Source organism: Haematobia irritans, chromosome 1 (genome assembly GCF_050003625.1).
Source record: "Haematobia irritans isolate KBUSLIRL chromosome 1, ASM5000362v1, whole genome shotgun sequence".
Lineage (NCBI taxonomy): Eukaryota > Metazoa > Arthropoda > Insecta > Diptera > Muscidae > Haematobia > Haematobia irritans.
Window position 1 is genome coordinate 26981829 of NC_134397.1, and position 144179 is coordinate 27126007.

The 144179-nt window shown below is 30.6% G+C and overlaps 2 protein-coding genes across 2 annotated transcripts; one reads left to right on the forward strand and one right to left on the reverse strand.

The window, feature by feature from the left end:
- Nucleotides 1–7160: 7160 nt before the first annotated feature.
- LOC142220484 (uncharacterized) lies at nucleotides 7161–101214 on the reverse strand. The gene is made up of 8 exons (XM_075289660.1): nucleotides 100286–101214; nucleotides 51170–52589; nucleotides 43282–43631; nucleotides 27148–28155; nucleotides 22343–22728; nucleotides 16019–16200; nucleotides 15334–15457; nucleotides 7161–7832 (listed from the first exon to the last, which is right to left on the reverse strand). The coding sequence occupies exons 2-8, from the start codon at nucleotides 52117–52119 to the stop codon at nucleotides 7704–7706; spliced, it is 3129 nt and encodes a 1042-aa protein (XP_075145775.1). The 5' UTR covers nucleotides 52120–52589; nucleotides 100286–101214; the 3' UTR covers nucleotides 7161–7703.
- A 33295-nt stretch (nucleotides 101215–134509) lies between these two features.
- Nucleotides 134510–135879, forward strand: LOC142237965 (protein Fer3-like). Its single transcript, XM_075309446.1, has 2 exons — nucleotides 134510–134793; nucleotides 135274–135879. Exons 1-2 carry the CDS (start codon nucleotides 134661–134663, stop codon nucleotides 135762–135764), a joined length of 624 nt encoding a protein of 207 aa, XP_075165561.1. The 5' UTR covers nucleotides 134510–134660; the 3' UTR covers nucleotides 135765–135879.
- Nucleotides 135880–144179: the final 8300 nt, after the last annotated feature.

The window sequence follows — 144179 nt, forward strand, 5'->3', positions numbered from 1 at the left end:
CGGGACTGTCAACCAAGAAATGTACGTGAAAGAGTGTTTGAATAAACGTCTGCTGCCTTTCCTGAAGAAACACGGTTGTTCCGTACTGTTTTGGCCGGATTTGGCATCTTGCCATTACGGTAAAAAGGCCATGGAGTGGTACACCGCCAACAACGTGCAGGTGGTTCCCAAGGACAATAACCCTCCCAACACGCCAGAGCTCCGCCCAATTGAGAAATACTGGGCTATGGTCAAGCGGAACCTAAAGAAGACCAAAAAACTGCTAAGGACGAGCAGCAGTTCAAGGCAAACTGACTTTCTGCGGCTAAGAAGGTGGACAAGGTGGCTGTACAAAATCTGATGGCAGGTGTCAAGCGTGAGGCCCGGCAATTCGGATTTGGAAAAGCGAAAGCCTAACTGAATATTTTTCCTGAATTTTATACTAATTGAACTTGAAAAAGAAATTTAATTTGATTTTTTAAATAAACGATTTCACCGATTTACACGCGTTTTCCCTTGGCCAAATTTTGACCGTATCACCCTTTAAGCATGAACTCCTCAATATGGAAAAATGAGGAAGTTCTTTCTAAGTCATTACTTTTAATTTTCATCCCAAAAATTCTTTTCTGGTGGACTACACACAACTATGAAATTTCTTTTTTGGCATTTCATCTTACAAGCCAGTGGCTCATATAAATATTTTCCAAATTTATTTTACATAACAGGTAAGGACTTAAAGTTTACCATTTAAAATTCAAAACGAGAAACCCTTTATATAAAATTTCACAAATTTTCCTTCATCGTTAAATTGTATACAAAACGAGTAATAATTTATCATATAAAAAAATGTTGTCCTATACTATCTAGGACGGAATGTCGAAAAGGAATTTCACAATTTAATTGTTTTCCTCTCATTGTTAACTTTAAAATGAGGAGACATAGAATTTACATTTAACCCCATACCCAAGAAAAGGGAGAACAAATAAAAATCACTAGTAAATGGAAATCATCAACGGACCACAATTATTTCATTTGAAATATTTTTCATAATTCCGTCAATTCTATTTGCCATAGAACTGCATAAAATTTTAGGAATTTATGAAGAACAAAAACTTGTTTATGCAAAATCATTGAGGCAAAAATGAGATTGTATTGTAGCATTTAGTTTATGCCATGATTGTTATTACAAAATAGTATTCGTTTATTCGTTTGTATACTTACAGTATTGTAGTTAATAACAATACTCTTAAAAATTGTTACATACACGGATTCCAAACTAAAGCAAAACAAAAATAAAATAAAACTATGATGAAGCCATGCAAGAGTACCATACATACAATATTTGAGTTTGTATTTGAATTTTGTATGGATATTTTTATGTATGGCTACTATGAGTACTTCAAATTAATTGAAAACGCTGTTAGTAAACGATCGAAATATTATTATTTGTTGTTATCAATCTTTTGTATAAAAAATAGAAGTAAACTAAATTTGGAAGGACCTGGTTACACAAAAAAAAAAGAAAATTTCATTCTCCTGGGGAAATTTTTGAAAAAAAAAATATAAAAAAACTGAATTTTAAAAATTTTGAAACAAAAAAATAGGACCTGGTTACACAAAAAATAAAGAAAATTTCATTGTCCTGGGGAAATTTTTGAAAAAAAATCAAAAAACTGAATTGTAAAAATGTTGAAACAAAACTTAGTTCCATGGAACCCAATCAGGAGAATATGGTGGATTTGGCAGTAATTCAATTCCAGGGTAATGCTGGTTATTTTTCTGAATGCTTTAAACCCTCTCTAAATGGTTTCAATGCACTGTGGAACGCCGTTCGAACTTGGCTATAAAAAGGAGGTCCCTTGTTATTGAGAATAGAATAAGAGAGTAGTTCATCACTGGTTTCTCACAATGCACTGAATAGTCCAAGTGAGCCTGAAATACCGTGTTGTCACTATGCCTAACCTATAACACAATTCTACTGACTTGATCATTGCAATATAGTGGGGGGTCTCCATGTAGGCCAAGTAGGGAATTCACAACGTTCGTGCCGCCCTAAAAACTTCTTTATCAAATTTTACCCGCCATCATAGAATGGTGATGGGGGCAGGGCTGTGGAGCAGGAGTCGGAGTTTTGGTGTCTCCGACACTGAAGATTTTGCTGGAGTCGGAGTCGTAAAAATTTTGCTCGACTCCGGCTAAACCAAATTTTTTAAAACACTTCACATTTTTGTAACTAAGCAAGTTTTTACGCAAATTAGTTTCCATTGCGTTACTCATTCGATCAATGTACAGCATGATTGTAAATAAAAATCAACTTCCAATGACGGCTATCTTTTTATGTTTCCTAGAATGTTAGACTAGCAGATTGGCTGGATCGATCCCTTTTAATGACCATATCAATTTATTTGAAATATTTCGAACAATCGAAATTATTTTTTTTTATTTTATTTTAAGGCCATATACATATGTGGAATATTGACAGAAAATTTTGTCAAAATGTTATTTCTATAAAAAGTTTTGTCAAAATTTAATTTCTATAGCAAATTTTGTCAAAATTTTATTTCTATAAAAAATTTATTCAAAATTTTATTACTATAGAAATATTTTTTTCTATAGAAAATTTTGCAAAATTTTGTTTCTTCACAAAAATTTCTTCAAAATTTTATTTCTATTGATAATTTTATTTCTATAAAAATTTAAGTAAAAATTTTATTTCTATAGAAAATTTTGCCAAAATTTTATAGTAATAGATTTTTTTATTAGAAAATTTGGTCAAAGTTTTATTTCTATAGAAAATTTTGCTAAAATTTTATTTCTATAGAAAATTTTGCCAAAATTTTATAGTAATAGGTTTTTTATTAGAAAATTTGGTCAACATTTTATTTCTATAGAAAATTTTGTCAAAATTTTATTTCTATAGAAAATTTTGTCAAAATTTAATTTCTATAGAAAATTTTGTTTCTGTAGAATATTTTGCAGAATTTTATTTACTACACAATTTTTTTTTTTAAATTGTATTTTTATTGATAATTTTTTCAAAATTTTATTTCTATAAGAAAAAATTGTCAAATTTATTTCTATAGCAAATTTTCTCAAAATTTTTTTTCTTACTGATGCTCACTGATACACATTGCTATCAAAAATTTATTCAAAATTTATTACTATAGAAATATTTTTTTTTTCTATATAAAATTTAGTCCAAATTTTATTTCTATAGAAAATTTAGTCAAAATTTTGCTTCTATAGAATATTTTGCAAAATTTTATTTCTATAGATAATTTTGCAAAATCTTGTTTGCTACACATTTTTTTAATTGTATTTGTAATAAAATTGTATTGATAATTTTTTCAAACTTTTATTTCTATAAAAAAATTTTGCCAAATTTTATATCTATAAAAATTTTATTCAAAATTTTATTTCTATATATTTGGTCAAAATTTGATTTCTATTGAAAATTGTTCCAAAATTTTATTTCTAGAAAATTTAGTCAACATTTTGTTTCTGTAGAAAATTTTGCAAAATTTTATTTCTATATAAAATTTTGCAAAATTTTATTTACCAAACAACAATTTTTCTAAAATTGTATGCTCACTGATACTCACTGCTAATTTGAAAACTTGTAGAAATGACTCAAATTTTAAAGGATTTGAGATAGTATCAATAATTTTGGTCCACAAATACAAATACTGTTGGTATCTTCTGATATTATGATGGGTATTTATATCATTATTTTATTTATTAAACATTGCCCTAAATTTGAAATATAGAGTTCAATTGGCATCTAATGTGAAATTAAGACCTTTTTTTTGCACATACGATACTTTATATCGATCCACTTACGGTACCTCCACAATAGAACTAGAAATTAGTGGTATTAAAATGAGATTTAGTTATATTACCCGGAGTCGGCTCCGGAGTCGGAGTCAAGCTGATGAAAAATGCTGGAGTCGGAGTCGAGTAAAATTGGCTCGAAATGTCACCAGCATTACTGAGGTGGGATAATCCACCGCTGAAAAACTTTTTGGTGTTCGGTCGAAGCAGGAATCGAACCCACGACCTTGTGTAGGCATGCAAACCATTGCACCATGGTGGCTCCCATAGAAATAAACTTTTGACAAACTTTTCTATAGCAATAATATTTTGACAAAATTTTCTATAGAAAAAAAATTTGGACAAAATTTTCTATAAAAATGAAATTTTGACTAAAGCAATAAAATGTTGACAAATTTTTCTATTTCACTAAAATTTTGACAGAATTTTCTATAGCATTAAAATTTTGACTATATTTTCTATAGAAATAAAATTTTAACAAAATTTTCTATACAAATGAAATTTTGACGAAAATAAAATTTAAATAAAATTTTGACAATATTTTCTATAGAAAAAAATTCTTTATAAAAATAAAATGTTGACGAAATTTTCTTTAGAAATAAAATTCGACAAAATTTTTTATAGAAATAAAATTTTGATGAAATTTCCCATAGAAATAAATTTGTACAAAATATTCTATAGAAAAAAATTTTTGATAAAATGTTCTAACATATAGACAAAAATGCTGACAAAATTCCTAAAGAAATAAAATTTGGGCAAATTTTTTTATAGCAATAAAGTTTTGACAAAATTTTCTATAGCAATAAAATTTTGACAAAATTTGCAATACAAACAGAATTTTAAAACATTTCCTATAAAAACAAAATTTTAACAACATTTTTTATAAAAATAAAAGTACGAAATATAAAATTTTTTTGTTTGGAAGTTTTTTTTGTAACATTTTCTCCACATTTTGGTAGATTCTTTTTGGGTCGAGTGGCAAGCGGGATTGGAAGCCGCAATTTTTATTTTATTTGCTTGAAGTTGAGTGGTTATTATAAGTTTGATATAGCCCCCATATAGACCGACTTATTGAACCCATAGAAACCACACTTTTAATAAACTTTGCTTGAAATTTGAAATTGTGTATATAGCTCCAGGTTTTGTTATAGTTCCCATATAAACCGATCTCCTGATTTGTATATATGACAACATTTTCTATAGCAATAAAATTTTGGCAACATTTTCTATTGCACTAAAATTTTGATAAAATTACCTATAGAAATAAAATTATGAAAAAATTTTCTATAGCACTAAAATTTTGACAAAATTTTCAATACAACTAAAATTTTGATAAAAATTACCTATAGAAATAAAATTTTCACAAAATGTTCTATAGAAATAAGATTTTCAAAAAAGTTTCTATAGCAATAAAATTTTGGCAACATTTTCTAATAGAACTAAAATTTTGATAAAATTATCTATAGAAATAAAATTTTGACAAAATTTTCTATAGCAACAAAATTTTGACAAAATCTTCAAAGAACTACAATTTTGATAAAATTTTCTATAGAAATAAAATTTTGAGAAAATTTTCTATAGAAATAAAATTTTGACAAAATTTTCATACAAATAGAATTTTAAAACATTTTTTATAAAAACAAAATTTTAACAACATTTTTTATAAAAATAAAATTTTTAAGATTGTTTTGTTTGGAAGTTTCTTTGGTAAAATTTTCTCCACATTTTGGTATATTCTTTTTGGGTCGAATAGCAATTGGGATTGGAAGCTGCAATTGTTTTCCTATTTGCTTGAAATTGAGTGGTTATTATAAATTAGTTCCCGGTTTGATATAGCCCCCCATATAGACCCATCCCCGGTTTGACTTATTGAGCCCATAGAAGCCACACTTTCACATCAGCTTTGCTTGAAATTTTAAATCTATAAATATTTAGCTGTGCCGAAAATGGTGTATATCGCTCCAGGTTTTGGTATAGTCCCCATATATGAAGATCTCCTCCATATATGAAGATCTTCCGGATCTTCTTGAAAGAACAAATTTCATCAGATCCAATTTCGTACATGATGTTAGTATGTGTCATCTAACAAAAATGCAAAATTTAGTCCATATCGGTCCGATGTGACTCATTTGCAATAGTCACTGGTGCCATGTGTTGCTTGTTTCATTCGAAAGTTAGCGTGCTTTCAACAGACGGACGTACGGACCTCGTCAGATGGGGTCAGAATTTCACCATGACCTACAATATGCATCCTATGGTGGAAAGTATAAAAATTATCCTACATGTTTCAAATTTAATTTGGGACATCGTGTCTCTTCACCCAATTTTCTTGAGAGGGAGGTAGGTTCCTTCCATTCACTTTAAATTTTCATATTGAATTTATGGACTCATATGTCTATATAAAAGTCCCCAAAAATCTACAATTTACATATTAAATACCCAGCAAAAAATTTGGAAGTTCTTCCACAGGCACAACTTTAAAAGCACTTCCAAAAGATGCACTCCCAATGATGTTCTTTATTTTAACTACCCAGGAAATTCTTTTAATTCAATTTTTTATAACTTGGTTTTTTCATACTTTTAATGGGTAATTTTAACTTTTTTTGTATCAAATAGGTTAAAACAGTGTAAGAATTCATAAAATGGTCCAAATCATTAAAATTTTGTCGAAAAACACGCTAAATCCAATCTGAAAAAATTGTGAATTTTTTTAAAATATTTGAGGTCAAACGTTTGCGAAAAGCGTTAGAATCCATTAAAAAGAATAAAAAACTATAAAAATTATTTATTTGACAAAATATCACAGAATTTTTTTATTTACATCCAAAACATTGAATTCGGATCACACCTAAAGAAGTGATGCAAATTCAGTGAAACGGCTGTTGAAAGGGAGGACTTCCGTCCTATGACAAGCCCATGTTAAATTCATCGCTTCTGCGTCAATTTTGCACAACTTCCGGATCCAAAAAGAACATTTTCATTACTTTTTTGGCGACGCTTTTTTGCTGGGTATATACTATATATGATAATCCATTATGAGGAGATGTTTTCAAATAATTTTATGAGTTCCATGGTATTGGTATTATTATAACGTTTTAAAATGCGGTACACACACATTTTGTTGACATTGAGGAAAACTATATTCGGTTGTAAAGTATAACCCAATCCCAAGTAACCCAATCAAAAAGTCTCTGTCGAAATTAGATTCTTCTTAGTTATTTAATAACCTTATTCGCCTATTTACTTAAAAAATTAAACTACTTACCTCTTCATTTTATTTCTTTGAACCCAAAACAAAAAATAATAAAACCCATAATTAACACAATTTATTATTTTTATATATGGATTTGTTTTGTTTTTATTTCTTATTTGTCGCTTAATTTAGTTACTTTACGGTCTCTTTCCCATCTTCATCGTCATTATCATCATTTATATATAATAATATACGTAAGTTTATGTGTGTTTTTATTTCATGTATATGTATAGGTAATATAATCATCAATTACATTTATTGTTGTTGTATGGTAGTATGCTGTTTCTTTTTTTATAAATTTTAAAATATATGAAAAATATATTCATAATATATTTTCAGTATTCTAAACGACCAATATCCATATTGGTATGGTTGGTTTTGTTTTTCATTCCTTCAATTTGATTTTTCTTTTTTGGTTTGTAGCAAAAATGTTCTATGTTGGATGCCTTAGTTTATTGTTTCAATTCACACAAAAAACAAAAAATAAATTATAGTTGTAATAATAATAATAATACTACTATTAATTATTATTTTAATCATTAATAGTCAATAGCAATTACATATAATAATATTACGTGTTGTATATATATCACTAAACGCAAAAATATAACGCAAAATACTTTTTAAACAAAGTTCTAGTTTAGTTCCCATAATCACCGATAAATGTATCGATAATATAACGTTTCACCTCATTTATGGATATTCGCTTCTCCGAGCATTGCCTTCGTCCTTGAAGTCGTGGTAATATGAGAAGTTGTTGTAATTCACCCTGTAATGGGAAAGGAAAAAACAAAGATTTTTTGAAGTTACAAATTTTCCATATAATGTTCCGCTTCAGGAGGTCATTTCCAAGTTACAGAGAGCTCAAGTAGCTCTTACATGTTCGGTTAAAAATATTAGTTTCTCCTCTAGATATATTTTTTATTGTTTTATATCTTTTTCACAGATATGGATGCTATGGCTATTGTCAAGGTTATCCTATGGAGAAAGACATAGGGAAGCCAGTGGTCCCTGATCTACTCGCTGGACTACTACGCTCGTTTTTGCTGCAAATATACGCCCCCCTATGGCTACGTCACCAAACAGACCATAAAGAAATGGAACAGATTATGGTCAACAATTGTACTGCTTGTCATAAACTCAGTATTATTTTCTCCAAAAAGAAATACTTTAGTACAAAATGTTATTCCGTTTGTCTAAAAATTTGGTCGGGAGGAAAATATTTTTCCTTGAATGTTAGCAATTCAGTTTGTCATCCAGTAATGTATGGCAGTATTGCCTCAGTATAAGCCAATAATGAGCAATGCGTCAGTAGTGAGCAATACATCCTGTACATCATGGTTTGTCAAAATTTTACTTCTATAGAACATTTTTTCAAAATTTTATTTCTATAGATAATTTTTCAACATTTTATTTCTATAGAAAATTTTGTCAAAATTTTATTTCTATAGAAAATTTTGTCAAAATTTTATTTCTATAGAAAATTTTGTCAAAATTTTATTTCTATGAGAAATTTTATCAAAATTTTATTTCTATGGAAAATGTTTGCAAAATTTTATTTCTATAGAACATTTTGTCAAACAGAACATATTGTCAAAATTTTATTTCAATAGAAAATTTTATCAAAATTTTATTTCTATAGATAATTTTTCAACATTTTATTTCTATAGATAATTTGTCAACATTTTATTTCTATAGAAAATTTTTTCAAAATTTTATTTCTATGAGAAATTTTATCAAAATTTTATTTCTATGGAAAATGTTTGCAAAATTTTATTTCTATAGAACATTTTGTCAAACAGAACATATTGTCAAAATTTTATTTCTATAGAAAATTATGTCAAAATTTTATTTCTATAGAAAATTTTGTCAACATTTTATTTCTATAGAAAACTTTTGCAAAATTTTATTTCTATAGAGAATTTTGTCAAAATTTTATTTTTACAGAAAATTTTGTCAAAATTTTATTTCTATTGAAAAGTATGTCAAAATTTTATTTCTACAGAATTTTTTTCAAAATTTTATTTCTATAGAAATTTTTGTCAAAATTTTATTTCTATAGAATTATTTTGCAAAATTTTATTTTTATAGAAAATTTTGTTAAACTCTTGTCAACATCAGCGCCATCTGGAGAAAAGATCTTCAAGGATGTCTCGACCAGGGCTGTGGAGCCGGAGTCGGAGTCTTGGAGTCGGAGTCTGAAGATTTTGCTGGAGTCCGAGTCGGAGTCGTAAAAATTTTGCTCGACTCCGACTCCGGCCAAACCAATTTTTTTTAAAACATTTCACATTTTTGTAACTAAGCAAGTTTTTACGCAAATTAGTTTCCATTGCGTTATTCATTCGATCAATGCACAGCATGATTTTAAATGAAAATCAACTTTCAATTACGACTATCTTTTTATGTTTCCTAGAATGTTAGACTAGCAGATGGGTTGGATCGATCCATATCAATTTATTTGAAATATTTCGAACAATCGAAATTATTTTTTTTAATTTTATTTTAATGCCATATACATATGTGGAATAGACAGAAAATTTTTTCAAAGTTGGTTTTTATAGAAAGTTTTGTCAAAATTTTATTTCTATAAAAAATTTATTCAAAATTTTATTACTATAGAAATATTTTTTTTATAGAAAATTTAGCCAACATTTTGTTTCTATAGAATATTTTGCAAAATTTTATTTCTATAGAAAATTTTGCAAAATTTTATTTGTTACACGAAATTTTTTTCAAATTTTATTTCTATTGATAATTTTATTTCTATAAAAATTTAAGTCAAAATTTTATTTCTATAGAAAATTTTGCCAAAGTTTTATACTAATAGATTTTTATATTAGAAAATTTGGCCAAAATTTTATTTCTATAGAAAATTTGGTCAAAATTTTATTTCTATAGAAAATTTTGTCAAAATTTTATTTCTATAGAAAATTTAGTCAAAATTTTTTTTCTGTAGAGCATTTTGCAGAATTTTATTTACTACACAAACATTTTTCTAAAATTTTGGTTTTTTGATAATTTTTTCAAAATTTTATTTCTATAAGAAAAAATTGTAAAATTTTATTTCTATAGCAAATTTTCTCAAAATTTTTTTCTTACTGATGCTCACTGATACTCACTGATATAAAAAATGTATTCAAAATTTTATTACTATAGAAATACTTTTTCTATATAAAATTTAGTCAAAATTTTATTTCTATAGAAAATTTTGCAAAATTTTGTTTGCTACACATTCTTTTTTTAAAATTGTATTTCTATTGATAATTTTTCAAACTTTTATTTCTATAAAAAATTTTGCCAAATTTTATTTCTATAAAAATTTTATTCAAAATTTTATTTCTACATATTTGGTCAAAATTTGATTTCTATATAAAATTTAGTAAAAATTTTGTTTCTGTAAAAAATTTTGCAAAATTTTATTTCTATATTTACTAGACAAAAAATTTTCCAAAATTGTATGCTCACTGATTCTCACTGCTAGGTCGAAAACTTGTTGAAATGACTCAAATTTTCAAAATTTTCAATGAATGAATCATAAATGCATTTTTGCGAAATTGTCTAAACAGTTATAAATATTTCCGAAATATTGCCCGAGATTTTGTAGAAGTCTGATTTGAGATTTTATCAAAATGTAGATCTAAATACAAAGTTGTGCAGAGTATATTATAATAGGCCGACTTTAGACATTCCTTGCATATTTATTTTTTGTTAAAATTGTTACGTCCCATAACGTTAGATTTAAATTTGAAGTGCATAGATTTTGTAGAAGCATATACAATGGGAATATAAACCTTTATATAGCTCGCAACAAATTTAAAAGATTTGAGATAGTATCAATAATTTTGGTCTACAAATACATATACTGTTGGTGTCTTCTCATATTATGATGGGTATTTATATCATTATTTTATTTGTTAAACATTGTCCTAAATTTGAAATATGGAGTTCAATTGGCATCTAATGTTAAATTAAGACCTATTTTTGCACACATAAATAAATACGATACTTTATATCGATCCACTTACGGTACCCCCACAATAGAACTACAAATTAGTGGTATTAAAATGAGATTTAGTTATATTACCCGGAGTCGGAGTCGAGTTGATGAAAAATGCTGGAGTCGGAGTCGAGCAAAATTGGCTCGACTCCACAGCCCTGGTCTCGACAAGTACAAAAGATGTATTTCCCAAGCATCAAGGTTGACAGTTAAGAAGGACGAGATCCATCTGATATCAGGATATGGAGTTATGCTAAGGATATCGACCGGTTGTACCCACCCATAAGTGAGAGAAGTGGCGTAAGTATCTGCAGGAGACAGATCTTTGATACAAACGGAATCTTTGGAAATCCAAACATAGAACGTTTTTGCAAAATTTTATTTTTATAGAAAATTTTTGTAAAATTTTATTTCTATGGAAAATTTTTTCAAACTTTTATTTCTATAAAAAAATTTTGTTTTTAATTTTATTTGTATAGAAAATTTTTTCAAAATTTTATTTCTATAGAAAATTTTGTCAAAATTTTATTTCTATATAAATTTTTGTCAAACACTTGTCAACATCAGCGCCATCTGGAGAAAAGATCTTCAAGGATGTCTCAACGAGTACAAAAGATGTATTTGCCTAGCATCAAGGTTTGACCGTTAAGAGGGACGAGTTCCGGAAATAAACCTCATCTGATATCAACATATGGAGTTATGCTAAGGATATCGACCGGTTTTTACCCACCCATAAGTGAGAGAAGTGGCGCAAGTATCTGCAGGAGACAGATATTTGATACAAACGGTTGTGGTCGACGATTCGGAACTTTTGGAAATCCAAACATAGAACGTTTTTGCAAAATTTTATTTTTTTGTAGAAAATTTTTGTAAAATTTTATTTCTATGGAAAATTTTTGAAAAATTTTGTTTCAATGGAAATTTTTTGCAAAATTGTGTTTCTATAAAAATTTTTTTCAAAATTTTATTTTTATAGAAAAATTTTGTAAAATATTATTTCTATAAACAATTTTTGCAAAATTTTATTTCTACAGAAATTTTCTTCAAAATTTTATTTTTATAGAAAATTTTTTCAAAATTTTATTTCTATAGAACAATTTTTAAAAATTTTATTTCTATAGAAAATTTTTGCAAAATTTGTAAAATAATACTTCATTGGCGAGGAATATTTTGCAAAATCTACCAAAACATCTAGAATTTCACCAATCTGCCAAACCATTTACCATTTTTAGTAGAATTTTACCTACTGTGGCAACTGTGTGTGGGACACAAATTTCTTTGTGAGATCACCCGACTTGCATAACGGCCTCATGCCAAAGCTCCTCAGACGTCACCATGCCATGACTTCATGAAATCTGAACCCATCGAAATCACGGTAAATATTGATCTAATGCTAGACACTTTTATTACAGAGAAATTACCGAAAATAACGAACTTCGGTAAAGCTAACTGGGAGCTATTTACCACTCTAACGGAGTACAAGTTTGCCATTGCCCACTTGTCAACATCAACGCCATCTGGAGAAAAGATCTTCAAGGATGTCTCGACGAGTACAAAAGGTGTATTTCCCCAGCATCAAGGTTAACATTTAAGAGGGACGAGTTCCGGAAATAAACCCCATCTGATATCAGGATATGGAGTTATGCTAAAGATATCGACCGGTTTGTACCCACCCATAAGTGAGAGAATTGGCGCAAGTATCTGCAGGAGATGGAACATTAATACAAACGGTTATGGTCGACGATTCGGAACCTCTGGAACTCCAAACAGTAAGACAACATCTCCATTTCGTTCGCAAACATAGAAGGACGATACCCGTACGGCGACAAACATCCCTGGATTGTGTACTCCGGGCCATAAAGGCCGTCTAAGGTTATACCGCAATTGGTCCAGAGGAAACCCAAATACCCGTACGGCGACAAACATCCCTGGATTGTGTACTCCGGGCCATAGAGGCCGTCTAAGGTTATACCGTAATTGGTCCAGATGGTTCGGCTTCGAGGATGTTGAAGCCTATTGGAAATAATGGTACTAGATTTCTGGCGGCTCAGCACCCTCTAAAACATAGAAAAATTGTTCCAATTATGAAACCAGAAAAAAAGTCACACATTGTTGGACCCCATTTTCTTTACCCGTTAGAAAAAATTCTCGATGCATTTTTACTGCCAGCATGGATTCTACTCGGGCACCACCTTGTCTGAATTAACAACCTACATTATAGAGGTCGCATAAACGTTTGGTTCTCGTAGCACTGAATCTGTCTAGAGCTTTTGATAAAGTGATCCAAACCACCCTCGTAAGGAGAATTCCCTCCCCAATAATCTTAAGACATGGTCGGTAACCAGGAGGTGAACCAGCAACGTACGTTGTCAGAGCATTCATACAACCAAGAAAAAAACATGTGGAAATGGTTTCTAAAACGTTGAGAGTACAAACAAGATCTTTGAAATCATTTTTAACTGCTGGCACTTGAGGTATAGATAAGTAGACAATTTTGAGTCGATGGTAATCTCCTTATCGATTATGCGTCCCCTGTTTGCTCTTCCAGTATAAACGATACCAAATGGAAATTGATACAGGATATCAATTGAAGAAACTGGAAGAGCATCTACAGCATAAGTCCAAAATGCTCTTGGTGAGGCATTTTTGTGATCTTCTCACCCACCAGCACCTGATAAAATGTAGGGTCTGCCATGAGGGAGCTATCTAAACGAGTAAGCCCATCCTCTTCGACTTTAGCAAATACCTGTAGTCAATTAATCACCTGATTGGCTATGACAACGATGAGAGCATTGCAGGGCACGGCAGGCCATATATGGTCGGAATCGACGCCACGATAGTAGAAAACTTCCTCGTGAGCTGAGCATGTCACGAGATTGGGTGCAACATAAATTGAAAAATGACCTTAGAAGCCATTGAAGTTCAAAATAGACAAAGAAGGTAGAAAGGAAAGAGACAAGGAGTTGCTTCGCTTGCATGAAAGTTGGTAGTTAACGAATTTGGATTTCCTCGATGGGAAGCCATTCCAAATTGAGCGGACAAAACAATAACAAAAAGTTATAGTGTTTACTTCCCAAAGGTTGATAACCACAACCGAATTTGATTTTATCCGATAAGCAGTCAGTCCACATTGAGCAGTTTGTGAACAAAGAAAAAAGGTCGATTTTACTTGCCAATGCTGAAAAATTTTCACCTTCAGTTGCCCACAAGAACTCCAGCGCACCGATGAAGTAATGGTTACGGTAGGTTAGGTTAGGTGGCAGCCCGATGTATCAGGCTCACTTAGACTATTCAGTCCATTGTGATACCACATTGGTGAACTTCTTTCTTATCACTGAGTGCTGCCCGATTCCATGTTAAGCTCAATGACAAGGGACCTAGCCGAGTCCGTACGGCGTTCCACATTGCAGTGAAACCACTTAGAGAAGCTCGGAAACCCTCAGAAATGTCACCAGCATTACTGAGGTGGGATAATCCACCGCTGAAAAACAGTTTGGTGTTCGGTCGAAGCAGGAATCGAACCCACGACCTTGTGTATGCAAGGCGGGCATGCTAACCATTGCACCACGGTGGCTCCCGATGAGGTAATGAAATGGGCCGCCGTAACACCCGATCGTCGCTCAATTTCGTCGACTGTGGGATCAAACTAAATGCCGAATATTACAGGGAAAATGTCCTCAATGGACTTAGCCTTATTCAATTTATACAAATATTTCAATTTTTCATTTTGTTTTGTATGCCTTAAAGAAAATATGTTATGTTAAAAAAAACTTCGCTCCTCAGAAAAAAAAAAATTGCTTTTTCAGTGTAGATAAAAAATACACAAAATAGTATTATAATTTTTGAACTTACAATAAATTGTTGTTAAAGAAAATTTTAAGTTCAACAAAGTTTTTGTTGATGTAACAAAATTGGTTGCTAATGTGACAAAATATCACTAAAATCGTAATTTTATTTACAAATTACGTTGCTAGCACAAATTTAAACATAATTTTAGTTGTATTGACAAGAAAATTAATAGATATTTTTTTGAGTGTACAATACCAAGCCAATCCCTTTATTCTGTGAATATGTAAAAAATCGTTTTAATTATTTTCGATCCTTAATTTAATTTATATTTGCATATTGCTCTTATGATAAACTCTATTTGTAATGTTTTTTAATCATTTACTCCTTTCACGGAACATTTCATTCTACAATCATTGACATTTCATTTGTATATAGTGTATGTTTTTTAAGAATTTCATATAAATGTTCATTTAGTTTTACTTACATTAAAACCCTTTCCAACTTCCACATCCGCATTAAGGGGCAATGAAAATAAACGCTTCGAAACGACAAAACTATTCGACCAGGAACAATCTGTGTATATCGTTATAAAATCACCATTTTTTATGCTGTCAAATACACACAAGAAAACACAAACAAATAAACAGGAAAATATTAAAACTTGCAATAAAATAAAAATTAATACACTTCGTATTTATAGACTATAATATGAGTATGAGTGGATGTGTGTGTATGTGTGCATGAGAGACTCTTGAAAAGCAATTACAAACGATGGGTATCAACAACCAACCATAGAGGTGAATAAAAACCTCAAATATTGCTAATAAAAATGTAAATTTCAGTAACTCAACCGCACAGGAAACACTTCAGTGAACTTGTACACAATCACATGTACAAGCAGTCATATTCAATCGTATAAACTCATACTCATAAACACACACACAGAAGTTCACTCATTTCCCCATTGGGGCTGAATATGCAAATATTCATTTACAACACAGCCGTACCCATCGTTTTGAAGACTCTCACAGAGACTTCACCTTATACTCATAACACTGAAGCTAAGATACTTTTTTCGTTTCTCTCTCATACACTCACTCACATACCCATCTCTATGATCTCATTCGCATATGTAAACCTCAAGTTAACACATTTATCCCCCTTCTTACCTTATGGCCACTTGATGCCACCGATAGTCATACAAATTAAATTGTATGGGCAGCATCTCAGTGGTTTTATCTCGTTCCAAATACAGGTGTAAGCCATCTCGATATGTTTCCAAATACAGATTATGTGTACCATTGCGTATGGAGAATATTGTAGCTGTCGTTGTGGGGTTGTAACTATCATTCTGCGTTATTATATCGTGTAAATTTTCCCCATCAGTTATGAATGGTGGTTACGGCCACAGGCATTATTAGGACATTAGAAAGTTGTTATGGAAATAGACAGAGAGGGAGAGAGGGAGAAATATAATAAAATGGAAGAAAATATGAAATGGAAATTTTCTATAATGGCTAGATAAGAAGAGATTATCGCAAAATAAATTTAGTCGTTATGTTATTGGTATTGTTACGTGGGGGAAAGTATCCTGAATAATATGAAGAATCAACTGAATTGTTTGGATGGGAATAGTTGATGTCTTTTTTGTATTTTTATACCCTCCACCATAGGATGGGGGTATATTAACTTTGTCATTCCGTTTGTAACACATCGAAATATTGCTCTAAGACCCCATAAAGTATATATATTCTGGATCGTGGTGAAATTCTGAGTCGATCTAAGCATGTCCATCCGTCTGTTGAAATCACGCTAACTTCCGAACGAAAAAAGCTATAGACTTGAAACTTGGCACAAGTAGTTGTTATTGATGTAGGTCGGATGGTATTGCAAATGGGGGCGCTACGAATATGGGCCCCATGAAAATGAGCCCCACTGTTTCTAATGAAAATTAGCCCCAATAATTACGTGCGATACAACAACACGAAATTTGGTTCATTTTTGGGGTCGTATTTCATTTATTTTTTGGGGTTCTATTTCATAATGAAAATGGACCCTAAAATGTCCTAATGAAAATGGGCCCTAAAATTTATTTGGGGCCTGTTTTCATTTAATGTGGGGCCAATTTTCAATTCTTAAGCTTATCAGATGCCTAGTTTTTAATTTTAAAGATTAAACTTAAATCAAATCTGGTTTTATCGTTTTATTACATTAAATAGAAATATAATGATCAAAGTTAAAAACAAAAAATTAATTCATTAATGAAATAAATCGCTTTCAGCGTTAACAATTAGTACAGTATTTGTTAGTTTAAACAAACACTTGCATTACATCCTGGACTACATGACGGCAAGAAGGACATTTATAATCTTCTTCATGCCTTTCTATTGCATTCGCCTGCAGCTTTAAGTTACATTCATGGCATACAATTAAATGTTTGCAAGGTAAAAAACTATATTGGGACTATTGCCCCGACAAACAACGCAGCTTCTGTTGCTTTCGTTTGACACTATCTGCTCTTCATCAGCAATTTCATCCTCGCTGTGGTCTGTTTCTGAATCTGTATTTTCCACGTTCGTATTTTCGTAAGGAGTTGTTTCACGTAAGGAATCACTTATACTTTTGTCAAAGACAATTCTTTCAATAAATTTCATAGCCGTAACATAGTTCTACAAAAATTTGAAAATTAATATTACAATCCTTGTTAAACCTTTTTTGCCCAATTATATACTGGACTTTTGTTAGTGGGAGGAAATGAAAGCAAAATATATTTTTCCAAAAAATCGCGCGATTTTTCGATCGACATATGGAAATGTCGGCTTTAAGGAGGGTATTAAGCTCGAGTTTAGCCACTAAAATCGGAAATAAATTTGTAAAAACAGCATAAGATTATATCTCTTTGATGCAAATTTTATTAAAACTTGATGGGGAATATGCCAAAGGAACTTTTCACAAAGTTTATACTATTTATATTGGATTATTAGAGAAAAGTAATCGTGAAAAATGGCAATTTTAGAGGCTAAACTCGAACCTTTAGGCTTAATTGATTTTTAAAATTTGAATATATCGGCTCTCGACTTTTGCAAAGGTTGACTTTTTACACTATTTCAACATTTTACCATGGCCGTCTTTTGGTGTACGCAATTTTTCGACATTTGATGAGTAATGGGTTAGGAATATGAAGATGCCTTGGGATTATTCCCATAACATAAACAGATTCAATCATTATTCAATCACGAAAATAATTTTTACTTGTGTAATTAACCTTTTAATAAAATTGATGGATTAGAAATACAAAAATTAATTAATTTCTTCTGCACCATTAATTAATTATACCCTGCGCCACACTGTGGAACAGGGTATTATAAGTTAGTGCATATGTTTGCAACACCCAGAAGGAGACGAGATAGACACATGGTGTCTTTGGCAAAAATGCTCAGGGTGGGCTCTTGAGTCGATATAGCCATGTCCGTCCGTCCGTCTGTCTGTGAACACATTTTTGTGATCAAAGTCTAGGTCGCAATTTAAGTCCAATCGCCTTCAAATTTGGCACATGTTCCTAATTTGGGTCAGAATAGAACCCAATTGATTTTGGAAGAAATCGATTCAGATTTAGATATAGCTCCCATATATATCTTTCGCCCGATATGCACTAATATGGACCCAGCAGCCAGAGTTTTATACCGATTTGCTTGAAATTTTGTACAAACATAACACTTAGTCGTATAGTCAAGTGTGCAAAATTTGATTGAAATCGGTTCAGATTTAGATATAGCTCCTATATATATCTTTCGCCCGATATGGACTTATATGGCCCCAGAAGCCAAATTTTTGGCCGAATTTGGTTGAAATTTTGCACTAGGAGTACAATTAGTAGTATAGTCAAGTGTGCAAAATTTGATTGAAATCGGTTCAGATTTAGGTATAGCTCCCATATATATCTTTCGCCCGATATGGACTAATATGATCCCAAAAGCCAGAATTTTGGCCCAATTTGGTTGAAATTTTGCACAGGGAGTAGATTTAGCATTGTAGCTATGCGTGCCAAATTTGGTTGAAATCGATTCAGATTTAGGTATAGCTCCCATATATATCTTTTGCCCGATATGCACTTATATGGACCCAGAAGCCAGAGTTTTATCCCGGTTAGCTTGAAATTTTGCACAAGGAGTACAATTGGTAGTATAGTCATGTGTACCAAATTTGATTGAAATCGGTTCAGATTTAGATATAGCTTCCATATATATTTTTCGCCCGATATGGACTAATATGGCCCCAGAAGCCAGAGTTTTGGCCCAATTTGGTTGAAATTTTGCACTAGGAGTACAATTAGTAGTATAGTGAAGTGTGCAAAATTTGATTGAAATCGGTTCAGATTTAGATATAGCTCCAATATATATGTTTTTCTGATTTCGACAAAAATGGTCAAAATACCAACATTTTCCTTGTTAAATCGCCACTGCTTAGTCGAAAAGTTGTAAAAATGACTCTAATTTTCCTAAACTTCTAGTACATATATATCGAGCGATAAATCATAAATAAACTTTTGCGAAGTTTCCTTAAAATTGCTTCAGATTTAAATGTTTCCCATATTTTTTTACTAAGATTGTGTTCCACCCTAGTGCACTTAAATTTTGAGTCTATAGATTTTGTAGAAGTCTATCAAATTCTGTCCAGATCGAGTGATATTTAAATGTATGTATTTGGAACAACCTTTATATATAGCCCCCAACACATTTAACGGATGTGTTATGGTATCGAAAATTTAGGTCTACAAAGGTGCAGGGTATAATATAGTCGGCCCCGCCCGACTTTAGACTTTCCTTACTTGTTTTTTAGTTGATTTAACTAAAAATTCAATTTATTTTTGCCATCAAAACTCAATATTTTTTAAACTGAAAGTTATTCAGTTATTGTTGTATAGTATTATTTATTTAAAATTATTTCATGTTTTTATTTTTTTGCTATTTTATAAGAGTTCATATGATATAGAACTTTCTTAACTTATAATTATTTGAGTTTTCTTAAAAAAATTAATCAGGTCTATATAAATAAAATAATTTGCGACCGACATATTCAATTATATTTATACCGGCGCTACGAATATGGGCCCCAGGAAAATAAGCCCCAAACAGTAAATGAAGCAGAACCCCAAATTTGGGGTCGTCTTTCATTATGAATACAAGCCCCATGAACATGGGCCCCATTTTTATGAATGATAGAAACGAAGATGGACCCCAAAAAAACGTTGGGGCCCATTTTCATTAAGTATTTTTGAGTGTAGGAAGATGGGCCCCAAAATTACGAAAGAGTGCCCCAAAATTAAAAAAACATGCATCAAAATAATTACTAAAGATTTTGTACATCTAAGAGTATTTTTAAATGCAACTTTTTAATGCTTATTTAAAAATTATAGTTTACATCAATGCACTAAAACCCAATCTTATTATTCGATTGTACTAAAAAAATTTGAAAATTAATATTACAATCCTTGTTAAACCTTTTTTGCCCAATTATATACTGGACTTTTGTTAGTGGGAGGAAATGAAAGCAAAATATATTTTTCCGAAAAATCGCGCGATTTTAAGATTGGGTTTTAGTGCATTGATGTAAACTATAATTTTTAAATAAGCATTAAAAAGTTGCATTTAAAAATACTCTTAGATGTACAAAATCTTTAGTAATTATTTTGATGCATGTTTTTTTAATTTTGGGGCACTCTTTCGTAATTTTGGGGCCCATCTTCCTACACTCAAAAATACTTAATGAAAATGGGCCCCAACGTTTTTTTGGGGTCCATCTTCGTTTCTATCATTCATAAAAATGGGGCCCATGTTCATGGGGCTTGTATTCATAATGAAAGACGACCCCAAATTTGGGGTTCTGCTTCATTTACTGTTTGGGGCTTATTTTCCTGGGGCCCATATTCGTAGCGCCGCAAATGGGCTATATCGGTCCACTTTTACGTATAGCCCCCATATAAACAGACCCTCAGATTTATTTGCGAAGCCTCTAAGAGAAGCATATTTCATCCGATCCTGCTGAAATTTGGTACATTGTGTTGGTATATGGTCTCTAACAACCACTCAAAAATTGGTCCATATCGGTATATAATTATATGCAGCCCCCATATAAACCGATCCCCAAATTTGACTTGCGGAGCCTCAAAGAGAAACAAATTTCATACGATCCGGCTGAAATTTGGTGCATGATGTTGGTATATGGTCTCTAACAACCATGCAAAAATTGGTCCACATCGGTTCAGAAGTATATATAGCTCCCGTATAAACCGATCCCCAGATTTGGCTTGAGGAGCCACTAAGAGAAGCAAATTTAATCCGATCCTGTTGAAATTTATAACAAGGTGTTAGTATATGGTATCTAACAACCGTGCCAGAATATGTCCATATCGGTCCATAATTATATATAGCCCCCATATAAACTGTTTTCTAGATTTGACCTCCGGAGCCTCTTGTAGGAGCAAAAGTCGTCCATTCCGGTTCAAATGTGGAACGTATGGTCTCTGACAGGAACGTATGGTCTCTGACATACATGCAACAATTGGTCCACATCGGTTCATAATTATATATAGCCCCCATATAAACCGATCCCCAGATTTGGCTTGCGGAGCCTCTAAGCGAAGCAAATTTCATCCGATCCGATTCAAATTTGGAACGTGGTGTTATTATATGGCCGCTAACAACCATTCCGAAAGTGGTCCATATCGGTCTATAGTTATATATAGCCGATCCCCAATCACACAAAAATTGGTCCATATCGGTTCATAATCATGGTTGCCACTCGAGCCAAAAATAACCTACCAACAGTTTATTTCTATAGAAAATTTTGTCAAAGTGAATTGTATACGTATTCAATCGGTCTTTTTTAATTTAATATATACCACGTATGGACTTACTTATAATTTAGAAGACGGTGTTAGGAGGTTTAAAGATATCTTGCCATCGGCAAGCGTTACCGCAACCCAAGTAATTCGATTGTGGATGGTAGTGTTCAGAAGAAGTTACTACGCAATCCATGGTGGAGGGTACATAAGCTTCGGCCTGCCCGAACTTACGGCCGTATATACTTGTTCTTCTTAACATTAACACAGAACAAATATCATAAACAGTATTACCAATTAAAAAAATTATTGACACAGAAAACTAAAAAACTAAAAAAGAAAACCTAACCAACTAACAAAAAAATTTTAAATATATATTTTTGTTTATTTAGTTAATATCACATTTATTATTAAACAAGTAAGTCTGGTTCGTCGTTAAAATACTGACTCTTTTGTGCAGTATGTGATGGCTTTGTTGATCGTAATTCGTGCGAAACTGCCGTTCTTAGTTATGCTAAATTCTGCCCCAAATCTACAAAAAAATCTCCCTAAGGATACTTTCCCTCCTATATTAAATAGAACTTAACTCACACCATGTTACATTCGTGTTTTTTATTTCTTCAAACTTTTTCGAAACAGATAACAAACTTACCTTTGCTCGTATCGTTAACATTATGGTGAAATTTAACAAATTATGCCAAGACTGTACAAATCCAGTATTTATGGGAATTGGAGTAATGGTATTCATATTTTGATTATATGCTTCAGTCAAACTATTCCAAGGGCCCAAATCATTTGCCAAATTCGATTGTGGAGCTCCAATGGCAGCTAAGTTTGCCACTGATGCTGCGGCTGCTGATGATGGCCATACCGCTGACGATGATGATGATGATGGCGCTGATGATGAGGACGACGATGATGTTGATGACGATTGTGCCACCGTATTGGAATCCACATTTAAAGTTTGTGTTGAGGCTGTATTTGTTTCCTCCGTTGTGGGATATTTGCGGTAGAATTTCAATAAATCATTGATATCATCTGCAAGTGAATGTAATAAATAAAAATATATGGGATATTAATGTTTTTTTTTGTTGTCATCTAATGGATGTATTTATGTGTATGTCAAATAAAGTTATGTGTTGATATGCCCTGTGGGGAAATATAGAGAGTCCTAAGTTTAATGTCAACATTATTTGTCCGCCACAATAACTTTAAGATAAAATTCGAGTATAATAATGATGATGGAATTAGAAAACATAAACAAATTTGTTTAGCTTTTGAGAGTTTGCTTTTGTGGACCATTTTTTAACACGTCTAAGGAAAATAAAGTTGATCACAAGCAAATATGTGTTACTGTACACCATCACTACATAAATATTGACATTTGATATATAAGATAAAGAAATTTCTCGTTGCTTTTTAGTTTTATTGTTCATAAACTAACAATTTAGGATATAACATCAAATTTTATAATCAGTTTTTATTTTATATATAAATCAAATATTATCAAATTTTTCTATACAAATTAAATTTTAACAAAAATTTTTTATAGAAATAAAATTTTGACAAAAATTTCGATAGAAATAAATTGACAAAATTTTCTGTAGAAATAAAATTGTGATAAAATTTTCTATGGAAATAAAATTTTTACAAAATAAATATCAGAAATAAAATCTTGACAAAATTTTCTATGGAAATCAAATTTTGACAAAATTTTTAACAGAAATAAAATCCTGACAAAATTTTCTATTGAAATAAAATTTGGACAAAATTTTCTATAGAAATAAATTTTTTTGTTTTTTATTGTGGGTTTGTACTTCAATCATATTTGTTGTTTTGATTTCAGCTTTAAAACCATTGTGTTGACTAAACTACAAGAGTAGCTTATCCAACAGAGGAAAAGAATGTTTGTCAAATTTATTTGGGCAAAGCCCTATAAACTGCAAGATGGTTGGATGGACGCACGTTTCGGAATTACCACATTCCCTGAGATCAAAACAACAAATATGATTGAAGACAAACCCACAATAAAAAACAAAACACTAATTAACTAAGAGGAAGCACGCTCAAAATAACCCCAGCCAACTGCACCCAAATCGATGCTTTGATGGTGGCAAAGGAAAAGAGAAATGTTTATATGAATTTATTTCGGCATAAGCCGGCTATCATAAACCTTTTTTCGAAAGGTTCAAGTGTGGTTCACCATGGGTTAAGTGAACTGCCTGAATATATTCTGATAATTGCTTGATGGTTTTGCTGCAAGTAGAGGATGCTGATGAGGAAAGTGGTAATTCCGAAACGTACGTCCATCCAACCATCTTGCAGTTTATAGGGCTTTGCTCAAATAAATTTGACAAACAATCTTTTCCTCTGTTGGTTAAGCTACTCTTGTAGTTTAGTCAACACAATGGTTTTAAAGCTGAGATGAAAACAACAAATATGAAATAAAATTTTGACAACATTTTCTTTAAAAATAAAATTTTTATAAAATTTTCTACAGAAATGAAATTTGGACAAAATTTTCTATAGAAATAAAATTTTGTTTTTTATACATATACTATTTCAACAAAATTGTCTATAGAAATAAAATTTTGGCCAAATCTTGTACGGAAAAAAACTTTGACAAAAATTTTCTATAGAAATAAAATTTTGACGATATTTTTTGTAGAAATAAAATTTTGACAAAATTTTCTATAGAAATAAAATATTTATAAAGTTTTCTCTAGAAATAGTATTTTGAAAAATTTTTTTATAGAAGTAAAATTTTGAAAAATATTTCTAAAAAAATATTCTCTAGAAATAAAATTTTGGCAAAATTTTCTACAGAAATAAAATTTTAACAAAATTTTCTATAGAAATAAAACTTTGAAAAATATTTCCCAAAAAAAAGGTTTTGACTAAATTTTCTGTATAAATAAAATTTTGACAAAATTTTCTAAGGAAATAAAATTTAGACAAAATTTTCTATAGAAATAAAATTTTGATAAAACTTGCTATAGAAATAAAATCTTGACAAAATTTTCTACAGAAATGAAATTTGGACAAAATTTTCTATAAAAAAAATTGGCAACGTTTTCTATAGAAGTAAAATTTTGACAAAATTTTCTATGGAAATAAAATTTAGACAAAATTTTCTACAGAAATAAAATTTTGACAAAATTTTTTATAGAAATGAAATTTTGACAAATTTTTTTTTATAAATACAATTTTGATAAAATTTTCTTTAGAAATGAAATTTGGACAAAATTTTTTATAGAAATAAGATTTTGGCAACGTTTTCTATAGAAATAAAATTTTGACAAAATTTTTTACAGAAATACAATTTTGAAAAAATTTTCTATGAAAATAAAATTTTGACAACATTTTCTATGGAAATCAAATTTTGACAAAATTTTCTATAGAAATAAAATTTTACCAAATTTTTCTATAGAAATATAATTTAAAAACAACAATATGATTTAAGAATAAACCAACAATAACAAAACAAAACGAAATACAATTTTGACAAAATTTTCTATAGAAAAAAATTTTTGGCAAAATCTTCTATTGAAAAAAAATTTTGACAAAATCTTCTATGGAAAAAAATTTTGACAAACATTTTCTATAGAAATAATATGTTGACAAGAGTTTCTATAGAAATAAAATATTGACAATATTTTCTATAGAAATAAAGTTTTGACAAAATATTCTATATTAGAAATAATATTTTGAAAAAATTTTCTATAGAACTAAAGTTTTGATAAGATTTTCTATTGAAATAAAATAAAAATTATTACAAAATTTTCTGTAGAAATAAACTTATGCAAAATTTTCTTTAGAAATGAAATTTTGACAAAATTTTCCGTAGAAATAAAATTTTGACAGAATTTTCTATAAAAATAAAATATTGACAAAATTTTCTATAGAAATAAAATTTTGGCAAAATCTTCTATGGAAAAAAATTTTGACAAAAATTTTCTATAGAAATAAAATGTTGACAAAATTTTCTATAGAAATAAAATGTTGATAACATTTTCTATTGAAATAAAATAAAAATTTTGACCAAATTTTCTATAGAAATAAAATATTGAAAACATTTTCTATAGAATTTTGTCAATATTTTTGACAAATTTTGACAAACTTTTCTCTAGAAATAATATTTTGAAAAAATTTTCTATAGAATTAAAATTTTGAAAAATATTTCCAAAGAAATGTACCCTAAAAATAAAATTTTCTATAGAAATGAATTTTTTTCAAAATTTTCTATAGAAATAAAATATTGAAAATTATTTCTAAAGAAATATAGTTTTGATAAAATTTTCTACAGAAATAAAATTTTGACTTTATTTGCTATAGAAATAAAGTTTTGAGAAAATTTTCATTTCCATCCTCCAGAGATCTGGATTTATTCTTGGCATCGACACAGAATTGCCCACATGTCGACTTAGAATCACATCGGGATGTACAACTGTATTGGGTGTCCGACCGACACAGAATCAATTTTTTTTTTTTTGGAAATAAAATGTTGACAAATTTGGCTATAAAAATTACATATAGACAAAATTTTGTATGGAAATAAAATTTTGATAAAAATTGCTATAGAAATAAAATTTTGACGAAATTTTCAATAGAAATAAAATGTTGATAAAATTTTCTATAGAAATAAAATTTTGACAAAATTTTCTATTTTTCCACCATAAAATCTTGGTGGCCACTGTGCGGTTTAAATGAAACGAGGAGCCTCCTTTTTAAGTCATCACACGCTGCACGATAATGGCTCATCGGTATTTTAGCTCATTCGCGGGGTAGGGCCGTCTTCGAAAAAAAAAAAATACAAACTATGGTATTGTGTTTTTTTGCGCCAATCTTACTCTTCAAAAAGCCCCACGGCCAAAAGTCCAACGGATTGAGAGCCGGAGGGTTTGGTGGAAGTGTGCCATAGAATAGGAGGGAGATTTTCCTTTCCCATTCATTTTGGCTGACGCGTGCTTAGTTCCATAGACATCCGTTTTTTGTACACTTTTTGGACGCGATGCAGCACTGTCAGTATGATGGTAGCGATCAATGGTTCTAACGATAGCCACTTGTGTGGTTTTCCAGTCAAATATAAAGCAATCAGACCTAAATTCGGTAACAGTCAACTTTCGTACAAACAAAGCAACTCCTTGGCTCTTACCAGCATTCCAGTCTAACTTGCATATCAATTTAAAAAGGGTTTAGGGACCAACCACCTAGTCATTCAAAATATACAGGAATGGAAAATGTATCAATTTTCATTCCAAATATCCATGTCAAGTCTCTTTCCTTTCCTTTCTTTGCAACGAAACAAATGATGAATCTTTTCATTTGACATTTTCAATGAATCCTTTCATGAAGTGTCAGTCCATCATCATCACAAGATATGCACTTGCATTTTACACCATAAAATTCCATTTGAATATATTTGCTGTAAATGAAAACAATTTCGAAATCACTCACCATTGCATTCAAAGTTGTTACAAGTTCTCTGCTCAATGTTGTAACCCTCACAGAACATGGTGCTGACGATTTTTGCTGATTTATGGCGTTTATGTTTTGTCGATGTTGATGTTGCTCCTGATGTTCGTTGGCCTTTTTTATGCGTTTTGACATCCTTTTTCTCATCGGCCAACTGGGGTCCATTAAATGGACTCTCATTGTAGATTCGTTCACTGTAGACATCGTTAAAATCACCCTCAAATATGCGCATAATTTCGGCCTGTTCAGTGGTTGTCGTAGTTGTAGTTGACGTTTTTGCCATTTTGCCAAGTTTTTTCGTTTTTCCACTCAAGGATTTCACAGCTGCTGCCAATGCTGATGATGATGATAGTGGTGAAGCTGTCACAAAGTGCAACATGTTGTTGTCCATTTCGTATATATCCGGTTGGCCTAGCATTTCCAGAGCTATGGTATCATCCTCCACTTCAGCATCCTCTTCTCCTTCGATACTGGCAACAATAGTATGTGATAGTTTTGGCCTGCGACGACGATACTTTTTTTGTGATGATGCTACTTCCGTATCCTCGTAACGGCTATTTACAAAATCATCGCTATGCCCATACACATCATCGTCCATTTGTTGGCGATTACGAGTGTGTGATGCATCCGGTTGATTGTCAAAGTTCTTGTCAATAGCTCTGAGTTGCTTCATAATTTCATCATCATCATCGTCGTCGTCATCATCATCCTCAAAAATCATTCGATCAATGTCATCGTATTGTTTTTCCTCCTCGGCCATCTCAGCATCCAAATCTTCAGTGATGTGTTCGGCATCATCATCATACTCTTCCACTTGTTGTTCTACTTCCAGTTCCTCTTCTTCCGCTTGGATTTCTTCCTCTTCGATTTCATTGAAATTCATTTTCATATCAACCATGGGATTATCGAGAAGGCAACGCCGAAAACGTTGCTGCACTCCCTTGCCACAGGCCACACTGCACACTGTGAAATCGCTCCAATCATCCCAGCCTGTAAGTAAATGAGAAAGTCCAAAGGTGAGAAATTGCTGGGCGTTATACAGGGCGTCCGAAGTAGTTCCAGTGAAGAATCTAATTAATTTATATTGTGAGAAAAGTGGCAAGAAGTAGTGACAGTTGGTTTGAATGTCAGTGCAAAAGTTCATGAATGGAATGGACCAACGGACGGACGGACATTAATTACATGGTAGTTCTGCTGTTGCCTGCAACTTTTATGCAAATTGAACACAAAATGTATACAAGCCAGGCATAACCATTATCAATTAACTATCTTGTAAAGCAAACACCTGTGGATGAGCTGCAACCAAACAATTTTAATTGAATCACTGAATCATTTCGTTTGTGGATGAGCGTTATTTACGAAAATGCACTAACTAGAAAATAGTGGAAAATTTTCTAAAAGAGAGAAAAGAACATTTCAATTTCAACTTTGTGTGGGTTATATCACAAGTTCTTATGTGGATGTATGTGAAGGTGAATTGCTAAATGGATTCTTGTGTTTCAAGTTTTTAAAAGCTTTTCACAATGAACGAAGATACTTGAAAGTGATACAGAATCATTTGCAAATACAAAGGTTTTACAGAAACATGGTCACTATAGTGGGAACTAAATTTTAACTGCGTATATTTAAAGAAGAAAAGTATATAGAGTAATTAAATTGTTGTTGTTTTTTTATTTCAGCTTAAAATTATACATTGACTAAACTAGAAGTGTAGCTTAACCAACAGAGGAAAGAATGTTTGTCAAATTTATTTGGCAAGCCCTAAAGACTGCAAGATGGTTGGATGGACGCACGTGTTGGAATTAGCACATTCCTCATCAGCATCCTCTACTTGCAGCAAAACTATCAACCCATTATCAGAATAAATTCAGGCAGTTCATTAAACTCAACAATTAATCACACTTGAACCTTCCGAAAAAAGGTTTTGCATGATAGCCGGCTTATGCCGAAATAAATTCGAAACAATGCCAATTCCTATGCCACTGTCAAATCATCGATTTGAGTGCAGTTGGCTGGGTTTATTTTGAGCGTGCTTCCTCTTCTTTTTCCCTTCGTTTTGATTTGTTATTGTTGGTTTTGTTCTTTAAAAATATATATTTAGAATATTTTCTATAGAAATACAATTTTGATCAAAAATTTTCTATAGATATAAAATTTTTCTATAGAAATAAAATGTTGACAAAAATTTCTATTGAAGTAAAATTTTGACAAAATATTGTATAGAAAAAAATGTGGAGAAAATTTTCAATAGAAAAAAAATTGACAAAATCTTTAAGAGAAATAAAATCTTTAGAACATTTTTTATAGAAATAAAATTTTGAGAAAATTTTCTAAAGAAATAAAATTTTGGGAACATTTTTTATAGGATAAAATTTTGAGCAAATTTTCTGTAAAAATAAAATTTTGACAAAAATTTCCATATAAATAAAATATTGACAAAATTTTTAAAAGATAAAAAAATGTTGAGAAAACTTTCTAAAGGAATAAAATTTTGACAAATTTTCTAGAGAAATAAATTTTTGAGAAAATTTTCTAAAGAAATAAAATTTTGACAAATTTTTCTTTAGACATAAAATTTTTCTTTTTCCCTTCGTTTTGATTTGTTATTGTTGGTTTTGTTCTTTAAAAATATATTTTTAGAATATTTTCTATAGAAATACAATTTTGATCAAAAATTTTCTATAGATATAAAATTTTTCTATAGAAATAAAATGTTGACAAAAATTTCTATTGAAGTAAAATTTTGACAAAATTTTGTATAGAAAAAAATGTGGAGAAAATTTTCAATAGAAAAAAATTGACAAAATCTTTAAGAGAAATAAAATCTTTAGAACATTTTTTATAGAAATAAAATTTTGAGAAAATTTCATAAAGAAATAAAATTTTGGGAACATTTTTTATAGGATAAAATTTTGAGCAAATTTTCTGTAAAAATAAAATTTTGACAAAAATTTCCATATAAATAAAATATTGACAAAATTTTTAAAATATAAAAAATGTTGAGAAAACTTTCTAAAGGAATAAAATTTTGACAACTTTTCTAGAGAAATAAATTTTTGAGAAAATTTTCTAAAGAAATAAAATTTTGACAAATTTTTCTTTAGACATAAAATTTTTCTTTTTCCCTTCGTTTTGTTTTGTTATTGTTGGTTGTGTTCTTTAAAAATATATTTTTAGAATATTTTCTATAGAAATACAATTTTGACAAAATTTTCTATAGAAATAAAATTTTGAAAAATTTTTCTATAGAAATAAAATGTTGACAAAAATTTCTATTGAAGTAAAATTTTGACAAAATTTTGTATAGAAAAAAATGTGGAGAAAATTTTCAATAGAAAAAAAAATTGACAAAATCTTTAAGAGAAATAAAATCTTTAGAACATTTCTTATAGAAATAAAATTTTGAGAAAACTTTCTAAAGGAATAAAATTTTGACAAATTTTCTAGAGAAATAAATTTTTGAGAAAATTTTCTACAGAAATAAAATTTTGACAAATTTTTCTTTAGACATAAAATTTTAACAACATTTTCTAAAGGAATAAAATTTTGATAAATTTTCTAGAGAAATAAATTTTTGAGAAAATTTTCTATAGAAATAAAATTTTGATAAATTTTTCTTTAGACATAAAATTTTAACAACATTTTCTATAGAAAAAAAATTTTAACAAATTTTCTATAGAAATGAAATTTTGACAAAATTTTCTATAGTAATAAAAAATTGACAGAATTTTGTATAGAAATAAAGTTTGGACAACATTTTCATTAGAAATAAAAAGTTGAAAAAATTTTCTGTAAAAATAAAATTTTGACCAAATTTTCAAAAGAAATAAAATTTTGAGAAAATTTTCTATAGAAATAAAATTTTGACAAAATTTTCTATAGAAATAAAATTTTGACAAAATTTTCTATAGAAATAAAGTCTAGACAAAATTTTCGTTAGAAATAAAATTTTGACAAAATTTTCTATAGAAATATAGACAAAATTTTCTATAGAAATAAAATTTAGAAATATAGACAAAATTTTCTATAGAAATAAAATTTAGAGAACATTTTTTATAGAGATAAAATATTTACAACATTTTCTATACAAATAAAATTTGAACAAATTATCTTTTTTATATAAATCAAAGTTTTGAGAAAATTTTCTATAGAATAAAATTTTGAGAACTTTTTCTATAGAAATAAAATTTGGAGAAAATTGTTTCTAAAAATAAAATTTCGACTATGGGCTCTTTGTAAACCCTCCACCATAGGATGGGGGTATATTAACTTTGTCATTCCGTTTGTAACACATCGAAATATTGCTCTAAGACCCCATAAAGTATATATATTTTGGTTCGTGGTGAAATTCTGAGTCGATCTAAGCATGCCCGTCCGTCCGTCTATTGAAATCACGCTAACTTCCGAACGAAACAAGCTATCGACTTGAAACTTGGCACAAGTAGCTGTTATTGATATAGGTCGAATGGTATTGCAAATGGGCCATATCGGACCACTTTTACGTATAGCCCCTATATAAACCGACGCTCAGTTTTGGCTTGCGGAGCTTCTTGGAGGAGCATAATTCATCCGATCCGATTGAAATTTGGTACATGGTGTAAGTATATGGCCTCTATCAACCATGCAAAAATTGGTCCATATCGGTCCATAATTATATATAGCCTCCATATAAACCCATCCGGATCCTCTAAGAGAAGCAAATTTCATCCGATCCGGCTGAAAGTAAGTATAAGTAAGTAGGTATATGGCCTCTATCAACCATGCAAAAATTGGTCCATATCGGTCCATAATTATATATAGCCTCCATATAAACCCATTCCCAGATTTGGCTTGCGGAGCCTCTAAGAGAAGCAAATTTCATCCGATCTGGCTGAAATTTGGTACATGGTATTAGTATATGGTATTTAACAAACGCGCAAAAATTGGTCCCTATCGGTCCATAATCATATATAGCCCCCATATAAACCGATCCCCAGATTTGGCTTGCGGAGCCTCTAAGAGAAGCATATTTCACCCGATCTGGCTGAAATTTGGTACATGGTGTTAGTATATGGTCTCTAATAACCATGCAAAAATTGGTCCTCATCGGTCCATAATTATATATAGCCCTCATATAAACCGATCCCCAGATTTGACCTCCGTAGCCTAATGGATGAGCAAAATTCATCCGATGCGGTTGAAATTTGGTACGTGGTGTTAGTATATGGTCTCTGATAACCATGCAGGAGTTGGTCCATATCGGTCCATAATTATATGTAGCCCCCATATAAACCGATCCCCAGATTTGACCTCCGGAGCCCCTTGGAAGAGCAAAATTCACCCGATCTGTTTGAAATTTGGTACGTGGTGTTAATGTATGGTCTCTAACAACCATGCAAAAATTGGCCCATACCGCTCTTAATTATATATAACCCCCATTTAAACCGATCCCCAGATTTGACCTCCGGAGCCCCTTGGAAGAGCAAAATTCATCCGATCTGTTTGAAATTTGGTACATTGCGCTAGTATATGGCCGCTAACAACCATGCCAAAATTGGTCCATATCGGTCTATAGTTATATATAGCCAATCCCCAAAAGTAATATAGCAAAATTTTATTACTATAGAAAATTTTGTCAAAATTTTATTACTATAGAAAAATTTGTTTTTATAGAAACATGTGTGAAAATTTTATTTTTATAGAAAATTTTGTCAAAATTTTATTACTGTAGAAAAATTTGACAAAAATTTGTTTTTATAGAAAAATTTGTCAAAATTTTATTTCTATAGAAAATTTTGTCAAAATTTTATTTCTATAGAAAATTTTGTCAAATTTTATTGCTATAGAAAGTTTTGCCAAAATTTTATTTCTATAGAAAATATTATTAAAATATTATACGTATTTAATCGGCCTTTTTGGTTTAATTTATAACCCGTATGGACCAACTTACAATTGAGAACACGGTGTTAAGAAGTTTTACGATACCTTGCCATCGGCAAGTGATTCCGCAACCCAAGTAATTCGATTGTGGATTACAGCTTTTAGTAAAAGTTTCTATGCAATCCATGGTGGAGGGTACATAAGATTCGGCCTGGCCGAACTTACGGCCGTATATACTTGTTTTAAATAAAAACATATTATCAATATCAACTTCCACAATTTGATCAAAATTGTAAAATTAGAATTTTTAATTTGTTAGATTTGTGATAGAATTCGTTCCAAAATTTTGGTAAATTTTTTTAAACTTTTTAAAATGAAATTTTTAAACGTACGGCAACCGCGATCTATTTGTAGTTTGCGTAAGCGGCTTACGCTAATCATCTTTAATGGTACATGGTTGCGGGTAAGTAATATTGCACCTAACCCAATGTTTCACATACGTTCACTGGTACGCGTTTGTAGATATGGTTGATGGGCACATATGCATACTTCCCCATGTTTAGATACCCTCCACCATAGAATGGGGGTAAACTAACTTTGTCAATCCGTTTGTAACACAAATTGGTCTCAGACCCATGAAGTAGAAGAACATTCTAGATCATGAGGAAATTCTGAGCCGATATACCGATATCCGTCCGTCCGTCCGTCTGTTAAAATCATGCTATCTCATGAACGAAACAAGCAATCGACATGAAACTTGGCTCAAGTAAATTCTATTGACATCGAACTATATTACAAATGGGCCATGTATGACCCCGTTTACATATAGCCCCCATATAAACTGATTACAAGATTTGACATTTGACATCCAAATCCTCTGTGATAAAAAAAATTTCATCCGATCCGGTTAAAATTTAATATGCGATGCTAGTAACTCCCATTAACAACCATGAAAAAATTGGACCACATCGATCCATCTTCCACCCTCTATCGTGTAGGATATTATAGCTGTATATAGTCCCCATATAAACCGATATACATTTCGAATACAGACCATGGATACTCAAATAGCACGCGTCAACGAAGAATTGCTTAAAACGGAGGTACGTCGCTTCATTTATACTATCACCAAAATCTTCGAAACTCAAGCAGTTGGATTTTTGTGCATAAATTTGGCACTAGAAATACAAAGTGTCGATAATTTTAAGACGCCGGGAATGGGCCAAAGAACCAGAGAACCTCTTTTGTGCAGCGTGTTATAGCTGTATAGGCCGTTTGAATGCCATAATTCGTAAAAATATAAACTGATACAAACATTTTATATTTTTTCCGACCGTTTTTACTTTTTATCACATTATACATGCGCAGGAGAAAAAAAACAATGCACAATAGGAATTGTACAAGTGTACTTGAATTTTAAATTTTATTATTTATCAATAAAATAAATACCTTCAAGTATACCCTGCAAAAAAAAGCGTCGCCAAAAAAGTAGTGAAAATGTTCTTTTTGGATCCGGAAGTGATGCCAAATTGACGCAGAAGCGATGAATTTAACATGGGCTTATCATAGGACGGATGTCCAGCATTTCAACAGCCGCTGCACTGAATTTGCATCACTTCTTAAGGTATGAGGCGAATTCATTGTTTTGGATGTGAATTAAGAAATTTTTTGTGATATTTTGATAAATAAATAATTTTTAAAATTGTTTGTGAATTTTAATGCATTATAACGCTTGTCTGGAACTTTTGTGATCAAATATTTTCAAAAATACGAAAATTTTTACAAAGGATTTAGAATTTTTTTCGGCTAAATTTAAATAATTTGTACCATTTTACTAATTCTTAATCTGTTTTTTGACCTAGTTGAAACACAAAAAAATTCCCATTAAAAATATGTAAAAAGCGAGTTCTAAAGAAATTGACTCAAATGAACTTCCTGTGCAGTTAAAATAAAGAACATTTTTGGGAAGTTTTTTTGGAAGTGCCTTGAGAAGAACTTCCGACTATTTTTGCTAGGTATGTACCCCCTTTATATAGCCTTCGACATGGAAAACCAAAACCCATAAATTTTGAGAGAAAAACCCCTACCTGACCACAATGAATATGACCCAGATGATAAAGAGCAAGGCGAAGGTAACACTTGCATGGAAGGGAAATTTTAATATTCCCATGGAAAAGACAATCGCATCTCCCAATGAGCAGGAATATCAAAAAACAGAACTCAGAAGTGTTGGAGAGGACAAAAGAAAGTATCCCGTTTTCAAATATATTGAAGAGGTCAAGAACTGTCCCAAAGAAGCTTTCAATGCCAACGTTCCTAAGAAACACTACAGGGATGAGGTTATGCAGTAATCAACCCAAAAAATGTAACTTGAAAACTTGTACAAAATAGGCATGTCCTGGTCCTTTAATTAGTATTATCTATATACCCTCCACCATAGGATGGGGGTATATTAACTTTGTCATTCCGTTTGTAACACATCGAAATATTGCTCTAAAATCCCATAAAGTATATATATTCTGGGTCGTGGTGAAATTCTGAGTCGATCTGAGCAGTCCGTCCGTCCGTCCGTCTGTTGAAATCACGCTAACTTCCGAACGAAACAAGCTATCGACTTGAAACTTGGCACAAGCAGTTGATATTGATGTAGGTCGGATGGTATTGCAAATTGGCCATATCGGTCCACTTTTACGTATAGCCCCCATATAAACCGATCCCCCGATTTGGCTTGCGGAGCCTCTACGAGAAGCAAATTTCATCCGATCGGGCTGAAATTTGGTACATGGTGTTGGTATATGGTGTCTAACAACCATGCAAAAAATTGTCCACATCGGTCCATAATTATATAAAGCCCCCATATGAACCGATCCCCCGATTTGGCTTGCGAAGCCTCTAAGAGAAGCAAATTTCATCCGAAATTTCTGGCTGAAATTTGGTACATGGCGTTGGTATATGGTCTCTAACAACCATGCAAAAATTGGTCCACATCGGTTCATAATTATATATAGCCCCCATATAAACCGATCCCCCGATTTGGCTTGGGGGACTCTAAGAGAAGCAAATTTCATCCGATCCGGCTGAAATTTGGTACCTGGTGTTGGTATAGGGTCTTTAACAACTATGCAAAAATTAGTCCACATCGGTCAATAATTATATATAGCCCCCATATAAACCGATCCCCCGATTTGGCTTGCGGAGCCTCTAAGAGAAGTCAATTTTATCCAATCCGGCTGAAATTTGGTACATGGTGTTAATATATGGCCTCAAACACCAATGCAAAAATTGGTCGAAATCGGTCTATAATTATATATAGCCCCCATATAAACCGATCCCCAGATTTGACCTCCGGAGCCTCTTGGAAGAGCAAAATTTATCCGATTCGGTTGAAATTTGGTACGTGATGTTAGTATATGGTATCCAACAACCATACAGGAATTGGTTCATATCAGTCCATAATTATATATAGCCTCCATATAAACCGATCCCCAGGTTTGACCCCGGGAGCCTTTCGGAGAAACAAAATTCATCCGATCTGCTTGAAATTTGGTACGTGGTGGTAGTATATGATATTTAACAACCATGCTAAAAGTGGTCCATATCAGTCCATTATCATATATAGCCCCCATATAAACCGATCCCGAGATTTGGTTCTGGAGCCACTTGGAGGAGCAAATTTCATCCGAGCCAGTTGAAATTTGGTACATTGTGCCGTTAACAACCATGCCTAACTAGGTCCATATCGGTCTATAGTTATATATAGCCCTCAGATCCCCAATCACACAAAAATTAGTCCGTATCAAGTTCATAATTGTATATAGCCCACATATAAGCGACCCCCATATTTCAATTCTGGCTCTCTACGTACCGTACAAAAGTCCATATCGATTCGTAATTATTTATAGACTTACCTATACATACTTTGTTTGTCTAATATATACCACGTATGAACTAACTAACAATTTAGAAAACGATGTTAAGAAGTTTTAAGATACCACAACCCAATTAATTCGATTGTGGATGACAGTCTTTCGTAGAAGTTTCTACGCAATCCATGGTGGAGGGTACATAAGATTCGGCCTGGCCGAACTTACGGCCGTATATACTTGTTTTTTTTTTTGCAATGAAGTATTCAGAATACGTATCAAAGAAGATTTTAAGCGGAACTAGAAGATGGAATTTCGAATTTCGGAAATTGCTAATAGACTGCCATTCATAATTTTAAATATAAACTTTAGCTGATGGCCTCTGTAGCCAATGCTACTTTTCCTTCTAGCATTATTCTTATATTATACTATAAGTCTAATTTTGTAAATAAATAAATAAATGTAACATCTATTAAAAACACCTCTACAGAAAAAAATGGAATAAATTATTCTCAAAAATATTTCCTTGAGCAAAAGAAACCCGCAAGCCTTGGTTTTATCTATTGGGAAAAAGTGCACATTCGTTTATGGAATTCTGAACTATGTTTTATGAGTTTGATGGAATTCATCTTGTTCTTCTTCGTCATTCGCTTTGCGTTCCATTTCATTTGAAATATCAACGTTCTTGAACTCACAGATATGAATGTGTTATCACGTACATATCACATAGATTTTTGTTGACGCTCCCCAGAGGTTTACTCGCTTGCTTAGTTTATGTGTGTGTGTGTTCGACTCGGGTGGTATGTTTGGGAGACTGAGACCGCAACATGGGAATAGTTGAGAAGCAAAGCAGACTCATGAAATTTATGCACTCTGACTTGAGTTTCTATGACTCTGCATTAAATTGCAATTGACTTCATTTCTCTAGCATTCAGAAGGGTACATTGACTTCTCCATCTCATTTACGTAGTCAGTTTGAATTTGCTTTACATATGCACTGTGTGTGTATGTGTGAGTGTTTGAGCTAAAGCTTTGCATTTTTTAGTATTCTAACTGACACTGTTTCGAGTTCGTTTTTTTTTTTCAAATAAAAAAAACCAGGAAAACTAGAAACCTTTGTATACTGCATACTGGAGGGTAACGTATGCGATTTTGTTTTTTTAAGCTCTAGGGAATTGCGTGACAATATTTTTGAGTGGTAGTTGGGGATATCAAAAGTAAATGAAATTCATCGGTATACTGAAATTCTTTTGCTATTGGATTTAAAAACAATTGAACTAAATCAACTGGATTAGATTCAACATCAACTCATTTGTGTTATTTGCATTTGCAAATTAGATAATAAATTCAACACTAAGTGACTGGAAATAAGGGGAAATTGATTAGAAAGGAAACCAAATGACTACCATATGCTAACTAATCTAAATAACGAGAGTGGTCCGATAAGTATTTATCCTAATAGCAATCAACTATCTTCTAAATGTAAATAAAGTAAATGTAATGGTTTAATAAATTTCTATAGGTTGCCTTTAATACCCCAGCAAAAAAAAAAATTGGAAAAGGTACAACTTTAAAAGCACTTCCAAAAATGTACTTCCAAAGGTGATCCTGATTTTAACCACACAGAAATTCTATTATTTCAATTTTTATAACTCGCTTTATTCATATTTTTAATGGGTAATTTTAACTTTTTAGTTTAAAAAGTTTAAAATAGATTAAGAATTAATAAAATAGTATTAATTATTTAAATTTTGTCGATATAAAATTATGAATCTAATTTTCAGATATTAGGCTAGGTGGCAGACCGATGTATCAGGCTCACTTAGACTATTCAGTCCATTGTGATAGCACAGTGGTGAACTTCTCTGTTATCACTGATTCCAAGTTAAGCTCAATGACAAGGGACCTCCTTTTTTAGCCGAGTCCAAACGGCGTTCCACATTGCAGTGAAACCATTTAGAGAAGCTTTGAAACTCTCAGAAATGTCACCAGCATTACTGAGGTGGGATAATCCACCGCTGAAACACGTTTTAGTGATTGGTCGAAGCAGGAATTGAACCCACGACCTTGTGTATGCGAGGTGGGCCATACAATTGCACCACGATGGCTCCCAAATTACATTAAAAGATAACAATAAAAATCATAAAAAATATAAAAGATATTTATTCGGAAAAATAACACTAAATTTTTTAATTTACATCCATCCAAAGCCCCGAATTCGGAGCACACCTTAAGAAATGATATAAAGTCAGTGCAACGGCTGTTGAAATTATGGACATCCATCCTATGACAAGCCCATGTTAAATTTATCGCTTATGCGTCAGTTTTGCACCACTTCCGGGTTCATTAAAAACATTTTCATTTTTTGGCGACGCTTTTTTTGCTGGGACGCCATATCCAGGTGTTTGATTTCCTAACACTTTAGTTTTATTCCCTGCACCACTGTGTGACAGAAGAAGACGTGAGGATGTCTGATAGTCTGTTTGTGAACACATTCCGATTAATCAGCGTCTGACTGCAATCGACTTCAAATTTGTCAAAAGTAAGTATTTTGGGACCGAATCGATCCATATTAGCAGAAATCGGTTCAAATTTAGATGTAGCTCCCATATATATCTTTCGCCGGATATGCGATATGTGCACTAGTAGAAAAAGTTTCGTTACATTAACGAAATGTGTCGTTAAAACTCAGCCAATGAAACAAATTCGTTAATACAACGAAATTTTTCGTTATTATAACGAATTTTCTGTTAACCAACTTAACGTTTCGTACTATCAACGAATATTTTCATTGTATTAAAGAAAATGTTTCGTTATATCAATGAAAATTTTCGTGGGCTAAATTTTAATAAAATTTTCTTTGTGTGTGTGGCTTAAAACAAAAAGTATGAAAATGGCTCTGTGGTATTTTGACTAATTTTTCCGGCAAGGTGCCGCCTTGAGAAGATCAAAACTTTGATATTTTTAAATGCCAATCTTAATCTCCAAAATGCCCCCGGGATTGAGATCCGAAGATTTTGGTGGCCATTTTGCAGTAGAAATGGAGTGAGGAACTTCAATTTTAAGCCATTTTTGGTAGACATGAGCTGAGTGCGATGGTGCTGAATTGTAATAGTCTACGGATAAAATCTGTGTCTGTAAAGGGTTTTAATTTGACACAATTTTCTATAGAAATAAAATTTTGACAAAATTTTCTATAGAAATAAAATTTTGACAAGATTTTCTATAGAAATAAAATGTTGACAAAATTTTCGATAAAAATAACATTTTGACAAAATTTTCTATAGAAATAAAATTTTGACAAAGTTTTCTATAGAAATAAAATTTTGACAAAGTTTTCTATAGTAATAAAATTTAAACAAAAAATTCCTCTGGCAATAAAACATTGATAAACGTTTCTCTAGAAATAAAATTTTGACTAAATTTTCTATAGAAATAACATTTCGACAAAATTTTCTATAGAAATAAAATTTTGGCAAAATTTTCTATAGAAATAAAATTTTGACAACATTTTCGATTGAAATAATATTTTGACAAAATTTTCTATAGAAATACAATTTTGACAAAATTTTTCTTAGAAATAAAATTTTGACAAGATTTTCTATCGAAATAAAATTTTGACAAAAAATTTCTATCGAAATAAAATTTTGACAACATTTTCGATTGAAATAAAATTCTGACAAAATTTTCTTTCGAAATAAAATTTTGACAAAATTTTCTATAATAATAAAATTTAAACAAAAAAATCCTCTAGCAATAAAACTTTGACAAACACTTTTTTAGAAATAAAATTTTGACTAAATTTTCTATAGAAATTAAATTCGACAAAATTTTCTATAGAAATAAAATTTTGGTAAAATTTTCTATAGAAATAAAATTTTGACAACATTTTCGATTGAAATAAAATGGGTTAGAAATAAAATTTTAACAAAAGTTTCTATACAAATAAAATTTTTACAAAATTTTCTATAGAAATACAATTTTGACAAAATTTTTCTTAGAAATAAAATTTTGACAAGATTTTTTATCGAAATAAAATTTTGACAAAATTTTCTATAGAAATAAAATTTTTACACGATTTTCTATAGAAATAACATTTTTAGAAATTTTGCTATAAAAATAAAATTAGGACAACATTTTCTATAGAAATAAAATTTAAAAAAGTTGCTAAGAAAAAAATTTAACAAAATTTGGTATAGAAAACAACATTTAACAGAATTTTCGATAAAAATAAAATGTTGACAAAATTATCGATAGAAATAAAATTTTGACATCTTTTTATAGAAATAAAATTTTAGCAAAAATTTCTCTAGTTATAAAATTTTGACAAAATTTTCTATAGAAATAAAATTTTGACAACATTTTCCATTGAAATGAAATTTTGACAAAATTTTCTTTAGAAATAAAATTTTAACAAAAGTTTCTATAGAAATAAAATTTTTACAAAATTTTCTATAGAATAACAATTTTGACAAAATTTTTTTTAGAAATAACATTTTGACAAAATTTTCTATCGAAATAAAATTTTGACAAAATTTTCTATAGAAATAACATTTTTAGAAATTTTTCTATAAACATAAAATTAGGACAACATTTTCTATAGAAATAAAATTTAAAAAAGTTGCTAAGAAAAAAATTTAACAAAATTTGGTATAGAAAACAACATTTAACAGAATTTTCGATAAAAATAAAATGTTGACAAAATTATCGATAGAAATAAAATGTTGACATCTTTTTATAGAAATAAAATTTTAGCAAAAATTTCTCTAGTTATAAAATTTTGACAAAATTTTCTATAGAAATAAAATTTTGACAACATTTTCCATTGAAATGAAATTTTGACAAAATTTTCTTTAGAAATAAAATTTTAACAAAAGTTTCTATAGAAATAAAATTTTTACAAAATTTTCTATAGAATAACAATTTTGACAAAATTTTTTTTAGAAATAACATTTTGACAAAATTTTCTATCGAAATAAAATTTTGACAAAATTTTCTATAGAAATAAAAGTTTTAGAAAATTTTCTATAAATATAAAATTAGGACAACATTTTCTATAGAAATAAAATTTAAAAAAAGTTGCTATTGAAAAAATTAAACAAGATTTGGTATAGAAAACAACATTGAATAGAATTTTCGATAAAAATAAAATTTTGACAAAATTTTCGACAGAAATAAAATGTTGACAACTTTTTATACAAATAAAATGTTGACAAAATTTTCTTTAGAAATAAAATTTTGACAATTTTTGTGGAAATAAAATGTTGACAAAATTTTTATAGAAATAAAATGTTGACAAAATTTTCTATAAAAATAGAATTTTTCCTTAAAACTAAAATTTTGAAAAATTTTTTTTTATAAAAATAAAATTCGTTCTTTAATCATTGTTATTGTTTTTTGATTTCAATGTATAGTTTGAAGCTGAAATCAAAAAAACAACAACAAATAAAATTTTGACAAAATTTTTTTATAGAAATAAAATGTTGACAAAATTTTCGATTGAAATAAAATGTTGACAACTTTTTATAGAAATAAAATGTTGACAAACTTTTTTTTTTAAATTTTGACAAAATTTTCCTTAGAAATAAAATTTTGACAATTTTTTTGGAAATAAAATGTTGAGAAAATTTTCCTTAGCAATAAAATTTTGGCAATTTTTTTTGGAAATAAAATGTTGACAAAATTTTTATAGAAATAAATTTGAACAAAATTTTCTATAAAAATAAAATTTTGACAAAATTTTCTATACAAGTAAAAGATTGACAAAATTTTCCATTGAAATAAAATTTTGACAAAATTTTCTATAGAAATAAAATTTTGGCAAAATTTGCTATAGAAAATATTGTCAAAGTATAAGCGTTAGCCTATATTTGAAGGGTTTTTATCTTAAATATTAAAATTCAATATATCTGTTAATTTAACGACTATTTCTTGAAATCAAAAATGTTTTTCGTTATAACAAAAATTTGCCTTAGTACAAAGAAATTTAATGGAAGGACGCAAATTTCCAGGACTCATGTCCCAGATTTAATGAAAAAAAATTCGAGTCGAGATTAAAATTTTTCTTTTAATTAAAATATAATTATTATACAGAAAATTTTCCTTAATACTGTGAAAATTGTGCTTCCCTAATATCTGCGTTGCATAATCTTTCATATTGGATGAATATTTTTTTCAATGTAGGTGTTGTATCAAGTAGAAAAATGAAAGTGAATTAAGTTTTGGCAAAAATATTTTTAAATAAAGACAAAAAACTTGTTGGAACCGGGTAAGTTTTTTGTCCAGTGTAGTTTGGCCTTTGGTGAGCCCTATTCAGGTGTCTGATTTCACAAGAGATTATTATGTTTTCCAATTACTTCCTGATTTGCCTTCTTCCCTTTGTCATACTACTTACCCAAATGAGTCCATATATAGCTTTCGAATTGTGGTGACCATCGATGCAAACCATTTATGCTGATCTTTAGCAAATCCTTTGGCTGTTGTGGTTGTTGCTGTTGTTGATGTTGATGGTGTGCTGAGGACACGGATGGCATTGCTGTTTCGCCATAACCACGATGACCGTTTATTGAATTCATTGACTGTTCTTGCTGATGATGGTGTTGCTGTTCGTGCCGTTGATGCTGGCCAAGTGGTTGCTCTTGGTCCATTGTTATCAATTTTCCAAAGATAATTAAATCAGTCGGTAGCATTTTTAATAAATTTTCATCAAAACACGATAATGGTTGAACAGTTGCATTTAATTGCCTGAAAGGAATAAAAAATTTTATTTCTTTTTTTTTTTGTTTTGTTCAAATTATATTATAGATTGAAAATCGCTACGAATGCTGGTGACCAATGATGCAGCATTAAGTCCGTTGCTATTGGAAGATAATTAAATTGACTATAATAGAATTTTCGCCTTTGAAAAACTGGGTTAGTTATTGAATTCCATGGATTCCAGCTGGTTGGAGTAAATCCTATTAGGAGAAACCATAGAAATTTCATTTATTGAAGGATATGCGTGGACACGCAGTGATTGACTACAACTGCTGACATAATGGAATTTTAATATAAATATATTGTATATTTATAATTTCAAGAGAAACTATTGATTGTGAAACACTAGAGGAAAATTTAATAATTTTATTAAAAAAAAAACAAAAAAACAAAACAAAACAAAAAAACTGGCATATAAATTTGTAATACATTAATTTATTTTATATGAAATTTTATATTAAAATCAGTAATTAAAAAAATAAATTAAAAACAAAATAATAACAATACGCAATAAAATTTTAATACATATATTTTTAATTTCAAGAAGAATTATTGGATGTGAAACACTATTAAAAAATTTAAAAATTTTATTTCAAAATCTAAAAAAACTATGCAAATACGGACATTAAATAAAATAATTTCATTAATATTAAATTACATAAAGTTACTATCTATAAATAAAAAAAAATAATTTCTATTAAATAACTTGAAATTAAAATCTATAATTTAAAATAATAAATTAAAAACTATAATTAAAAAATATAAATAAGTGCCTGAATTAAAATTTACATAAAGTACATTTAAAATAATTTAATATTAAAAAAAATAAATTTTAAACTAAAATGCATAATTTTCAGTCCTTAAATCCTTCGATTTTTATAGTTTTACTTTTTCTTTTAGATTCTTATTATACCCTCCACCATAGGATGGGGGGTATATTAACTTTGTCATTCCGTTTGTAACACATCGAAATATTGCTCTAAGACCCCATAAAGTATATATATTCTGGGTCGTGGTGAAATTCTGAGTCGATCTGAGCATGTCCGTCCGTCCGTCCGTCTGTTGAAATCACGCTAACTTCCGAACGAAACAAGCTATCGACTTGAAACTTAGCACAAGTAGTTGTTATTGATGTAGGTCGGACGGTATTGAAAATGGGCCATATCGGTCCACATTTACGTATAGCCCCCATATAAACGGACCCCCAAATTTGGCTTGCGATTGCTCTAAGAGAAGCAAATTTCATCCGATCCGGCTGAAATTTGGTACATGGTGTTAGTATATGGTCTCTAATGACCATGCAAAAATTGGTCCACATCGGTCCATAATTATATATAGCCCCCATATAAACCGATCCCCCGATTTGGCTTGGGAGGCCTCTAAGAGAAGCAAATTTCATCCGATCCGGCTGAAATTTGGTACATGGTGTTAGTATATGGTATCTAACAGCCATGCAAAAATTGGTCCACATCGGTCCATTATTATATATAGCCCCCATATAAACCGATGATTTAGTTGAAATTTGTTACGTGGTGTTAATATATGGCCTCATAATTATATATATCGGTCCATAATTATATATAGGCCCCATATAAACCGATCCCCAGATTTGACCTCCAGAGCCCCTTGGAAGAGCAAAATTCTTCCCATTCGGTTGAAATTTGGTACGTGATGTTAGTATATGGTATCCAACAACCATGCAGGAATTAGTTCCTATCAGCCCATAATTATATATAGCTCCCATATAAACCGATCCCAAGATTTGACCTCCGGTGCCTTTTGGAGAAGCAAAATTCATCCGATCTGCTTGAAAATTGGTACGTGGTGATCGTATATGATATTTAACAACCATGCCAAAAGTGGTCCATATCAGTCCATAATCATATATAGCCCCATATAAATCGATCCCGAAATTTGGTTTTGGAGCCTCTTGGAGGAGCAAATTTCATCCGAGTGAGTTGAAATTTGATACATTGTGCCAGTATATGGTCGTTAACAATCATGCGTAACTAGGTCCATATCGGTCTATAGTTATATATATCCCTCAGATAAATCGATTTCCAATCACACAAAGATTGGTCCATATCAAGTTCATAATTGTATATAGCCCCCATATAAGCGACCCCCATATTTCAATTCTGGCTCTCTACGTACCGTGCAAAAAGTCCATATCGATTCGTAATTATTTGTAGACTTAACTATACATAACTTTTTTGTCTAATATATACCACGACTAACTCACAATTTAGAAAACGATGTTAAGAAGTTTTAAGATACCACAACCCAAGTAATTCGATTGTGGATTACAGTCTTTCGTAGAAGTTTCTATGTAATCCATGGTGGAGGGTACATAAGATTCGGCCTGGCCGAATACATACAATATTCAGTTTTAATTTTTAAACTTCAGTTTTTAAATTTTAATTCTTTATTTTTTAATTTTTTATTTAAATTTTATGTTAAAAAGAAGTATTTACAGCCGTATGTTCCGCCGAGCCTTTTTTTTAATATCCACCACAGTTTCCTTTAAAAACCTCTCGTCGTAGCGAGAATCATACTAATTTGAAAAGATCGGGAAATGGAAAGAAAAAGTATTGAAGCCCAGATGAACATTTTGGTCGCAGACTCACCACCATCGCACTCAGCACGGTTCAAACAAGAATGGCTTAAAATAGAGGTTCCTTCATTTCTACGGAACAATAGTCAACAAAATCTTAGAATTTTGGGCCAGGGGCATTTTGGAGAATAAGATTGGAACCCAAAAATACCAAAGTGTCGATTATACCAATACGGTGCTACGTGCAGGGTACGGTGGCATTGTCGACCGTTTGAAGGCCAACAAACAAATTGATCGGGTTTACTTGTCAAAGAGTTGAAGTGAAAATTTACTCTTTTGGTTGGCCACCAGAAACGCCTGGGATAGCATTAGTGTGTGCCGAACTAAAGACCGATGGTTGCTCCCCGCTCATATTTATCCATCGTGGAGTCAAAATAAATGCTGAATATTATCGGACATTTTTTTTAAGACAAAGTATGTTAGTCCTTTATTTGGTTACATTACAGGTCATCCATTTTAAGGTCGTGGAGAAATTCTAAGTCGATCTATCGATGTCCGTCCATTCATCTGTTGAAATCACGTTAACTTCCGAACACAACAATCTATCGACCTGATATTTGGTTGAAGTAACTGTTATTGATGTAGGTCGGATGATATTGCAAATGCGCCATATCAGATCACTTTTTGGTAAAACCTCTATATAAATTAATGCCCAAATTTGACTTTGACCGAAGTCTCTTGGAGGATTAAATTTCGTGCCAATCCAACTAACATCTGGCAGGTGAGGTTAGTATAGGTCATCTAACAACCATGCGAAAAGTACCTCCATATCAATCCATAATTATATAGCATCAATGTGAACCGTTCGACTTTCAATAAAGAAATAAAATTTGGACAACATTGTATACAGAAATAAAATTTGGACAAATTTTTCTATAGAAATAATATATATTCTATAGAAATAAAATTTTGACAAAATTTTTTATAGAAATAAAATTTTGACAAAATTATTCATAAAATTAAATTTTGTCAAAATTTCCATAAAAATGTTCACAAAATTTTCTATAGAAATAATATTTGACAAAATTTTTTATAAAAATAGCGTTTTGACAAAATTTTCTATAGAAAAAAATTTCACAAAATTTTCTATCTAAGTGAAATTTTTACAATATTTCCCATCGAAATAAAATTTTGACAAAATTTTCTATAGAAATAAATTTTTGACAAAATTTTCTATAGAATTAAAAGTTTGAAAAAATTTCCTATAGAAATAAAATTTTGACACAATTTTCTATAGAACTAATACTTGACATTTTTTCTATACTTATAAAAATTTGACAAAATTTTCTATAGACATAAAATTTTGACAAAATTTTCTATAGACATAAAATTTTGACAAAATTTTCTAAAGACATAAAATGTTGACAAAATTTTCTATAGAAATAATATTTTGACAAAATTTTCTACCGAAATAAAATTTTGACAAAATTTCCTATAGAAATAAAATTTCGACAAAATTTTCTATAGAACTAATACTTGACATTTTTCTATACTAATAAAATTTGGCAAAATTTTCTATAGAAATAAAATGTTGACAAAATTTTTTATAGAAATAAAATTTTGACAACATTTTCTACCGAAATAAAATTTTGACAAAATTATCTATAGAAATAAAATCTTAACAAAATTGTATACTGAAATAAAATTTTGACCAAATGTTCTATAGAAATAAAATTTTGACAAAATCTTCTATCGAAATAAAATTTTGACAAAATTTTCTATAGAAATAAAATTTTGACAAAATTTTTTATAGACAATAAAAATTTTCACAGAAATAAAATTTGGACAAAATTTCCTATAGAAATAAAATTTTGACGAAATTTTCTATAGATCTAATACTTGATATTTTTCTATACTAATAAAATTTGGCAAAATTTTTTATAGAAATAAAATGTTGACAAAATTTTCTATAGAAATAATATTTTGACAAAATTTTCTACCGAAATAAAATTTTGACAAAATTTCCTATAGAAATAAAATTTCGACAAAATTTTCTATAGAACTAATACTTGACATTTTTCTATACTAATAAAATTTGGCAAAATTTTCTATAGAAATAAAATGTTGACAAAATTTTTTATAGAAATAAAATTTTGACAACATTTTCTACCGAAATAAAATTTTGACAAAATTTTCTATAGAAATAAAATCTTAACAAAATTGTATACTGAAATAAAATTTTGACAAAATGTTCTATAAAAAAAAAAAGTTTTGACAAAATCTCCTAACGAAATAAAATTTTGACAAAATTTTCTATAGAAATAAAATTTTGACAAAATTTTTTATAGACAATAAAAATTTTCACAGAAATAAAATTTGGACAAAATTTCCTATAGAAATAAAATTTTGACGAAATTTTCTATAGATCTAATACTTGACATTTTTCTATACTAATAAAATTTGGCAAAATTTTCTATAGAAATAAAATGTTGACAAAATTTTTTATAGAAATAAAATTTTGACAACATTTTCTACCGAAATAAAATTTTGACAAAATTTTCTATAGAAATAAAATTTTGACAAATTTTTTTATAGACAATAAAATTTTTCACAGAAATCAAATTTTGCAAAATTTTCTATAGATATAAAATTTTGACAAAAATTTCGACAAAATTTTCTTCTACAAAAAAAAAACGTTTTTATAATTTTACCAAAAATTTTTATTGAAATACAATTTGGCCAACATTTTCAATGGAATTACAATTTGGCCAACATTTTCTATGGAAATAAAATTTTGACAAAATTTTATATAGAAACAAAATTTTGACAAAATTTTCTATCGAAATAAAATTTTGACAAAATTGTCTACAGAAATAAAATTTTGACAAAATTTTCTATAGAAATAAAATTTTGACGACTTTTACAAAAAAAAAAAAAACTTTTTATAAAATTTTTCTATAAAAAAAAATTACCAAAATTTTCTATTGAAATACAATTTGGCCAACACTTTCAAAGAAAATACAATTTCGCCAACATTTGCTATGGAAATAAAATTTTGACAATAAAATTTGGCAAAATTTTCTATAGAAATAAAATGTTGACAAAATTTTTTATAGAAATAAAATTTTGACAACATTTTCTACCGAAATAAAATTTTGACAAAATTTTCTATAGAAATAAAATTTTGACAAAATTTTTTATAGACAATAAAATTTTTCACAGAAATCAAATTTTGCAAAATTTTCTATAGATATAAAATTTTGACAAAATTTTCTATAGATATAGAATTTCGACAAAATTTTCTATAGAAATAAAATTTTGACAAAATTTTCTTCTACAAAAAAAAAACGTTTTTATAATTTTACCAAAAATTTTTATTGTAATACAATTTGGTCAACATTTTCAATGGAATTACAATTTGGCCAACATTTTCTATGGAAATAAAATTTTGACAAAATTTTCTATAGAAACAAAATTTTGACAAAATTTTCTATAGAATCAAAATTTTGACAATAATTTTTTTTGACAAAATTTTGACAATAAAATATTGACGACTTTTACAAAAAAAAAAAAAAAACTTTTTATAAAATTTTTCTATAAAAAAAAATTTTACCAAAATTTTCTATTGAAATACAATTTGGCCAACATTTGCTATGGAAATAAAATTTTGACAAAATTTTCTATCGAAATAAAATTTTGACAAAATTTTCTATCGAAATAAAATGTAGACAAAATTTTCTATAGAAATAATACTTGACAAATTTTCTAATAAAATTTTGACATATTTGTATAGTAATAAAATTTTGACAAAATTTTCTACCGAAATAAAATTTTGACAAAATTTTCTATAGAAATAAAATTTTGACAAAATTTTTTATAGACAACAAAATTTTTCACAGAAATAAAATTTTGCAAAATTTTTCACAGAAATAAAATTTTGCAAAATTTTTGATAGAAATCAAAGTTTGCAAAATTTTCTATAGATATAAAATTTTGACAAATATTTTTTTTGAAATAAAATTTTGACAAAATTTTCTATAGAAATAAAAGTTTGACAAAATTGTCTACAGAAATAAAATTTCGACAAAATTTTCGATAGAAATAAAATAAATAAAATTTTGAAAAAATTTTGCGTAGAAATAAAAGTTTGCCCATTTTCTATAGAAATAAAATTTTGAGAAAATTTTTTCAAAATAAGAGTTTTGGAAAATTATTTTTGGCACGAGTGGCAACCGTGACGAAAAGGCCATATCGGACCACTTTTAGGTATATCTGTCATATAAGCCGATCTTCAAATTTGGCTTTTGGAGGCTCTCGCAGGAGCAAATTTAATCCCATCTTTTCGAAGTTTTGTACGTCATTTTCGTATATGCCCTCTACTAACAAAAAAATTGTCCAGTCCATAGTTATGTATAGCTCCCATATAAATTGATTCCCAGATTTGGCTTTCGAAGTCTAATGGAGGGTCACATTTCATCCGATCCGGTTTGGTATGTGATGTCAGTATATGTCATTAATAATCATGCAAAAATTGTCCGCATCCGTCCATTATTATATTCGACCCTCGGTCAGTCCCCAGGTTTGGCTTTTTTTTATTTATGGACTCTTCTATATGGAGCCATCGAGAACTATTGTGGCTTATTTAGGTTCTTTAACTGACATAAACTCCATATGGACTAACTTAAAAAACATAAGCCAAGTAATTCGATTGTGATTGACATTCTTTAGTAGAACTAAGCAATTAATGGTGGAAGGTATATTAAATTCGGTATGGCTAAATATTCGGCCCTATATATTTGGTATTTTTAAATTTAAGTATTTCGTTTTCATTTTAGATTTTATATTTTCTTTTTTTTAATATTTTTTTTTTTTTGTAATTTTTCTCGTTATATATATTTTTTTTTTATTTTCATTGTTTATTTTTAATAATTGTTTTGTAAAATTTAAAATTAAAATACCATCAATAACTTACCCATCCAACATGGATTCCGATGATGAATACAAAGAATCACCATCATTGTTCAAATCTCCACCACTGTCACCATTGAATGTGTTGCCAAAAGACCCACTGGTGCTACCACCTCTGACATTGGCTGATGGTATTGCAGTATTAGTGGCAGTTTTTAGTAGAGAGGCTCCCTTGTAAATGGTATCAGGTGTTAATGTTATTAAAAGGGCATCACTATTTTCGAATGAATAGGACCCCAAAATGGCGTCATCACTATCCATTGCCCTCTCGCGTTGCAGTCGTTGTTGTTTTTGTTTGACCATAAGCTGGGCCATACTTCTGGCATTGAATGAGTCGGGAAATGTAGATGCGGCTGATGGTGACGATGATGACGATGAAGTCCTTTTGAATCCTCTTACAAATTCATTTTCCTCACTCTGCCATGACGATGACGACGATGATGATAATAAACCATCGTCGCTATTACTTTGCAAAATGCTCAGATCTTCATCTTCCTCAAAGCTGGTAATGATGTGGGAACCCAAAGCTTTAAGTATTATGGGACTGCTCTTGATGAGTTCAGCCAGGCTTTTGTGTTCACAATCGCGGCCATTTTTTGTCTCTGGAGTCTGTTGGTTTTGCTCCGCCGGCCGTGGCGGTTGATGGTGGTGTTGCGTTGAGTGGGAGGAATGTTGATTGTGTAGCTGATGGTTATATGGCTCCTGCTGCCCTAACCTTGTTATGGGTGTTGCCTGTATGGTATGGCCTTCAAAGAGCAGCAACAATGTAACAAGTAGGCAGGTCAGGATATTTTTCAGACTTGTATTCGTTGGAGGCCAGAATCTTTGATTACTACCATCTCGTAGCCGTGGTGGTAGGGGCTGAGGCTGGTGTTGATGTTTATGTTCATGTTCGCCTTGCTGTTGTTGTTTGGCCAACATAGTTGACTTGTTTGCCATCTCATAGAGGGCCATCGAAGAACAACACAAATAAAAAAAAAACTTATGGCACTTTTTTCTGTTTTCTTTGTCCTTCTCCACTACTACTTGAGCACATTAACAAATCTTGGTGCAATTAATTTTGATGACAGAGACACTCAGCATGAATCTCCTCATATTTGTTATCCTCTTTTTGGATCATAAGTTTGATATTTTCGTTTTTTGTTATTACAAATATTCCTAGACCTTTGGTTTCCTTTCTTTCCTTTTCCAAATTTGTCCTATGTCCTCTTTGTGTTACTTCATCGCTTGTTGTTTTTTCAAAGTTGTATGTCCTTGGTGCATTGTTCGAAAGTCCACACTTGGGTCATTGTTCTTAGTTTGTCCAACACCACCAAACATTTGTTAAGAGTCACGTCCCAAAGAAATGTCACTTCATTTTTTATTGGCCACCAGCAGCAATGATAAATTTGAAGTTGTCTGGTTGCTAAGCCCCATAAAGATTACTGAAAATAGAAATGAAAAAAAAAACTGTGCTCTAAGTATATAATACGACCCAGAGAAAAAATTAATTTCATAAGTCATAATGGAGGGCAAACGAATTATTAATGAGTATTAATTATGTTTTTTTACGAGAAAATATAAAGCCTTTCTTACTACTATGCAATAATAGACATTATCACAAAGCCTTTCTAAAAGAATTATTGTCAAGAATAGAGTTATTTCATTATGATACAGAAGATGTCTTAAATTTATTTCTGTAGTAGAAAAAAAAAAAAACAAGTATGTATGGCTCGGCCAGGCCGAATCTTATGTACCCTCCACCATGGATTGCGTAGAAACTTCTACGAAAGACTGTCATCCACAATCGAATTACTTGGGTTGTGATATCTTAAATCGTTTTCTAAATTGTGAGTTAGTCCATACGTGGTATATATTAGACAAAAAAGGTATGTGTAGGTAGATCTACAAATAATTACGAATCGATATGGACTTTTGCACGGTACGCAGGGAGCCAGAATTGAAATATGTGGATCGATTACACTAGACAACAAATAACAAACTTTTCTCTGTGAATTGTTTCTAGCATATTTTTTCTTATTGATTATGACCTACTAAAGACGAAAATGATTTTTAAAAAATTTTCTGTCGATTGGTTTTCGAGATATAATTTTTTTTTTTAATTTTTTTTTAATTTTCGTTTTCTTTGACCTTTTTGATCCAAGTACTACTCAAATTAAAGAAAATTGAGACGTCTACAACTCATTCTCAGAAAATTTTCAAATCGGGTAAGTAGTTTGGATGTTAGCGGCTTAAAAAGTAAAAACGGCGTTTTTTAAGTAATAATGTGGCAAAAAAAACATAAAAATTCATATAAAATATAAAAAAATTTCTAACGGCATTTTTTTGTTTTTTTACGTATAGCTGGAATCTTTACAAAGAAATTAAGCCCTTACTTAACGAAATCTGACAACAAATAGCGGACTGATAAACGAAAGATATGCTCAAAATTGTAGGTGTACCTCCAAAAATTAAAAAAAAAATTATATCTCGAAAACCAATCGAAAGAAAATTTTTTAAAAATTATTTTCGTGTTTTGTAGGTCATAATCAATAAGAAAAAATATGCTAGAAACAATTCACAAAATGGTTGTTGGCTAGTGTTATATACAATTATGAACTTGATATGGACCAATTTTTGTGTGATTGGGGATCGATTTATCTAAGGGCTGTATATAACTATAGACCGATATGGACCTAGTTAGGCATGGTTGTTAACGGCCATATACTAGCACAATGTACCAAATTTCAACTGACTCGGATGAAATTTGCTCCTCCAAGAGGCTCCAAAACCAAATCTCGGGATCGGTTTATATGGAGGCAATATATGATTATGGACTGATATGGACCACAACATACCAAATTTCAACCAGATCGGATGAATTTTGCTTCTCCACAATGCACCGGAGGTCAAATCTGGGGATCGGTTTATATGGGGGCTATATATAATTATGGACTGATATGAACCAATTCCTGCATGGTTGTTGGATACCATATACTAACGTCACGTAACAAATTTCAACCGAATCGGATGAATTTTGCTCTTCCAAGGGGCTCCGGAGGTCAAATCTGGGGATCGCTTTATATGGGGCCAATATATAATTATGGACCGATTTCGACCAACTTTTGCATGGGTGTTTGAGGCCATATTTTAACACCACGTACCAAATTTGAACTGAATCAGATGAATTTTGGTCTTCCAAGAGGCTCCGGAGGTCAAATCTGATGATCGGTTTATATGGCGTCTATATATAATTATGGACGGATGTGGACCAATTTTTGCATGGTTGTTAGAGACCATATAGTAACACCATGTACCAAATTTCAGCCGGATCGGACGAAATTTGCTTCTCTTAGAGGGTCTGCAGGCCAAATTTGGGGATCGGTTTATATAGGGGCTAAATATAATTATTGACCGATGTGGACCAATTTTTGCATAGTTGTTAGAGACCGTATACTAACACCATGTACCAAATTTCAGCCGGATAGGACGAATATACTAACACCATATACTAACATCATATACGAAATTTCAGCCGGATCGGATGAAATTTGCTTCCCTTAGAGGCTCCGAAAGCCAAATCGGGGGATCGGTTTATATGGGGGCTGTATCTAATTATGGACCGATGTGGACCAATTTTTGCATGGTTGTTAGAGACCATATACTAACATCATGTACGAAATTTCAGCCGGATCGGGTGAAATTTGCTTCTCTTAGTTGGTCTGCAAGCCAAATTTGAGGGTCCGTTTATATGGGGGCTATACGTAAAAGTTGACTGATATGGCCCATTTGCAATATCATCCGACCTACATCAATAACAACTATTTGTGCCAAGTTTCTAGTCGATAGCTTGTTTCGTTCGGAAGTTAGCGTGATTTCAACAGACGGACGGACGGACGGACGGACGGACAGGCTCAGATCGACTCAGAATTTCACCACGACCCAGAATATATATACTTTATGAGGTCTTAGAGCAATATTTCGATGTGTTACAAACGGAATGACAAAGTTAATATATAGTTAATGTATATAATAAGAAAATTTTGTTAATAATTTTATTTTTATCGAAAATGTGTTAAAATTTTATTTTAAAAGAAAATTTCCTCAAAATTTCATTTCCATTGAAAATGTTGTGAAAATTTTATTTCTATAGAAAATTAAGAATACAAAATTCTATAGAAACATTTTATCATAATTGTAGAAAATTTTGTCAAAATTGTATTTCTGTAGAAAATTTCAAAATTTTATTTTAATAGAAAATATTGTCACAACTCTAATTAATTAATTTCTATAGAAAATTTGTTCAAAATTTTATTTCCAGAGAAAATGTTGTCAAAATTTTATTTCTATAAAAACAATTTGTAAAAATTTTATTTCCATAGAAAATTTGTCAAAATTGTATTTCCACAGAAAATGTGGCAAAATTTTATTTCTATGGAAAATTTTATGGTCACATACACGGTTGCCACTCGAGCCAAATATAATTTCTATAGAAAATTTTCTCAAATTCTATAGAAAAATTTTTAAAAATTTTATTTCTATAGATTTTTTTTTTTCAAAATTTTATTTTCATTGAAAATTTGTTTCGTAAAAAAATTATTAGAATTTTATTTCTATAGTAAAATTTGTGAAAATTTTATGTCCATGATGAGGAATGTGGTAATTCCAAAACGGCTGTCAATCCCACCATCTTGCAGTCTATAGAGGTTTGCCCAAATAAATTTGACAAATATGTTATACTTTTCCTCTGTTGGTTAAGTTTAATCCATTGCGTTGGTTTAAAGCTGAAATCAAAATAAAATTTGGGCACCATTTTCTTTAGAAATAAAATTTTGTCAAAATTTTCATTTTTAATCTTCCAGAGACCTGGAGTTATTCTTGAGGGTCCGATTGACGCAGAACCACCCACATATCGACTTTGAGTCACCTCAGCATGGACAACTGGATTTATCATTTGATGTCAGATTTATCATTGAGTGGATTTATCCATGGTGGTCACTTCGGTCTACTCTTTGGTGTCCCTCTGTCTGTCTATATGATATTGTTACCGGTTATTTTTTTTTATACCCTCCACCATAGGATGGGGGGTATATTAACTTTGTCATTCCGTTTGTAACACATCGAAATATTGCTCTAAGACCCCATAAAGTATATATTCTGGGTCGTGGTGAAATTCTGAGTCGATCTGAGCATGTCCGTCCGTCCTGTTGAAATCACGCTAACTTCCGAACGAAACAAGCTATCGACTTGAAACTTGGCACAAGTAGTTGTTATTGATGTGGGTCGGATGGTATTGCAAATGGGCCATATCGGTCCACTTCTACGTATAGCCCCCATATAAACGGACCCCCAAATTTGGCTTGCGAAGCCTCTAAAAGAAGCAAATTTCATCCGATCCGGCTGAAATTTGGTGCATGGTGTTAGTATATGGTCTCCAATAACCATGCAAAAATTGGTCCACATCGGTCCATAATTATATATAGCCCCCATATAAAGCGATCCCCCGTTTTGGTTTGCGGAGCCTCTAAGAGAAGCAAATTTCATCCGATCCGGTTCCTATCAGTCCATAATTATATATAGCTCCATATAAACCGATCGCCAGATTTGACCTCCGGTGCCTTTTGGAGAAGCAAAATTCATCCGATCTGGTTGAAATTTGGTACGTGTTGGTAGTATATGATATTTAACAACTATGCCAAAAGTGGTCCATAGTAGTCCATAATCATTTATAGCCCCCATATAAACCGATCCCGAGATTTAGTTTTGGAGCCTCTTGGAGGAGCAAATTTCATCCGAGTGAGTTGAAATTTGTGGATGACAGTCTTTCGTAGAAGTTTCTACGCAATCCATGGTGGAGGGTACATAAGATTCGGCCTGGCCGAACTTACGGCCGTATTTACTTGTTTTTGCATAAAGACGAATACCAATGAAATCCAATCTTATTTAGCTATCCCCCACGATTATTCGACTGTTTCCATAAAATTCTTTGAAACTTGACAGTATAGTCACCGATACTCTTGAACAAAGACACTGCACAATTTCTGGTCTGGTCCTCATTATCTCCAGTTGCTTTGTTTGCATTGCCTACACCCTAGTCGTTTACTTAACTATTCTATACAAGTTCCATTGACCATGGTTCTATTTAGTTTTACAATATCAAAGTTTTTAATACAAGTATATACATTTCTGTGAAGATTTACTTGAAATCAATCCCATCATTTGTGAGAAAATAAAAATGCATTTTCTGGGAATATTTTTACCTTTAAAAGTAGCAAAAGAAACGAAAAAAGTTTTTAAGTTGGTCCCAACTGCAAACATTTTTGCAATATCTCTTCAGTTAGTCCTTAATATTTCTATCACATTATAAGGATATTGACTCTATAGACACCAAAATATAAATGGAATATATTTGCAAAAGTTTGCCATATAATTATAGCAATTTAAAATTATCTCTTCTAGCTTTCAAAAAAAAAAAAAAAAAGTTGCAAATAGCTATCGTAATAATCATTTAGCTAGAATTTCCAGCAAATTATTCTACGCATCAAAATGTTCACACCCAACAACAGAAGACCTAAAATAAAAACCAAGAAAAAGTCATTAGACTAAAATGTAAAAGACAGCAAAGCAAATGAAGAGAATCCACTTGAAGCATTTAACAACTCAATAAAAAAAATACAATGGTCATTGTTCTAATTCCCAATTGGATATACAACGAGCCATTGTTATTTGCTATTTGCTTTATTCTATTTCACTGTTGGTCTTTTTTTAACATTCCACAAATGAAGGAATAGCAGGGGCCCATAGACTTGATAAAATAGAGAAACAAGTCCAATAAAATTAAATTTGCGATTACAAGATTAACATGTATTTATCTTTGACCTTTGGCCTATAACGACTGTGAGTGAAATATAAGTCAGTAAAATTAAAGAAGTCTTTGCACATTTGCGTTGATGGAAGGCCATAGTAGTTTAAGTTGTATTTTATATAAAACTTAAAGTTACCAAGTTTATATGGCCGAAAAGTCGTTAAGACCGATTATAATTTAATTGTCATCCACATTCGAATTACTTACGTTGTGGTAGTGGTTGACGATGGCAAGGTATCTTAAATTTTCTTAACATTGTCTTCAAAATTCTATGTTAGCCCATAGAGAATCTATATTAGACAGCAAATCAGATTACATAAGCCATTTTAGTTTGTATAGAGGAGTATATCCCCCCTGGTTGACATTCCTCACCACTAGTTTTTGAACCATAGTGATATATACCACAAAACTTTTATACACAGTTCTTATGGCCCTTATGACAAAATTTTCTACAGAAACAAAATTTTTTATGCAAATAAAATTTTGACAAAATTTTCTATAGAAATGAAATTTTGGCAAAATTTTATATAGAAATAAAATTTTGACAAAATTTTCTACGGAAATAAATTTTTGACAAAATTTTCTATAGAAATAAAATTTTGACAAAATTATATTTTTACAAAAATTTTACAGAAAAAATTCTCTATAGGAATAGAATTTTGACAAAACTCTATATAGAAATAAAAATTTGACAAAATTTCCTACGGAAATAAAATTTTGATAAAATTTTCTATAGAAATAAAATTTGATAAAATTTCGTATGGAAATAAAATGTTGACAAAGTTAATTTTTTACAAAAATAATATTTTTACAAAAATTTTACAGAAATACAATTTTGACAAAATTCTCTATAGGTATAGAATTTTGAAACTATCTATAGAAATAAAATTTTGATAAAATTTCCTATGGAAATAAAATTTTGACAAAATTAATTTTTTGACAAAATAATATTTTTACAAAAATTTCACAGAAATAAAAATATTTCTATAGAAAATGTTGTCAAAGTTTTTTTTTTGTGTAGAAAATTTTGCCAAAATTTTATTATGTAGATTCTTTTTTTTTAAATTTTATTTCTATGGAAAATTTTGTCAAAACTTTATTTCTATGGAAAATTTTGTCAAAATTTTATTTTCATGGAAAAGTTTTTGTAAAATGTTATTTCTATAGAAAATTTTGTCAAAATTTTATTTCCATGGAAAAGTTGTTGTAAAATTTTATTTCTATAGAAAATTTTGTCAAAATTTTATTTGTGTAGAAAATTTTGCCAAATATTTATTGTATAGGTCATTTTTTTAAATTTTATTTCTATGGAAAATTTTGTCAAAATTGTATTTCCATGGAAAAGTTTTTGTAAAATTTTATTTCTATAGAAAATTTTGTCAAAATTTTATTTCTATAGAAAATTTTGTCAAATTTTTTTTTATAGAAAATTTTGTCAAAATTTCATTTCCATGGAAAAGTTTTTGTAAAATTTTATTTCTATAGAAAATTTTATCAAAATTTTATTTCTATAGAAAAATTTTTTTAAGATTTTAATTTCTATAAAAAATGTTCCCAATATTTAATTTCTATAAAAAATTGTCAAAATTTTATCTCTATAGAAAATTTTGCCAAAATGTTATTTGTGTAGAAAATTTTATTGTGTAGGTCCTTTTTTAAAATTTTATTTCTATGGAAAATTTTGTCAAAATTTTACTTCCATGGAACAGTTTTTGTAAAATTTTATTTCTATAGAAAATTTTGTCAACATTTTATTTCTATAGAAAATTTTGTCAAAACTTTATTTCTATGGAAAATTTTGTCAAAACTTTATTTCTATGGAAAATTTTGTCAAAATTTTATTTCCATGGAAAAGTTTTTGTAAAATTTTATTTCCATGGAAAAGTTTTTGTAAAATTTTATTTCTATAGAAAATTTTGTCAAAATTTTATTTGTGCAGAAAATTTTGCCAACATTTTATTGTGTAGATTTTTTTTAATTTTATTCCTATGGAAAATTTTGTCAAAATTTTATTTCCATGGAAAAGTTTTGTAAAATTTTATTTCATTGGTTTTGTTTTGTTATTGTTGGTTTTGTCAAAATTGTATTTCCATGGAAAAGTTTTTGTAAAATTTTATTTCTATAGAAAATTTTGTCAAAATTTTATTTCTATAGAAAATTTTGTCAAAATTTTATTTCTATAGAAAAATTTTTTTAAGATTTTATTTCTATAAAAAATGTTCCCAATATTTAATTTCTATAAAAAATTGTCAAAATAAATAAAAGAAATATAGAAAATTTTGTCAAAATTTTATTTCCATGGAAAAGTTTTTGTAAAATTTTATTTCTATAGAAAATTTTATCAAAATTTTATTTCTATAGAAAAATTTTTTTAAGATTTTATTTCTATAAAAAATGTTCCCAATATTTAATTTCTATAAAAAATTGTCTAAATTTTATCTCTATAGAAAATTTTGCCAAAATGTTATTTGTGTAGAAAATTTTGCCAAAATTTTATTGTGTAGGTCCTTTTTTAAAATTTTATTTCTATGGAAAATTTTGTCAAAATTTTACTTCCATGGAAAAGTTTTTGTAAAATTTTATTTCTATAGAAAATTTTGTCAAAATTTTATTTCTATAGAAAATTTTGTCAAAACTTTATTTCTATGGAAAATTTTGTCAAAACTTTATTTCTATGGAAAATTATGTCAAAATTTTATTTCCATGGAAAAGTTTTTGTAAAAGTTTATTTCCATGGAAAAGTTTTTGTAAAATTTTATTTCTATAGAAAATTTTGTCAAAATTTTATTTGTGCAGAAAATTTTGCCAACATTTTATTGTGTAGATTTTTTTTAATTTTATTCCTATGGAAAATTTTGTCAAAATTTTATTTCCATGGAAAAGTTTTGTAAAATTTTATTTCATTCGTTTTGTTTTGTTATTGTTGGTTTTGTCAAAATTGTATTTCCATGGAAAAGTTTTTGTAAAATTTTATTTCTATAGAAAATTTTGTCAAAATTTTATTTCTATAGGAAATTTTGTCAAAATTTTTCTTTTATAGAAAATTTTGTCAAAATTTTATTTCCATGGAAAAGTTTTTGTAAAATTTTATTTCTATAGAAAATTTTATCAAAATTTTATTTCTATAGAAAAATTTTTTTAAGATTTTATTTCTATAAAAAATGTTCCCAATATTTAATTTCTATAAAAAATTGTCAAAATTTTATCTCTATAGAAAATTTTGCCAAAATGTTATTTGTGTAGAAAATTTTGCGAAAATTTTATTGTGTAGGTCCTTTTTTAAAATTTTATTTCTATGGAAAATTTTGTCAAAATTTTACTTCCATGGAAAAGTTTTTGTAAAATTTTATTTCTATAGAAAATTTTGTCAAAATTTTATTTCTATAGAAAATTTTGTCAAAACTTTATTTCTATGGAAAATTTTGTCAAAACTTTATTTCTATGGAAAATTTTGTCAAAATTTTATTTCCATGGAAAAGTTTTTGTAAAATTTTATTTCCATGGAAAAGTTTTTGTAAAATTTTATTTCTATCGAAAATTTTGTCAAAATTTTATTTGTGCAGAAAATTTTGCCAACATTTTATTGTGTAGTTTTTTTTTTAATTTTATTCCTATGGAAAATTTTGTCAAAATTTTATTTCCATGGAAAAGTTTTGTTAAATTTTATTTCATTCGTTTTGTTTTGTTATTGTTGTTTTTGTTATTGTTGGTTTTGTTCTTTAATCATTGTTGCCGTTTTTTTTTTGTTTTGATTTCAGCTTAAAACCATATATTGACTAAACTACAAGTGTAGCTTAACCAACAGAGGAAAAAATCTTTGTCAAATTTATTTGGGCAAAGCCCTATAGACTGCAAGATGGTTGGATGGACGCACGTTTCGGAAGTACCACATTCCTAATCAGCATCCTCTACTTGCAGCAAAACTATCAACCAATTATCAGAATAAATTCAGGCAGTTCATTAAACCCAACAATGAACCACACTTGAACCTTCCGAAAAAAGGTTTTATATTGATAGCCGGATTATATTTCTATAGAAATTTTTGTCAAAATGTTATTTCTATAGAAAATTTTATCAAAATTTTATTTCTGTAGAAAATTTTCTAAAATATTATTTCTATAGAAAAATTTGTCAAGATTTTATTGTGCAGATTCTTTTTTTTTAATTTTATTTCTATGGAAAATTTTTTCAAAACTTTATTTCTATGGAAAATTTTGTCAAAATTTTATTTCTATAAAAAATTTTGTCAAAATTTTATTTCTATAGAAAATTTTGTCAAAATTTTATTTCCATGGAAAAGTTTTTGTAAAATTTTATTTCTATAGAAAGTGTTATCAAAATTTTATTTCTATAGAAAATTTTGTCAAAATTTTATTTGTGTAGAAAATTTTGCCAAAATTTTATTGTGTAGATTTTTTTTATTTTATTTTATTTCTATGGAAAATTTGGGCAAAATTTTATTTCCATGGAAAAGTTTTTGTAAAATTTTATTTCTATAGAAAATTTTATCAAAATTTTATTTCTACAGAAAATGTTCTAAAAATCTTATTTCTGTAGAACTGTGAATTTGACCCTTGAATTGTGACCAAATGGAAGCGCTATATGACCTATTATATCAATATAATAGGTAAAATAATGGCTATAGTTCTTGAATGAACGCCCATTTTCTAGAGACATACAGAAAAAAGATAGTCTCAAAATTTCGTATTTATCTCGTTAATTGTTAATAAAGTTTATAAATATAAATTTTAGTGCTCATCTATATGAAAAATATGTATAGCTTGTCTAGATTAAAGCCTCTACTTTAAAATACTACTAAGTAGGTAAATGGAGTTTCTTGTCGTTTCCGAATGTCCTCCTAAGTGGACATCGGTAGTCAAAGGGTTAAACTATGGGTCTTAGACTGATACTTCTATGTGTGACATACAAATGCACAAACATACACAAACACAGTAATAAAGGTTAAGGGTATAAAAAATTAAAAATATAGCGCTTTACTTTGCTGCATTACAGTCATATATTTGCAGGCCTTTAGGACATATCAATTGCCATAGGTGACGTATAAATATTTTCCACATAATAACCCATACGCCACCCTGGCGCTTTTTGTTCAACCTATTGGGACAAGAAATTATCTTGTAAACTATAGCCTAAATATGAAATAATTTAAAAATCATGTTTTTAAATACATAAACATTCAACATGTTCATACAAAAAACTCAATGCAATGCAATATGAATCCCCATTTCCATTTCCCTAAAGCGGAAACATGTTAAAATAACATGCAATTTTCCATAATAAAATTACCATAATAATAACAACGTACGCACTAATTGTCCGTATATCAAAATAAAATAACCTATAATAAAATTAAAACAAGACATAAATTACTTTTTGTGTAATGGTGTACAAAAAAAGAAGCAACACTCTAATCCCTAAGGCATTGTAGAGTCTAATAAACAAGAAGATAACATGAAACAGAAGCGGACGGACGGACGGAAGGACCACTTGTAAGCATCATCAATTTCAATCAACAATGCCTTACGGAAAATCGAATGGCATATGGTGGCTATGATATAGAACGCCTTCGAATATTTTAAATATTCTTAGACAGATGATGACGATGCCTTGATTTACAATTAGGCGCGATTTTTGGGTTATTATTCTAGCCATGTTGCAGAGGGGGGAATCGTTAATGTTATTGTTTGTAATCGTTTGCCTATCTTTTTGGGAATTTCAATTCAATTTTTAATCGATATTTTTCTATTTAATCACTATAGACAATAAAAAAATAAAATAAATCAAATTATTTTAGTATACCCAAGAGATACGCGAGTGATAGTCATGCGATACCGATTTAGATTACACAGTGGGGGGATAAGGATATTAAAAAAGGGATACTTTGACTGGGAATGAAAATTGAGTGTTTTATCTACATGTCTAAGGACGTTTCTGTTGCTTGTTATTCTAAATCAATTAGTGACTATTGTATTCTTATTAAATCCAAACAGTCAACAACATTTAAATTAAAAAAAAATATTATATGAAATATTTTTATATATATAACTAAACCAAATATATATGGTGACATTTCTGAGGGTTTCAAAGCTTCTCTAAGTGGTTTCACTGCAATGTGGAACGCCGTTCGGACTCGGCTATAAAAAGAAGGTCCCTTGTCATTGAGCTTAACATGGAATCGGGCAGCACTCAGTGATAAGAGAGAAGTTCACCAACGTGGTATCACAATTGACTGAATAGTCTATATGAGCCTGATACATCGGGCTGCCACCTAACCTAACCTAAACCAAATATATTTGTGTATATAGTGACTGACTCCGATATAGTCCTTGTTATCTATCTACTCATAATATTTGGAAGTGGAAAAAAGCATGATTCGTATATTTAAGCAAACTACTAAGTCCGATGGAACAAGGTTTACAGCAAAGAAAAGTAGGTGGATATTAAGTCCAACTAATTTTTCACATACACAGAAAAAAATATGACCAAAATACTTCCAATTAAAATGTTGATTGAAGTTGAAAATTTTTCTCAATTAGTAAATTAAATGATACGATTAACTTTTTAATCAAGATAGAAACATTAAGGTAATTAAGCCAATGATTGGAAATTTTAAAATTTTTAATCAAACATGGAAGACCAAGCCAATGAAAAAAGTGATGGATTTCTTATTTATTTTTAACTAAGAATTTATTTCAAACAATCAATTTTTTAATTAAACTGTAAAAATTAATCAGTTAAGAAAGTAGTTAAAAATAGTTACGTTTTTAATGAAAAAATTAATTGAGTTTTGCAATTATCAACACCAATTAATTTTTTAATTGAATCAATTAAAATATTTATTGAAACTTGCTAAAAAGATCAATTAATTTTTTAATCAAGGTTTTTTAATGTCCAATTAAAACGGTGATTGATACTATCATTTTCGTGATTGAAGATATTTCAATTAAAAAATAAATGGGATCAATTAAATATCAATTTCCGATTATGTAAAGTATATACCGGGTCACTGATATTTTATTTAATTTTATTATTCAAAAGCAAAAAATGTCGTTATTAGAATCAAATTTCAGAGTCTGTTTAGATTTGCCCAAATTGGCTACCCTTGGCACGAACTGTGACTTTCTACTGAAGACAGTCATCCACAATCGAATTACTTGGGTTGCGGTAACAGTTGCCGATGGCAAGGTATCTTAAAACTTCCTAACACCGTCTTCTAAATTACAAGGTATATATTAAACTAAAAAAGGCCGATTAAATACGTATATAATTAAGTTTAAAGTTTCTACAGAAATAAAATTTTGACAAAATGAAATGTTGACAACATTTTCTATAGAAGTAAAATTTGGAAAAAATTTTCTATAGAAATAAAATTTGGAAAAAATATTCTATAGAAATGAAATTTTGACAAAATTTTCTATAGAAATAAAATGTTGACAAAATTTTCTATAGAAAAAAAAAAATTTTACAAAATTTTCTATAGAAATAAAATTTTGACAAAATTTTCTATAGAAATAACATTTTGACAATGTTTTCCATAAAAATAAAATTTTGGTAGATTATTTTTGGCTCGAGTGGCAACCATGCTCCTCCAAAAGGCTCCGGAGATCAAATCTGGGGAACGGTTTATATGGGGGCTATATATAATTATGGACCGATATGGACCAATTCTTGCGTGTTAGTTAGAGACCACATTCTAACACCACGTTCCAAATTTCAACCGGATCGGATGAATTTTGTTCCTCCAAGAGGTTCCGGAGGACAAATCTGGGAATCGATTTATATGGGGGCTATATATAATTATGGAACGATATGGACCAATTTCTGCATGGTCATTAGAGAACATATATCAACACCATGTACCAAATTTCAGCCGGATCGGTTGAAATTTTCGTTTCTTAGAGGCTCCGCAAGCCAAATCGGGGGATCGGTTTATATGGGGGCTATATATAATTATGGACCGATGTGGACCAATTTTTGCATGGTTGTTAGAGATCATATACTAACACCATGTACCAAATTTCAGCCGGATCGGATGAAATTTGCTTCTCTTAGAGCAATCGCAAGCCAAATTTGGGGGTCCGTTTATATGGGGGCTATACGTAAAAGTGGATCGATATGGCTCATTTGCAATACCATCCGACCTACATCAATAACAACTACTTGTGCCAAGTTTCAAGTCGATAGCTTGTTTCGTTCGGAAGTTAGCGTGATTTCAACTGACGGACGGACGGACATGTTCAGATCGACTCAGAATTTCACCACGACCCAGAATATATATACTTTATGGGGTTTTAGAGCAATATTTCGATGTGTTACAAACGGAATGACAAAGTTAATATACCCCCATCCTATGGTGGAGGGTATAAAAAATATTCAATTAAAAACTTAACTCATTCAACAAATGTGTTTAAGTGAAACAAAGATCAATCACAAAAATTGTTTCAGTTAATTTTTAAAATGACTTTCAATTAATTTTTTAATTGATACTATAATTTCTGTGATTAATGAAATTTCAATTAAAAAATTAATTGGATCAATTAATTTCGTGATTCAATAAGAAAATAACCGGGCATATTTTTTAGTGCACTACAAGGAGGAAGCTATTATATTTGGTCCATGATTGTTGGTATTTAATATTCGGCCCGGCTGAAATTACGGTCGTATATACCTATTTTTGACTAACTTCAACTTTTCCGAATGTATTTATTGTATATAGCAAGACACATATAGCAAGACACAATGTGATTGTGATAACACTAGAAATGAACGAATTCTATTGACAATATATGAATATATATATATATTTGTTTTTAATAACCCAATTTTTATTTTTTAAATATAATTCCCATTCTTCGTGAAGAATTTATAAAATTCCAATTTTTCTTAATTTTTATCTTTTCTATCACCATTATATTCTATAGTATCGTTTTCTGACTAGCTATCAATATCCTAGATTTTCGATTTCACTCACTAAGATTTTGTTTCAAAAACCTCAATTTAACATCATCATCATTTGATGAATGTTTATCTAACTGAACATAGAGATTCCTTTCTTCATCTCGTTGTATGGAAAGCCAACAACGACCAAATTGCAAATCTTTTTTCAATTATAGTCCAGAAGAAGAAAAATACAGCTTTGGCAAAACTGAACAAACAGACTTCATGAATAAATAAAAACTGTGGGAAAAAGAATATGGGAAAATGGAAAACAACAGAGAATATTTATTGCGAAAAAAATCCAGTTTCCATGGATAATAACAATTACGGATTAAGGATGTGAACTACCTAGTACATCTTTTAAGCCACACAATTCTTAGTGGAAATATTTTACAAAAGCAATGGCTCGTAAATAATGCCTTTTTAAGCTTCTTTTGTGTTACGTTTTACCTCCAAAATGAAAGGAGAACGCACACCGGTTCATTTGGAGGTAAAGTAAACGTTAACATCCACCATCCCATGAAATCCCTGTAAGACAAGTTTCATTTCATTTCGTCTACTGGATAAATGCCTTGTTTATTTTTTTCTTTTTTTTAGAAAATTCAAAAGCAGAAAAAGAGTTCTTCTATTATGTCATGGAAAGCTTACCGACGACAGCACTCGCCAAGGAAATGAAGCATTTGAATTTCTTTTTTTTGCGTTATTCCTCTTTTGGTAGACTCCTACTTTGTAATCCCATAACAAATTGAATAATGTCCTCATGTGGCATTCTTTGGTAATAGGGGCAGAAAATAGCATCATTTATACCCACACATACACATAGACACACATAGACATACTTTCATCTGTATTAACAATCCTTGTAACTTTGAGAACACTTTCACTGTCTTTTTAAATCTATGTCCCTGTGTCTTTGCCATTTAAAGGGATGATTACCTTTGAAGAGGATATCCGAAGGCTTAAGTGTGAGAAGGCTCTCAAATACAAGGCCTTCGGCAAAATTTAATCTCGTAATCACTAAAAGCTGTTTGCTTAAGAAAAGTAATATTAGAATGATTTACTTGAGATTCTGACCACCAAAGAGGATTTGAGAGAGCGAGACTTAAGGATGGAATAGGGCAGGGCAAGTACCACGGAAGTTGTAGGTAAACTTGTAGGAAATAAGAACTCTCTTTATTCACCAAGAAGCAGGAAATCGTGTTGGAATGCAACACCATGATCAACGAATACTCGGAATACAACAGGATCTGTATCAAATGGATGCGTAGACATGGCTGAATAAGCGGAAACGTTAAAGCAAAGAAACATCCCAAATAAATTTGATAAACGTACGTTACGTTTCCTCTGTTTGTTAAGCTAGACTTGTAGTTTAGTGAACACATGGGTTTAAGCTGCAGTTTGTCAAAATTTTATTTTTCTAGAAAATTTTGTCAAAATTTTATTTTTCTAGAAAATTTTCGCGAAATTTTATTTCTATAGAAAATTTTGTCAAAATTTTATTTCTATAGAAAATTTTGTAAAATTTTTATTTCCATAGACAATTTTGTCAAAATTTTATTTCTATAGAAAATTTTGTCAAAATTTTATTTCTATAGAAAATTTTGTCAAAATTTTATTTCTAAAGAAAATTTTGTAAAAATTTTATTTCTATAGAAAATTTTATCAAAATTGTGTTTCTGCAGAACATTTTGTACAAATTTTATTTCTGCGGACATTTTTTTCTTTAGAAAATTTTGACAAAGTTTTATGTCTATAGTAAATTTTGTCACAATTTTATTTAAATAGAAAATTTTGTCAACATTTTACTTGTATAGAAAATTTTGTCAAAATTTTGTTTCTATATATAATTTTGTCTAAATTTTATATCTATAGAAAATGTTGTCACAATTTTATTTAAATAGAAAATTTTGTCAACATTTTACTTGTATAGAAAATTTTGTCACAATTTTATATCTATAGAAAATTCTGTTAAAATTTTATTTCTATATATAATTTTATCAAAATTTTATTTCAGAAAAAATTTTGTCAAGTTTTTTTCTATAGGAAATTTTTCTCAAAATTTTATTTCATAGAAAATTTTGTCAAAATTTTATTTTCGTAGAAAATCTTGTCAAAATTTTGTTTCAGTAGAAAATCTATAAATTTTTTTCTATAGAAAATTTTGTCAAAAATTAATATCTATAGAAAATTTTGTCAAAATTTTATTTCAATAGAAAATTTTGTTAAAATTTTATTTCTATATATAATTTTGTCAAAATTTTATTTCAGAGAAAATTTTGTAAAATTTTTTTCTATAGAAAATTTTGTCAAAATTTTATTTCAGTAGAAAATCTTGTCAAACTTTTGTTTTAATAGAAAATCTATAAATTTTTTTCTATAGAAAATTTTATCAAAAATTAATTTCTATAGAAAATTTTATCAAAAATTAATTTCTATGGAAAATTTTGTCAAAATTTTATTTCTATAGAAAATTTTGTTAAAATTTTATTTCTATAGAATTTTTTTCAAAATTTTGTTTCTATAGAACATTTTGTCAAATTTTGTCAAAAATTTTATTTGTATTGAAAATTTTGTAAAATTTTTATTTCTGTAGAAAATTTTGTCCAAATTTTACAGACAATTTTTTCAAAATGTTTTTTTTAGAAAATTTTGTCAAAATTTTATGTCTATAGACAATTTTGTCAAAATTTTATTTCTATTGAAAATTTTGTAAAATTTTTATTTCTGTAGAAAATTCCGAATTTTATTTCTACAGAAAATTTTGTCAAAATGTTTTGTTTAGAAAATTTTGTCAAAATTTTATGTCTATAGTAAATTTTGTCACAATTTTATTTAAATAGAAAATTTTGTCAAAATTTCATTTAAAACGAAAAACTTGTCAACATTTTATTTGTATAGAAAATTTTGTCAACATTTTATTTCTATAGAAAATTTTGTCAAAATTTTATGTCTATATATAATTTTTCAAAATTTTATTTCTATTTAAAATTTTGTCAATATTTAATTTCTGTATATAATTTTATCAAAATTTTATTTCAGAGAAAATTTTGTCAAATATTTTTATCTATAGAAAATTTTGTCAAAATTTTCTTTCAGAGAAAATTTTGTCAAAATTTTATTTCAATGGAAAATTTTGTCAAAATTTTATTTCAGTAGAAAATCTATATTTTTTTTTTCTAAAAATTTTTTTTTTCCGTAGAAAATTTTGTCCAAATTTTATTTCTACAGACAATTTTGTCAATTTTTTTTTTTTAGAAAATTTTGTCAACATTTTATGTTATTATAGTAAATTTTGTCAAAATTTTATTTAAATAGAAAATTTTATCAAAATTTTATTTAAAAAGAAATGTTTGTCAACATTTTACTTGTATAGAAAATTTTGTCAAAAATTTTATTTCTATATATAATTTTGTCAAAATTTTATTTCTATAGAAAATTTTGTCAAAATTTAATTTCTATTGAAAAGTTTGTTAAAATTTTATTTCTATAGAAATTTTTTCAAAATTTAATTCTATAGAAAATTTTGTCAAAATTTTATTGTTTTAGAAAATTTTGTCAAAATTTTATTGTTTTAGAAAATTTTCTCAAAATGTTATTTCTATAGAAAATTTTGTCAAAATTTTATTGTTTTAGAAAATTTTCTCAAAATGTTATTTCTGTCGAAAATTTTGTCAAAAATTCATTTCTGTAGAAAATTTTGTCAAAATTTTATATGTATAGAAAATTTTGTCAAAATTTTATTTCTATAGAAAATTATGTCAAAATGTTATTTCTATAGGAAATTTTGTCAAAATTTTATTTTTATGGAAAATATTGTAAATATTTTATTTCTATGGAAAATATTGTAAAAAATTTATTTCTATAGAAAATTTTGTCAAAATTTTATTTCTATAGAAAATTTTGTCAATATTTTATTTCGATATAAAATTTTGTCAATATTTTATTTCTATGGAAAATATTGTAAACATTTTATTTCTATAAGAAATTTTGTCAAAATTTTATTTCTATAGGAAATTTTTGTCAAAATTGTATTTCTTTAAAAAATTTTCCCAAAATTTTATTTCTATAGACAATTTTGTAAAAATTTTATTTCTATAGAAAATTTTGTCAAAATTGTATTTCTTTAAAAAATTTCCCAAAATTTTATTTGTACAGAAAATTTACTCAAAATTTTATTTCTTCAGCAAATTTACTCAAAATTTTATTTCTGTAGAAAATTTTGTCAAATTTTTATTTCTATAGAAAATTTTTTCAAAATTTTATTTTTATAGAAAAATTTGTCAATAAAAGGGTTCATTCACACTGTCTTTTAGATCAAAAGTGAAAATGAGCCATACTATTATTTTTGGGTCCATTTTCATGCTTCTATTACATTTTGTTAGGACTCATTTTCATGGGAATCGTATTCATTATAAAACATCGCCCCAAATAAGTTACCCGATTTCAGTTGGGTTTTGGTGCTCATTTTATTGAGTTCATTTTCATACCGCCTATTGCATTGTATACCAGCCACCCTGTACTAGTGTTTAATACCATACAAAATAGCTGTAGATTCGAAATGATTCACAAATAAAGAAATTTTCATTAAAATTGAGCCAACGAAATGTTATAATTTACATAGTTCTCAAAAATTTCATAATGGCCAAATCTTAACAAATGCGAAAAGTTTCATAGTGTTTATGAAATTGTTACATTGGCTCAATTTTAACGAAAGCTTTTGGCTTTGCTATTTTTTCCATGGCTCAAAACTATAGCCTATAACCCCATAGATTATATTTTTCATTTTCATAAAATTGTTAGCCGATTTATTGAAAAGGCTTCCTATATATTTGAAAATAAAAGGCCCATCCGAAGGGCCCTTTTAAAACCGCTTCTATTGCCCAGTATATATAACGACTTTTTGCATATGCCTATATATGTACGTGTGTTTTAAATTAATCTATGTTGAGCATATGTGCCTCTTAGATGAATTGGTTTGGTATCAACCACCTCAATTAATATTCCCTAACCACCATTTAAACAAATTGGCTATGGGACCCAACATAGAAATGGGCGACTGACTGATTTTCATCCTCACCAATAACCTAACAATAAATACTTCTGAAGGTTTTATATGTAAAACACTCCTAACCCAACTAATCACCACATAAGCCAATCCTAGAATCTTGTCGTAATAACATTGACCGTACTTGGTTAGTAAAAGATTTAAGTGAAAAAGGGTCGGTAATTTATTAGAGATTTCTTCAGCAAATTTAAAGAGGGGGTTTAAATTTGGCAAAGTTAATAATATATAGCTATGATTTATTTAGAAACTAATATACTCAGAAAAGAAAAGAGTTATGGGGAATACCTAGAATATTATAAAAATTTTGGTTTTAAATTTAAGAGCAAATTTTATTTCTCTTTGAAAACAATAAATTAAAATGCTGAATTTTTCTGATTCCTTCTTTATAAATATCGGCTGTTTATTCTGATTCCTTCTTTATAAAGATCGGAAGAAAAATTGGTGTTCACACGGTAGAGATCGATGTTCACACCTTTAAGATTATTTGATAGATGATCTGACTGATGGAGCAAAATCATCGGAAAAAAATTTGGTGTTCACACTATAGAGATCGATGTTCACACCATTAAGATTGTTTGATAAATGAACAGACTGATGGAGCAAAATCAACTCAGGAGATAATTCTCATTCAATCAGTGCATAAAGGGTGATATCTCAGATCAATATTTTTATACCAACCCTAGGTTGATGAATAATATTAAAAAACCCAATAAATTTCTGTTATACTGTCTTCTCCAATTGAACCCAAAAGTATGCTACAAAATATGAGCAACTACTTAACCTTATTTATTTATTTGCATATTTATTATACATAATTAAAAATTACAATAAATAAAAAGAATATTAAGCACTAGCAACTAAAGTAATCGGCTTATACTTAACCTTAATTTAGGTTTACAGACAGACTATTAAATTAAACTTAATTAGACCATTAAGTCCTTTGTGGTACCATACAGGTGGTGAACTTGTATATACTTTTGTATACTGATCTTATATATTTTTATATACTGAACCTTTATATACAAATTGTTAAGCATTCAATTCCAATTTTATTAATTGGATATCTCAATTCTATAGTTGTTGTGGTTTCCCATAAATTTTGTTAAACCGGAGCTCTTTTAAAGGACCCGAAATTGATATTTGCCAGAATTTGCTTAAATTTTAACTTTAGATATTTAAATCTTATAAAACCAATTCAAAATTTTGGGTATATAAGAAGCCTTGGCTTTATCTATCTTAACTTTATTCTTCTTTATTGTCATATCAACTTCCAGTTTAAGAAAATTAATTAAATATTCATTTATTTACCATTTGTAAATAAATGAAATTTAATATTTGTGTGTATTTTTTTTTTTCAGTAGCAAAAAAATCTACACTCCTTATCTATGTCAATTTGTTCTACATATTAGAACTGAGCAATTTTAATTGACATACCATTTGTGTTTCAACCGGAAAATCTTACACATCAGTTGTCAAAAGGACAACGAGACAGGACAGATATGAACTGACAATTATGAAATCCTGAAGTCGACAAAAGTTGATGATATATGTCCAAGTATCGTCATTAAGTGTCAAATGTCAACGTTTATGTGAAAAGTAAGATAAATCAAAAAATTAAAATATTATTTTAATTATTTTTAATAAATTTAATTAAGTTTATTTTATTTAGCTTATATAATTATTTTTATACCCACCACCATAGACTGGTGACGGGGGTATAAAAAGTTTGTCATTCCGTTTATAACACATCGAAATATCGATTTCCGACTATATAAAGTATATATATTCTTGATCAGGGAGAAATTCTAAGACGATATAACGATGTCCGTCTGTCTGTCTGTCTGTCTGGCTGTCTGTTGTAATCACGCTACAGTCTTCAATAATGAAGCTATCGTGCTGAAATTTTGCTCAAACTCGTCTTTTGTCTGCAGGCAGATCAAGTTTGAAGATGGGCTATATCGGTCCAGGTTTTAATATAGTTCCCATATAAGCCGACCTCCCAATTTGGGGTCCTGGGCTTATAGAAACAGTAGTTTTTATCCAATTTGCCTGAAATTTAAAATCTAGAGGTATTTTGGGACCATAGGTTAGGTTAGGTTAGGTGGCAGCCCGATGTATCAGTCTCACTTAGACTATTCAGTCCATTGTGATACCACATTGGTGAACTTCTCTCTTATTTGGGACCATAAAGTGGTGTGCCAAAAATGGTGAGTACCGTTCCATGTTTCGGTATATTGACCGATCTCCCGATTTTATTCTTGGGTTTTTAGAATCCGTAATTTTTATCCAATGTGCCGGAAATTAGAAATTTAGAGGTATTTTGGGACCATAAAGAGGTGTGCCGAAAATGATGAGTATCGGTCCATATTTTGGTATAGCCCCCACATAGACCGATCTCCTGATTTTACTTCTTGGGCTTTTAGAATCCGTAGTTTTTATCCAATTTGACTGAAATCGGAAATCTAGAGGTATTGTAGGACCACAAAGAGGTGTGTCAAAAATGGTGAGTATCGGTCCATGTTTTGGTATTGCCCCCATATAGACCGATCTCCCGATTCTATTTCGTGGGCTTTTAGAATTCGTAGTTTTTATCCCATTTGCCTGAAATTGGAAATCTACCAGTACTTTAGGACCGCAAAGAGTTGTGCCGAAAATGGTGAGTATCGGTCCATGTTTTTATATACCCCCATATAGACCGATCTCACGATTTTACTCTTGGGCTTTTAGAATCCTTAGTTTTTATCCAATTTGCCTGAAATTGGAAATCTAGAGGTATTTTGGGACCATAAAAAGGTGTGTCAAAAATGATGAGTATCGGTCCATGTTTTGGTATTGCCCCCATATAGACCGATCTCCCGATTCTATTTCTTGGGCTTTTAGAATTCGTAGTTTTTATCCCATTTGCCTGAAATTGGAAATCTACCAGTATTTTAGGACCGCAAAGAGTTGTGCCGAAAATGGTGACTATCGATCAATGTCTTGATATAGCCCCCATACAGACCGATCTCCAGATTTTACTTCTTGGGGTTATAGAAACCGTAGTTTTTATCCCATTTGCCTGAAGTTGGAAATCTAGAGGTATTGTTGGACCACAAAGAGGTGTGTCAAAAATGGTGACTTTCGGTCCATGTTTTGGTATAGCCCCCATATAGACCGATCTCCCGATTTCATTTCTTGGGCTTTTAGAATCCGTAGTTTTTATGAATCTGCCTGAAATTAGAAATTTAGAAGTATTTTGGGACCATAAAGAGGTGCACCGAAAATGGTGAGTATCGGTTCATGTTTTGATATAGCCTCCATATAGACCGATCTCCAGATTTTACTTGTTGGGCTTATAAAAACTGAAGTTTTTATCCAATTTGCCTGAAATTGGAAATCTACTAGTATTTTAGGACCATAAAGAGGTGTGCCGAAAATGGTGAGTATTGGTCCATATTTTTATATAGACCCCATATAGACCGATCTCCAGATTTTATTTGTTGGGCCTATAGAAACCGAAGTTTTTATCCAATTTGCCTGAAATTGGAAATCTAGAGATATTGTAGGACCATAAAGAGGTACGCCGAAAATCGAAAATCTGGAGGGTTTTAGGACTAACAAGTATACACGGCCGTAAGTTCAGCCAGGCCGAATTTTATGTACCCTCCACCATGGATTGCGTAGAAACATCTACGACAGAATGTCATCTACAATCGAATTACTTGGGTTGTGGTATCTTAAAACTTCTTAACATCGTTTTCTAAATTGTGAGTTAGTCCATACGTGGTATATATTAGACAAAAAAGTTATGTATAGGTAAGTCTACAAATAATTACGAATCAACATGGACTTTTGCACGGTACGTAGAGAGTCAGAATTGAAATATGGGGGTCGCTTATATGGGGGCTATATACAAGTATGAACTTGATATGGACCAATTTTTATGTGATTGGGGATCGATTTATCTGAGGGCTATGTATAACTATAGGCCGATATGGACCTAGTTAGGCATGATTTTTAACGGCCATATACTAGCACAATGTACCAAATTTCAACTGACTCGAATGAAATTTGCTCCTCAAGAGGCTCCAAAACCGAATCTCGGGATCGGTTTATATGGGGGCTATATATGATTATGGACTGATATGGACCACTTTTGGCATGGTTGTTATATATCATATACTAATATCACATACCAAATTTCAACCGAATCGGATGAATTTTGCTCTTCCAAGAGGCTCCGGAGGTCAAATCTAGGGATCGGTTTATATGCGGCTTTTATATAATTATTGACCGATTTCGACCAATTTTTGCATGGGTGTTTGAGGTCATATATTAACACCACGTTCCAAATTTCAACTGAATCAGATGAATTTTGGTCTTCCAAGAGGCTCCGGAGGTCAAATCTGGTGATCGGTTTATATGGGGGCTATATATAATTATGGACCGATGTGGACCAATTTTTGCATGGCCATATACTAACACCAGAGACCATATACTAACACCATGTACCAAATTTCAGCCGAATCGGATGAAATTTGCTTCTATTAGAGCAATCGCAAGGCAAATTTGGGGTCCGTTTATATGGGGGCTATACGTAAAAGCAGGGATCCGGAGCGGAGCGGAGCAAGCCCTTTTTTTGCCGGAGCGGGAGCGGCATTTCTAAAATCCGGAGCGGAGCGGTTTCCAAATGAAAAACCGCTCCGCTCCGAATAAAATATTACTTGAATGAAATGTGTAACTTTGAAATTACTTAGTACTTAGCGTAGTGTGAGTAAACGTTTAAAATGTACGATATGTATTTTTGTACGTACGTACATTGGGGAAAACACAAAGTGTTTTTTTAGTAATTGTTTTCAAAAACGGCAAATGTCAAAATATATCTCTAGTATGTGTTGTAAAAGTAACAACAGTACTTTCGATCAATTTCATCCCGTATTACTACAAAGATGTTTGTAATGAACGCCAAATAAATGCAATTAAACGATCTTTTTATATTTAATTTTTTAGTTTTCTACACTGAAAAAAATATTGTCGTGAAGTCAAAGATTTCATGTCCTTAGAATAAGAATACAAATTTTGCTTAACATGGAAGACGCATTTCTCTAAAATAAAGTTTTTTTCCTTGTCCAAAAGTCAATAAACTTTTGAATGAAGTTGTAATGTCCTTATAATAAAGTGATTTTACTTAAAAATGTGTATCATAACATGAAAGATAAAATTTTTGAGGTAAGGTCAACGTGACTTTAATAATTAAGAAAAATTCTTTAAAATTAATAAAATTGTATTTAAATTTGTTTCCTTTTTGCATCTTGCCTACAAAGCAAAAAATCGTTAAAAAATAAGACAAGTTTTTCAACACTTTATATTAAAGACGCTTGCTACTTGAAACATAGCATAATTTCTACTGGAAGTCGAGTCTTAATATGGAAAATAAAATTGTCGTTAACTCGTTTTTAAAGGATTTTGATAACAACTGACGAAAAAAATCTAAAAAAAATTAAAAATTAACATTTGCTTCCTAGAAGCAAGTACATAACCCCCAAATTTAAAAGAGAATTGCGTCTTTAAAGTATCCTTACTTGTATTCTCCGCTTCTTTGGCTCGGAAGCAATACCAAATTTTTAAAACACAATTCTCTCTTAAATTTAGGTTTTGTGTACTTGCTTCTAGGAAGCAAATTTTAATTTTTCGCTTTCTCAGCTTTTTTTCTTCATATGCTATCAAAGTCCTTTAAAAACGAGTTAACGGCAACTTTATTTTCCAAATTAGGACTCGACTTCCAGTAGAAATTATGCTATGTTTGAAGTAAAAAACTTCTTTAAAATAAAGTTTTGAAAAACATGTCCTATATTTGAACGATTTTTTGCTTTGTAGTCAATATGCAAAAAGACAACAAATTTAAAGACAATTTCATTAAATTTAAAGAATTTTTCTGAATTATTAAAGTCAAATTGACCTTAGCCTATAAATTTTTTGTTTCATGTTAAGATACCCATTTTTAAGTCAAATCATCAAATATTACAAAACCTTTCTCTACGTCTGTTGCAAAACAAAAAAAAAACTTTCGGAGAGTAGTTACTTCTACTCTGTGTATAGACTTTCAATTCCAATCAGCGTTGCCGTTTTGGTCCGATCGGACCAAAATTGGTCCAAAAGATTTCTAATTTTTAAATTTGGTCCATTTTCATAAATTTGGTTTCTATCACATATTAAATAGTAGATGGTGCACCGCAAAGAATATTGTCGGGAGGCCAAATATTTCACATGCTTAAAATACGAATACGAATTTTGCTTAGAATAGAAGACGTATTTCTCTGATATAAAGTTTTTTCCTTGTCTAAAAGTCTCTAAACTTTTCAATGAAGTCAGTTTGTCCTTATAGCTAAGTGATTCGACATAAAAATGTGTATCCTAACATGAATGAAAATTTCGTTTTAATGAAGTCAAAATGGATTTAATATTTCTGAAAAAATCTTCAAAATTAATAAAATGTTTCAACACATTGTTTTAAAGTCATTATACCCTAAACCACATAGTGGTTAGGGTATAATAAATTTGATCTGCCAAAAAATGTGCCTACCAGAAATATTGATTTTAGACCCCATAAAATATATACCGATCGACTCAGAATCACCTCCTGAGTCGATCTAGCGCTTGGTGTCCGTCCTTCCGTCCGTCTGTCCATGTATTTGTTGTTCACAGGATTCCGGTGGCAATTATTAACCGATTTTGATGAAATTTGGTACAGGGAGTTTTTGGGCACAACGACGAACACTATTGAATTTGGAAGAAATCGGATCAAATTTAGATATAGCTCCCATATATATGTATCGCCCGATTTCGACAAATGGGGTCACGCTGTGCGTTTTTTCAAACGGATCGTCGCCAAATTTGGCAAAAGGTAATCTTTTCCATCGCCCTTCAAGTCTGCAAAATTTCATCCAAATCGGTTCAGATTTAGATATAGCTCTCATATATATGTATCGCCCGATTTTCCCAGATTTAGCTATAGCTCCCATATATATGTACCGCCCGATTTTTCTCGAAGAGGAGCGGAGCGGAGCGGAGCGATTTTTTTTTTCTCGGAGCGGAGCGAGGAGCGGAGCGATTTTTTTTTCTCCGGATTTTTTTTTTCTGCGTAAAAGTGCACCGATATGGACCAATTTTTGCATGGTTGTTAGAGACCATATACCAACACCATGTACCAAATTTCAGTCGGATCGGATGAAATTTGCTTCTCTTAGAGCAATCGCAAGCCAAATTTGGGGGTCCGTTTATATAGGGGCTATACCGATATGGCCCATTTGCAATACCATCGGACCTACATCAATAACAACTACTTGTGCCAAGTGTCAAGTCGATAGCTTGTTTCGTTCGGAAGTTAGCGTGATTTCAACAGCCGGATGGACGGACATGCTCAGATCGACTCAGAATTTCACTACGACCCAGAATAAATATACTTTATGGGGTCTTAGAGCAATATTTCGATGTGTTACAAACGGAATGACAAAGTTAATATACCCCCATCCAATGGTGGAGGGTATAAAAATAGAGAGAGATTTCTAGAAACCATAGTTTTAATCCAATTTGACTGAAATTTGAAATCTAAACGTATTTAAGGATCGTCAAGATGTGAGCCGAAAACTATGACTATCGGACCATGCTTTATTATAGCCCCCACACCCTCAAAAAAAATCGCTTCTTTAACATATGTTCCAAACATATTTTGCAGGAAGCACATATATTATTGCATACTGCCGAAACATTAATATGTTTGTTTTATGTGAACATATTATATGTTTGGAAGCATTTTGAGCCAAAAATATTATATGCTTGGAAGAATTTTTCCCAAACACGATTGTGCTCATTCCCTAACATACTCGTAATTTTCACTTCCACGAAATTTTTTAGTTATTGGAACCTTTCTCTGTAATACAAATAATGTTGAAGAAATTATTCACTTTTATAATTTTTTTAAATTTTACCTTTCGCCTGCACGGAGAATCGAACCGAGGACCATACAGTTTGTAAGCCAACACACTATCCACTGGGCTACGTAGCTGTTATAGTCACCAGTAGATAATTATCGTTTTAAGTTACATTTATATAGCATAGTTTGCAGCGCCCACGAGCCCATGCAAACATAACATTATTTAACAGAAACATACATTTGTTTGCCACGTGGAGCAGTGGTTAGCATGTCTGCCTTGCATGCAAAGGGTCGTGGGTTCAATCCCTGCTCCGACCGAACATTTTTTTGTTTTTTTTTCTTTTTTTTTAATTTACACATTTATATTTATACTATATTAATTTTTTTTAAATGAAACTTCGAATTGTGTGTTATTAAAGATTTATAGTCAGTAACAGTGCTTGATATAAACGAAATTGACTGATTTTTGGATAAAATATTATTTTTTATTGCAAAAATAACAATCTTGTAATAAAAACTGTTTTTGTACAAAACTTTAAAATTTGGAAGGAATTCAAAAACTAACAAAAGAAGAACGTGGAGTCGAGTATAAACATACATACATAATTTTATAATATAAACATAAATTTATTTAGGAGTGAACAGTTTTTTACTAGCATTTAACACCATCGCTCTAAAATTCCTTTTATTTTTCTTTAATAATTCATTTTACAGAAAATAAACTTTTTAAATTGTTTTAGCTGTAAAACTCGAACTTAATGCCCGCTTTTATATTTGATGGTGTCCGTCAACTCCTCGTGGACTACTTTTTAATAAAGAGGAACTAAAGTTTGTTTTTTTACATTTTACTGTGTAATTTTTCACTATTTCCTCCTTATTTCATTTTACTGTCCCAACTCTAAAAAGAGTATAGTGCCCTTTCGTTATTTTTATGAAGACCCCTGATTTCTTTTAACGAACCAAGAAAAAAATTGTGCCCATAATGCCAAAATGATAAACAAAACACATGTCCACACATACATAAAATGCTGCTCTCAAGGCGAAAACATAAGCTGTTTGTTTTTCAAATGTCTATTCTCTTGGTTCAGAATGTATATTCTCTTTATTCAAATTAAATAATATTTAGACTTAAACATATCACATTTTTGGCCTTATCATAAAACAGTTTTCCGAAACAACATACAAGCGGTTTCACAGAAATTGTTCTCTTTTGACTCTTTTGCTGTGTTATATTGATATCTTTCGTCAACTCTCCCGGTTTCCATCTCTATTTCTCTCTATACTCTCTCTGTCGCTTTGAATAAAATATCACAACATATGTATGTTTAGTCGAAATTTGTAAATTTATATATGTTTGTATTCACACATATGATTTTTATGAAACATTGATGCCCCAAACATAATATATTCTAACATATTAACATAGATGTCCCAAACATTTAGTGTTAGTTTAGGAACATTACATGTTCGCACTTAAATATATTGTGGTTTAAAATCGTGCCCGAAACACATTTTGTTTATATCGGAACATATGAAAAACATATTTTTCTAACAGTGCATTAAACCGATCTCCCAATTTAACTCCTTGGGTTTCTAGAAACCGTAGTTTTCATGCGATTTGCCTGAAATTGTAAATATTCTAGTATTTTAGACTCACAAAAACGTGTATCGGATTTATTTTTATTGGTCCATTTGGTAACGCCTCCATATAGACCGATTTTATTTCTTGAGGGTATAGAAGGCGCACTGATCATGAAAATTGCTTAAAGCTGAATGTAAAATTTCCAAATGTTACTTCTCGTAACCATTTAAAAAATGGGAGTGAAAATCTGCAGATTTTAGATTTCAAATCAAGGCGTTGTTTCATCAATTTCTTGCACACTTACAATATATGTTAATGATTCCTCTTAAACTCAAACAAACATTGTTCTAATAAATCCAGAATCTGATATAGTCTTCGTAGGTAAAATCTTTAAATTTATCTTCGGGAAGTATACTGGTTGAATTGCTCTGCTTGGGAGAATATATGTCATCAAACCACCCTGAAATTTCAAAGGAAACTATAATATTTGTTCATGGAGGTGGGTATTTAAGATTCGGCCCGGCCGAACTTACTGCTGTATATACTTGTTTATAATAAATTGAATAGAAACTAAATTTAATAGTTTTATTTAACAATTATCAATTTTATTTATTTATTTTATTAAATATAATTAAATTAAATGTAACAGAAAACAGTTGTCTTCATTTCTCACATACCTATTCATTAGTTTCAGAAAATGTTCAGATTTTCCTTAATTACTTTGCAGTTATGACTTTCTTCAATAATAAGGGAAATTTTATAAAACTGATGTTGTTAAAACCCATGAGAATTCATAAACCAGTAAGAGCGTTTTAATTCATTTTCATCCATAAATGCTCCATGTATGAAACCGAAATGGAAGACAAATAATTTCAACAACCAAAAATACGTTTACATCCTCCCGTTGTGGAGAGTCGATGTGGGACATTCAAAGCGTAATATCCCCATTAACCATTTTAAGCTAGGAGGCTATAGTCCCTCATCTAAAGTACAGTAATAACATATAGAGAAAAATCATAAATAGGTTTTCAAATTCTGGAAGGGGGTGGCTAAAATATTTCTGAAGGGGGCTAGACCCTTCCCGATAGGCCTTTCTATGCTTATGAAAATCATAAATCTACACAGAAAAAAATTTCGCGAAAATTTTTCCAATTAAAATTTTAATTGAGTTTTAAAAAATATTCAATTAAAAATTTAATTGATTCAACAAATTTTTTAAATGAAACAAAATTCAATCACACAATTAATAGTATCAATTAATTTTTAAATTGGATCAATTAATTTGTTTATTGGATCAATTAGTTTTTAAATTGGATCACTTAATTTTTTAATTGGATCAATTAATTTTTTAATTGATACTATCATTTCCGTGATTGAAGACATTTCAATTAAAAAAATTAATTGGATCAATTAATTTCGTGATTGAATAAGAAAAAAAAATTTTGTGTGTAGTTATCTACGTCTGATTCAATTTCATCACATTAAATTCCGAATTTTCTCATACACTTTACATGAAATACCTCATGTCCTTCGTCTAAAGCTCATGCCAAAGAATGAAAGGAACTTTCACCATATCCTCGCTAAAGGTTTTCACGGAACTTCATTGTTTTGCCTCTGAACATTGATGTGTGTTGTTCTGTTTTACTTTCGTCATTTAATTAATTCTGGATATGTAGAAGGCAAACAATTGAATGTGCTTTTAATTGGTTCAGGATGTTTTATTATCGAAATCGTATGCGTTGTCCTTGCCAACAGAAACAACAGAGACAGACAGACAGAAGAAGAACTGCTTCATTTATATGGCTCATCATATGCTATTTGTATCTCTGCTATACATAATGGGCATAGTATTTATTGTAGCCCTTGAAAAGATCTGATTAAATGGGCATAATGGAGAAAAAAAAAACAAAAATATTTTCAAGGATATTTTCTTTATTTGCTTCCCAAATATTTGCCAACATCAACAGAGTATATTAAAGAAAAACAGAGTGTGTTACAAAACAAAGCAATATTGCATTAAAAAAATGTCATTATTATTATTTTTATCATTTTGTTCCCACATAAAAAGTTGGCTTTGCTTTATTTAAAATTAGAAATTGTAAAAAAAATTCATAAGCAGTTTTTAATAAGAAATAATTTTAATTAAAACAAGTAAGGAAAGTCTAAAGTCGGGCGGGACCGACTATATTATACCCAGCACCACTTTGTGACCTACATTTTCGATACCATCTGAAATCCTTCAAGTTGTCGTTGTTGGATGCTATATATAAAGGTTTATGTTCCCATGCACATACACAGTCTCACATAAGTTTACATACCCTTGAGGTTTTTACCTTATAACTAAACATGTTTCTTGTTGTTGTTTATAATCCAGACTAAAAACATCTTCTTGAAAATGGACAAATACTTTGTTTTTCAAATTAATTTACAAAATCTAAAGCATATATATGCATATTTTATTATATTTTAATAATTAAAGAAAATACAATTTCTTAAACCGTATGTAAACTTGTGTAAGACTGTGTACGTTTAAATCTGAACCGACAATGTATTTAAGACCTCTTAGAAAATCTATTGACTTAGCGCACAGCAACAAAGCTAATTCTACTCTCTGTGCAAAATTTCAACAAAATCGGAGTAAAAAAATGGTCTCTATGGTCATATGAGTGTAAATCGGGCGAAGCCTATATTTGGGAGCTATACACTGAAAAAAATATTGACCTAATATGGAAGATTGTGCAACTTAAATTTTAGGAATCGAAATTTACCCAAAGTTAAGGACAAAATTCTTTAAAATAATGACATTTTAATTAAATGCATGTTTATAATCCTTGCTTCAAAAAAAAATTTTTTCATTAAATTTAGGACACAAATCTGAAATTTTATGTCTCTCTGCTGAAGTTGTAGATCTTTGAAGTATGGCAAATTTTCATTAAAATAAAGAAAAACATATTTAATTTAAAGAAATCGTCTTTAACTCAACTGACATATTGCATTTTTAATTTTAAAATAAAATCGCTTCAATTATAGGCTAAGAATTATTTTAAGGATTTGCATCTTTGGTTTAAAGTTTTTTTAACATTAAGAAAACTGTTTTTACTTTGAAGTACCTGTCATAATTTGGATTTTAAATTGGAATTTGTTTGTACATAAATACCTTTATTAATATATCGCAAAAAGAGGATAAAAAAAATAAAAAAAAAAAATAAAAAAAAAAATAAAAAAAAAAATAAAAATAAAAATTCGATGAATGAGATCTGTATCCAATTTTAATTTTATTTATCCTAGATTTAAAGCCAGGGAGGTCCGTCAAATATGTCTTTATTTTAAAGAAGCCGCATCTTTGGCTCGGAATCAATACCAAAATCCTTAAGGGAAGGTCAAAATCTTTGGATCCAAGTAAACTTTTTTTGAGTGTATCTAAATCTGAACTGATTTAAACCAATTTTGGTACGAACAGTCAAAATTTCAAGTAAATCGGAGTAAAACATTAGCCACTGTGGTCATATGAGTATAAATCGGGTTAAAGATATATATGGGAGCTATATCTAAATCTGAACCGATTTCAATCAAATTTATCACACTTGATTATAGTACCAATTGCACTTTTTAAGCAAAATTTCACGCAAATGAGGAAAAAAATCTGACTTATGGGCATATATAAATCCATATCGGGCGAAAGATATATATGGGAGCTATATCTAAATCTGAACCGATTTCTTTTAAAACCAATTGGGTTATGTTCTGACCGATTTGGACCTAGTTAGGCATGGTTGTTAACGGCCATATACTAACACAATGTACCAAATTTCAACTGACTCGTATGAAATTGTTCCTCCAAGGGGCTCCAAACCAAATATCGTGATCGGTTTATATGGGGGCTATATATGATTATGGACTGATATGGACCACTTTTGGCATGGTTGTTAAATATCATATACTACCACCACGTACCATATTTCAGCCAGATCGGATGAATTTTGCTTCTCCAAAAGGCACCGGAGGTCAAATCTGGTGATCGGTTTATATGGGGGCTATATATAATTATGTACCGATGTGGACCAATTTTTGCATGGTCATTAGAGGCCATATACTAACACCATGTACCAAATTTGATCCTTGTCGGACGAAATTTGCTTCTCTTAGACGCTCCGCAAGCCAAATCGGGGGATCGGTTTATATGGGGACTATATATAATTATTGACCGATGTGGACCAATTTCTGCATAGTTGTTAGAGACCATATACTAGCACCATGTACCAAATTTCAGCCGAATCGGATGAAATTTTCTTCTCTTAGAGGCTCCGCAAGCCAAATATGGGGCTCTGTTTATATGGGGGCTATATATAATTATAAACCGATGTGGACCAATTTTCGTGTGGTTGTTAGAGACCATATACAAATTTCAGCCGAATCGGATGAAATTTGCTTCTCTTAGAGGGTCTGCAAGCCAAATGTGGGGGTCCGTTTATATGGGGGCTATACGTAAAAGTGAACCGACATGGCCCATTTGCAATACTGTCCGACCTACATCAATAACACTACTTGTGCCAAGTTTCAAGTCGATAGCTTGTTTCGTTCGGAAGTTGGCGTGATTTCAACAGACGGACGGAGGGTATAAAAACTATCCTAATTTTACCGTCTAGATCTTTCTTCTTTTGGTTTTGTGTAATAAATTCTGGCATCTTTATCAGCTGGTGCATTAGATGGTTACGTAGTTATTCAAAATTTGGCTTTTAAAGAAAAAAATCTTATGACATTGTAAATGAAAAATTCACTAAAATTTTAGTTTTGAAAGGAAAAAAAACTTTAAAATTTAGCTTTGAATTTTTTTTTGCAATTTTTTTAGAAAAAAAAAATCAGAAATCTTAAGTTTTTCCAATTAGGTTTTAAAATTTGCATAGAACGATAATTTAAAAGAAAAGTTAACCACGTTTCTATTTGCAAGATTTCTGGTATGTTTAGGCTCAATTAAAATTTTGATTGCAAGAAAAATTTCTTTAAAATTTAGCTTTTAAGTAAAAATATATAATTCTTTCCTCGAAAATTTTTTAAAATATTTAAACATTTTTTGCGTATGTGTTTTTTTTAATTTGATTAAAGACAAAAAGTTTACTTCTTCAAAATTAAAAACACCTCGAAAATATCGATTTGCGACTGTTTGAGTTCTTCAATATTTAGGTTGTTAAAAAATGTTTTTGAAAACTCGCATAGAAGGATAATTTAAATGAAAATTTCTCGTTTTGCCGGGTTGTATTTTTTTCCAAAATTGTATAGACTTTTAGAAACAAAATTTGTATGTAAGCTGACCTGCCTGTTTGCTGGCAGGCAAGTTCGAAGATGGGCTATACCGGTCAATGTTTTGATATAGTCTCCATATAAACCAATTTCCTGATTTGGGGTCTTGGGCTTATAAAACCCTTCGTTTTTATCTAATTTGCCTGAAATAGAAATCTAGAGGTACTTGAGGACCATAAAAAGGTGTGCCGAAAATGGTGAGTATCGGTCCATGTTTTGATATAGCCCCTATATAGACCGATCTCCCGATTTTGCTTCTTGGGCGTCTAGAAACTGTAATTTCTATCCGATTTGCCTGAAATTGAAAATCTACAGGTATTTTATGACCATAAAGAGGTATGTCGAAAATGGTCCGTATCGGTCCATGTTTTTGTATAGCCCCCATGTAGACCCATCTCCCGATTTTTCTTCTTGGGCTTCTAAAAACTGTATTTACTATCCGATTTGCCTGAAATTGGAAATATAGAGGTATTTTGGGACCATAAAGACGTGTGTCGAACATGGTCAGTATCGGTCCATGTTTAGGTATAGTCGCCATATAGACCGATCTCCCGATTTTTATTCTTGGGCTTCTAGAATTCATAGTTTTCACCCAATTCGTCTCAAAGTGGAATTCTAGAAGTATTTGAGGAACATTAGAGGTGGTGAGTATTGGCCATGTTTTGGTATAGCCCCCATATAGACCTAACTCCCGAATTTATTGCTAGGACTTCTGGAATCCGGCTGACCACAAATAGGTCAGCCGAATATGGTGTGTGTCGACCCATGTTTTAATATAGCCTCCACATAGACCGTTCTCCAGATTTAACTCCTTGGGCTTCTAGAAACCGTAGTTTTACTCATCGTATTCATTTAGATAATGGCGGAAAAAATCTACAGATTAAAGATTTCAAATCAAGGCGTTTTTTCATCATATACACGATATGTTTATGATTTCTCTAAAACTCAAACAAAATTGCTTCTCGTAAATCCAGAATCTGGTCTGGTCTTCATAGGTAGAATCTTTAAATTTTTTCTTCGGGAAGCGTACTGGTTGAACTGTTTTGCTTGGGAGGAGATTTGTCATCAAACCCCCAAAATGCTATATATTATCAAGTAACCCGCTACCACGAAGAGTTTTCAAAGTAAACTATTATATTTGATTCATGGTGGTGGGTATTTAAGATTCGGCCCGGCCGAACTTACTTCTGTATATACTTGTTTTTGTTACAATTCTACTTTAAACTACTTAAAATTTTTCAGTTCTTCGAAGTTTTTAAAGCAAATTAGCTTTAAAATTTTAAAATCTAATAGAATGATAATTCAAATGAAAAATTCACCATGTCTCGTTTTACCAGATTTTTATGTATTTTTAGCCTACATACAAAATGTTTCATTTAAAAGGAAAAATCGTTAAAATTTAAATCTTAAGATTTATTGTTTTAAAAATTTTATAGGATTTTTTTTTTTTTGATAAATTTTAGAAACTTTTATAGAAAAACTTGTATTTTCTTGCCAAAAAGTGCGTCAATTTTTTTTTTTTTTTTGCTTTACAAATTTTGGGCAATTTTGATATAATGGATTTTTATTTCTATTTATTTTATGTACACAATTATAAAACAAATTTTTCTTAATTTTTTGACTTTCTATTTTTTTATATTTCTAAAAAATCAAAACAAAGTCCTTTAGAAATCAGACCTAATTCCGATTTGCCACTTAACTTCCAACTTTATTCTTAAAAAGTTAAGTTAAGTTTTCATTACGAATACAATGCGAAGAAATCAGCTTAAAATTTACCTGTTGACCTAAATGCTTCTCTAATATTCCCAATGGAATTCGATTCACTTGAGCCAAAAATTAATACTTTCCCTTCGTCGTCTATATTCTTAACTTGCTTACACAACAATAGCCAAACTTTCTAACACTCCCACGGAAATGGTAACGATTTTTATTGAATCCTTCCTTAAGTGGCATACTCCTTCAAACTCTTTGGCACATGAAATGTCTACTCCCTTCTACGATTATTTTTTTCCAACGATGCAAAAACTCATTAATTCTCTTGACGAATCTGTTGTTAACTTCTCGACAAGCAGCCATTTAGGCGAAAAACGGACTGAATGATGGCAGCAAAAAAAAAATGCGAGAAAAAAATAAACGGTTCAGAGAAAGTGAACATAATTAAGGCATTGTTGTGAGCTTAGAAAGAAATCCTTCTAGCATCGAACGGATCGATGAAAGGAATTTTTTCATCACCCAGTTGCTGAGCAATATTTTTCTATGGTCTTTGCATTTTTTTCTTGCTCCACCAATGATGGTGAAATACCAAAGTGACTAGTGGAAAAGAAGCATTCGATTATAATACTGGAGACTGGAGAAATGGTGGAATGGAGATTGCAACAGCACCAACAATGATGAAGCATCATGAATAGAAACAACAACAAAAATGTAATTTCCATACCACGAAGGCTTCTGTAAAATTCCATTGATTTATGAATTATAGAGAATCCATGGGTGGATTGTCTAATGCCTTGGTGGGTGTTAGCATATTTTTACTCCTACACGAAGACGTTAAGGTGGCTGTTGTTATTTTAAATGTTAATGTTTTTTTATTTTTATTTGAAGACAAAAAAAAAACAAGATAATTCCTATGAAACAAATTAGCGGCAATTCTTCGTTCTTGTGAAATAAAATTTCCAGGAAAATCACCTTAACTTCAAAATAGGCAAAAAAAAAATGCCAGTGTAAGAAATAAATATAAAGGTCATGGGATATGCCTATTAATCTATTCATTAATGATCAGCGCCAAAAATCCATCCAAATTCTGAAAAAATTTCAGCCGGATCGGATGAAATTTGCTTCTCTTAGAGGCTCCGCAAGTCAAATCAGGGGATCGGTTTATATGGGGGCTATATATAATTATGGACCGATGTGGACCAATTTTAGCATGGGTGTTTGAGGCCATATATTAACACCATGTACCAAATTTCAGCCGGATCGGATGAAATTTGCTTCTCTTAGAGGCTATGCAAGCGACATGGGGGGATCGGTTTATATGGGGGCTATATATAATTAATCGACCGATGTGGACCAATTTTTGCATAGTTATTAGAGACCATATACTTACACTATGTACCAAATTTCAGCCGGATCGGATGAAATTTGCTTCTCTTAGAGTCCCCGCAAGCCAAATTTGGGGGTCCGTTTATATGGCGGCTATACGTAAAAGTGGACCGATATGGCCCATTTGCAATACCATCCGACCTACATCAATAACAACTACTTGTGCCAAGTTTAAAGTCGATAGCTTGTTTCGTTCGGAAGTTAGCGTGATATCAACGGAGACGGACGGACGGGCGGACATGCTCAGATCGACTCAGAATTTCACCACGACCCAGAATATATATACTTTATGGGGTCTTAGAGCAATATTTCGATGTGTTACAAACGAAATGACAAAGTTAATATACCCCCATCCTATGCTGGAGGGTATAAAAAATCATATACCTCATATAAATTTCATAATCTTCCCCAAGTTCTCCGTTTTTTTCACTGTACTTTAAAAAAAAAGTCGGACAAAGGGAGTCCCCCCTCCACGACCAAATATCGAAAAATAAAATAGCGGTTCTTTGCGTAGACGCCCCCTTCAATCTTCCCTAAAAATTTCAAGCAATTCGGATAATTTTGTTCCAATTTTCCAAAAAGATTTTCCCGCTTTTCCGTCGAAACTTTTCTTGAATTTTCTTAGCTATAAACCTCGCAGAGCCCGAGACCTTTCGAACGAATGCAAAACCGTGGAAATCGGTTCATGCGTTCTGGAGTTATTGCGTCAGGAAGGAAACCCCGATTTGTTTTTATATAGTAGAAGATGAAATAGGCTCTGTACAAAATAAGTATTAATTTAAAAATTATAAAAAATAAATAAAATTTATTGAGTATTGAGTCAAGTAATAATATTGGGTGTTAGATCAGTATGAAGATGAACTATCTTTATTATTTACTTATATATGGGATCTTTTGCCCAAATAAGTGATGAACCTTGATGAATGGCAATATTTACGCCCAAGTCCTTACAAGTCCTTGATTTCATAATTTTAGAAAAATGTCATATTGAGTAAAATCAAAAATAAAATTTGGTGTCCATTTCTAACCCAAATGCTCCATTTGTCCTCTTTTGTATGCCATGGAATAAAGGAGCAATGCCTTCATTATAACCTTCACCACTACTGTGGTACAGGGTATAATAAGTTTGTGCATTTGTATGTAACGGCAATAAGGAAAAGTCTGAGACCCATCGTTTAGTATGAAATGTTCCTATTCAACCGTCGAACGGAACGGACGTGTTTTTTCAATAGCGGATAAACTCATAGTAATAGGTACCTACTACGAATTTCAAGTGTGGTGGGATATTAAGCCACCATGCAGCGAAATTCCAAGTCATCCACTGGGTTGTTAACTTCAGGGCCCAGTGGACGGGTATCGACTGGAGTTATAAATCTGGGCAATGACCAAGAGTTAGGCCCAATTAGTCGACCTGTAGACGGGTCGACAGGTGGCGACACACTGACAAGTCGAACTTTTTCTAAGGTAACGACATCAAAAGGAGGTAATCCCTCACGAAAGAGATTCAAGGAACGCAGAAATGCTTTGTTTATCCTAAAGAAGTTAGGATCAGTCGACCCAAGCACGTTGTCGGCTAAACAAAGCGATTCCTTAAAATGGGCTCAAGGAATTCTTGAGACTGGAAAAAGGGAACGATCGCCGGATGAGCTGCCATCCTCCAAAAGGGATCAAAGATCGTTTGCCTCAGTTGCTAAAGATAGCCTTGTGATGGCTATCATTAATAAAGGAGCATTGGACGGTATGGTTCCAAAGCAAAAATGGGGGGAAATTGAGAATGCTCTATCTGTCGTCTACTCACAGGTACTGGAAAAGTTTCCCGGCCCAGATCCTCGACACCAAGAGGCTGGTTGGTATCAAGGACGATTTAAGCTAGTCGCATTTGAGGACCAGAGGTCTATAGAATGTTTTAAAGCTGCTCTGATACTAATTGGTGAAGTTTGGGAAGGAGCTGCTCTAGAGTTAGTCGAGAAGAAAGACATACCGGCTAGACCTAGAGCACATGCCTGGATACCTGCAAACCCTTCTGACCCTGAATCTATTTTAAATAGACTGAAACGATGCAATCCAGATCTTCCAACAGCTGATTGGAAGGTTGGCCGTTTGGATGAAGTGGATGGACCAAGACGGCATGCAGTGTTTATATTGAACATTCAGTCTTTGCCACATCTGGCAAAGTCCCAGGGCCGTGTATGTTATGGCTTTCATTATATCCAAATGAAGGTGTATAAAAACGATCAGCTAAAGGATTCAGAAATGGACAAGCCTCTGTCTGAATCAGAAGTAAGCGGATCCTCTTGCGAAGTCGAGGGAGATACCAAAGTTGAAGACATGGATAGATACCGTATGCGTGAGGAGGCTTCTATTGCCTCAGATGATGATGACTCGATCGAAGCGGCTGATGTGACGGTTGTTGAAAATCTCGATGGTCCTACGGATCCTCCAGATAAATCTTCATCATTGTAAGGCTGCATGTGCTGCCTTAAAAGTTCTCCTGATGAAAGGGGACATAGATATAGTTCTTATTCAAGAACCATATGTTTACAAAAACAAAATATGTGAATTAAGTACTCCGGGGTTCAAACTATTGCAGTATACTGGTAATGATGTAAATCGAGCCTGTATAATTGCTAAAAACGAGCTCAATTTGTTTCTGCTTCCCTCAATGTGCAATACAGACACTGTCGTTGCAAGTTTAGAAATAGCCAAATGCAAATATTGGGTATCTTCGGTCTACATGGGACATGACAGGGAGATGCCTCCATATGCCGTTAAGACCTTAGTGGAGGAGTCACTGAAAACAAAGGCGAAACTCATTATGGGATGCGATGCGAATGCACATCATAGTATATGGGGAAGTAGTGATACTAATACAAGGGGAGAGTCGCTAATAGAGTTTATTTTGCGTACTAATCTGGTAGTTTGCAACAAGGGAGATGTCCCAACCTTTGTCACTAAAAACAGGCAAGAGGTTTTGGACATCACCTTGGCCTCGCAAGAACTAAATGAAATGATATCTGAGTGGCAGGTTTTAAGTGAACACAGCTTCTCAGATCATCGCTACATCAGTTTCAAATTTGATGTTCATATCACCAAGATCATATTTCCGCCAAATGTTAGGAAAGCTGACTGGAATAGGTATAGGGAATCGTTCAATATGATGATACCGGAAATAACCGAGACAAATATGAGAAATGTGCAAGATATCGAACACGCAGTGGAGCGGATTACTAAGGCCTTCAACATCTCACTGAAAGCTGCATGCCCTAGAGGAAAGCCAAGGGGGAAACATCGACCACCATGGTGGTCTACGGAATTAAGTAATATGAGGAAATCCTGCAGGAAGCTCTTTAACAAGGCAAAGTCCACCAGAGCCCCTGAGGACTGGGACGCTTACAAGAAGAATCTGAGAGGATACAAGCGAGAACTGAGAAAGGCTCAGCATAACTCTTGGAATGCTTACTGCAGCAGTATTGAGAATACGTCCGAGGCTTCCAGACTACGGAAGGTTCTAGCATCCACCAACTCCGCTCCAGGTTTCATTAAAACATCGGAGGGCAATTGGACAACGTCCAGTAAGGAGACGCTGGAGGTACTATTGGACACACATTTTCCTGGAAATCAGACGGTTGAACCATGTACTGGCGGTGCCACAGTTGCTCAGCGGTCGTTTCCTGTCGAGGAAATTGTATCGGAAACTAGAATAAGATGGGCGCTAAATAGCTTTGGACCATTCAAATCCCCTGGACCTGATGGAATTACTCCGGCGGAGTTACAAGCTGTAACTGACAAAATTATCCCCTGGTTGTCGGTGATATATAAAGGATGTATCAACTTATCATATATCCCAGGAAAGTGGAGGGAAACAAAAGTCGTTTTCATACCTAAAGCGGGAAAAGCCTCTCACTCGAGGGCGAAGGATTTCCGACCAATCAGCTTATCCTCATTCCTACTTAAGACTCTGGAGAGGATGATAGATATTTATCTTAGAACTAGCATCGATTCAAGTTTGTTCTCGAAACGACAGCATGCATACTCGAAGGGCAGGTCTACTGAGACCGCACTACATGAACTAGTCAGCTTTATTGAAAGCTCACTATCTGTCAAAGAATACACAATCGTGGCGTTTCTAGACATCGAAGGGGCGTTCAATAATGTCCATCCGAGCTCGATATTAAATGGACTGACAACTCTGAATGTTGATCCATGTATACTCAGGCTGTTAGACGAACTGCTAATGAAGAGACGTATTTCAGCCACACTAGGACAAGCAAACATACAAAGGTATGTGAACAGAGGCACTCCCCAAGGAGGAGTCCTATCACCTCTTCTTTGGAATGTTGCTATAAATAGCCTTCTGGTTACTCTAGAAAAAGAAAGGATAAAAGTGGTGGCATACGCAGATGATGTGGCTCTGGCAGTCAGGGGAAAATTCCCATCCACAATCAGAGATATTATTCGGAGGGCCCTCCGGATGACTGAGAAATGGGCGAAAGACAATGGTCTTGGGGTAAATCCTGCAAAGACAGAATTAGTCATGTACTGCAACGATCGCAAAACTCCCACGGTTAGGCCTATTTCCTTAGGGGGTATTGAAATTCCCTTTGGTGAATGTGCAAAATACCTTGGCGTTATTTTGGACAGGAAGCTGAACTTTAAGCTTAATATTGAAGAAAGGGCGAGAAAGGCAACTGTAGCTTTGTACTCGTGCAAAAAGGCAATAGGAAAAAAGTGGGGACTGAAACCAAAAATTGTGCATTGGCTATACACGGCAGTGGTTAGACCTATAATGCTATATGGTGTTGTAGTCTGGTGGCCGGCACTTCAGAAACCGACTTGTTTAGATAAAGTTCAGCGTATGGCGTGTTTGTGTATTTCAGGCGCATTCAGCAAGACAGGAACAAATTCCCTTAATGTCGTGCTGCATCTATTGCCTTTAGACATTTTGGCCAAACAGTCAGCTGCAACAACGGCTGTGCGGTTGCGCGAACTATCGCTGTGGTCGGAAAAAGGTTACGGTCACAGTTCTGTCCTCAAAACAATGCCAGATGTGCCTAACGTAGTGGATTACACTTTGGCGAGTCCACTTTTCGACAAAAAGTTTGAGACTCTAATCCCCAACAGTGAGGCGTGGTGCACACAGACCCCGGGGAATAAAGAATATATAGATTTCTACACTGATGGCTCCAAATTGGATGGACAAGTGGGGTTCGGAGTATATTCTAATGATCTGGAACTTCGAATAGCGAAAAGATTACCTAATCACTGTAGTGTTTTTCAGGCTGAAATATTAGCAATAAGAGAGGTGGCGAATTGGCTGAGAAGTAATGTTCCAAAAAATGTGGGCATTAATATATACTCAGACAGTCAACCTGCAATAAAATCCTTGGACTCTGTGTTCCTCAACTCGAAAACGGCCATCGACTGCCGCAAATCTCTCAATGAGATGGCTGAGCAGTACAATATTCACCTAATATGGGTGCCTGGCCATAGGAACATACCGGGGAACTGCGAAGCGGATGAGTTGGCAAGGCTAGGGACTACCTTACATATTCCAGGGGAACTAGAATTTGTTGGTATGCCCCTAGCTACCTGCAAGCTCATGCTGCGTGAGAAGGCTGTTATGATGGCAAATGTTCGATGGGAGAATTGCAAGGGTTGTAACGACACCAAGCAAATATGGCCCCATTTCAACTTAAACCGCACACTAGATATGCTAATGTTCTCGAGACGTCAGATATCACTCCTGATATCTGCTATAACGGGTCGCTGCCTGATAGGCGATTTTGCAAAAACTATTGGCGCGAAGTATAATGACTATTGTATGAGCTGTCATGATGCGGAGGAAAAAGAATCAATTAAACACCTCTTGTGTGAGTGTCCTGCATTTTGTGTAAAGCGCAAGCAACTTTTAGGAGCATATAGCTTCAGATTACTGGCGGATCTGGAAAACGTTAACTTAAGCAGTCTGCTACTGTTTTTGGAACAATCTGGTTGGTTCAACAAAGAAAAATAATCAAGAAGGTTCAGCGGTTAAAACTAGAAGTGCCCATATGTAATAGGTACTTTTAGTTAATGTGGTATCACAATGGACTGAATAGTCTAAGTGAGCCTGAATCTTAATCGGGCTGCCACTTTAACCTAACCTAACCTAACCTAGTATACCGATCGTCTTAGAATTAAATTCTGAGTCGATTTAGCGATGTCCGTCTGTCTGTCTGTCCGTCTGTCCATCTGTCTGTTTATGTATTTTTGTGTGCAAAGTACGGGTCACAGTTTAAGTCCGATCGTCCTCAAATTTGGCATAGGGTCGTTTTTTGGGACAAAGACAATCTCTATTGTTTTTGGAAAAAATCAGTTCAGATTTAGATATAGCTGCCATATATATATTTATCCCCGATCTGGTCATAATTGGCGTGTTTATAAACCGATGTTCTTCCAATTCCATACATCTGAATATTTTATGAGTCTCAAAAAACTTGCAAAATATCAGCCAAATTGGTTAAGATTTAGCTATAGCTCCCATATATTTCTTTCGTACGATTTAGACTCATATGACCACAGAGGCCAAAGTTTACCATCGATTTTTGTGAAATTTTACACAGAGAGTAGAATATACATTCCACCAATGCTTGCTAAATTTAAATGAAATCGGTTCAGAATTGTACATAGCTCCCAAATATATCTTTCGTCCGATTTGCACTTATATGGCCTCAAAAGCCAGAGTTTTTCCGTGATTTGGTTAAAATTTTGTACAAGGAGTACGTTTAACAGTATCGGTAAGTGTGCCAAATTTGGTTGAAATCGGTTCAGATTTAGATAGTATCGGTATATGTACCAATTTTGGTTGAAATCGGTTCAAATTTAGATATAGTTCCCATATATATCTTTCGTCCGATTTGTACTTATATGGCCTCAAAAGCCAGAGTTTTTCCGTGATTTGGTTCAAATTTTGCACAAGGGGTACGTTTAATTATACCGTTATATGTGCCAAATTTAAAATCGGTTTAGATTTAGATATAGCTTCCATATATATGTTTCGCCCGATTTACACTCATATCACAAAGGGGGCCAAGGTTATAAAGGGTGATTTGTTAAGAGCTTGATAACTTTTTTTTTAAAAAAACGCATAAAGTTTGCAAAATCTCATCGGTTCTTTATTTGAAACGTTAGATTGGTCCATGACATTTACTTTTTGAAGATAATTTCATTTAAATGTTGACCGCGGCTGCGTCTTAGGTGGTCCATTCGGAAAGTCCAATTTTGGGCAACTTTTTCGAGCATTTCGGCCGGAATAGCCCGAATTTCTTCGGAAATGTTGTCTTCCAAAGCTGGAATAGTTGCTGGCTTATTTCTGTAGACTTTAGACTTGACGTAGCCCCACAAAAAATAGTCTAAAGGCGTCAAATCGCATGATCTTGGTGGCCAACTTACCGGTCCATTTCTTGAGATGAATTGTTCTCCGAAGTTTTCCCTCAAAATGGCCATAGAATCGCGAGCTGTGTGGCATGTAGCGCCATCTTGTTGAAACCACATGTCAACCAAGTTCAGTTCTTCCATTTTTGGCAACAAAAAGTTTGTTAGCATCGAACGATAGCGATCGCCATTCACCATAACGTTGCGTCCAACAGCATCTTTGAAAAAATACGGTCCAATGATTCCACCAGCGTACAAACCACACCAAACAGTGCATTTTTCGGGATGCATGGGCAGTTCTTGAACGGCTTCTGGTTGCTCTTCACTCCAAATGCGGCAATTTTGCTTATTTACGTAGCCATTCAACCAGAAATGAGCCTCATCGCTGAACAAAATTTGTCGATAAATAAGCGGATTTTCTGCCAACTTTTCTAGGGCTCATTCACTGAAAATTCGACGTTGTGGCTCGTTAGTAAGTCTATTCATGATGAAATGTCAAAGCATACTGAGCATCTTTCTCTTTGACACCATGTCTGAAATCCCACGTGATCTGTCAAATACTAATGCATGAAAATCCTAGCCTCAAAAGAATCACCCTTTACTTCCATTTACGTGAAATTTTGCAGAGATAGCAGAATTATTATGTCAAATTTAGTCACAATCGGTACAGATTATATATAGCTCCCATATATATGTACACCAGAGTTGGGGAAATATGGTAGACTGTTTCATATTTTAGACCAATTTTCAATGGGATTATCCTCCAATTGACTGGATAGTTTTATTCCTATAGAAAATTTTGTCAACATTTTATTTCTATAAAATTTTTTTCAAAATTTCATTTCCGTAGAAAATTTTGTCAAAATTGTATTTCTATAATTTTTTTTCAAATTTTATTTCTATATAATAATTTTGTCAAAATTTTATTTCTGTAGAAAATTTTGTCAAAAATTGGTCCATATTCGTCCATAGCTATATATAGCCTATATGGGTGCTACCGATCACCCGATGTTAAAAAATGTTGTAGAAACTTCTGTCAAAATTTTATTTCTATCGAAAATTTTGTCAAAATTTTATTCCTATAGAAAATGTTGACAAAATTTTATTTCTATAGAAAAATTTGTCAAAATTTTATTTCTATAGAAAATTTGTCAAAATTTTATTTCTATAGAAAATTTGTCAAAATTTTATTTCTATAGAGAATTTTTTCAACATTTTATTTCTATAGAAAATTTTATCAACATTTTAGTTCTTTAGAAAATTTTATTTTCGTAGAAAATTTTGTCAAAATTTTATTTCTACAATTTTTTTTTTTTAAATTTTATTTCTATATAAAAATTTTTTTAATATTTTATTTCTTAGAAAATTTTGTCAAAATTTTATTCCTATTCCGATTGAAATTTTGCACACGATCATCATGCAAAAATTCGTCCATATTAGTCCATAGCTATATAAAGTCAATATGGGGGCTACCGCTCACCCGATGTTAATAGATGTTATAGAAACTTCTGTCAAAATTTTATTTCTATCGAAAATTTTGTCAAAATTTTATTTCTATAGCAAAAATTGTCAAAATTTTATTTCTATAGAAAATTTTTGCAAAATTTTATTTCTATCGGAAATTTTGTCAATATTTTATTGCTATAGAAAATTTTGACAAAATTTTATTCCAATAAAAAATGTTGTCAAAATTTTATTTCTTTAGAAAATTTTGTCAAAATTTTATTTCTGTAGAACATTTTGTCAAAATTTTATTCCTATAAAAAATTTTATTTCCGTATAAAATTTTGTCAAAATTTTATTTCTATAAATTTTTTTCAAACTTTATTTCTATAAAATTTTTTTCAAACTTTATTTCTATATAAAAATTTTGTCAAAATTTTATTTCTTAGAAAATTTTGTCAAAATTGTATTCCTATTCCGATTGATATTTTGCACGCGACCATCATGCAAAAATTCGTTCATATTAGTCCATAGCTATATATAGCCTATATGGGGGCTACCTATCACCCGATGTTAATAGATGTTATAGAAACTTCTGTCAAAATTTTATTTCTATCGAAAATTTTTTCAAAATTTTATTTCTATAGAAATTTTTGTCAAAATTTTATTTCTATAGAAAAATTTGTCAAAATTGTATTTCTATAGAAAATTTTGACAAAATTTTATTTCTATAGAACATTTTGTCAAAATTTTATTTCTATAGAAAATGTTGTCAACATTTTATTCCTATAAAAAATTTTTGTCGACATTGTATTCCTATTCCGATTGAAATTTAGCACGCGATCATCATGCAAAAATTGGTCGATATCAGTCCATAGCTATATATGTAGCCTATGTGTTTGCTACCGATCCCCAAATTTGACCTCCGGAGCCTCTTGGAGGAGTAAATTTCATCCAAACCGCCTGAAATTTCGTACTCGGTATTAATATATGTCATGCAAAAACTGGTTCACATCAGACCATAAAGATATATAGCCCCATGAAAACCGATTCACAGATTTGATCGATTTTTATGAGAGGAACTGATTTAATCCGATTCGTTTTAATTTTTTCCTAAATTATTTCATATCATAAAATTTGCCCTGGCCGAACTATTAACCGAATATACTTTTCTATATTTAGTTTTTCTTATTTATATTTAAATTATTTTTATTTATTTATATTTTTTTTTTTACCCACTCTAATATATTCATATGGAATTATGTTCTAACAGAATTAACATAAAGAACCAATTTCATTTCTACATAAAAATGAATTCTCAAACATGATCAGAATTGATTAATTTTTGAACAATTTTTCCTCCATTGGTGATAATTATTTGTATTTGTTCTCGTTAATGATAAGGTCGATGAAATATTTAAACAAAAGCAGATACATTTTGCACTCCCACATTAACCTCTTATAAAAAATCTTTATAAATAAAGTTGAGAATTTTTTCACACATACCTTTTGTTGATTACGGTAATGACCGTTGATAATTTTATTTAAACAAAAAAAAATATATCCTTTTATGATATCCGAAACAAAACACATCAATGAGTTTACATTTACAATAGCATAGCGTTTTATTTGATTTATTTTCACTTTTTGTTATCGTGCTTGTTATTTCATGTAATTTTATTGTTTTTGTGTTATTGTTGTGAAACTCAACAATTATCCGCTGTTGATATGATGAAAATTGATTTACATAAATCAGAGGTTGATGAATAGCACAAGCGTATGCTATAATTAATGGTATTTACACAGTAAAGAGCTTCCAAATGGCAGAGCATAGGAACATCAACACATACACACGAACATATGCACACTCTCCCTCTCTGGGAATTCACTCACTTGTTAGCCTGGTAGCGTATGAGTTATTTTTTTGTTTTAATTAAATATCAATCATACTCTTAACACCCTCATGTGAATGGCATACTTGAATGAACGGACACATGAACTTACACACTCACACACACACTCATATACCGTCATTCGTGCATTCATTAAGCCAAGGAAAAATCAGTACTGAATTATTTATCATTTAACAGCACCAATGTATTTTCTGTGTCTGACACACCAGTAAGCATTATTTATTGTTCGAATTATTTATTTATTTATTTATGGAATGTTGTTGTTGGCTGGATCATTTATTTCAATGAAAATTTCATTCCGATTTAGTGTAAATTATTTAATTAATTTTATCTTTTTATCTCACCAATGAAATATGTATTTTTTTTTATTTTCTTTAGTATTATCTGTAATTCATAAATCTCTTAAATCCTTTAAAACACTTTAATCCTTATGTGAGTGTGTACTTATAGTCAAATCGTTGGCTATTTTGTTTATTTCACTTTATTCACTACCCCTGTTCTTGAGCTTGATATCGAAGTTTATTCCACTCAAGCCACCGTTAAACTAACCTTTTATCATACAACTACTGCTTCTTTTATAGTTTTTTCGCCAGAGCTTTCCTACAATTATCCTTTGAGCTTCCAAAGAGAGAGCTTTTCGTTACGAATTATTCGTGTTAAAACGCATGTCCAACGGATAAACGAATGTAAATATTTTGCCGGCATTTGGTTTTGGCGCCACAAAAGTTGTTTACATTTTGTGTAAAGCCCACGTGCAGCCTGATATTGGATATTTATTTTTCCCATAGATATGGCCTAAGGCTTTGAACAAAAATAAGTTACACCACGTGCTGCAAACACACACACGTACATACACACAAAAAATATGAATTGTAATAGGATATAACGAATAAATTTAGTTATGTACTCGTCTAATACAAAGGCTAAAGTTTGTTTACATTCAGTAGTACTGGTAACATTTCAAAGGGTTTCAGATTCTGTGTCGAACATACAAATTATTTACAGGGCGACCGATAGGTAATGCAACAAAATAAAGCGATATATTTTCTATCTTTTATTTTATTTTATTTATTTTATTTTATTTTATTTTATTTTATTTTATTTTATTTTATTATATTATATTTTATTTTTCAAACGCAAAAAATGTCAGAAATAATTAGTTCTTGCCTGACGCGTTCTGAACACGGTTGCCACTCGAGCCAAAAATAATCCACCATAATTTTGGGAAAGTTTTACCAAACAAACTACCAAATAGGAAAATCTTATTTCGAAACGAGTGATCAAAATGTTGTGGTTATTATAAAAAAAAATATTTCCTCGAAAGAAATGCTTTGTTACATTTTTATTTTTATAAAAAAATTTTGCAAAATTTTATTTTTATAGAAAAGTTTCTCAAAATGTTATTTCTAAAGAATATTTTTTAGGGAGCCATCGTGGTGCAATGGTTAGCATGCCCGCCTTGCATACACAAGCTCGTGGGTTCGATTCCTGCTTCGACCAAACACCAAAAAGTATTTCAGCGATGGATTATCCCACCTCAGTAATGCTGGTGACATTTCTGAGGGGTTCAAAGCTTCTCTAAGTGGTTTCACTGCAATGTGGAACGCCGTTCGGACTCGGCTTTAAAAAGGAGGTCCCTTGTCATTGAGCTTAACATAGAATCGGGCAGCACTCAGTGATAAGAGAGAAGTTCACCAATGTGGTATCACAATGGACTGAATAGTCTAAGTGAGCCTGAAACATCGGGCTGCCACCTAAACTAACCTAACCTTGTCAAGCTTTTATTTCTATAGAAAAATGTTGTCAAAATTTTATTTCTATAGCAAATATTGTCAAAAATTTATTTCTATAGCAAATATTGTCAAAATTTTATTTCTATAGCAAATTTTGTAAAAATTTTATTTCTATAGCAAATTTTGTCAAAACTTTATTTATATAGAAAATTTTGTTAAAATTTTAGTTTTATAGAAAATTTTGTCAAAATTGTATTTTTATAAAAAATTTTGTCAAAATTTTATTTTTATAGAAAATTTTGTCAAAATTTTATCTCTATAGAAAATTTTGTCAAAATTTTATTTCTGTAGAAAATTTTCCCCAAAATGTTTTTTCTATAGACAATTTTGTAAAAAAATTATTTCAATAAACAAATGTTAATGTTTTTTTTCTATAGAAAATTTTGCCTAATTTGTTTCTAATGGTTTTGAAAGAAATTTATTTCTATAGAATACTTTATCAAAAGTTGTTCTCTATAGAAAATTTGGTCAAAATTTTTTTCTATAGAAAATTATTTGTATAGAAAATCTAATTTCGAAGGGCTTAATCAACATTTTGTACTTATTACAAAAAAAATATTTGTTTCTATAGAAAATTTTGTCAACATTTTATTTTTATAGAAAATTTTGTTAAAATTTTATTTTTATAGAAAATTTTGTTAAAATTTTATTTTTATAGAAAATTTTTGGAAAATTTTATTTTTATGGAAAATTTCATCAAAAATTTATTTCTATAGAAAATTATGTCAAAATTTTATTTTTATAGAAAAGTTTCTTAAAATTTTATTTTTAAAGAATATTTTGTCAAGCTTTTATTTCTATAGAAAAATTTTGTCAAAATCTTATTTCTATAGCAAATGTTGTCAAAATTTTATTTCTATAGAAAATTTTGTCAAAATTTTATTTCTATAGCAAATTTTATCAAAATTTTATTTCTATACCAAATTTTGTCAAAATCTTATTTCTATAGCAAATGTTATCAAAATTTTATTTCTATAGAAAATTTTGTCAAAATTTTATTTCTATAGAAAATTTTGCCCAAAATTTTATTTATATAGAAAATTTTGTCAAAATTTTATTTCTATAAAAAATTTTAATGTTTTTTTCTATAGATAATTTTGTCAAATTTGCTTCTATAAGTTTTGACAGAAATTTATTTCTATAATACTTTGTCAAAAGTTGTTTTCTATAGAAAATTTGGTCAAAATTTTATTTCTATAGAAAATTATTTGTATATATATAAAGGGTGATTCTTTTGAGGTTAGGATTTTCATGCATTAGTATTTGACAGATCACGAGGGATTTCAGACATGGTGTCAAAGAGAAAGATGCTCAGTATGCTTTGACATTTCATCATGAATAGACTTACTAACGAGCAACGCTTGCAAATCATTGAATTTTATTACCAAAATCAGTGGCAGAAAATCCGCTTTTTTATCGACAAATTTTGTTCAGCGATGAGGCTCATTTCTGGTTGAATGGCTACGTAAATAAGCAAAATTGCCGCATTTGGAATGAAGAGCAACCAGAAGCCGTTCAAGAACTGCCCATGCATCCCGAAAAATGCACTGTTTGGTGTGGTTTGTACGCTGGTGGAATCATTGGACCGTATTTTTTCAAAGATGCTGTTGGACGCAACGTTACGGTGAATGGCGATCGCTATCGTTCGATGCTAACAAACTTTTTGTTGCCAAAAATGGAAGAACTGAACTTGGTTGACATGTGGTTTCAACAAGATGGCGCTACATGCCACACAGCTCGCGATTCTATGGCCATTTTGAGGGAAAACTTCGGAGAACAATTCATCTCAAGAAATGGACCGGTAAGTTGGCCACCAAGATCATGCGATTTGACGCCTTTAGACTATTTTTTGTGGGGCTACGTCAAGTCTAAAGTCTACAGAAATAAGCCAGCAACTATTCCAGCTTTGGAAGACAACATTTCCGAAGAAATTCGGGCTATTCCGGCCGAAATGCTCGAAAAAGTTGCCCAAAATTGGACTTTCCGAATGGACCACCTAAGACGCAGCCGCGGTCAACATTTAAATGAAATTATCTTCAAAAAGTAAATGTCATGGACCAATCTAACGTTTCAAATAAAGAACCGATGAGATTTTGCAAATTTTATGCGTTTTTTTTTTTTAAAAAGTTATCAAGCTCTTAACAAATCACCCTTTAATTTGATCACCATTTTGTGCTTATAATAAGAATATAAACTATATTACTTTCTGTAGAAAATTTTGTCAAAATTTTATTTTTATAGATAATTTTTGGAAAATCTTATTTCTATAGAAAATTGTGTCAAAACTTTTTTTCTACAAAAAAATTTTGTCAACATTTTATTTCTATGGAAATTTTTTCAAAAGCTTTTTTTCTATAAAAAATGGGTCAAAATTTTGTCAACATTTTATTTCTATAGACAATTTTGTCAAAATATTATTTCTATAGAAAAATTTCAAAATTTTATTTCTATGGAAAATTTTGTCAACATTTTATTTCGATAGAAAATTTTAACAAAATTTTATTTCTATAAGAAATTTTAACAAATTTTTTTTTTTCATATTTGTTGTTTTGATCCCAACTTAAAAACCATTGCGTTGACTAAACTACAAGAGTAGCTTAACCAACAGAGAAAAAGAATGTTTGTCAAATTTATTTGGGCAAAGCCCTATAAACTGAAAGATGGTTGGATGGACGCACGTTTCGGAATTACCACATTCCTCATCAGCATCCTCTTCTTGCAACAAAACTATCAACCAATTATCAGAACATATTCTGGTATTTCACCAAACCCAAAGTTAACCAAAAAAGGTTTGTGATAGTCGGTTTTGCCGAAATAAATCTTTGTATAAACATTTCTCTTTTTCCTTTGCCAATTTCAAATCATCGATATGAGTGCATTTGGCTGGGTTTATTTGGAGCGTGCTTCCTCTTACTTCATTTGGTTTGTTTTGTTATTGTTGGTTTGTACTACAATCATATTTGTTGTTTTGATCTCAGCTTAAAAGCCATTGCGTTGACTAAACTACAGGAGTAGCTTAACCAACAGAGGAAAGGAATTATTGTCAACACATAGAAAACAAAACGAATGAATGAAACGAATGAAAATAAACCCAGCCAACTGCACTCAAATCAATGATTTTAAATTGGCAAAGGCAAAGAGAAAATGTTTGTGACTCACGCGGGAGTCGTGAGTCACGCTCATGGCAACGGCGTGAGTGTGCGTGAACGTGATTAACAAACCAAAATTTCGTGCGTGAGCGTGAGTCACGAAAATAATATCTTCGTGAATGTGTGTGAGTAAAGAATCACGCTCACGAAAATCATCCTGCTCACCAACATAAAACGATTAGGAGTTAAACTCATTTACAATTATAGGGATGTTAAGAGTATAATAACGCTTTCGATTTTAATAATGCTCATGATTTCAGACACGTCGCTAAGGTAAATTACTCATAAAACTATACGTGAGTCACGCTATTTTTCGTGAGTCACGGTATTTCTCGTGAGTCACGACATTTTCTTGTGTGAGGGTGCGTGAGTACAAAATTTCTTTTCGTGAGTGTGCGTGAGAAAATTTTGTCAACATTTTTTTTCTATAGCAAATTTTGTCAAAATTTTAATTTTATAGAAAATTTTGTCAAAATTTTATTTTTATAAAAAATTTTGTCAAAATTTTATTTTTATAGAAAATTTTGTCAAAATTTTATCTCTATAGAAAATTTTCTCCAAAATGTTATTTCTATAGAAAATTTTGCCCAAAATGTTATTTTCATAGAATATTTTTTAAAAAATTTATTTCTATAAAAAAAATTTTAATGTTTTTTTTTCTATAAAAAATTTTGTGTGCGTGAGCGTGAGTCCTACCAAACAATATCGTGCGTGAGTAAGATTTTTTCGTCGAGAGTGTGCGTGAGTAAACTATTACTCACGTGCACATCTATAGTTTGTACAAAGATTTATTTCGGTAAAAGGCGACTATCACAAGCCTTTTATCGGAAGGTTAAAAAACTTTGTCCAATTAATAATTCATTTATGAATTCAATTCACTTTTTAGTTGTATCAATTAAAAAAAAATAATTTATGTTTGCCATGAACATCAATTAAATTTTTAAGTGAATCATTTAATTATTTAATTAATAGAAATTTTCTAATCAAATATATTACGGCCAATTAAAACTGCGATGACTGGATTGAAGAAGATTTCAATTAAAAACTTAATTGGATCAATTAATAATGTGATTGAATCAGATTTTTGTTTGTTTGTGGGAAAGCCTATATATAATTATGAACCGATATATTGACATCATGTACTAAATTTCAACCGGATCCTATGAAATTTGCTCTTTCCACAGGCTCCGGAAACTAATATGGGGATCGGTTTATATGGAGACTAAAAATAAAGGTAGTCCGATGTAGCCTAGTTGCAATATTTTCTCTGAAATTTGCGTGATTTCAACAGACCAATGGACGAACAGAGACCTTTGCAAACGTATGCTCTGGTGGAGGAGATAAATCTAATTTAGTGCACCAAATAAAATTAAATTTATAACAAAGTTAAAAACAAGAATTTCATCCCATAAAACTAGAAACAAGCCAATGCTGCAAAATACAGCACTCACTGTCCAAACTGGAAATAGTCCAAATTTTGAAGATATAGATATTTTAGTGCAAGAAAGCAATCCGAATTTTAATTAAAGAGGACTTCAAGCCAAAATAAGAAAAAAATAAATAAGAACAACAGACTGGCTAAACTAAGGACATTAATCTTTATATTCTTATCAAATCAAATCATATCTAAAAATAGCCTTTAAATAATATTTTTAGATAGTCGCATCTTCCAGTTTAAGTTTAAAATCATATAAATTATTAAATTACTTTATTCTCTTTTTTATTAAAAAAAAATAAAATCAGCTAAACCAACAAAGATGTTGTTCTTTAAAATCCGTGCTCCCTTACAAAGTCCATATTAAAGTTTATTTAATTGTAACATTTATTGTTGTAGCATAAACCCTCCAGCTAACCACAACAAATCTCTTTACAAACGAAACACCAACAGTAGCAGTTGCAGTAGCGAGAGAGTAGTTGTTTTGGTTTTCTGTGTTCTGGTCTTCTGCGGAAGTAGTGGTTCACTACTCCAGGATGCATGTGTGTCAACAACATGCACACTCACACACACACACACGAAACCATAATTAAATGCATGAATTAAAGGACCCCTGGTAGAAAGTAATTAACACAGTAATATCAGTTGCACGTGTGCAATCAACTCAGACAGCAGGGAGTAAGCAAAACAGAGGAAAAACATATGGGAATATAATTGTTCTGGAGTCTTAGTTTAAAATATTTACGGCAATAGAGTGTGGAAAAAGGACTTTATTTAAAAGAAATAAACGTTATGAAGTTGCGTTTCCAGGAAGTTAATTTTTCTTTGTTGACATAAAATCCAATTCTTAGCAAGTTACAAAGTTCCAAACATAGATATAATAATCATTTATATCCTAACAAATTGTTCAACAATAAAATTCTCATTTCTAACTAAATATTTAATTTTGATATACTTATCTTTAAGTAATTTCAAAATATATTTAAATGTAAATTAATTTTACATTAAGAGTAATTAAAAATTTTCCCCCAATTGTTTTTCAACAATCCTTTCATCCAGCAATATTGTCGATAGTGGTCTCATTTAATGCAATTAAACATGCGGGGGAAACCACCTGAAGCCACCACCATAACATCCGCAGCCAAAGGACCTTGGCAATAAAGCCAAAATGAAATGTTTTTTTTTTTACAATGGCAACTGTTGTCTTTGGGTAATCATAAAACAAGCAACACTTTAGGACAAATAAGGGATTTATTCCACATGGAGCATGGCAGCCACAGCAATAGCCTGGACATTAATGTCTATACCTACAGGTGGAATACACTGAGAAACTTTATACCAAAATAGAAAATCTTAGAAATTTATTCTTCTCTTAATATATTGCATGAAATTCTATCAGGTCATGGATTTATAAGGATGTCATTTGTTATTAAATACAAATACAAATTTTCTATAACAATTTTATTTTTATAGAAAATTTTGTCAAAATTTTATTACTATAGTTATACCCTCCACCATAGGATGGGGGTATATTAACTTTGTCATTCCGTTTGTAACACATCGAAATATTGCTCTAAGACCCCATAAAGTATATATATTCTGGGTCGTGGTGAAATTCTGAGTCGATCTAAGCATGTCCGTCCGTCCGTCCGTCTGTCCGTCTGTCCGGCTGTCCGTCCGTCTGTGGAAATCACGCTAACTTCCGAACGAAACTAGCTATCGACTTGAAACTTGGCACAAGTAGTTGTTATTGATGTAGGTCGGATGGTATTGAAAATGGGCCATATCGGCCCACGTTTACGTATAGCCCCCATATAAACCGATCCCCAAATTTGGCTTGCGGAGCCTTCCGGAGCAGCAAAATTCATCCGATCCGGTTGAAATTTGGTACGTGGTCTAAGTATACGGTCTCTAACAACCATGCAAAAATTGGTCCATATCGGTCCATAATTATATATAGCCCCCATATAAACCGATCCCCAGATTTGACCTCCGGAGCCTCTTGGAGGAGCAAACTTCATCCTACCCGATTGAAATTTGGTACGTGGTGTTAGTATATGGTCTCTAACAACCATGCAAAATTTTTTTTCTATAGACAATTTTGTCAACATTTTATTTCTATAGAACATTTTGTCAACATTTTATTTCTATAGAAAATTTTGTCAACATTTTATTTCTATAGAAAATTTTGTCAAAATTTTATTGCTATAGAAAATTTTGTCAACATTTTACTTCCATAGAAAATTTTGTCAACATTTTATTTCTACAGAAAATTTTGTCAAGTTTTTATTTCTATAGAAAATGTTGTCAAAATTTTATTTCTATAGAAAATTTTGTCAAACTGAATTATATACGTATTTAATCGGCCTTTTTTTTTTGTTTAATATATACCCCTTATGGACTAACTTACAATTTAGAAGACAGTGTTAAAAAGTTTTACGATACCTTGCCATCGGCAAGTGTTATCGCAACCCAAGTAATTCGATTGTGGATGACAGCCTTTAGTAGACTTGTTTTTTTTTAATTTTATTTCTATAGGAAATTTTGTCAAAATTTTATTTTTAAAGAAAATTTTGTCAAAATTTTATTTCTATAGAAAATTTTGTCAAAATTTTATTTCTATAGGAAATTTTGTCAAAATTTTATTTCTATAGACAATTTTGTCAAAATTTTATGTTTATAGAGAATTTTTTGAAAATTTTATTTTTATAGAAAATCTTGTCAAAATTTTATTACTATAGAAAATTTTATTTCTATAGCAAATTTTTTGAAAGTTATATTTCTATAGAAGATTTTTTGAAAATTTTATTTCTATAGAAAATCTTATCAACAATTTACTTCTATAAGAAATTTTGTCAAAACTTTATTCCCATAGAAAATTTTGTAAACATTTTATTTCCATAGAAAAAGTTCGTCCAATTTTTATTATATTTCATATATTTTTTTTTTGTCAAAATGTTATTTCTATAGGAAAAATTTTATTGTTATAGAAAATTTTGTCAACAATTTATTTCTATAGAAAATTTTGTCAAAATTTTAGATCTATAGAAAATTTTGTCAAAACTCAAAAGCAGTGGCGAGCAAGTCACTTTGTCTTATTAAAAATTTAATTTCTCTGAGGACGGACAACGATGGTGTTCGAAATATTGGAAAGAATTAAAAATAAAACACTATAAAAAAACTAAGATTTTATTTTGTTTTATTATAACATGACCTCAGGCCTTACAAACTCTACAAATAAAATTTTATTTCTATAAAAAATTTTGTCAACATTTTATTTCCATAGAAGATTTTGACAAAATTTTATTTCTATAGAAAATTTTGTCAAAAGTTTATTTCAATAGGAAATTTACGAATAAGTACGTCTTTGCAAAATCTACCAAAATCTAAAATTTTACCAATATAGAAAGCAATACAAATTTTGCCATTTTTTGTAGAATTCTACCAACTTCGGCAACCGGCTCAGGGACCATCTCTTGTAAAAGTATACGTATATTTAAATCTAGACCCAATTTTGACATTTTTTTAAGTTTTTTTTTTTGTAAATTTTTTTATTTCTGCAGAAAATTTTGTAAAATTTTATTTCTGCGAAATTTTTTAACAATTTTGTTTCTATAGAAATTTTATCAAAATTTTATTTCCATAGAAAATTATGTCAAAATTTTATATCTATAGAAAATTTTATCAAAATATTGTTTCTATGAAACATTTTGTCAAAATTTTATTTCTATAGAAAATTTTTTAAACATTTTATTTTTATAGAAAATTTTGTCAAAATTTTATTTCTATAGAAAATTTTGTCAAAAATTTACTTCTATAGAAATTTTTTTGAAAATTTTATTTCTATAGATTTTTTTTTTTGAAAATTTATTTCTATAGCAAATCTTATCAACAATTTACTTCTATAAGAAATTTTGCCAATCTTTATTCCCATAGAAAATTTTGTAAACATTTTATTTATTATATAGGAAATTTGTCAAAATGTTATTTCTATATGAAACATTTTATTATTATAGAAAATTTTGTCAACAATTTATTTCTATAGAAAATTTTGTCAAAATTTAAGTTCTTTAGAAAATTTTGTCAACAATTTATTTCTATAGAAAATTTTGTCAAAATTTAAGTTCTTTAGAAAATTTTGTCAACATTTTATTTCTATAAAAAATGTTGTCAGAATTTTGTTTCCATAGAAGATTTTGTCAAAGTTTTATTTCTATAGAAACATTTTATTATTATAGAAATTTTGACAACATTTTATTTCTATAGAAAATTTTGTCAAAAGTTTATTTCAATAGGAAATTTATGAAGAAGTACGTCTTTGCAAAATCTACCAAAATCAAAAATTCTGCCAATCTACAAAACAATACAAAATTTGCCATTTTTTTTTGTATTTTGTAAAAATTTTATTCTGCGAAATTTTTTTAACAATTTTGTTTCTATAGAAAATTTTATCAAAATTTATTTCCATAGAAAATTATGTCAAAATTTTATATCTATAGAAAATTTTATCAAAATATTGTTTCTATGAAACATTTTGTCAAAATTTAATTTCTATAGAAAATTTTTTAAACATTTTATTTTTATAGAAAATTTTGTCAAAATTTTATTTCTATAGAAAATTTTGTCAAAAATTTACTTCTATAGAAAATTTTTTTGAAAATTTTATTTTTATAGATTTTTTTTTTTTGAAAATTTTATTTCTATAGCAAATCTTATCAACAATTTACTTCTATAAGAAATTTTGCCAAACTTTATTCCCATAGACAATTTTGTAAACATTTTATTTATTATATAGGAAATTTTGTCAAAATGTTATTTCTATATGAAACATTTTATTATTATAGAAAATTTTGTCAACAATTTATTTCTATAGAAAATTTTGTCAAAATTTAAGTTCTTTAGAAAATGTTGTCAACAATTTATTTCTATAGAAAATTTTGTCAAAATTTAAGTTCTTTAGAAAATTTTGTCAAAATTTTATTTCTATAAAAAATGTTGTCAGAATTTTGTTTCCATAGAAGATTTTGTCAAAGTTTTATTTCTATAGGAAACATTTTATTATTATAGAAAATTTTGACAACATTTTATTTCTATAGAAAATTTTGTCAAAAGTTTATTTCAATAGGAAATTTATGAAGAAGTACGTCTTTGCAAAATCTACCAAAATCAAAAATTCTGCCAATCTACAAAACAATACAAAATTTGCCATTTTTTGTAGAAATCTACCAACTTCGGCAACCGGCTCAGCGACCATCTCTTGTAAAGGTATACGTATATTTAAATCTAGACCGATTTGGACATTTTATTGAAGTTTTTTGTCAATTTTTTATTTCTGCAGAAAATTTTGTAAAAATTGTATTTCTGCGAAAATTTTGCAACAATTTTATTTCTATAGAAAATTTTATCAAAATTTTATTTCTATAGATAATTATGTCAAAATTTTATATCTATAGAACATTTTGTCAAAATTTTATTTCTATAGAAAATTTTATTTTTATAGGAAATTTTGTCAAAATTTTATATCAATAAAAATTGTTTATATTATAAAAATTTTATTTCTGCGAAAATTTTGTAACAATTTTATTTCTATAGAAAATTGTATCAAAATTTTATTTCTATAGATAATTATGTCAAAATTTTATATCTATAGAACATTTTGTCAAGATTTTATTTCTATAGAAAATTTTTTGAAAATTTTATTTTTATAGAAAATGTTGTTAAATTTTTATTTCTATAGAAAATTTTGTCAAAATTTTATATCAATAGCGATTTTTGTTAAAATTTTATTTCTATAGAACATTTTGTCAACAATTTAATTCTATAGAAAATTTTATATAGAATTTTTTGAAAATTTTATTTCTATAGAAAATCTTGTCAACAATTTACTCCAATAGGAAATTTTGTCAAAACGTTATTCCCATAGCAAACTTTGTAGAAATGTTATATCCATAGAAAATGTTGTCCAATTTTTATTCTATAGGACATTTTTTCAAAATATTATTTCCATAGAAAATTTTGTCTAAATTTATTTCTATAGAAATTTTTTGAAAATTTTATTTCTATAGATTTTTTTGAAAATTGTATTGCTATATAAAATCTTGTCAACAATTTACTTATGTAGGAAATTTTGTCAAAACTTTATTCCCATAGAAAATTTTGTAAAAATTTTATTTCCATAGAAAATGTTATCCACTTTTTAATCTATATGAAATTTTGTCAAAATTTTATTTCTATAAGAAACATTTTATTGTTATAGAAAATTTTTTCAACAATTTATTTCTATAGAGAATTTTGTCAGCAATTTTTTTCTATAGAAAATTTTGTCAAAATTTTATTTCCACAGAAGATTTTGTCAAAATTTTAGTTCTATAGAAAATTTTGTCAAAATTTTATTTCTATAGAAAACTTTGGTCAAAATTTTACTGGTATAGAAAACTTTGTCAAAATTTTATTCCAAGAAAAAGTTCTTTCAAAATTTTATTTCTATAGAAAATTTTGTTAAAATTTTAGTTCTATAGAAAATTTTGTCAAAATTTTATTTCTATAGAAAATTTTGTCAAAATTTTATTTCTATAGGAAACTTTGGTCAAAATTTTACTGGTATAGAAAACTTTGTCAAAATTTTATTCCAAAAAAAAGTTCTTTCAAAATTTTATTTCTATAGAAAATTTTGTTAAAACTTTATATCTATAGCAAATTTTGTCAAAATTTTATTTCTATAAAAAATTTTGTCTAAATTTTATTTCTATCGAAAATTTTGTCAAAAGTTTATTTCAATAGAAAATTTTTGAAGAAGTACCTCTTTGCAAAATCTATCAAAAACAAGAATTTTACCAATCTACAAAAAAAAATACAAAATTTGACATTTTTTGTAGAATTCTACCAACTGGTGGCAACCGGCTCAGGGGCCATCTCCAAGTATTATTGTTAAAGACACCATGTGTGTATTTCGTCTCCTTCTGGGCTTTTCAAATATATAGACTATCTTATAATACTCTGTTCCTCAGTGTGGCAGAAAAAACACATTTCACGTTTCACATTTGCAGACGAATTTGGTGTAGACAACATTCCTATGTTTAATATGTTTAATATGTTTAATTCTTGAATGTCCGCTATTTATAATTTTTAGATTTGAGTAGATATCTGAAAAACGTTCACAATTAGGGCAGAATAACTCTATTTAGAGTAATTGTAAAAGTACCAAATGGCTCGCGGTCGGCCAACACTGCTTTTGGAAGTCGAAATGTATCAAAAAAAGTACAAAAGTGTCAAGCACACAAGTGCCAGGCCCACGTGTCCAAATTTTTCTCAGTGTTATCTACCTATCTGTGGGTAGCCGTCTTCTATTCTTACAGGGACATTTAATAACATCCCAATTTTTGGGGTTTGTGTGAGTATTTGCTACTCAAAAGAATTTATATCATTTTCTTTCCAGAATGAATCTTTATGAAAACGTTAGACTACAACACATTTACTATCACCGCACAATGTAATAAAGGAAAGGGACAACAGTGGATGCCCACAAAATAGCTATAAACTGTTCATGGGATACAGGACACAAAAGGTGTTTTAGTCACTACAGCAGAATGCAACATGTGCTAGGGAGTATTATGACATTAAGGTAGAGATTCATTATAAGTCAGGCTAAAGGATGTAAAACCAAAGCGTATTAAAACACTTGGTGTTGGTAAGTGAAATTTTGTGATATTATTTATTGGGAGAGAACTTAGGAAGAAAGAAAATCGGCGCGACTTGCACTGATGAGATGTTCTGGATAGAACACCAGTGCAACGATGTTCTGGATAGCCCATACAAATGTTGCTTCCAGTGCAAAAAGAAAACAGCCCTATAGCTGGTTTTTGTTCTTTAATCATTGTTGTTGTTTTTTTGATTACAGCTTAAAACCATACATTGACTAAACTACAAGTGTAGCTTGACCAACAATAACAAAACAAAACGAATGAAAGAAAGAAGAGGAAGCACGCTCCAAATAAAACCCAGCCAACTTCACTCAAATCGATGATTTGATGGTGGCTAAGGAAAAGAGAGATGTTTGTACGAATTTATTTCGGCATAAGCCGGCTATCAATGTAAAACCTTTTTTCGGAAGTTTCAAAAGTGTGGTTCATTGTTGGGTTTTATGAACTGCCTGAATTTATTCTAATAATTAATAGTTTTGCTGCAAGTAGAGGATGCTGATGAGGAATGTGGTAATTCCGAAACGTGCGTCCATCCAACCATCTTGCAGTCTATAGGGCTTTGCCCAAATAAATTTGACAAACATTCTTTTCCTCTGTTGGTTAAGCTACACTTGTAGTTAGTCAATGTATGGTTTTAAGTAATCAAAAAAACAACAACAAAAACAAATCAAAAAAACAACAACAACAAAAATTTTGACAAAATTTTCTATAGAAAAAAATTTTGACATAATTTTCCATAGAAATAAAATCATTCATAAAATTTTCAAACAAAATAGAATTTTTATAAAATTTTCTATACAAACTAAAATTTTGATAAAATTTTGTATAGGAATAAAATTTTGACAACATTTTGTATAGAAATAAAATTTTTGCAACAAAATTTTCTACAGAAATGAAATATTGATAACAAAATTTTCTATGGAAATAAAATTTTGACAAAAATGAATTCTTTTATAGAAATACAATTTGGCAAAATCTTTTATAGAGATAAAATTTTGGGAAAATCTTCTATAGAGATAAAATGTGGGCAAAATTTTCTATAGAAAAAAATGTTGACAAAATTTTCTATAAAAAAAATTGAAAACATTTCTAGAGAAAAAGAATTTTCTAAGAAATAAAATTTGGGAACATTTTTTTATAGAAATAACATTTTGACAAAATTTTCTAGAGAAATAAAATTTTCATAAAATTTTCAAACAAAATAGAATTTTGACAAAATTTTCTATAGAAATAAATTTTGGCAAAGTTTTCTATAGAAATAAATTTTGGCAAAATTTTCTATAGAAATAAATTTTGGCAAAAATTTCTATAGAAATAAAATTTCGACGAAATTTTTTATAGAAATAAAATTTTGGCAACATTTTCGAAAGAAATAAAATAAATAATAATAATAATAATAATAATAATAATAAAAAAAATTTTTTTAAGAAAATGAAATTTTGATAAATTTTTTATAGAAATAAAATTTTGATAATATTTTGTATAAAAATAAAACTTTGACAAAATTTTCTATAAAAAAAAAATTACAAAATTTTCTATAAAAATTTTTTTGACAAAATTTTCATAAAATTTTCTAAGAAATAAAAATTTGGGAAAATTTTTAATAGAAATAAAATTTTGACAAAATTTTCTAGAGAAATAAAATTTTCATAAAATTTTCAAACAAAATAGAATTTTGATAAATTTTGTATAGAAATAAAATTTTGATGACATTTTGTATAGGAATAAAATTATGACAAAATTTTGTATAGAAATAAAATTTTAACAACAAAATTTTGTATAGAAATAAAATTTTAACAACAAAATTTTCTATAGAAATAAAATTTTTACAAAAATTAATTGTTTTATAGAAATACAATTTGGCAAAATCTTTTATAGAGATAAAATTTTGGGAAAATCTTCTATAGAGATAAAATATTGGCAAAATTTTCTATAGAAAAAAAATTGACAAAATTTTCTATAAAAAAAAATTGACAAAATTTTTTAGAGAAATAAAATTTTCTACGAAATACAATTTAGGAAAATTTTTTAAAGAAATAAAATTTTGACAAAATTTTCTAAAGAAATAAAATTTTCATAAAATTTTCAAACAAAATAGGATTTTGATAAAATTTTCTATAGAAATAAAATGTTGATAAAATCTTTTATAGGAATAAAATTTTGACAAAATTTTGTATAGAAATAATTTTTTTTTTTATTTTCTATAGAAATGAAAATTTGATAACAAAATTTTCTTTGGAAATAAAATTTTGACAAAAATTAATTCTTTTATAGAAATACAATTTGGGAAAATCCTTTATAGAGATAAAATTATGGCAAAATCTTCTATAGAGATAAAATTTTGGCAAAATTTTCTAGAGAAATAAAATTTTCATAAAATTTTCAAACAAAATAGAATTTTGATAAAATTTTCTATAAAAATAAAATTTTGATAAAATTTTGTATAGGAATAAAATTGTGACAACATTTTGTAAAGAAATAAAATTTTTGCAATAAAATTTTCTATAGAAATTTTTTATAAAAAAAAATTTTTGACAAAATTTTCTAGAGAAATAAAATTTTCTAAGAAATAAAATTTGGGAAAATTTTTTAAAGAAATAAAATTTTGCCAAAATTTTCTATAGAAATAAAATTTTTGCAACATTTTTGATAAAACATTTTTTGGTAGAATTTTCTCCAAATTTTGGTATATTCCTTTTGGTTCGAGTAGCAATCGTGATCCTAACCCAATTTGTGTATATTGCCTATGTACACATTTAAATATGGAAAGGCTACATATGTACACATTTTAAACGGAGCGTCTTGGGAGGAAGGCAGTATGTTTCATTGCCTTTAGGCGTATTGGCCACACAGTCAGCTGCAACAACGGCTATACGATTGTGCGAGCTATCGCTATGGTCGGAAAAAAGACACGGTCACAGTTCGGTCCTCAAAATAATGCCAGATGTGCCAAAAAATGTGGATTACTCTGGCGAAACCGCTTATCGACAAAAAGTTTGAAACTTTAATATTGATTACTTATTAAAATCGTATTCAATATGCTCATTATCATACATTCATTACTTTTCTTAGTCGAAACATAGCTCCTAATTACTGATTTGTAATCCTTGGTTGAGGATATTTCAGATTTGCCACTTCCAAGCTTTTAGTATCATTGACTTTTTCTAAATTTTTATATTCCACCAGGACAATATATCATATCTTAATCAACAAAAAATTTATCTTTTCAAGATTATAAAGAATTAAGAATTAAAATAAATCCTAAAATAATAACTTTCTCATCCTTTTCTTCCATTAGTTTCCATTACGCTTTAATACCACTTAATAATGGCTTATCATTATTTCCTCAAAACTTTATGTAATTTTATAAAAATCTCTTCCAAATAAATGATTCCATTATGGGCCTCATCCTTTCAAGTGGGAAAGTTTTTTCTTCTCCCAAAAATCTTAATTTCATGGTGTCAACACCAGATTATCAACTTCATCACATACAAATATTTGTCCTTTTAAATTTCGTTTTTAATAAAATGACCATATTTTAAATGTCATCACACAATGAAAATCATTTCATAACTTGGACATAAGGAATAGCATCATAGATTTTAAATTCCAATTTGAATTTGGCCATTTATTGCAAACGACATAATTGGAGTTGATATCATGTGCATGGTAGCCAGTAAACCACCCACTTTAGTATATGGTGGTCTCTCACACACAATCGAGGCAGGCATTGAATTGTGAACAATGTTGACAACATATAGGGCGTATTTACACAAATGGATTAGACCTCAAGGAGTATTGCGGCAACAATGAAAGCTTCGAATTGTTGTCTGTCATTTTACTGAAAGAGCATCCAGCATAGTTAAATACAGATTCTATAAAGTGGGTTCTTCATTGGCTAGAAAAGCAAAGAATCTGTAGGTGAACTGGAAAAAAGCATGTCCGTTTCTAAAGATTTTGTTCTTACACACAAAAAAAATTTTCTGATTCAATCACGAAATTAATTGATCCAATTAATTTTTTAATTGAAATGTCTTCAATCACGAAAATGATAGTATCAATCACAGTTTTAATTGGTCATAGAAAAAATTCTTCATTAAAATATTAATTGATTTCATTAGCAAATTTCAATTAATTTTTTAATTGATTCAATTAAAAGTTTAATTGATGTTGATTGCAAAACTCAATTAATTTTTTAATTAAGAATTGTAACTATGTTCAATTATTTTCTGATTGGTTTTTATTTGGATTAACAATTGATTGTTGGAAATACATTTTTAATTAAAAATTAAAAAATATTCATGACTTTCTTTAACTGACTTAGTCTTCCGAATTTGATTAAAAAGTTAATTGTATCAATTAATGTTTTAATTAAAAATTTTTAAATTTTCAATCATAATTTTTTTTTCAACTTCAATTGACTTTTTAATTGGAAATAATTTGGTGATATTTTTTCTGTGTACACGAATGAATTAGGGATTGATTCGTCTTTTTCAGCCCTTTAAAAACGTGTTAACAATAACCTAAATTTCCAAACTCAGGCTTACTTATGCTTATTTTGTTATGTATCAAGTAAAAAATTATGTTATGTTTCATGTAAAACAAATTTTATTTCTATAGAAAATTTTGTTTCTATAGAAAATTTTGTTATAATTTTATTTCTATAGCAAATTTTGTCACAATTTTATTTCTATAGAAAATTTTGACAAAATGCTATTTCTATAGCAAATTTTGTCAAAAAATTTTTTATACAGAAAATTTTGTCAATATTTTATTTCTTGGAAAATGTTGTCAAAATTTCATTTTTATAGAAAATGTTATCAAAGTTGAATTTCTATAGAAATATTTGTCAAAATTTTACTTCAATAGAAAATATTTTCGAAATTTTAAAAAATTTAAAATTGAATTTCTATAGAAAAATTTGTCAAAATTTTACTTCAATAGAAAATATTGTCGAAATTTTATTTCAAAACAAAATTTTGTCAAAATTTTATTTCTATAGGAAATTTTGTCAAAACTGTAATTCTAAAAAAATTGTAAAAAAATTATTTCTTAAGAAAATTTTGTCAAAATTTTATTTCTATAGAAAAATTTGTCAAAATTTTTTATAAAAAATTTTGTCAAAATTTTAATCCTAGAGAACATTTTGTCAAAGTTTCATTTCTATTTATAATTTTGTCGAATTTTTATTTTTATTTCATCATTTTTTGCAAATTACTTGTCAAAATGTGTTTTGTATAGAAATTTTTGTTAAAATTTTGTTTCTATAGAAAATTTTGTCGAAATTTTATTCCTATAGAAAATTTTATCAAAATTTTATTTCTATAGAAAATCTGGTCAAGATTTTACTGGCATAGAAAATTTTGTCAACATTTTCTATACCAGCAAAAGTTCTGTCAAAATGTTATTCCTATAGAAGATTTTGTCAAAATTTTATTTCTGTAGAAAATTTTGTCAACATTTTATTTCCATAGACAATTTTGTCAAAATTTTATTTTTATAGAAAAATTTGTCACAATTTTATTTGTATAGAAAATTTTGTCGAAATATTATTTCTATCGGAAATTATGTCATTTTTGCATATAACATGTCAAAAAATTTTTCCTAGAAAAAGTTTTGTCAAAATTTTATTTCTATAGAAACTTTTATAAATTTTTTTTTTTGAAAATTTTATTCCTATAGAAAATTTTGTCAAAATTTTACTTCGAAAGAAAAGTTTGTTAAAATTTTATTTCTAAAGAAAATTTTGTCAAAATTTTATTTCTATAGAAAATTTGGTGAAAATTTTACTGGTATAGAAAATTTTGTCAAAATTGTGCTGGTATAGAAAATTTTGTCAAAATTTTATTCCCAGAAAAAGTTCTGTCAAAATTTTATTCCTATAGAAAATTTCTCAAAAATTCTATTCCTATAGAAAATTTTGTCAAAATGTTATTTTTATAGAAAATTTTGTCAAAATTTTATTTCTATGGAAATTTTTTATTTATTTAGAAAATTTTGCTAAAATCTTATTTTTAAAGTAAACTTTTTCAAGATCTTATTTCTATAGAAAATTTTGTCAAAATTTTATTTCTATAGAAAGTTTTGTCAAAATTTTATTTCTATAGATTTTTTTTTTAATTTTATTTCTATAGAACATTTTTCATGATTTTATTTCTATAGAAAATTTTGTCAAAATTTTATTTCTATAAAAAATTTTGATAAAGTTTTATTTCTATAGAAAACTTTGGTCAAAATTTTACTGGTACAGAAAATTTTGTCAAAATTTTATTCCTAGAAAAAGTTCTTTCAAAATTGTATTTCTATAGAAAATTTTGTCAAAATTTTACTTCTAAAGAAAAGTTTGTTAAAATTTTATTTCTAAAGAAAATTTTGTCAAAATTTTATTTCTCTAGAACAATTTGTCAAAATTTTATTCATATAGAAAATTTTATCAAAATTTCATTTCTATAGAAAATCTGGTCAAGATTTTACTGGTATAGAAAATTTTGTAAACATTTTCTATATCAGCAAAAGTTCTGTCAAAATTTTATTCCTATAGAAAATTTTATCAAAATTTTATTTCTATAGAAAATTTTGTCAAAATTTTCCATCTAAAGAAAATTTTGTTAAAATTTTATTTGTCAAAATTTTATTTCTATAGAAAATTTTGTCAAAATTTTTTTTGAAAATTTTATTCCTATAGAAAATTTTGTCAAAATTTTACTTCTAAAGAAAAGTTTGTTAAAATTTTATTTCTAAAGAAAATTTTGTCAAAATTTTATTTCTATAGAAAATCTGGAGAAAATTTTACTGGTATAGAAAATTTTGTCAAAATTGTGCTGGTATAGAAAATTTTGTCAAAATTTGATTCCCAGAAAAAGTTCTGTCAAAATTTTATTCCTATAGAAAATTTTGTCAAAATTGTATTCCTATAGAAAATTTGGCAACATTTTATTTTGTAAGAAAATTTCTCAAAAATTCTATTCCTATAGAACATTTTGTCAAAATGTTATTTTTATAGAAAATTTTATCAAAATTTTATTTCTATTAAATTTTTTTTGTTTATTTAGAAAATTTTGTTAAAATCTTATTTTTAAAGTAAACTTTTTCAAAATCTTATTTCTATAGAAGATTTTGCCGAATTTTATTTTTATAGGAAGTTTTGTCAAAATTTTTGTCTATAGAATTTTTTTTTTAATTTTATTTCAATAGAAAATTTTTCATGATTTTATTTCTATAGAAAATTTTGTCAAAATTTTACTGGTATAGAAAATTTTGTCAAAATTTTTCCTAGAAAAAGTTCTTGCAAAATTTTATTTCTATAGAAAATTTTGTCAAAGTTTTACTTTTAAAGAAAATTTTGTTAAAATTTTATTTCTAAAGAAAATTTTGTCAAAATTTTATTTCAATAGAAAATTTTGTCAAAATTGTATTCCTATAGAAAATTTTTTGAAAATTTTATTCATATAGAAAATTTTAACAAAATGTTATTTCTATAGAAATCTGGTCAAAATTTTACTGGTATAGAAAATTTTGTCAAAATTGTACTGGTATAGAAAATTTTGTCAAAATTGTACTGGTATAGAATTTTTTTTCAAAATTTTGTTCCTAGAAAAAAGTTCTGTCAAAATTTTATTCCTATAGAAAGTTTTGTCAACATTTTATTTCTATAGAAAATTTTGTCAAAATTTTATTTCTATAGAAAATTTTGTCAACATTTTATTTGTATAGAAAATTTTGTCGAAATATTATTTCTATAGGAATCCTTTCAATCATAACGAATCCTTTCAATCTACCAAACAGTAAAAATTACCATTTTTGATAGAATTCTACCAACTGTGGCAACCGTTTCTGAGACCCATAATTCGATGCCTTAGAAACGAAATGACAATTTTGTTATCGGACAGGTGGAGAGTATAAGAATGGCCCAGTAGACTCTATTACTGTGTATCTATCAAATCCAAATTATCCCCAATAATATGTCCACCCTATGCAATTTAAAAATTTATAAAATTGGGTTTTAGGCGAAATATCCAATTAAACAAGGGGTCAATCACTGGTCATAAACCCTGAGGAAATGTCACACGACCCACAATAGCAGCATTAGTGGATCATGATCTCCAATGAACTTAACATGTTCTACACTGTCACCATTCATCTTGCATAGTTCTCAGCCAAAATACTTAAGGTGATTTTTGCATCACAGAAACTCTTTACCATCAACTATCAATGAATAGGTTAACAACCAACAGCCCATAGTTCTATGGTCCATAACACAAATGGCCTAGAGGTAATAGTTTGCTTATGTCACCCAATACGAAATGGTTATGCTGCATCAGGAAGTCTCTTTTAATTTATGCAACAACATACAAGTCCTCAACAAGGATAATAACAACAACACAAAGGAATACTAGTTGACTGAAAAGTTCAGATTTTTCTAAAGCTTCACTTCATTCATTGTTTTGCTTTTCCCATGGATAATGGTGATGGTGATGGCGATGAGAAGATGAGACATGAGATTCAAAACATGGACATGCATAACAACGAATCCATACAAGAGATATTGAAGATATGCTGGTACTATATTGGAAAGGTATCCTTTCATATGGACATATGTATAGATTTACGGTATTAATGATGAGGTGCTAGTGAACAAGACAATGAAATTTCCATATCGCCTCTAGAGAGAAAGAAAGAGATTGAGTGAATGTGTGTGTTTCTAAATATATTCCTATGTAATCCATAGAAAGCCTACTTAAGAGGGAACGGATTAACGGGGCCTAGTGGCCTTTATGGTTATTACCAGAACTATTCTCCAGATTTCCAAAAATAACTATAAATTTCCAAATCGAATTAGAATTGCCGTGTCAGATGCTCATTAAGTCAAATCGTGAGATCGATCTATATAGACGCCCACCAAAACATGGACCGATACACACCATATGCGGCACTCCTATTGGTAGACTATATTTCTATATTTCAGACTTACTCAATTTGAACCATGGACATCGCGAATGGGCAGAATGGATCCAAGAAATGGCAACAGTGGATGATCAATTTTCGAAGAAAATCATCTTCAGTGATGAAGCACATTTTCACCTCAGTGGATTCGTCAATAAACAGAATTGCCGCATTTGGGCGAATGAGAATCCAAGAGTGATTGTCGAAAAACCAATGCACCCACAAAGAGTGACTGTTTGGTGCGGTTTATGGGCTGGCGGCATCATCGGGCCGTATTTTTTCCAAAATGAGGCCGGTCAGGCAGTTACTCTGAATGGTGTTCGCTATCGTGAGATGATAACGAATTTTTTATGGCCCGAATTGGAAGATATGTTAGGTTAGGTTAGGTTATGTGGCAGCCCGATATATCAGGCTCACTTAGGCTATTCATTCCATTGTGATACCACAGTGGTGAACTTCTCTTTTATCACTGAGTGCTGCCCGATTCCATGTTAAGCTCAATGACAAGGGACCTCCTTTTTATAGCCCAGTCCGAACGGCGTTCCACATTCCAGTGAAACCACTTAGAGAAGCTTTGAAACATTCAGAAATGTCACCAGCATTACAAAGGTGGGATAATCCACCGCTGAAAAACTTTTTGGTGTTCGGCCGTAGCAGGAATCGAACCCACGACCTTGTGTATGCAAGGCGGGCATGCTAACCATTGCACCACGGTGGACTAGTCCTGTACCGGTCCTGTTGTTGATCCATTTCCCATAGGGCGGATTCTAGAAGCCCAAAATTTAAAATCGGGAGATCGGTCTATATGGTGGCTATACCAAAACATGGGCCGATACTCACCATTTTCACACTTCTTTGTGTTCCTAAAAGACATCTAGAATTCAAATTTCAGGCAAATTGGATGAAAACTACGGTTTCTATAAGTCCAAGAAGTAAAATCGGAGGATCGGTCTATATGGGGGCTATACAAAAACATGGACCGATACTCACCATTTTTGGTACACCTCTTTATGGTCCCAAACTACTTCTAGATTTCAAATTTCAGGCAAATTGGTTAAGAACTACGGTTTCTATAAGCCCAAGACCCCAAATCGGGAGGTCGGTTTATATGGGGACTATATCAAATCCTGGACCGATATAGCCCATCTTCGAACTTGACCTGTCTGCAGACAAAAGACGAGTTTGTGCGAAATTTCAGCACGAATGCTTCATTATTGAAGACTGTATCGTGATTACAACAGACAGATAGACAGCCAGATGAACATGGTTATATCGTCTTAGAATTTCTCCCTGATCAAGAATATATATACTTTATATAGTCGGAAATCGATATTTCGATGTGTTACAAACGGAATGACAAACTTATTATACCCCCGTCACCATTCTATGGTGGTGGGTATAAAAAGCAGGGCTGTGGAGGCGGAGTGGGAGTCTTGGAGTCGGAGTCTGAAGATTTTGCTGGAGTCGGAGTCGTAAAAATTTTGCTCGACTCCGACTCCGGCTAATCCAAATTTTTTAAAACACTTCACATTTTTGTAACTAAGCAAGTTTTTACGCAAATTAGTTTCCATTGCGTTATTCATTCGATCAATGTACAGCATGATTGTAAATGAAAATCAACTTCCAATTACGGCTATCTTTTTATGTTTCCTAGAATGTTAGACTAGTATCGATCCATTTTAATGCCCATATCAGTTTATTTGAAATATTTCGAACAATCGAAATTATTCTTTTTATTTTATTTTAAGACCATATACATATGTGGAATATTGACAGAAAATTTTTTAAAAGTTGTTTTTTATAGAAAATTTTGTGAAAATGTTATTTCTATAAAAAGTTTTGTCAAAATTTTATTTCTATAGCAAATTTTGTCAAAATTTTATTTCTATAAAAAATTTATTCAAAATTTTATTACTATAGAAATATTTTTTTCTATAGAAAATTTAGTCAAAATTTTATTTCTATAGAAAATTGAGTCAAATGTCAGTTCAATGTGTTTCATGTCTTTATAGATTTTTTGTTTCTATAGAATATTTTGCAAAATTTTATTTCTAGAAAATTTTGCAAAATTTTGTTTGTTACACAAACATTTTTTCAAAATTTTATTTCTATTGATAATTTTATTTCTATAAAACTTTAAGTCAAAATTTTACTTTTATAGAAAATTTTGCCAAAATTTTATAGTAATAAATTTTTGTATTAGAAAATTTGGTAAAAATTTTATTTCCATAGATAATTTTGTCAAAAATTTATTTCTATAGAAAATTTAGTCAAAATTTTGTTTCTGTAGAATATTTTGCAGAATTTTATATACTACACAAAAATTTTTCTAAAATTGTATTTGTATTGATAATTTTTCCAAAATTTTATTTCTATAAGAAAAAATTGTCAAATTTTATTTCTATAGCAAATTTTCTCAAATCTTTTTTCTCACTGATGCTCACTGATACTGCTATAAAAAAATGTATTCAACATTTTATTACTATAGAAATATTTTTTTCTCAAAATTTTATTTCTATAGAAAATTTAGTCAAAATTTTGTTTCTATAGAATATTTTGCAAAATTTTATTTCTATAGAAAATTTTGCAAAACTTTGTTTGCTACACATTTTTTTTTAATTGTATTTCCACACTCAAAAAAAAGTGAACTCACTATTTCACTAAAGCCAATTTAACTATATTTTAGTTCATGAAATTATTATATTTGGAGAAAGTTTCATGTACTCTAATAATTTTTTGCGTACGTTAGTTAAATGAACTAAAAGACGGGAAAAAATTATACGCAAATGAAGTAAAAAGTTATACTAAATTCGTACTTCTCACAAAATAGTTCATTATTTCTTAAAATTTGTAAATTTTACTACAACAGCGTCCATCATGAACTTTGTATGTCACTACAGACATTCTTGCAATTTTGAACTCCAATTTTTTCCTTCAAACTACAAAATTTTCTTTAAAAAGTGAAAACAATAATTTATGTCTAATAAATTTTCTTGAATTTGTCGAAAAATATTTACTTATTTTTGTGACATCGGCGTGATGCCAGCGCTTGTAATACTGTTTAGTTAAAAATTTCTAAAACTATTCAAAATTTTCTAAAATTAATCAAACGTTTTCTTCCTGGTGGGTTCACTGTTTTTTCAGTGCATTGAATTTTTCAAACTTTTATTTCTATAAAAAATTTGCCAAATTTTATTTCTATAAAAATTTTATTCAAAATTTTATTTCTATATATTTGGTCAAAATTTGATTTCTACAGAAAATTTTTCCAAAATTTTATTTCTATAGAAAAATTCTGCAAAATTTTATTTACTAGACACAAATTTTTTCAAAATTGTATGTTCACTGATACTCACTGCTAAGTCGAAAACTTGTAGAAATGACTCAAATTTTCAAATTTTTCAATGAATGAATCATTTTTGCGAAATTGTCTAAACAATTATAAATATTTCCCAAATATTGCCCGAGATTTGGTAGAAGTCTGATTTGAGATTTTATCAAAATGTAGATCTAAATACAAAGTTGTGCAGAGTATATTATAATCGGCCAGCCCGACTTTAGACTTTCCTTGCATTTTTTGTTAAAATTGTGTTACGTCCCATAACGTTAGATTTAAATTTTAAGTACATAGATTTTGTAGAAGTATATACAATTTTGTCTAAATTGATTCAGATTCAAATTCATGCATATGGGAATATAAACCTTTATACAGCTCGCAACAAATTTAAAGGATTTGAGATAGTATCAATAATTTTGGTCCACAAATACATATACTGTTGGTATCTTCTCATATTATGATGGGTATTTATATCATTATTTTATTTATTAAACGTTGCCCTAAATTTGAAATATAGAGTTCAATTGGCATCTAATGTGCAATTAAGACCTTTTTTTGCACACATAAATAAATACGATACTTTATATCGATCCACTTACGGTACCCCCACAATAGAACTACAAATTAGTGGTATTAAAATGAGATTTAGTTATATTACCCGGAGTCGACTCCGGAGTCGGAGTCGAGCTGATGAAAAATGCTGGAGTCGGAGTCGAGCAAAATTGGCTCGACTCCACAGCCCTGATAAAACGTAAAAGTTACTTCAACGAACTTATAGTCGACCTATTTACATAACAAAACACAGCCATTTTATTTCATCTGTTGCAATTTCATGCCTATATACACGTGGGTGTACTTATTGCAATTTATAGTATTTTATTTTGTGTAAACTTTTCTTGATTGCAGCTTCATCTCACCTCAGATCCATCTCTGTAGATGCATAGCAAATACTAAGTCCGTAAGTACGAATATCCATGTTTGTTTAGTAAATGTTGCAGAAGGATATTCCTCGTAACGACTATGATGTACATTACGAAAGGTAAATACAAAGGATACTCCACACATGGTGCTGCTGCCATGCATTCATGCATATGAGAAAACACGCTCTTACACTCTCATCTAAAGAGTGAGAAAGTACAGGAAATGTTAATTAAATTTGACACTATGAACTGGGTCAATGTGTTTCATGTCTTTATAGATTTTAATCTTACCTGAATCTCTGTCGTTCTCTCTCTCCCTCTCTCTCTCTTGCTCGTCGTCTTTATCTTCTAAGTAGACGATGACTACATCAAAAGTGTTTCTTTTAATTATTTCATTGTTCTCATACCTGTCCAAACTGTGGCTAACCACAAGTTATTCTGGGTAATCCAATATTGTGAATTAATGTGGTTTCCTAAATAAGAGAGTAAATATCATAGACGAATATTCTCATGCATACATGTCTTTGTTTTTGTTTGCTTATTGGGAAAAAGATGGTTACAGCAGTAGCAGTAAACTGCATTTGCAGAGTTTTATGGTAAGCTAACTCCATTAGTTTATTTAAGAGATTAAAGAAAAGGATTGCATGTTGCACCAAGCACCGAGGTTAAATGGATACATGGAATATACTCTAAAGGATTTTCTGTTTTAAATTTTCTTGATATTAAATAAATTGTAAAGTTTTTCTTTAATCTCGTATTGGGATAAAGGAGAAATGTTTAATTTAAGGATTATATATCCTTCCAAGCAATTGATATAGTAAATATTCATGAATTTATATGTAAGCCTATGAAGTTTATAATTGTATTGATTTATTCGAGTTAAAGACTCAAGGTTTTGTCCTTGTGAGGGGAAAGGATAACATGAAAGTGTTAAAGGAACCTGCAACAAAAGTTCTGAAAATAATCACCGTAATGAGTTTGCTATGGATTAGGTTTATAGATGACTTCATTATTTCATTGTTACACAAATAAATAAGTAAGGAAAGTCTAAAGTGGGGTGGGCCGATATACATATATATGCTCTACACCACTTGATAGATCTACATTTCCGATATCATCTAAAATCCTAGAAATTTGTTGGGTGTTATATACTAAAGGTTATGTTCCCATATAAATCTTATGTTAGAATTTAAATCTGAACCGATGTGAGCAAAATTTTGTAGACTTCTACAAAATCTCTAAAACTAATACTTAAATCGGCTAATGTCCTGGGACATTAATAAAACAAAATAAACAGGTATATACGACCGTAAGTTCTTCCAGGCCGAATCTTATGTACCCTCCACTATGGATTGCGTAGAAACTTCTACGAAAGACTGTCATCCACAATCGAATTACTTGGGTTGTGATATCTTAAAACTTCTTAACATCGTTTTCTAAATTGTGAGTTAGTCCATATGTGGTATATTAGGCAAAAAAGTTATGTATACACACAGAAAACAGATAGGTTGAAAATCGATTATTGTAACGAAAATTCTACATTTACAATCAAATCACAGTTGTGTCATTCATTTTACTTTATTTACTATCGTTATTTCGTTCCTTCTACCATTTGTTGTTTGTAATACAAGACAATTATTTGTCTAAACTAAATGCCTCTCTTTTGAAAAAATTTGATCGAATTCGATAGGCACAACCAGCCTTTTAAAACCTTTGTAACTGTCATTTAGTAGTCAGCACTTTCGTTTGGTACTCACAGCCGAATTCCTTTGAATATTTTTTGAAATGTCAATAAAATTATTACCATCAACGTTGAAGTATAGTGTGTTTTTTAATATCAAATAACTAGAACTGAAAACGGAATATTTCTTATTCGTTTCGAAGTTTCTCATCCGTGGACAGCCTATAAAATATTGTCGTGAACAACTCGCGCCGTGCGAAACTGGCCTTAATACACTATATTGGCTGTGAAACGAAAATAATACACAGCAATATTGGCAAAAACAAATAGCTTCAGGGGACTTACTGCTACGGTGCGCATCCTCAATATGGAATAATTTCATTGGCGGCTCTGAAAAAATCCATCTCTATATATGAAACCCCCAAGAAAGTGACCATCGGGGATAGGTTCGTATGTCTTTTATAAAACTCCAAACTAATTTCTTTACTTAATTTATTGTGTGTTTTAGACATGCTATAGACAGTTCGGACACCATCTATAAATACTAATATGCGAAGAGTACCAAAGATTTAGCTCCATTATCTGTCGATTCCCCAACCTATTCATGCTGGAGGGTATACTTTTAAGGGTGAACATTTTTTATAATGTATTAATATATTGTATTTAAGTATATGTATCTTCCTATCATTTAAAAAATATAAATAAAATTCAGTATTTTGTGAGTTTTTGTTATTCAATTCGGTCATGGTGCTTTAAAGTTGGGAGATACAACTAAATGAAAAAGGGAGCAACGACCAATTTCATCGTCTGACACAACCAACTCCATATATAGTATTAGTTGGCTTTCCCATCATTCGATTGAGTCGACCGAATTTGTTGGGTGTCACAACTGCCAACTGGTAGTTGCTACAACTGCCAAAAGGAGGTTGGCAATAAATTCGATTGTCACAACCAATCTGTATTCTCTGTGTAGGTAAGTCTACAAATAATTACGAATCGATATGGACTTCTGCACGGTAAGTAGAGAGCCAGAAATGAAATATGGGGGGCTATAGAGTTACAATTATGAACTTGATATGGACCAATTTTTGTGTGATTGGGGATCGATTTATCTGAGGGTTATATTCTATAACTATAGACCGATATGGACCTAGTTAGGCATGGTTGTTAACGGCCATATATTAACACAATGTACCAAATTTCAACTGACTCGGATGAAATTTGCTCCTCCAAGAGGATCCAAAACCAAATCTCGGGATCGGTTTATATGGGGGCTATATATGGCATGGTTGTTAAATATCATATACAACCACCACGTACCAAACTTCAACCAGATCGGATGAATTTTGCTTCTCCGATCTGGGGATCGGTTTGTATGGGGGCTATATATAATTATGGACTGATATGAAGCAATTCCTGCATGGTTATTGGATACCATATACTAACATCACGTACCAAATTTCAACCGAATCGGATGAATTTTGCTCTTCCAAGGGGCTCCGGAGGTCAAATCTTGGGATCGGTTTATATGGGTCCTATATATAATTATGGACCGATTTCGACCAATTTTTGGATGGGTGTTTGAGGCCATATATTAATACCAAGTACCAAATTTCAACTGAAGAGGCTCCGGAGGTCAAATCTGGTGATCGGTTTATATAGAGGCTATATATAATTATGAACCGATGTGGACCAATTTTTGCATGGTCATTAGAGACCATATACTAACACCATGTACCAAATTTCAGCCGGATCGGATGAAATTTGCTTCTCTTAGAGGCTCCGATGTGGACCAATTTATGCATGGTTGTTAGAGACCATATACTAACACCATGTACCAAATTTCAACCGGATCGGATGAAATTTGCTTCTCTCAGAGGCTCTACAAGCCAAATCGGGGGATCGGTTTATATGGGGGATATATGTAATTATAGACCGATGTAGACCAATTTTTGCATGATTGTTAGAGACCATAAATTAACACCATGTACCAAATTTCAGCCGGATCGGATTAAATTTGCTTCTCTTAGAGGATTCGCAATTCAAATTTTGGGTCCGTTTATATGGGGGCTATACGTAAAAGTGAACCGCAATACCATCCGACCTACATCAATAACAACTACTTGTGCCAAGTTTCAATTCCATAGCATGTTTCGTTCGGAAGTTAGCGTGATTTCAACATACGGACGGACGGACATGCTCAGATCGACTCAGAATTTCACCACGACCCAGAATATATATACTCTATGGGGTCTTAGAGCAATATTTCGATGTGTTACAAACGTAATGACAAAGTTAATATATATCCTATGGCGGAGGGTATAAAAACAAGTACGTACAGCAGTAAGTTCGGCCGGTACGAATCCGAAATACTCAAAATTTTATTTCTATAGAAAATCATGTCAAAATTTTATTTCTGTAGAAAATTTTGTCAAATATTTATTTCTATAGAAAATTTTGTCAAAATTTTATTTCTATAGAAAATATTGTCACAATTTTATTTTTATAGAAAATATTGTCACAGTTTTATTTCTATAGAAAAAATTTTTTTAATTTTATTTCTATAGAAAATTTTGTAAACATTTTATTTTTATTGAAAATTTTGTAAACATTTTATTTTTATTGAAAATTTTGTAAAAATTTTATCCTATTGAAAATTTTGTCAAAATGTTATTCCTATAAAAATTTTGTAAACATTTTATTCCTTAAGAAATTTTGTCACAATTTTACTCCTAACGAAAATTTTGTCAAAATTTTATTTCTATAGAAAATTTTGTCAAAATATTATTTCTATAAAAAATATTGTCAAAACTTTATTTCAATAGAAAATTTTGTCAAAATTTTATTTCTATAGAAAATTTTTTCAAAATTTTATTTCTATAGAAAATTTCAATATTTGTTTTCTTTAGAAATCTTTGTCAAAATTTTATTTCTATAAAGAATTTTGTTCAAAATTTTATTTCTATAGAAAAGTTTGTCAAAATTTTATTTCTATAGAAAATTTTCTTAATTTTTTTTCAATAGTAAATATTGTCAAAACTTTAGTTTTATCGAAAATTTTTTTCAAAACTTTATATTTGATATACTCTTTGCAGCTACAAAACAAAGTGACATGTATACAACCAAAATTATCCCTACTACAAAAATGAATTTGCCTCATCTGTATAATGAAAATGTTCGAGTGGTTCCTGAGTGTAACAGTTAATAGGTTGGCTGATAAGTCCCCGGTCTAACAAAGAAACACACATTTTTTTTCAAAATTCGTTCAACATAGTTCGTTCGTTCAACATAGTTCCCTTCAAGAGCGATACAACGATTATAACGACCTTCCAATTTGTTGATACCATTTTGGTAGTACTCCTCCGGATTTGCCTCAAAATAGGGCTCAGTTTCGGCGATCACCTCTTCATTTTTTGAGGTCTGAGAACAAGAAAAAGTCGCTGGGGGGCCAGATCTGGAGAATACGGTGAGTGGGGAAGCAATTCGAAGCCCAATTCATGAATTTTTGCCATCGTTCTCAATGACTTGTGGCACGGTGCGTTGACTTGGTGGAACAACACTTTTTCTTCTTCATATGGGGCCGTTTTGCCGCTATTTCGACCTTCAAACGCTCCAATAACGCCATATAATAGTCACTGTTGATGGTTTTTCCCTTCTCAAGATAATCGATAAAAATTATTCCATGCCCATCCCAAAACACAGAGGCCATTACTTTGCCAGCGTACTTTTGAGTTTTTCCACGCTTCGGAGACGGTTCACCGGTCGCTGTCCACTCAGCCGACTGTCGATTGGACTCAGGAGTGTAGTGATGGAGCCATGTTTCATCCATTGTCACATATCGGAAAAACTCGGGTGTATTACGAGTTAACAGCTGCAAACACCGCTCAGAATCATCAACACGTTGTGGTGTTTGGTCGAATGTGAGCTCGCGCGGCATCAATTTTGCACAGAGCTTCCGCATATCCAAATATTGATGAATGATATGACCAACACGTTCCTTTGATATCTTTAAGGCCTCTGCTATCTCGATCAACTTCATTGTATGGTCATTCAAAATCATTTTGTGGATTTTTTTGATTTTTTCGTCGGTAACCACCTCTTTCGGGCGTCCACTGCGTTTACCGTCCTCCGTGCTCATTTCACCACGCTTGAATTTTGCATACCAATCAATTATTGTTGATTTCCCTGGGGCAGAGTCCGGAAACTCATTATCAAGCCAAGATTTTGCCTCCACAATATTTTTCCCCTTCAGAAAACAGTATTTTATCAAAACACGAAATTCCTTTTTTTCCATTGTTTTCACAATAACAAAAGTTGCTTCACAAAAGACGCTCTATCTCACAAACTAATTGACTTACAGACGTCAAATTTTAACACGAATCATTTCAAGGTTGGTGCTGTATAAAAATAATATGCATTTAATACTAGCGACGCCATCTATGTGTCAGACCGGGGACTTATCAACCAACCTGTTGTTTAATGACAAGCGCCCTGTGTCGTGGCATTTTTATTGTTAGTCTTGCCCACAACCATCAACCAGCGTCATCTATATGACATTCTCGTAGCTAATGACAACTACGACATCTACATTTCATTTCTCTTTTTAAATGTGTCATGGGAACTACCCTTATAAATACCATTTGAGAAACAACCAATCACAATTCAGAAAACTGTTACCAATTGGAAAGCTTCAATGGCGTGAATATATCACAGAAGGGTAGATTTCCCTAAAACAATTCATATTGGGGTTGATTCAATTTCCAAGAAGGATATTGGCATAGACACCGAACACACACCAATTGGGATATAAAAGAGGCAGACGAGGTAAAATCAAATCACATTCAACAACAAACATTCAAGAACAGAGGACTTTTCTGTCTTGATAATCGGGATAATCAAATTTGAAAATTTTGTGGAAACTACAAAGGCCTAAAGCACTCCCTTCCATTGGCAATTAAATAGAGAAAAAATTTTGAAAGTTTTTTTGTTTTCGATTTTCAAAATCCTATAATGCAACATCATCCAGTATCAAGTTATATGACCGATTTGCCCTACCAATCTTTATGGACCCAGGACGCACCACCTCCCCCATCTATGGTTCCTTATCAGAATCTCATTGCAGGATTTCCTTGCTCTGAATTGGGTATGTATCTAAGAATTTCAGTTCAAAGAAAAAAAATCAATTAGTATCCACAGAAAAAAATATCACTGAAATTAAAAAAAAAATCTATTTTAATAAAAATTTAATGTATTATTAATAAAAAAAAATTTAACTTAAAATTAATAAAAAATAATTAAATTAAAAACTAATAATTAAATTAAAAAATAATAATTAAATTAAAAAAAATGTTTAAATAAAAATTAAATTTAATATTAATATTTAATTTAAAATTAATAAAAAATTAATTAATTGTTTTTCGGTGAGTGTAAACATTTCTATTAAAAATTAATTGGATGTTCGTGTCAATTCTTGTAACTTTAAATTTATAATTAAAAAAAAATTAAAATTTATAAAATAAAAAAAAATTGTATTTGAAGACAACAAAAAACAAAAAATCGTCTCCTGTACTAAACAAAAAATCGTCTCCTGTACTAACTTCCCAATTTATTTCTCTCTTTTCAGCTTTATGGCAACGTTCCCAAGTGAATGGCTTAGTTAATCCCCACCACACCTCCTCCACCAACCGCCAGGATAGTAGCAAATCCAGTGTATCTTCATCATCGACTTCCAGTACAACGAAAAAAATTCGACGACGCACTGCCTCTTTGGCTCAAAGGCGTGCTGCTAATATTCGCGAACGCCGTCGTATGCTAAATTTAAATGAAGCCTTTGATAAACTACGTCCTAAAGTTCCTACATTTGCCTATGAGAAACGACTCTCTCGTATCGAAACCTTGCGGCTTGCTATTACCTATATTGGATTTATGACGGAATTATTAAATGGTACACCACAAAATTCGTCAACACCTAAAACCCAAACAGATCCATATGCTGCAATGAATGGTCATGCTCATCATCATCCTCATCATCACACTACGACTATGGCCCATCATATTCATCCATCAGCTTATCAACGGGATTATGTTTCGCCGTATGGTCATGGATTAGCTTAAATGACAGTGGGAGATTTATTCATTTAATTATTTGTCTAGTCTAGTCATATCTGTGTGTTATATTATTTTCTAAGATTTTGTTTAAGAATAAATTTCTATTTTAAAATATTAAAAATATTGTTTTAGCGACCGATAGTTGTTAGCTGAAATTAGGCTGTTTCTTGTCCCGAGAGGTCTTGCTTCTAAAGCTCGTAAAGGTAATCTGTCATTCTTGTGACAAGGCCAAACCATCTTAAACGTTTTTATCTATTCGTTCGTTAAGGGGCTCGATTTCTAGATTAGATCTAATGGTGTCATGTCTAACTCTGCCTCTCCGGTTTTTTCCTGCGACCCGGCGTAGGTATTTCATTTCTGATGTTTGGATTCTATTCTGATTTTTAGTTGTGAATGCCCATGATTCACTTACACAGAAAAAAAAATTACGTACAATTAAATTACTTGGGTTGCGACCGATGGCAAGGCATCTTAAAACTTCTCCATGCGGGATATATAGTAGACAAATGAAAGGCCGATTAAATACGTATATATTCAGTTCTTGACCGGTATATATAGGGAAGAAATAATTGCGAACCGATATGAACTTTTGTGCGGTAATTATAGAGCCAGAATGGAAATATGGGGGTCGCTTCATATTGGGGCTATATATAATTATGGACACGAGTCTACCAAAAATGGCAGATTTTTTACTTTTTGGTAGATTAGTAGAATTCTTGATGTTGTGAAAGATTTTGCAAAGTATTCCTGTCCAACTGTTAAATGATTCATAAATTTTCGATAGAAATAATATTTTGACAAAATTTCCTACAGAAATACAATTCTGACAAAATTTTCGACAGAAATAAAATTCTGACAAATTCTTTGTATAGAAATAAATTTTTGAAAAAAAATTGTATAGAAATTATATTTTGACAAAATTTTCTATAGAAATATAAAATTTTGACAAAATTTTCTATAGAAATAAAATTTTGACAAAATTTTCTATAGAAATATAAAATTTTGACGACATTTTCTACGGCAATAAAATTTTGGTAGATTATTTTTGGCTCAAATGGCAATCGTGATTTTTCTGTGACTGGGGATCGGTTTATTTGGGGGCTATATATAATATAGATCGATACGGACCAATTTTGGCATGGATGTTATCGGCCATACACTAGCGAAATGTACCAAATTTCAACCGGCTCGGATGAATTTTGCTCTTTCAAGAGGCTCCGAAGGTCAAATATGGGGATCGGTTTATATGGGGGCTATATATAATTATAGACCGACATGGACCAATTCTGGCATGGTTGTTAGGGATCATATACTAACACCACGTACCAAATTTCAGACGGATCGGATGAAAATTGCTTCTCTTATATGAGGGCTATATATAATTACGAAACGATGTGGACCAATTTTTGCATGGTTTTCAAAGACCATACATCAACACCATGTACCAAATTTCAGCCGTATCGGATGAAATTTTCTCCTCTTTGATGCTCCGCAAGCCAAATCTGGGGATCGGTTTATATGGGGGCTATATATGATTGTGGAACGATGTGAACCAATTTTTGCATGGTTTTTAGAGACCATATACCAACACCATGTACTAAATTTCAGACGGATCGGATGAAAATTGCTTCTCTTAGAGGCTCCGCAAGTCAAATCTGGGGATCGGTTTATATGGGGGCTATATATAATTATGGACCGATGAGGACTATACGTAAAAGTGAACCGATATGGCACATTTGCAATACCATCCGACATACATCAATAACAACTACTTTTGCCATGTTTCAAGTCGATAGCTTGTTTCGTTCGGATGTTAACATGATTTCAACAGACGGACGAACGGACATGCTTAGATCGGCTCAGAATTGCACTACGACGCAGAATATATATATTTTATGGGCTCTTAGAGCAATATTTCGATGTGTTACAAACGGAATGACAAAGTTAACCCTCTAATGCCCAATCCCACCTTTAGGCGAGCTTCATTTAATAAGGAAGCTTTTAGTAAAACACACCTTGAGACAACAAAAATAGGCAAAATAAAAAGAAAACTTATTTGAAACTATTCAAGAGGCTTTGCAGCATATGCTGAAATTTTCCGTATAAATTTTTCTTGCTGAGTTCTCTTGCTTTTGTGTCATTAACATTGAAAATTGAATCAGCTGGCAAAAAAATGGGCCATTAGAGTTAATATACCCCTATATAATATACATCCTATGGTGGAGGGTATAATTAATTGGATCAATTAATTTCGTGATTGAATCAAAAATTGTTTTTTGCTAGATTAGTTGCCGTTCGTCTTTTATGAGCCTCTAAAGTTTTGTCGCCAATTTCGATTTTGAGCACTTTTTGCAATTTTCGTATCACCATAGCCCGAAAAATGCTGTTTTTTATGAATATATTAAGTCATGTTTAAAATCACGAAAATGTCGAAAAAATACCACTTTTGTCACCGATTTTTTCCGCTTTTTCGCCTACAATTCTTGAACTATTGAAATTTTTACCAAACAGTCGAGGGAAGAAATGTAGCCTATAAAATTATGAAGATGCCAACTTCATATGACTACTCCTTGATACGGATTTGGCCACAACTTTAGAGGCTCATAAAAGACTAGATCTAGCAGTGTAGGCTTGCTAAGTCTTTTTAAGTGACGCATAATCCCTTTAATTGAAACAACATACACCTGACAATAATCCCCCTAAATGTACACAAACAAATTAAGATACACTTGTTAAAGTATTTTTTTTTTAACAAAAGATTAAAACCTCAATTTGTCCAAGAGCAGATATCGCCTCTGCCTTTGGCAAGGATAAAAAAGTGTAATTGATCGGAACCATAAAAAAATCAGAGCTATGAGAATATCTTCACCTGTCGCACGATGAAGATTCAACCCCTAATGCTCTCTCTCTCTCTCTCTCTCTCTGATACACAGATATCGAAATGAGCCCAAATAATATGATGACCATATTAATGAAGCGTAGAATTATAAATACTTTTTGTCAGTGCGGTATTGCGTAAAATTGCTAAGAAATGTGTTTCTAATGTGTCCACAGCCAGATGAGGGATGAAATGGAAGCTGCTTGAACGGAAACAGCGTTGAAAGTCATATGTAACTAGCTTCTTGTTGACGATGTCAGTCAACATATTGTTTGGATTTGACTTTTATCCATGGAAAGTGTTTTTCTGCCGTCATACCACTGTTGTTGATTTAATTTTACGCTATAACGCTTTAGGACATTAGATTTTGAGTTAAGGGATGTGATTTCAATGGTTAATTCTGGATATAATAGTTTTTAGCTATGATACCGCCACATGTTATGGTATGCGGTTAATATACAGGTTCAATATTACTATAAATTTAGACATTTATTGGATATCTATTTAGAGGGTACACCTTATTAGTCCACAGTCATGTAAGAAACAATTTACTAACCTTCGGTAGTAACGATGCAAGTGATAAATGACGACTTTTCCCGAAATCGAACACAAACACCCAGAAGCCATTTACAAACATTAAGTACGGTTTCAGAAATGGTTCTCAATATGCGCCACCCTCTATAAAAATATCAATTTCTGGGCAGGCTTAAAGACGCCGGTAAAAATAAAGTCAATCGGAGAATTTAAAATGTTTACTCCTAAAATGAAACTCCTTACTCACACACGAAAGTCTTTTAAAGACTCACTTTCATGAGTGGAATATTTTTATACATGCATGCTCATGATCAGAAATAGACACTAACGTACAGAAATGTAGTGACCCACGAAAACTCTGGAGAATAAAATACATTTTCATGATTCAAAAAAATTCGCCTCACTCATGAAAATTGTCATGACCTTGGAGTTGTATGTCGCGATTAAAGTTTACGTTTTGAGATTGTACAGATGCGAATAAAAGTGCTTAAATTTCTTCACTTTAGCATTCAGAGCGCAGCGTAGAAATCATATTGTCGCAATACCCGCTAGTCCATCACAATGCTTTGTTTTAATTAGATAGTCGGATCTTCCAAGTCGGTGCTAATTCTGAAATTAATGTTAATTGATAGTTGCTTTAATTTAAAGAGAACTAACGATGAGCAGGTTGCTGATTGAAGTTGCGTCTAATGGGGCGCTGTCGACTCGCACCGCAATGAGATGACGTCATTGTTAACGCTGTCCCAGGGCTGACAATCGACACCTCCTTGAACCTTAGCTACACAGGATATCAAGGAAAAATCGACTGTTGACGGTGAATGTGCTGTGAACAAGGCGAAAACTTTAATCTAATCCGCACTGAAAAAAATATTGTCGTGAGGTCAAAGATTTCATGTCTTTGAAATACGAATGCAAGTTTTGCTTAGCATAGAAGACGCATTTCTATAATATAAAGTTTTTTTTTCCTTGTCCAAAAGTCGATAAACTTTTCAATGAAGTCGTATTGTCCTTACAATTAAGTGATTTCACTTAAAAATGTGTATCATAATATGAAACAAAAATTGTTTGGGCTAAGGTTAACTTGACTTTAATAAATAAGAAAAAATCTTTAAATTTAATGAAATTGTATTTAATGAATTTGTCTTGCATCTTGACTACAAAAGACAAAATCTTTGGAACCGGACATGCTTTTTTTTCAGTGCGTATAAAAGTAACGTTATGTTAGGATATGATACCTATTAGGGTCTTTAATCCATTTTCGCCATTAGAAGACCAGACTATTTCCAACTCTTTGCGTGCCATATCAATTTTGTTTCAACGCCTTTTCCACAAGTCATCATATCTGACGTTAACTCCATAAATATCAAAAATTAGCTATGGAAAAACGTTCTTAGTGACGTTATTTATGTCGCGTACGCTTTCTTTAGCCAACATATCTGTCTCTTCACCACCTATTATTCGATAATATTCTGGTACCCAGAATACTGTAATATTGTTCATTGTTATATCCTCCACCATAGGATGGGGGTATATTAACTTTGTCATTCCGTTTGTAACACATCAAAATATTGCTCTAAAACACCATAAAGTATATATATTCTGGGTCGTGGGGAAATTCTGAGTCGATCTGAGCATGTCCGTCCGTCCGTCTGTTGAAATCACGCTAACTTCCGAACGAAACAAGCTATCGACTTGAAACTTGGCACATGTAGTTGTTATTGATGTAGGTCGAATGGTATTGCAAATGGGCCATATCGGTCCACTTTTACGTACACGCAGAGAAGGAATATGATCACCTCAAACATGTTTTAAGAGCAAAATGTTATTTTTGTAGGGTGACCATGTAACATGTTTGTCACTAAAATGTTATTTTCTCGTCAAATAGAACCTGCTTGCCGAAATCAGATACATGATTTCCGATAAAATAACATGGTTGCGAAAACCATGTTACATGGTCACCACCCAAAAATAACATTTTGCTCTTAAAACATGTTTGAGGTGATCACATTCCTTCTCTGTGTGTATAGCCCCCATATAAACGGACGCCCAAATTTGGCTTGCCGATCCTCTAAGAGAAGCAAATTTCATCCGATCTGGCTGAAATTTTGTGCATGGTGTTAGTATATGGTCTCTAACAACCATGCACAAATTGGTTCACATCGGTCCATAATTATATATAGCCCCCATATAAACCGATCCCCGGAGTTGGCTTGCGGAGCCTCCAATAGAAGCAAATTTCATCCGATCTGGCTGAAATTTGGTACATGGTGTTGGTATATGGTCTCTAACTACCATGCAAAAATTGGTCCACATCGGTCCATAATTATATAGCCCCCATATAAACCGATCCTCCGATTTGGCTTGCGGAGCTTCTAAGAGAAGCAAATTTCATCCGATCCGGTTGAAATTAGGTACATGGTGTCAGCATATGATATCTAACAACCATGCAAAAAGTGGTCCACATTGGTCCATAATTCTATATAGCCTCCATATAAACCGATCACCAGATTTGAACACCGGAGGCTCTTGGAAGACCAAAATTCATCTGATTCAGTTGAAATTTGGTACGTAGTGTTAATATATGGCCTCAAACACTAATGCAAAAATTGGTCGAAATCGGTCCATAATTATATATAGCCCCCATATAAACCGATCCCCAGATTTGACCTCCGGAGCCCCTTGGAAGAGCAAAATTCATCCGATTCGATTGAAATTTGGTATGTGATGTTAGTACATGGTATCCAACAACCATGCAGGAATTGGTTCATATCAGTCCATAATTATATATCGCCCCCATATAAACTGATCCCCAGATTTGACCCCCGGTGCCTTTCGGAGAAGTAAAATTCATCCGATCAGCTCGAAATTTGGTACGTAGTGATCGTATATGTTATTTAACAACCATGCCAAAAGTGGTCCATATCAGTTCATAATCATATATAGTCCCCATATAAACCGATCCCGAGATTTGGTTTTGGATGAGCAAATTTCATGCGGGTCAGTTGAAATTTGGTACATTGTGCTAGTATATGACCGTTAACAACCATGCCTAAATCGGTCCATATCGGTCTATAGTTATATATAGCCCTCAGATAAACCGATCCCCAATCACACAAAAATTGGTCCATATCAAGTTCATAATTGTATATAGCCCACATATAAATGACCCCCATATTTAAATTCTGGCTCTCTACGTAGCGTGCAAAAGTCCATATCGATTCGTAATTATTTGTAGACTTACCTATACATACCTTTTTTGTCTAATATATACCACGTATGGACTAACTAACAATTTCGAAAACTATGTTAAGAGGTTTTAAGATACCACAACCCAAGTAATTCGATTGTGGATGACAGTCTTTCGTAGAAGTTTCTACGCAATCCATGGTGGAGGGTACATAAGATTCGGCCTTGCCGAACTTATGGCCGTATATACTTGTTAGCTCTAAGCTCTTTACGACAGCGGCTGACGGTCTTCGACGTTATGTTGGCATGACCAAAGGTTATTAAAGGGTGATACGGTCAAAATTTGGTCAATATAAACTTGACGTATTTCTTTAAATTTTTGCATTTAAAAAACCTGAACATTCCTCATTTTGAAGGTGTGTGTGTGTAGAATGTTGCTCCTATTTTGATTTTGGAATTCACTCTTCAGTTGTCAAAATGCCGTCCAAGCAAGAAGAGCACCGTATCAAAATTTTGCTCGCGCATCGCGAAAATCCGAGCTACTCCCACACAAAGATGGCAAAATCGCTAAAAGTTGCCAAATCAACCGTTACAAATGTAATTAAAGTGTTTAGGGAACGTTTGTCGACAGCCAGGAAGTCTGGATCGGGGGGAAATCGAGAACCGGAAGCCGCTGAGACGACAAAGAGAGTTGCCGGTAGTTTCAAGCGAAACCCTAACCTCTCTCTCCGAGATGCCGCAAATAAGCTGGGTGTATCGTCTACAACCGTGCATCGAGCCAAAAAACGCGCCGGACTATCGACTTACAAGAAGGTAGTGACTCCAAATCGCGATGATAAACAAAATACAACGGCCAAAGCGCAATCCCGGAGGCTGTACACGACGATGCTGACGAAGTTTGACTGCGTGGTAATGGACGGCGAAACCTACGTCAAAGCCGACTACAAGCAGCTTTCGGGACAGGAGTTTTATACGGCAAAAGGAAGGGGAAAGGTAGCAGATATTTTCAAGCACATAAAACTGTCAAAGTTCGCAAAGAAATATCTGGTTTGGCAAGCCATCTGTACCTGTGGCTTGAAAAGCAGCATTTTCATAGCTTCCGGGACTGTCAACCAAGAAATTTACGTGAAAGAGTGTTTGAATAAACGTCTGCTGCCTTTCGTGAAGAAACATGGTTGTTCCGTACTGTTTTGGCCGGATTTGGCATCTTGCCATTACGGTAAAAAGGCCATGGAGTGGTACGCCGCCATCAACGTGCAGGTGGTTCCCAAGGACAAGAACCCTCCGAACACACCAGAGCTCCGCCCAATTGAGAAATACTGGGCTATTGTCAAGCGGAACCTAAAGAAAACCAAAAAAACTGCTAAGGACGAGCAGCAGTTCAAGGCAAACTGGCTTTCTGCGGCAAAGAAGGTGGACAAGGTGGCTGTACAAAATCGGATGGCAGGTGTCAAGCGTGAGGCCCGGCAATTCGGATTTGGAAAAGCGAAAGCCTAACTGAATATTTTTCCTGAATTTTATACTAATTGATCTTGAAAAGAAATTTAATTTTTTTTTAAATAAACGATTTACACGCGTTTTCCCTTGACCAAATTTTGACCGTATCGCCCTTTAATTCTGCTTGACTGTGGATGAAGATACTGATATCGCTTCTCATTATCGACCTCATCAACAGAAGTTCTGCAGCTTTTTTATAGAAAATTCCTCCGGGTGAAAATGCTGCAGTACTTTCAATCATTTTCGATTCATTTCATGCTTCTCTAAATCCCAAATCCTCGCAATAAATACTGCTGCCATTTTCGATTCATCTGTGTAAAATTTCA

Bases quoted from the DNA above. Each gene is read 5' to 3' on its own strand.
- LOC142220484 (XM_075289660.1), bottom strand. From the start codon at position 52,119: ATGGCCCTCTATGAGATGGCAAACAAGTCAACTATGTTGGCCAAACAA. The intron at 15,458-16,018 runs GTAAGAAGGGGG...TGTATTTGACAG, and splicing joins TGGCATCAAGTGGCCATAAG to CATAAAAAATGGTGATTTTA. The intron at 7,833-15,333 runs GTAAGTAAAACT...TTCCCATTACAG, and splicing joins AAGTTGGAAAGGGTTTTAAT to GGTGAATTACAACAACTTCT.
- LOC142237965 (XM_075309446.1), top strand. From the start codon at position 134,661: ATGCAACATCATCCAGTATCAAGTTATATGACCGATTTGCCCTACCAA. The intron at 134,794-135,273 runs GTATGTATCTAA...CTCTCTTTTCAG, and splicing joins ATTTCCTTGCTCTGAATTGG to CTTTATGGCAACGTTCCCAA.